Source organism: Synchiropus splendidus, chromosome 19 (assembly GCF_027744825.2).
Source record: "Synchiropus splendidus isolate RoL2022-P1 chromosome 19, RoL_Sspl_1.0, whole genome shotgun sequence".
NCBI classification, from domain to species: domain Eukaryota; kingdom Metazoa; phylum Chordata; class Actinopteri; order Syngnathiformes; family Callionymidae; genus Synchiropus; species Synchiropus splendidus.
The window spans coordinates 12,266,079-12,410,257 of NC_071352.1; the positions used below are offsets into that span (position 1 = coordinate 12,266,079).

Sequence of the window (144,179 nt, forward strand, 5' to 3'; positions counted from 1 at the left end):
TTCCATGTTGTAGCATCGTGTCCCTGGTAATTTTTCATGAATTAACAAAGTATATTTCTAGTACACAATATAATATTTTCCAATATATTATATTTATTGTTTTCTTCTTGTAATACATTGGTGGAAAAAAAAAGTGTTCAGACACTCAAATGAAAAATGTTTGTGTGTTTCAAAAATGTGGCTGTATTTTAGAGACACAAACAAATACATTTTTTTTTTTCATTGTTTACTTGAAAAAACTAACCAAAAAATTCCTGACAGTTTCGTTGTGTCACTTCTCAAATTCATAGTACAATACAATTCATTCTTTACCATCGGTGCTACTGTATATGAAGCAAAGGAAAATGTAGGTCTGGTCTCAAGTGTAGCGGTAGATCAACTGCCCTCACGACGGAATAACGTTGTTCTGGAAAATTCCTTTACTTTAGAATGCATCCTTCGAGTCATGAGAAAGTCATGGGGTCATGTTTGTGGAATGTGCTCTTCATGATGGAATGTTTACAAACTGCCTATTCATCTGTTATCACACAGACAATGGCAGCCTCCCTTCGTACCGTCATGAGTGTTCATTCATTCATTCCAGTCTGCCTCCCTTGCAGAGTTGTCCGCAAGGGAGGCAGACAACTCTGATATATATATATATATATATATATATATATATATATATATATATATATATATATATATATATATATATATATACTGCCAGTATTTCGAACGTACTTTCAATGAAAGGCAAATATTTGTAGGATCTGTACCTGCTCAGTTTCATATCCTTCAAGCTTCAATGGTAATATAACTGTAATAACATCATATAATAGAGAACCCATTCATCCCATCTGCTTCTAGCTTGAGTACCCCGACATATAATGTCTCACACTCTGCCTCCAGCCCAAAAGTCAGGCGATGGACTCCTCACATATGAACTGTAACTGAGTCAGTGTTGAGTCCAGGAAATAACCCGACGGCTTCTTACTTTGCTGTTTAAACCCAGATATGATTTCAGTAGGGAACGTATTGGATGCTAAAGCGGTATATCATGGTTGCCATGGCGTCGCAGCATGGCAGGAGAGTGACCTCATGGATCTTTCTTTGACACTTTGCGGAGCAATACTTTACATGCGTCACCCTGCCGCCGACATGAAATCGACATTTGACACCAGCTGAAGGGGAAGATATTGGACCAGAATAAAGAGAGAAACTATGAAATTGATTCTGAATTCAGACCAAAATAGCAGCACAGCGCTTGACTGATCCGACGACAGGATTGATTGTAAGAATGAAATGAACTGATAGGAGTCTTCAGCTGCGTGTGATATTTAATATTGGATTATGGCAGAGCCTGATGTGGATGGATGAGTCACAGTGGGCCTGGTGGTAACATCACACCAGCTGACAACTGTGAGTGTGCGTGTGTGCTGTGTGTGTGTCTGCGGCACCATGTGTCTTCAGGATATCAATCTGTTTACACTGCACAATGAGATCTTCTCGTAACTCTTATGGTGGCATCTAAAGGTGGACGCTCAGCTCAGGAGAGCGAGCGCATGGAAGTGCTGGATCTTAGCACCTGACCTGTTGCTACAGTGGAAGCCAATGTGGCTGTTAAAGATTTAAGTTGAACCTTAAAGTCCACATAATGCAAAAAACCCTCAGAATTGGGGTGGATAATGGGTGATGGCACCTGAGATGTTATGACTAAAAACTGCCCAAAGTTATGAAGCATGATAAATTACATATTTATAAATAAATAAATACATGTATAAGTCAATAAATACATGTAAAAATGCCAAAATAAATGATATCTGATTTTTTTTTTGTCAAGCAATGGAGCTATTTCTGTTTATATACAAATATATTTATTTATGCATTTTGATTTTGATTTTTTTAATCTATTTATTAATACATTTTGCTATTTGAACATGTATTTATTAATGCATTTATACATTGTGCTTCTTATTCATTTCATTTTTCCAGTTTTTGTCTTTTATTTATTTTGACATTTCGCTGTCAGTATGCAAATGAAGTAGGCAGGAAAATGAAAATAGAAATTATTAATAACAGCAATACAGAGGACAAAATCAAACCGTGACTTCTGGTTCTGCTGGTTCACACTTATGTCATGTCCTATATTGTATGGTATATGTGCCATAATTCCCAAATTAATATGCAAATAAATAAGGAAAAATGAAGAGAAATAATTTTAAATATATTTTTATCAATATTTACACTATAATTTCCTTTTATTTGTCCTTATTTATTCTCACATTTTTTTTTATTAATTGATGTGATTTCTCACATTTTAATCTCTCATTCTCAGCCCTAAGATTTTCCAAGTACATGTGGAGCAAAATGACATAATCTCACATCCTGTCACTTTTATTTACATTTATCAAAAGCAAATATTTAATTATGTAATTTGTCATGCTGACATTTAACTGATATCTGTATCAATTTTTCCAAGGTTGGCTGAGTTCCCTCCACTGTGAGCAAAAAAAAAAAAGGAAAAAAATCTCTTTTAATCTCTTTTACAGTTCGAAGCAATTCACTTGTTCTCGCATGTTAAATAAACTGCTAAATAAATCCCTCTACATTTCGTCCTCTGAGCTCTTGACACCCCAAACTTCATGTTTGTTTCCACATCCTCTCTTGGTGAATGTCTGTGCACGTTTTATAGCATGAGCAAACAGCTCTGCAAGTGACATGTTATCAAGATGAAGCTCAAGAAGACCCTTGTCGTGTTATCATCTTCTGGTCTCTAAAGGTCAGGCCTTTTGTTTATGTGTGTCCACGTGTGTCAAAGCTCACCTAAGAGTGCTAAGATCTCAGCTGATCCCACATGTTCAACCTGGGAATCAGGGGATTTTCAGCTGGATTCCTCCACCCAGGCTCACTTCCAGCAGGCAGGAATGATACACAGTGTACAAGCAGGTGTCAGATGTCGCTGCAGAGTCATTGTGCGGTGACAACACCAGTCAGAAATAGCAACAGAACATCTATAAGAGCCAGAACCGGCCCAGGCAGGCGGTACAAAGAGAGCACAGCGCTGAACAGACAGGTGGACAAGATGCCGTTCTGCACCGTTGTGGAGAAGTGTAACGGAGTGGTGGTGGGAGCTGAGCTGGCCTGCAGTATCAGGGAGGAGAACAAGGCTCAGAGGGAGAGCTACACGGCAGACTGGACCAGCATCAGTGTCAAGTCTCGACCTGAAGACAGGTGAGAGCTTCGACTTTCCTTCCCGTTTCACCACATTCATGCTGGACTTGTCTGAATTCCAGGCAGGCGATGATGATGAACGACGACTCACGGAGGGAGACTCTGGCCCGCCAGTGGTGGTGCCGCTCTCTGATCCAGACCTGCCCCTCTGGAGTCTTCAGAGTGGGAACCTTGGAGAGCGGAGTGATGGAACACCAGCTGCTGCCCAAGAGAAGCAGCCTCCCGCTGCCCATCTTCACCCCTGCAGAGCTGGGAGTGAGGCTGGGACGGGGCGAGCCGCACGCCGAGGAGGACCTGCAGCCGTTCCAGCCTGCAGACGGAATCTGTCCCACCAAGAGGACGGTGGACGAGATCACCAAAGACCTTCCTCCTCTCAAGCCCACGCTCATGGAGTTCGCCAAGGCTCCCAAATTTCTCGGGCGCTCCATGTCACAGGAGGCCCAGAGAGGCTGAAGAGGACCGTGAGCTCTTGTTGTTTTTCTTGTCTTTCGACGTTCATCATCCACTATTTACAGAATAGCTCTGTAGCGCCATCTGGGCTAAATAGCGAGAACATCCATCTGATGTTGGCAGTTCTTCACAGTGTGACTTAAAATAGTAGCAACCATCATATTTAAATGCTGGAAGACTCTCGGAGTCCGACAAGGCTGCAAAGAGAAGAGACAGGAAGGAGGACGTCGAATGTGCGCGAGACTCAGCGGAGCTGTGATGTGAATGAGTGTGAGAACGTGACAAAAATAGACATATCAGATCAGTCCCCAGTGATGATGTTGAAATGTGATGATGTCAAATATGTTCCGAGATATTTATTTTTCATAATAAAACAGAGCTTCGGTTCATCTCTTGGTCTGCTGCTTCATTAACATTTGAACATCCAAAAAGCATTTGAACATTCAAAAGTCACACTTACAGTTTCAAATGAAAAATATTTTTATTTTTATTTTTATTTTTATTTTTATTTTTATTTTTATTTTTATTTTTATTTTTATTTTTATTCATGACAGTTGCCCACTAAAGTGGTTTCCTGACCACTTAACTTCAAATAACATGACACATTTACATCTTAGTATCATTGTAATTATTAAATATGAACGGTCTTGTTTTTCACACAGACACACTTGTTTTTTTTTTACATCCATAACAACAACGGAACATTTAAATGACGTAACACTGGTGGGTTGAGGCTTTTAAAAGCGGCATTCCACTGGAGCTATCAACAACTGCAGCTAGTGAAAGTGACTGGATATAGAACTGTATCTATTCCAGCAGCCAAGGGTCAAAATAAACACCCGAGTGTTTCATGTGCGGCTAAAATTCCAGTCCTCCTTCGAGCATTAATTCACTCTGTTTCATGCCATTTGCTGATCTAATAATAGACATCGCTCTTCCCCTTCAGACACACACTTGTCGCTCTGCTGTGAGAGCCGAGTCAATATTACCATCACCATGGAGATGACGGGCAAACACTCATATCTGCTCGGTCTTCCCACTTGAACTCTTGATCCCTATTGTTTTATCAGAGATTTATTTCCCTCCCCTGCTCTCTCAGGTCTGTAATCTCCTCCAAACCCCTGCAACTATTTCCACTCATTGCCTATTGATTCAGGATGGAGCATCTGCGTCCTCATGTCATGTGTGCATTGACATTCTTCTGCTGTCCTGGCTGCCTCTTCTAAACCAGGGGTTCTTCACCTTTTTGAGTTCAGGGGCCCATCTTTCCCAGGACAATAGAACTGATTCAGGAGGCAGTGGTCAGTTCAGACCAGAGGCTCCCAACACAGGAACATCGGCCGTCAGACTGTTGAATTTGTCATCAGCCTTTGTTATTTTATTTTATTTTCATGACAGCACTTTATTCCAAATCATCACACTCACCATGGCAATAAATTAAATTCTGATTCTGAATCTGATTCAAGGCCGAAATAAAATAATTTAAAACGATAATAAAATAAAACGAAAAAGCATATATTTTTAAAATTAAATAAATAAATAAAAATCAAGTCGTGACAATGAGATTATTCTACGTAATTATGAAACTACATTATTAAAAAAAAATAAGCAAAAAATGTTGGTTGGTTGTGTCGTCATAATAAATTCTAAATACACTTCTTTTATATTTTCTGGACGTGTCTCACTCATTTCAAAATCCACTTTCAATTCCAATGTATTTTAAGAGATGGGAAACAAAAACTGTTGCCGACTCTATGACTGTATGCTACTGCCCTCTAGCGAATATAAGATGTACTAGTGAAATGCGAATAAAAGTGTATTACATTATATTACACTATAATTAATGGTTTATAGTTTGAATATATGACTCCATTGAATGCCAGCCTTCTTATTGGTGAGACCCATTCAGACAGGTTTTCTGAGAGCAGCTGTGGTGACTCCTCACCCCTCTGATTCACCAGTGAGCTCTGAAAACACCTTCATACTCATCTATTAGTTCCCAAATGATCACCAGGACTGTGAAGTTGTCACTTGTCACATGTCTCGTGTCCTGGTCCCAAGGTCCCAGATGACATCTCAGGATCTCACCTTGTTAATTGGCTGCTGACCGTGTTGCTGAGAGGGAGGTTTTGCTCCCACAGACTCCAGAACTAAGTGCGAGAAGGCATCATCTGGGGGAGAGTTTTTGCCTCCTGGCTCAGCTCTTTTTAAAAAAAAAACTACACTGAAGTTGTCACAAACAAAGAAGACCCCAGTGTCTCAGCTCGCCTCCTCTTTCAGTGCTCACCTGTCATTGTTTTCCTGTCAAAGTGAGCGCCCGCTCCCCACCCCCAACTTTCTATGCATATACTTGAAGCAGTTCCAGGCTCAAGTCTCGACCATAAACCAGAGCGTGGAAGCCACTAATGTGACAGAGCGAGTGTGAAATTCTGAGATTTAGTTGGTGTGTGCTGACAGTTCTGTCCAGAACTTGGACGGCAGGTCTGGCGGAGGAAGCAGCGGGGGCCCTCGGCACAGATGCAGGCGTTCGAGGGGGGGGTGGGTGCTCCCCGAGCGGAGAGATGGGAGTGTAATGAGATTTTCTGCCCCGAGGCACAGTGGCCAGAATAAAAATGTTAACTACCTGTTCTGGTGTTGCGGCTGCAGGGGAGAAGCTTGTCGAGGGAGCGTCCCTCAAAACAGTCCAAAATTAGGGCAGTGATTTACTGCATAAACTAAACAGCAGAATAAAGATAAAGATAAATAAATGAGGTCGCACAAGAACACAGTCACTTCTCCTCTGACTCCCTCAGACGCCAGTGGAGAAGCAAGAGGGCGAGCTCAACCTGAAGACGTCACTCAGGTGTGGAATGGCTTCTTCTATTACGTGCTGATGTTTGGAAAAGTTGGACAACTAGAACATGTTATGATAAACTAATATAAATTGTCATGAACACAATGATCCTCTCGAAGAGTCAGGAAGTCTCCCATGCTGAAGAGCTATCCATGTGGGGACAATATGAGGCTTCTCATCGCCACCATGCTTTTCCCCGAAATGGGACCTCACTAGGATGGATATGCTTAAACACACACACACACACACACACACACACACACGCGCCTTCATCCTCAAATTGAGGCTCGGACGGTCAAATGGACGTAAGGTCCTCATAAGGATCGTGTTTTCTCAAGAATTGGTCCCCGCAAGTGAGGATCAACCAGATGCACACACACACATCTGGGGACATTCTGCGCTTTTGTAATTGGTTGTTTCAACCGGGATGTAAAAAGTATCCACCCACTTGTTTTATTTTTACTCTTTCTAAAGAATGAGTCACATCGCAAGTTTCGGTTTCTGCCTGTGAACCGGGGAAAAAATTCAGTTATGCTCATTTATAGTTCAAGAATCACTGATGTTCAAGATGATCTTTATAACTTCAGACACCATCAGCTCACCACACGTCTGCTTGAGCCTGCTTTACAGGTGCTAAACTTCTGCTATTGCCAGGAGTTTATCATCATCATTATTATGATTATTTTTAAATAAATCTGCCTGAATATATTTTTCATAATGAGGGCCAAAAAAAAGAGGCAAAAAAAATTAAGTTGGTCATATAGCATGCGTGCAATTACATTAAATACAGACATTTTTAACTGAAGAAAAATAAAATTGTTGAAAATAGGACATAAAATAAAATAAATAAATCTAACGTCATGGGTCTTGAACCCTGGATTCTGTTTGCGAGTGTTTTTGTTGTATGTTCTGTGTTTGTTTGGGTGCTTCAGATCTTCTATTTCCTTGGTTCTGTTTTATTTTGGAGAACACCTTGGACCTCATGAGCATTTTTGGAGGTTGGAAATATTTGATCTCCTAGTATGTTTGCACTGTGATTCTGTATTTTGGACTTCTGTAGTAAATTGCAGAACTTTGTTGTAGTTCTGTCAGCATACATTTGGGGTCCAGTTTCTTCCTCACACATGCGCATAAATATAAAGTCAACCAACGTTTATTCTTTTAGAATAACATCATTGAGCAGGTATTTATTTAAAAAAAAAAAACATCCATAAAAATGTACATTTCTAATGGATATTTTTGTTAGCAGATCAGTGACTATCATCCTTCGTTCTTATCACCAAGTGACTCAAGTTATTGGAGAATCTTCTGATCCATAAGTTGCGTCAGGTGTTGACAAAGGCCTCGTGTTGACTGGACAGGAAAAGTGTGCTGATGTTGCGCGGCGATACAGTCAACCAGAGACACTGATGAAGCGCTACGATGGCAGACAAACACTAATTAAGTTTACGTTCACTCCCCCCCCTCCTCTTTTTCTCACGTCTCCCCCTTCTCACCCCTGTCAGGGAGCACACTCCCAGCTCTGCAATTAAACTGGGAGGGTTGTCTCCTCTGGCGCAGCCTGCTGACAGAGTGTGGGCAAAGCTGACACCCGGATGAAGCGGGTGGTGACCAGTAAACTATATTTAAATGACCTGCAGGTAATTCTCTTCCCACATTCACTTCTTTACAGAGACATAGTGAGACGGCAGCAAGCTGAAAACAAATACAAATAAAATAAATACAAATAAAAAACACAGAGGAAAGTTTGTTGGTAGAAGTAGTGAATTACATTGTCATACACCATAATACTCAGCTTGTGTGTCGGAGACTGGCCATTGCTTTAGGACAAACCATCTCCTCTAATGCGCAACGCTGCAAATATGATAAAAAGAGGTGGTGGGCAAGTGCTGCTGGGTCAGACTGCCCTGAAGCAAAGCGCCAAACCTGGAGCTGGTGGGCTCAGCACAGTCTGACAGCTCCTCACGCGCCAGCACTGAATTCATCACGAGGATAATGTATGTGTGTGTGAGTCAGAAAAGCCAGTCATGGGGTGAACTTGGGACCTGTGGGCCCCCTCTGGGCACTCAGGTTTACTCCCACAGACCAAAAACATACACTGGCCAATTGGATTCTTCATGGGTTCAAGATCCATGAAGTTAAATAAATCTAACTTCATGGGTCTTGAACTCTCTCGACTGTGTTTGCTAGGAGTGTTTTTGTTGTATGTTCTGTGTATGTTTGTGAAGGACCCTCTTCCTATCCGTTCATTTCTTGTTTGAAGTTGTTTTCTCCTGTGTCCCAAATTCTAACAATAAAAAAACATTATTTCTGTAACGTTTCCCGGAGCACTTTTCAATTCACAAAGTGCTTTGTGATTAGCACTTTTCAGCCTCTTTTTTTTTTAATTTACATCTCATTTCTTATTTCTCGGAGTCTGTTCTTCCCCTCTGTGGAATACCTTGGGACAGTAAAACCATTTTGTTTTCAATGTTAACAATGTATAATGTGTTTAAATGGGTTAACTTTGAGGGGATTTAATTTTAGAGCTACAATTTCATATGCATTTCAAGTGTTTCCTGTTTTATCCAGTGCCTCCTCCCAGTTCGCCAAGCCTGTAACTCCTCACCAGTGGACTCATAACAAGCAAAGATCCCATGTTGATCTCACATAGGAGCCAGAAAAATCCCTTCAGCATTTCCACAAAGAGGGGCCACAAAAGTTCTCACTTGTGGCTGCTCATTTTATTCCTTCCATTGTTTGGCTTCCACTGCGCAGAAGCTTCAGTACAGTGAGGTCACACAAGTTCAAGACAAACTTTAAATAGCTGAGATATTTTTAGCTTCCCGCATGAGGCAAAAATGCATGGATGATAAATGTCAGATGTAAAAAGGACCCTGGAGCCTTCAGACACTTAGAGCCGTCTATAGGCGCTGCGGAGCTGTGATTTAATTATTTGTAATTCCCAGTAATATTTCATCACTCCACGGCACAAACACACACAGCAAGCGCGTTGCATTAAAGATCATTTATTCATCATTCCATGAGGGGCAGAGAGGGAGGCAGGTCTCACGCCATCCGCTGGATCTTCCTCTAATACCATTAGAAAAATGAGTGTTTTGGTGAGACGGTGCTGTGGAATATTATTCTACGAGTCTTGGCGGGTTCAACATTGTTCACACACGCACACGCAAACACACTTTTTTGCCTCTCACCCCCTGCAGCATCAGCTCAGGAACATGACCATTAAATACCCTGGTTCCTATGGCAACGCCCTGCAGTGCATATGTGTGTGTGTGTGTGTGTGTGTGCACACTTCTTTCGTGAAGACATGAGACATGTAAATCTGACATTCAGTTAGTTAGAAAGACTTGATCAATATTCCTCTCTGTTTTGCTACCTACGGTGGAACTGTTGGAATAGACAGATATAAAGGTCTATCTTCTGCTCCCTCATGTGTATACCAAACCTCAGACCTGGGGGCCAAACCCAGCCCGCCTATTCACATCATGCGGCCCAGAAGAGCTAATGCTTATCGTCGGTTTGTTTATTTATAAGACAAATGTGATCCACAAGGATGACCTTGTTTTAGAAGCTGTTTGTGGAGATTATCGATGGCAATTCAGAAACCTCCCAAGACAGGAATTTGAGAATGAAAAACCTGAGTTTTTTTGGCTTCAGTCGTGAATATGATCCATTATATTCCGTAACTACTTGGCCCCACAGACCAGCGGGAGATGTGTAGGGGAAAAATGACTACTTACAGACTATGTATCTGGTCTGTGGAGGATCCCTGGAGGACATCCATGCAGCATAAACTCCACCCAGATTCTGTGAAAGAGTTGCCTCAAGTTCAAATCAAACTGACCGCCCTCAAGTTCTGAGGCTGCAGCACGATGGCAAGAAGTCACATGACAAACCAAAGCTCAAACAGCTTCAAGAAAAATAGCTATAAAAAAAACATGGACCACGACCAATGGCATTGGGCGAATTGGCTTCTGAGGCTTCATGAAACAGTGTCTTCATTTTCAGAGCGCAGCAGGTGGCGCTCTCCATTTCAAAATGAATTCATTGTCATGGTTGTTCCCATCCAAGAATTAGAGCGTGCCACCTAGTGGACTCTGATAATGATGACACTGTTTCATGAAGCCTCATGGGCCGATCACAGAAACAAGCTTTTAATGATTGAAAACAACTGGAACAATTTTCAAAAAATGATACATATGTAGTCAAAGCCAGCTCACAAACCTTTCAGCAGCAGATCTTGGAGTATTGAGTTGAATTCACTAGAGAGAGTGAGGTAGAAGTGGAGGAAATATCTGTATGATATCTCTTCTTTTTCTCCCCGAGGATCCAACCTGAGTGACAGCTCTGCCCACCAGCAGCAGCCCTGCCTCAGTCGTGGGCAAGCCTTGTAGCTCCTTCCACCAACCAGAGCCAATTATCACATCACCACACGGGGTTTATTAATAAACTAGACTTTAGCCGCACATGCCAATTATCTCAGGTTTGGCCGTGGAGACGCGAGCGTGTGGGTGTGTGTGGGTGCAGCGCTCCTCGGTCAATACAGCTCATTCCCATTGGAAATCAATGAGATGTGACAGCAGCCATTTCTTTGTGGAGACGCAGCAGTGGAAGAAACACTTCTTCATGCAACAAAAGCAGCTTCTGCTGGAGTGTTAGGAGCAGTTCCCAGGATGGTCATCTCAGCCGTCTCTTCTGAAGCGTTCAGCCACCTTTGACTGCACCAGTGTGACCCGCACATGAGCCGCAGTTAAAGCAGAAACCGTCAGGAGCATTGGGTTGAACCTCTCCTCTGTGCAGACAGTGAAGCCGCTGCATGCAGCAGTTCTGGCTTCAGCATACCGTCACATACATTAAGCTTTGAATAGTTTATGATTCCATCCATTTGAAACTTGGATGAGAACATGTCGTCCTGAGACTGAGCCAAGTGATCATTTGCTCCAGTGATGGACCAAAGCAATTTCGGTTAGAGACAATGTGGAACAAAATATTGGAATGGAAAGTAAAAAAGGACATTACAGGTGTATCTACATTACTCCCAAGTCCAGGAGGATCACGGCAGCCCGAGAATGTCTCGGTGTTCTTTTGGAACGACAGAATTGGTATTACACTTAATACTTTTTTAAACTGCCAGGGCAGTTTACAAGGTCATGGTTTTATTGCAGGAAGATCTATGAGGATATCTTTCAGATTGACTTTGGGCATGCCTCAAATGATTTTGGTGACTTGGTATTTGGAAAAAACTGAGATTTCTTTTTTTCATTTTTTCCATTGATTTATTATTATTTTTATTTTATTTGCAATTTTTGATCTTGCAAATCAGATGATCAGTAAAAAAGTATAGCAGCAAGAAAGGTTTTACATTATCTATTATTTATGTTGTGTTAGCATGTACTAACAAAAATGCAGCCAGTGATGTTTGCACCTATCAAACCATGCTCCAGTTATGAGTTTCACTGCCATGAAAATGTAACTAAGGCTGTTTGGAGGAGGTGGCATTGTTCGTGTGGGAGAAAACTGGGAGCAATTGGTGCCAAACTGCAGGCCCGGAGACCAAAGCCGGTCCACCAAGTCATTTTTAGCGGCCCAAATACATTGCACCAAACACTAACATTGCGTGTTAATGTCATCACCGCCAAACATCAGCGATCAATCTTTTGTCCCTCGACCAACTAGCATATAAGAGACTATAATGTCTCCTGTGCTGTGAGTCTGTGGTGAAGGTATGTGTTTTGAAGCTAAACACAGATAGCTTTAAGCTCAATGTAGCCGCCAATGATTTGTTGGAGCATAGATATTGAAGTACTTTTCCTCACTATATGATGCTGTTTACAGAGTGTTCAGTGAATATTTCTAACCCAACCTTGGTCAGTGAATGTGTTCTTTGTGGTGAGGATGACCTTTGCCACCTTCATCTGAACTGGAAAAGGTGTGGAATGTAGTGAGAAATTATATAAATCTTACACCTATTCATAATAATGCTGTCGATCTCATTCCAACATGAATTCTACAGGTCAAACTGTGACTTCCACAGGTGTATTTGTGACCCTCCGGAGGTGAATAAAACATGGAGTGGAGCTGTTCCAGTGACAAAAGTACCAGTCAAACCAATGACAGGTGGAAAAGATAGATTTGCTTCATCATGGCAGCATGAGAAGCAGCACTTTGTGTCACTGGTGACAACTCCTATGCTTCATTTTCTCTTTGGCAAGAGATGATCATATAAATACTCTCACAAGACACGAGTGTGAAAGGAAGTGGGCGTTGACAATGGTTGTGTGTGTTAATTGGGGTAAGTGTTTATCGGTGCCTCTATGATGTTTGAGAACGTGACACATAAAGTGTGATGTTTGTGAGCCGCAAATTGGTTTCACATTTCAATGGCTTTAAATGTGTCGACCGTTTTGTTTATTTTTGAAAAGTACATTGTTGACTTGGGAAGAGAAGATGAAGAGGAAGAAGGAGAGGGAGGAGTTTTTTTTTTCTCCCCACTTTGAAGCGTCGTGCTTTGCCACTTTCTAAGTCTCTTCTAATGGTTCAGAAGGAATGATTTGTCAACACATTTAGGCATTTCACAGAACGATGTGCAGCTCTTCACTGTTTATTTACCTTCAACCATGCGCTTGTGTTTTCTCCATCAGAGAGAGAGAAGAAGGGGGTCATTTGAAGAAGCCAATTTCAAGTTATAATAATTGTTTTCTTTTATTTCAGCGTTTTCCATCACTCAGTATGTTTGATAGCAAACTTTTCAACCATAAGCCTTTTGGAATTTCCCATCATCCTCCTCCACCTATACTTATCTTGTGAGTCCTTTCACCTTTAAGCCCTTTAAACCACACAAGATGACGTTGCATTCACCAAAAAACAAATTGAATTGACTTTCAACTGGACGTTTTATTAGTGTCCCCCATTGAGAAAAACAATTGTTAACTTTCAATACACAGCACCAAGGTCTACAGTGAAACCGGACACTTCCTTTACCATCTCTCTCTCATCTTTCTTCTGTCTGGGCCTCCGCACCATTCCGCTTTCCTCTTCTCAAACCCGACTTCTGTCTGTGTCCATCCTCAGAGGCCACAACAGTCTCTCCGGGATCCGTGTCTGCATTAAATCCCAACTGCTCTGTCTTCACCCTGCTTTAAAGGGATGTTCGCCTGACAACCTGCTGCATGTCTGTGGAGGCATATGAAGGTCTCGCAGGGGTTTTAACTCAAAGCCTCAACGTCTTGAGGCGAAAGATCTTTGTTAACTGTTGAATGTCAGTCTCCACTTAATTACCCGGATATTCAGTCGGCAGCTCCGTTCATTATGAGACACGGGTCAGCACTGTAAAAGGTCAGCGGTGACCTTTTTGACAATCAAATGTTCCTCCACTTGATGAAGAGAGCTTACAGCTAACAGTGCTGGTACAGTACAGCTGCAAAATTGGGTGCGTAAAATTACGCACATTTATATTGAGAGGGAAAAGTCATTTGACAATATTGTTAAATGGGAATTTAAAGCACCCAAGTGCTCCTTGAATGGGTCCAAAAATGACAGTTAAAATGGGTGAATTATTAGTTGAAGAAAACAGCAGCACCTGACAGTAGTGGGTTGAAGTTATACCCAAGTCAAGACACCTGGTGCCTCAACAAGGTGCTGAAATGCCTGGAACACACGGACAAGAAGATATCCACCAACACCATGCTCTGAGAAGCTCCTGGATAGCATGCAACCACTGTTCAGGAGGGAGACAAACTGCACCTCCAGATCCATAGCCAGTGAACGCAGCCTGGGATTGGGAAACGGAAGAGGATTGAGACTTTCCACCCGAGCATAGATCACCACCACCAACCTGAGCCCAGAGCAGATCCTTTGGTCCAAATCCTGCCAAAGAGTTTACATGATGGGGATGACAGCTTCATGGTAAGAAGCCGCCCATGAAGCGCTCAAAAGGAAAACAGCTTTGAGTGTGTTCCAGTTCTAATATAAAGGAACCAGCGATGAGGTCTGGAGAAGATTGTCATGGAACGGACACCAAGGTTAAAGCAGCCATTGGATGAAGCACCATATGGGCATGTCAAGGAACCATCAGCCTTATTACCTTAGTGAAGATCCTTGGAGCTACATGCTAATGAACTGCTTTGCCTGTCTAATATTACAGATATATTGACGTCATTCTCATTTTTCTCACCACATGGTCCTCAGCACAGCTCCAGTGTTTGGAACACATGGTGGTGGGTCTGCAGGCCAACTCTTCAGCATATGCTCTGAGGCGGAGGGAGAACTGGAGGTGGATCTTACGAGGGATGGTGAGCAATCTTAACTGAGACAGAGCCAAGTCACGGACAAGGCGACAAAGTAGCTGAAAATATCTTGTGTTTTCTGTTATGTCAAGAAAAATCTCCACTGAACATGAAACACACGCCTATTGTGATTAACCCTTGGTTGCTTCGGTAACTGTGGTCCCTGTCTTTTGTACCAAGCGCTGCTGTTAAAGCAACTCTCAGTATGTGCCCAACAGGTGGACAAGAAGATGATGGATTTATACTATATATACAGTGGTGCCTCGGTTTTCAAACATCCCGGACTCCTAAGTTTGAACAGAAATTTCGAGATTTTTTTTGCTTCGGATTTCGAACGAAAATCAAGAACTTGAATGCCCCCGAAAAAAGTCAGAAAAACATAACGTGCGCGTATAACGCAGCCTCTGTATGCAGACGTGTCCCGTTAGCTACATTTACTGACTGTTTTTTCTTCATATTGAGGTGTAAAACCTTTCCTGTCTCCACACTGGACCGTGGTAGAGTGTCACAGGGGAGGTGCTGGAGCGCTCACTCCAGGGTTTGATGTCCTGTTGTGGGCTGGAGCTGGGACAGGGATGAGGCGAGTCTGGGACAGAGCGTGACTTGGTTTATGACTTTGTCACAGCCAAACTGCACAGAAGCGCACATTCAGAGCTGGACACGCACCGGGCACCTCTTCCCTTCTGGAGAGACCTCACTCACTCGGCAACCCCTCCCACATGCAGCGGCCACACACATAGAGGAACAGCGCACCTGCAGCAGACACTCTAAAAGCCTATTTTAAGGCAAGGCTCAATTAGGATACATTAGTTAAGAAGGGTTCATGTAAAACATAACAAGGCCAATAATAGCATTGACTGGTTATTCAATGAAAATGAGAAGAAAATGTAAATGTCGCTTTGATATCCAATATCTCTTGTTCCTGCGGCTGTTATTGTCTGCTCAATTTCCTTTGAGTAAGAAAGACCTTTTTTCTTCGCTGAGGAAATTGGTGGATGCGGAAATGTGTGTTTTCAATAATTATAATCATAATAAATGCTCTTCTTCTGTTGACTGCTAAATGCAGTTGCAAAAACCGAGTCTGAAACACAGTTTTGGCTTCACAATCTGAGCCAGAAATAAATCAAAATAATGACGTGATAAAGTAATAAAGAGTCATTTAAGATAAGTTTAGATTAAAAGATTTGCATTTCATTTTGCGTTATTGATACATGATCAATAAATAATATATATTTTAATTGATGCCAATATTTTTTTACTCACTATACATTGGAAATATTGAAGAACTATTCTGTGTCCACTGATGCTGAGGGACAATTGAGTTTATCCATGCTGTTTTTCCCTGACAGTTTTTGGAAAGCTGATGTCAGAGCGTGCTGGTCGGCTGCACGCCAGTGTCCAATGTGTGCTCGCTGAATGGGCTCATGTGTGAATGCATGGGTGTGTTTGTAAGGATTCATCTACCTCAGCTCCCCTAACAAGCTCTGAAATAATAATGAGAACATTAGTTGGTTCTGAGGTGGAGGGGCTGCAGCGGGGGGAATAAATGTAGGATGAACTGGTGAGACAGAGATGATGAAAACGGCAATATCTTAAGTCCAGCATTAAAAGTTTTATCATCTGACTGGCATTTGGACACCTAGAAAAGCACTCGCAGACCACCACCTAGCAGCTCATATCCACCCATGTATTGTGTTCCCATTGTAAATCCATGCTGAACTTAGTTATTTAGCTCACAAAGCTGGAGACGTCAAATGATCACCAATTTCCACCACAAATTCTACAGTTCCAGCACCATTTTCAGATTAAAAGTTGCCCAGCTAAACTGGGTCTTCTGCCCTTCAGATCATCGTGAAACACATCACTGCTCTGGATAAAGTTACAGAGGGAATTAAAGAAGGAGGCTCACTTCCACAGTGTGAGAGGTGGAAGTGTTCCAGAGGGCGGAACAATGGAGTTGGATTTAAATGGAGATCAGATGCAGAGAGACCAAACTAGGGGATCAGTGTGGCGTAAAGAGGAAATCGTCGCTGCAGTTCATTTATAATGGATCATTGTACATGATGGAGCAATAAGTGCAAAGTAAATGCCTAACTACAAAGGTTGCTGTTGGATTAGTGAGTTTTTGTGCTCCACTGTGAAACAGGGACAAACGTGTCCAAAAAAAAAAAAAAAGTATTCATAAATATTTGTAATGATAAAAAAGTTTTAAATTAAAAAAAACATTCGAATGTATTTCCAAATTTAGTTTTTATTTATGGAAAAAAATGTTGGTATTCCACACTTTTTTGTGTGGCATTTTTTAATCAATGGATACAAAAGAGTTTATTATGAATAAATGTTTAACAGATGCAAAGTTTGTGCCCCTTATTTAGCTCCAGACTCTTTTCAGGATTCTTGAATTGAAAAAAAAAAAGGAAATTCCTGCCTACATGAGACACGGAGCATGGGCTAACCCAATATTTGACCAATGATTGTGACTTATCAGTATATTCAATGCAAATATTGTCATGAAAAATACTCATTTAAATACAAATGTGCTGTAATGTGCTTTCCATGACTTTGTGAAAGCCTTCTGCTTTGATCTGACAAACACTATTTTTATAGCGATAAGATGCCTGTGTGCTGGTGTTTTGTACAGACAAAATATATTGAGGTAAGAGACGCTCTGAAAAACACCTTTGAATATTTCAGCTCAACAGGCGAGCTTCCCTCTGGTGTGTTTTCACTGGCTCACATTTAGTTTGCTGTTTAGTTTATCTGGCTTTTTGGCTGCTCCTGCTGCGTTGACTGGTATCACAATGTTGACTCTGCAGTCTAGACATTCTTGAAACAGTCAGACAGACAGTCAAAACGTGAAATTATCAGAGGTGAATTTATCACCTCTCATGCATGTCAGTGGACCAACCAGAGGTCATGGAGCCTCATCCACTCAGCACTTTGTGCGCATCGCTCCCATGAGGAATGTTGCTTCTAGTCTTGTCGTTTAATAGAACGACATCATTATAATGCATAAGTTATTGTTTTCCACTTATGCACGTTATTGGTGGCAAAATCACTAGTTCTGAGTGCTTTGAAACAAGCTTACCCTGCAGTCCTTTCAGATATTTATAAGTGGACAATATAAAACACACCAAATTCTTTTGGTTTTTTTCATCAAAAAGCATCAAAATTTGTTCATCAATTGTCTGCCATCCCAACTGAATACACACATAATATTCTGCACTAACATTATCTCCATTGATTTCCATTTCAAAGTCAAAACCATGTCTCTTAAAGCAAAACATTATTTGTAACCACTTGCAACCACAAGCTTTCAATTATAGGAAATATTGTTTAATTACAAGAGAGAAATAAAGTTATTGTCGTTTGCTAATTTAATAATGTGTTTGTTAATGTTATTGTGCCAGGAATTCAATAAGTATTTTTGGTAAAATGAAATTTAGTACTGCGTTAATGCCACATCCAGTAATACAGTAGACAACGACGACGTGACACTCGTTTCCGTGACACTTATTTAATTCCATGCTGCTTCAAGTTTCCATCTGGTACAAAATATTTCATGCAGCATCAAGTGATTGCTAAAGTGCAAAAAAAAAAAAAAAACAGGTCCAACTTTTCATAGAACCCGCGAGCATGCCACACATGAACTGCCACTGATAGAGACGTGCAACTGTCGGTGCTGGAACCACCGGGTTGAGACCATTAATGTTTGGAAAAATTCCGTCGACGATTCACTCACAGTCATGCTCTTCAAGACATTCACCACGGGTAACATAACAATGCTGAGGTAACGGCTTGTAAACGTCTCATTTTGGCAAGTTACTCTGGCATCAACAGGTCGGCGCGCGTCTGTCTTTTACGCACAGCTTTTACGCACATGAATATGTTTGGTCTTTGCATATCCTTTCCCGTTCCGACGCAGAGATGAGCAGACGCAGATGTCGGGCGTCCTGTATCGGACTAGGTGAGCCCGATCATCACCGTCTCCACGTCCTTGGAAGGTCTCCGTTCCTTCACCAGAAAGTTGATCATGCTTTCCGATTTGATCATCAGGTTACAGCCGAGAAAAAAGATCCCGAACATGACAGTGAGCGACAGGACGCAGAGCACTGCGATCTGGACCACCCGCATGATGAACAGCTTGTGTTCCTCCTGGAGCAGAACCAGGGATCCTCCGCCGTCCGCCGTCACCACGCTGTCCGTGCTGTTGCTGGAGAAGTTGGTGGCGGTTGAGTCGCTCCCGTTAAAGAAAGACGCGTCAAACAGAGACACATTCATTTCTCCGGACTGGAAAGTTGATCTTCCTCAGCTCAGTTGGGATGACCACATTTCCATCAAGTGTCCTCAGATCAGCGTCCACGCTCCTCCAACCCACGGTCGCCTCATCCCAGGTGCGAAACGACGCTTCCCTCCGTGTAATAAGAGACAGTCTCCGCGCACCTCTGCGCCTCTTTTGTGCCAACTCTCTGGTGCGTTCTAAGTGATGATGGATTCCCCGAGGACCGAAGCTCCACTCATCAGCAGAGAAGGTGGTCAGGTGACCTCATTCGATCCACGCCAACGCAGCACAATATGGATTACGCTTAAATGGACTTCCCATGTGCGTTAGATAAACATGCACAGAAGCATGTTCCCCCAGTAAAATCCATTATAAAGTGTACTTTATAAAGAAGTATTGTCTATAACTAGCTAATAACTAGATAGGACAAAACATCATTAGACGTTAAGACGCAGTGGAGAACACCTGAGTGGGTTGAAAAAATGGGTGGGTTCCTCCCAGTTCTAGGGTGAGAACTACATGAACCGAATTATATAGAATAACAGCTCTTCTATCTGATCTTTTTAGGGAGGACATTTGTGTGAAACGTTTCACCTCTGAGGAAGTGACGGTGACACACGATACAGCAAGGATCTTGAATGACAGAACTTCATTCATAAGACCGACTCAACCAAGACAGTCTCACGACATTAAAGCAGGGTTGTCAAGCAGGTATTGTAAACGGAGTCAAGGTTGCTGGTTGACTCATTGTTCATTTTACAACTGCAAGTCCACTGAGGTAGGAGGTGAGCCACCTTTCCCTGGACGCATGTACATGACATTGCTATATTTGCACAACGTGTCAGGAATAAATAAATCTTTAACTCCCACTCCAGGAAAAGCACTGGAAAACTTTGATATTTATTATTACTTTTATTACTTTATTTCCTCCTGTGTTCACTAAAGTCACAAGTAGTAGGTGATGTTACACAAAATAATAACAATAGTTACAATAACAAATTATTATTATTTTTACTATTAGAATTATAATAGTTGTAATAATTCTAATTCAATTTCAAGTGCAAATGGCAATAAAACTTTACATGTAACATCAGGAATACGATTTTGACAGTGGGAAAGGAAAGCAGTTTGCAGTCAGGGAACTGGTTAGTGTCCAAAGTTGTTGTACCTCACCTCTGGCTGTGGCTCTGGTCATGAGGGTGTTGAGTTGAACTGGACTCCAGTTTCAATATGGGGGCAGCTGAATGTGATTAATGGTAGCTTGAAAGTGGAAAACATCGATTTCCTCAAGCTTGGTTTAAATTGGAATTTCAAAAACTCCTGAGAAGAGTGGAGATCTGTGTCATGAACACCTTCTTCAAGTACCAGACGATTGTCTCCACAGCCTCAGGACAGGGGTGGGGCCAGACACTTTTCAAAGGGGTGGTCATAACTCACAGTATATACTCTCAACATGCCAACTACCATTGTTACTGGCTTTTTTCACTCTCCACACTTAGTTTTGTTTCCATGAGACTTTTGTCCATATCAATCATGAAGTTTTTTTTATGACATTGTTTGAGCTTGAGCAAGGAGAGGAACAGAGGTGTCTTTTTCTATATATATATATAAATATATATATATATATATATATATATATATATATATATATATATATTGGAAAATATGGCTTGAAACATCTGTAAAACCTCTCTGAAAGAACAGTACAGTTAAAGTTCTGTCCTTGTTTGAGTTCAGAGTTTGAACGCTTGCGTCACTTACATGGTTAAATTCCCCAGCTGAAATCTTTTTGACACCAATTTCACCCGTCAATAATCCCGCACAGCCTCAACACATTTAATGGATCCCCATGAGAGCCCCCCCCCCAAAGAATCATTAAACTCTGAAAACATCCAGTGAAATGAGATCAATACGAGGAGCAGCACGATGTACGGAAAAAAAAAAAAGTACCAGGTATTTATAGTTTAACTCTTGTTGCTGAGGAAACCGTCAGCGCGACTCGATGCTCGCACGGCTATCACGGCAGGCGAACAACGGGGACATGAATTAATAAACTCTGATGGATGCCTGGCAAATATTTATCTGAAATATTGGCTCCTGAGGTTTCAGGCGGCGGTTGGGAAGATTCCCTGAGGAGCTGACAGCTCCCGCTTTTTATTGAACATCGCATTTAAATAGCTCTGTCGTTTGAAACTGGAAGGACTGATGCTGTGAGAGTGCTGTGAAGTTTTTGCCGTCTCAGATGTGAAGGAGATATGTTTGTGTGCTTGTGTATTGTTTGCTTATTTGGTATCAAGTCTCTTCAACAGAGTTTATTTTCTAACCTTTGATAGCAGCCTGACCTGTCACACATCATAGGAAAACATATGGATTGCTTTACACACCGTGGTTTGAGAAGAAACAACCTTCATTCTGTTTACCTCCACGACAACTGTAGCATCTACCCTATCTAAAAGTGTAATAAAATTCCATTTGGCCTCATGTTTGTGTGGGGAACGTGTGCAAACACTGATAGCTGCCTCTGTCTGGCTGACTCCCTCGCATCGACCGGAACGCCGCGTTCATCAATTAATCTCATTAGGCTTTTCATGTGGTGATTCATTAGCAAGTCTTCAGATGGGTTCGCCGCTGTGGTGGAGAGAAGCTACACGTGTCGCTGTTCGGGAGAAACAGGAGTCATGTTTCGCTTAATTGACTCATGTTTTTAAAACACACGAGTGTTAAAGACAGGCATTTTGGAGGAGAGAAACATCCCGCAGTGTTTCTAAAATGTCACAGTGACACTGAGCCTGTGGCATTTCATGGGGCTCTTCTCTCATTTTCAACTCCATTTTCCTCAGTCATTTTGAAATATAAACTTGACCCACATGTCCTCTTAAGGCCCTTTTATGCTCCCTTTCTTTACGAAATTGCACCTGTCCGTTTCAAAGTGTCACTGATGGCATGCTTCCTTCATGCGTTGCACCAATACATCCACCAGGGGGAGCAGCCTAGAGTCAAAAGTTTATGACAACAAACTCCAAAACAAATGTGGCGACTGTGCAAGAAGTATTGATAAATGTACCTTTTGCAGTAAAACGGTGGCAGCGTTGTAGGAGGTGGTGTTTGGCTTTTAAAGGAAAACGTGATTTCAGAGGAAGGTTTTCTGAGGGTCAAAAAGTCAGGGAATAACATTATAATTACATTTACATCTGTAATTACTGCTCTTCATCCTTTATTTCATCCATAGATCTCAATGGTCCTCCTCTTTTTCTTCATCCAACATCTTCCCTTTGTCTCCTCTTCACATTCTGGCTTCCCTAACTTCTTCTACTCACTTCATCTCCAAACCAAACATGGCATGTCTCGCCCCTTACCACCGTCTCGGCCCGTCCCACCCTGCTTGCACTCTCCTCTTTGCCTCTTTTTAATCATCTTCTATCCATCTGGAAGCCTGGGTGGGTCACCAGCATGCTTCTAATGCCCCCCACAGACCACCACCACTGTATATGAGGATGATTTTCTTTGCTAATAGACACAAATGTGAGCAGCAAATAGTTACTAAGCAACCACGGACCTTCCAGCCCAGTGGCAGCTGGTTAGTGACGTTATTTTGGGTTGGAGGAATCAACAAAGTGCCCGGGCAGGGGGAGAGAGGGGCACTTTTTTTTCCACCTTACATCTGGCAGCCATAGCAACATGAAGTAAGTGAAGATTTCCTTAGCAACAGCACTTCGGAGTTGGACAGACAGGTGGCATCAGGGGGAGTGACAGAGCTCAGGTGAGTCTCACAACACAGGTGTTTGATCACACAACAGTTTATCTGCTGTTTGACAACATGATCCAATTTATGAAGAACTGATCCAAAGCCACTTGAGATTTGGAATTCATTATTATTATTACTTATGAGAGGCTGCTATTGCCACATTCTTAGGCTGTTTTTTTTTTGTGGCAGCATGAGAATATGCAGATTTTAACTCCACATTCTGCCAAATACGCCGATACAAACGCACATGCTGACAAGGTGAGAAGAGTGGCCGCCCAACACTGTCGCTGGTGAGAATCACACACACTTTGCCAGTGCCACAAAAACATATTGCATCGCTCTTTCCAGCTATTTTCGCTGATGTATCCGCTTGCTGCTAACAATGTACTGTTGTTAACAGCAGCTCTGAGATGCTGGTTTACTAACAAATGTGTGTGTACTAAAAGCCTTAAAGGCTATGTTAAAAGAACTTTTTGGTGGGTCAGAATTCATGCTAAGATGAAGTAGCATGGATTTGGTAGTAAAACTATTGTAATATGCTTTTTTTTATTTTTGAAAATTAACTTTTCGGATTTTGTCCGTTTTCCCTCCACGATTTTTCCACTTTGATGGTCAAGAAGAACCTTTTCCCAGATTAGAACAGAATTGATATGTTTAAAAATAGGTGGGTGGAAGTGTAACTGGAAACAAAAATTGATATTTAAAAATAAAGCTATAATAAAGCTTCTGTTGAGGCGGAGGAGCAGCAGCCGGGTGTCTCCCAGTTGCCAGAGCTTTTGTGCCGATGGAGAAAAGCAGTTTCTTTCAGCTTGTATCTGCTTGTTCTTTTTACCACCAGCCAAATCTTATGGCTGTAGCGACGGTAGGAACACAACCAAACTCAGAGTGAAGCCTTTCAGTGCATCCACTTCATCACCGCCACACACCGATGCAGTGTCCTCACTACTGAAGACGCACCAATCCGTCACTCCATCCCTCCTACCTTCATGAACAAGGCTTCAAAACAAGACAAAAAAGTTCTCCACCTGATTGTTTCACCAATTACACCTGAGAATAAACGTTCGCTCCCGTTCTGAATTCCACGCTGAACACTCAAGCACTTTTGATTTACTCGGATCTCAACACTTAACCTCTCCCCTTCCAACAGTTGAGTCAGAAATCATTTTAAAAAATGACAACACACTTTCACAATTCCGTCGAAGCCTCAACAGACCACAGATGGATCCATAACAGAGGTCATGACCCCTCCCTCCCGCTGTCTTCCCGCCGCTCCATCTTGTTCACACTTAATTGGCTGCCATCTGACCCTGTCGCCTCTTCTTCCCTCCAAAATGCCACGACGGTCAGTAGAGGCGCTTCACCAGCGCTGATCAGTCCATGCAGCTGGGGCTGTTTGATCAGAGAATCACCCAAGCTCTGCCCCTCTGTGATGAGGCTCGACTTCCAGAGTCACCCCTCACTTTCTCTCTCTCTCTCTAACCAGTCGCACTTTTTGGAGTCTGTAGCTTAGCAACCAAGCCGAGAATGAGAATAGTCTTCAACAAGTCGACAACTGCAGCGATGAGAAGCAACACACACTCTTTCTGTCACATTCCAACTCAACTTTGATCACTTCAAATCCGCCAGTCTTCATTTTAGAAAGTGCTATATCTACCTCGACCCTTTAATGGAATTTGAGATGTTTTTGTTCAATGAAAAATACGACATTAGAACATGTAAATGAATTTCTACTCCTCCCACTAGGGGTCCTACTACCACAACACATCAACTATATTAACGGCGCGTCTTTATTTACACAATAAAGCGCGATAATTGTTTGAGATTGTGTGTGTAAACTCATAAAAAAAATTGAAATAATTTGAAATTGGAAATAATAATTAATAAATGCTTATGGGGGCTTATTTAGATATTTTCAGAAGATTTGGACTCCTCAAAAATGAGTCAATTAAATTACATTAAATTCAATTCGAAAGTCAACAGAAGTTACTGTCACTATTGGCACTATTAAATATTTACCTGAGATCTGGAGAGAGAAATTTGCAAAAAGCTAGTAAGAAGAAATTCCACTAAAAAAAAAAAAAACCAAATACTTTATAACTCAATTAATTATAACTCAAATTTAAAATAGCAGTAGCAATATAAGTTTCTATAACTGGATATCGACTTGGGACTTGAACTGTTTATCTGCCATTCGTTGTTGTCATGGAGACGAAATATAGATAACCATTCATAAATATCCGTGACGTCATTGACGGTTCACAGAACGTATTTCACAACCACATGTGCAGCTGTAGCTCGCAGTTTGTGGGATGTATTGAGGTAGTGTGTGTGTCAACATGTTCTCATCTCGCCAAGAATGAGGAAAAGAGCCGATGAGAAGTTCAGTGGGAGTCGAGGTCGCCGCCAGTCCGCTCCAGTCCACCTCCGCTCGGCCATGGCAACTTTTCAACCCCTAATACTCACACTTGCGGCGTGTTTATCCTCCTTATCCACAGTCCACGGTAAGAAGTGTCTGTTTTATCATTATTGTGACTCGAGGAAAACCCACATATTCGCTGCATGTATCTAAATATGTTCGTGTTTTGATGTTTTAACCACTTACATTTGGGTTTAAAAGTATATTTCCGTGACTCCGTCACCACTTTTTGTGGTGTTTCAGTCGCGTTCTGTCGGACATCTCCTTATAGGGGAGCGAGAGTCTCAGTGAGGGTCCTGGACAGGCTTGAACATGATCCAGAGCCACTGTCAAGAGTCACAAAATGCTCTGAAAACTGGCGGAAACATTCAATCGTTATCAAAGTATTACGCATTTTTAATGTTGTTATAGATTAGTAGTAGTGTTGTGTCGAATAAACTTAACATGCAGATTGTTTTGTTTGTATTTTTGTACCGTTATTTTACGAGGTGCAATAAAAACTTGTCAATAATTCATGGTTATATCAAAGATCTGACCCAGACTCGATGGTAGATAAGCGCTGTTTGTCAGTTCCACTCCCATTCAGGGGTGTTTTGTTGTCATCTTTATGACTAAGCCTTGCAACTTGGTCATATCATAAAAACCATTTCATCACACCCCAGGGCCATGACCCACACTAGCACAGGAAGGCGCACAAACAGAGACCACTTAAAACCCTACACATCATTCATAAAATGTTTGACTAATATCTGATTTCTATTATGAGCAGTAATTCTTTTTTATAGGTTCAAACATCTGCACGTCAAGGGGCGTCACAACATGCCAACAATGCTTGTCTGTGGACCCCAGCTGTGCGTGGTGCTCTCAAGAGGTAACACACTCACAGGGACCCTGCGTGTCAGAACATAACCCGGTTTCTCAAAACATATTCAATAGACACTTTTGGATCTTCAGTGTTGCTTCATATGTCTGAAGAAATGCTGTGATTGCCTCAGACCTTCGGGAAGGGATCGGTTTCTCGCTGTGACCTGAAGCAGAACCTCCTGGACGAAGGGTGCAGCGCTTCATCTTTGGAGTTCCCCACCAGCAGATTGACGGTAACGGAGGACAGACATCTCAGTGACAAAGCTACAGGGACGGCTGTTGTCATTCAAATGAGACCTCAGAAGCTGCATATGATACTCAGACAAGGTAGTCACACTCTTCTTGCAAACAGTTTAAACAGCCTTGATAGTGTCTCCTCACCTTGACTCACCACCCACAACCCACACTTTCCTCTTGCCCTGGTTGTGAGAGACCTCAGGACACTCTTCTCACGAACGCCTGTCTAGATAACATCTTTACTTTTCACACCCACAACACCACAAATGAGAACATGCAGAGTTATAACTAAGAAAGAGGAGCATTCAGTTTGCTGTACGAAATGAATGTGAATGTGTCTATATAACTAAGAGACTTGTGTATTCTGTTTGGACTAGATCCTCGCCCTGCTGCAAAATAGTCCACTTTGGCCAACTCTTACTGTGGTTATTACTAATATCATCTTTATGACTGCTGATTGAAGTGTCTCATATAAGCGTGTACTTTATTGTAATGAATAGAAAACAACTTTACTGTACTACAAGAAAAATGGCAGATTGGAGAATTGGAGTTAGTAATTCAAATTATGCCGAAAAAGGCAAAAAACAGAGCACCATCTTACCCCCCATCTTAGACCTGGAACTAAGCCCAGCAGAAGAAACCATCAGGCATGAGGGGGTGTCTGCGATAATGCCATTTATGAGCTGAAAGATGCGGAAAATAGAGAGTTTGAGAAACCTGATTCATTGAGAAATGAAAGCAGTTCGCTCAGATATGAATGATTAAATAACAAACAGAGGAGAGCATGAAGGAATAGAAGAGGTTCAGCACAAAACCACAAAGAAAGAAGTTCGGATCAAACCAGACTCTAGAGAGAAAGACGCAAGTGGCCATGAGAGAGAGATACCTGGAAAATTTCCAAGATGGCATCAGTTCTGTTTCTTCCTTTCATTGCAAAAGCTTTTTACATGGTTAATATTGGCATGTATTGCTTCAAAGGTTATAATATAGATTAGAAAACATTTAGTCCTGTAACTGAAATACTTATTGGAATGATTCTGTGTATTGGCTTGCAATAAACCACACCATAACTCGTAATTATTTTGGTAAATAAGCAAGTAATTTGTTTATTAATGGTTGATGTGTTCTACAATCTGATGTGTTACCAGTTGAACAACACACTGAAAGCAGGATTTCTTCCTGTTCCAGTCAAAACGGCTCTGAACACATGACGCACCAGTGGAAAGAACAAAGTCTAGCGAAATTTCCTGTGATAATTTGGCAAATTCCATCACGTAAATGACTGATGATGAACAGGAAATGAATAACAGGAATGAATTCATAACATTACTGAAGGCAGTGGGACAGAACCAGCCTGGATTCCTGATCCTTATCCTTGGAACATGTCAAACTCAAACAGGACAAAGTGCTCCCTGTGGCCCGTGACTGGCAGGGAGAAATCTAATATGGTGAGGAGGAACTTAACTATGAAGGATGGTCGCGCCTCCACCTATAGGAGCCAAACTGCTCTTGCGTGTTGGTACTTGCAGTGGCATGAATCTCTGTATGCCATTGTAGCTTTGTAGATCAACTGAATCCTTTCTCTTCACTGTTTTCAGGCGACACCAAGAGGTTCACTGTGTCCGTGAGACAGGTGGAGGACTACCCTGTGGACCTCTACTACCTAATGGACCTTTCATATTCAATGGAGGATGATTTGGACCGTCTGCGGACCTTGGGAAGCAAGCTGGCCAGCAAAATGGGAACGAAAACTAGCAAGCTGCGAATGGGCTTCGGCGCCTTTGTGGACAAGACCGTGTCCCCATTCATGTACACCCACCCAGCAGAAGCCATCAAGAACCCGTGCTATGGGTATGCTGGTGATTTGAAGGGGATTTCACGTATGTTTGACATTGACTGTCTGCCCTTCCCATCTAGAATTAACAAGCAGTGCAAGACCCAGTTCGGATTTAAGCATGTGCTGTCACTGACGGAGAAGGTGAGCCGATTCACGGAGGAGGTGGAAAAGCAGGACGTGTCCAGAAATAGAGACGCACCTGAAGGTGGATTTGATGCTGTCATGCAGGCGATGGTGTGCAAGGTGGGAGACATCAGCGCAGATGCAGTTATTATAGTGTTATTAACTCGATCCCGCCTTAATGCAGGAGAAGATCGGCTGGCGACCGGATGCCTCACATCTTCTGGTGTTCACCACCGATGCTGTAACTCATCTGGCTCTAGACGGGCGTATAGCAGGAATCGTCCAGCCCAATGATGGGAAGTGCCACCTTGATAATAATAACATTTACAAGAAAACATCTGTGTTGGTAAAGAGAGACATGCACCGTCTTTGTTGAAGTCCTCGTGTAAATTAGCTAACCTTATGTCCATGTGTCGTCCAGGACTATCCCTCTCTGGGTCTTTTAACAGAGAAGATGTCTGAAAATAACATCAATTTAGTTTTAGCTGTGACAAGCGGCGTGGAGCCCTTATACCAGGTGAAGACCACACACACAGACCTTATACATATATGCACATATATATATAATGACCAAGTTATTTTGAAGTCTTCATCCTCAAATTGAGGCTTAACCTCGTGGTGACCAGCCAAATGTCCCCACAATGTCATACAGTCCTCTCAAGAATAGTCAAGAATTGCTCCCCAAAAAGTAGGACAAACAAAGTAGACACACAGCTTGGTTTTGTTTCCAAACATATAACTTTTTGTTTGCAGGAATACAGCCAGCTCATCCCTGGGTCTACAGTGGGAACTCTGTCCTTGGACTCCGGAAACGTCATCCAGCTCATTGAAGAAGCATATAAGGTAAGCCACGTGGACAATGGTGTGAGAGTGTAGTTCAATGATGGAGACTACAAATGTCATGTCTTACAGAAAATTCGTTCGAAAGTGGAGCTGGAACTGCTGGACGTCCCTAAGGAACTAGATCTTACTATCAACGCAACGTGCTTGAATGGAGAGATCATACCAGGGGTTGACTCCTGCTCTGGGCTCCGTGTTGGAGACACGGTATGTGGAATTTATTTTAGAGTGACCCTGCACTGGAATGCAACTGTGGATATCATTGCCATCCATCATAAACACATTCAGTTTCGGGGTGGGTGATATAGGTAAAAATTGTTCCAATAAATTCTGCCACTTTGCCATTAATATATAAAGATATTAATAATCATTTTCTATTGCATGTGTTTGACTCTACATTCTGTCTTGTCTATGTGCACTGTGGTGTTCATAACCTCTGTGTTCTGCCAGTTTCATTTTGGGGTTAAATGGGTCTCAAGACCAAGACCAATCTCGAATACTCGAATACTATGCCGCTTTAATGTTTTTTTTTTATTATAATTTATTTGAGTTTTTGTGAGAATCGTGACGGGCTTACAAGCCCCTCCCACTCTTCCTCACGCCATGCTGCACGGCAGTCAAACGTCCCTTCGTCCTTCAGTATCAGTTTCACTCCCCTTCAGCCAAGGTACTGAGACGTTTTGATGGGCTCTCTTGGATCATTCAGTTGTTGAATGGTGGCGTAAATACCTTCTTATGAGTTTGCTTTTTTGAATGAACTCAATATAAAATAAAATAAATAAATATCTCACCGTTCTTTTATCTCGAGTTGTTGTGAGAAGTGGCACCTGTAGATGTACACAGCAAACACATGAACCACTACACATACAACAATGCAATGCGCCTCTTGTGAGCATTTACAATAGCAATGCTCTTAGTAGCACCTCATCTATTTCGCCATCCATGACCCAAAATTCAACACATCCAAATCTAACTTTGAAACTCCTTCTTTAGGTGTCGTTCAGCATTGAGGCTCAGCTGCGTGGTTGCCCCAAAGAGAAGAGTCAAACCTTCACCATCAAGCCACGTGGATTTAAGGACAGCCTCCAAGTCACAATAGAGTTCGCCTGCAGCTGCAACTGCGAAGCAAAGGCTGAACCGAACAGTCCCTCCTGCAGCCAGGGTAACGGGACCTATGAGTGTGGGGTCTGTCAGTGCCACCCGGGTCGCCTGGGCCCACGTTGTGAGTGCTCATTGGAAGACTACAGTCCCTCCGATGATGACAACTGCATCCAGAAGCCGGGCGCTCCGGCGTGTGGTGGGAGAGGTGACTGCTTGTGTGGACAGTGCTCTTGCCATGCCAACGAATTTGGACGAGTGTGGGGTAAATACTGCGAATGTGACGACTTCAACTGTCCGCGCTTCAAAGGCCTCCTCTGTTCTAGTAAGTACTTTCACGTGTCTGTGTTTGAGATCGCTTGAATTCTGACTCAAGTTTAAAAGTGATCACATTTAGCAAGTCATTTTTGGCCCCAAATACACAGGCTTTACTCTAATCTACAAACACACACATCCTGGACTGGAGGACCATTGGTTTTCCTGAAGTATTATCTACTCACTTGAGTATGACAGGAGAACTGGATAACACTTTCTTCTGCATTTACAAGTGATAGTGGGAAACGCTTGTCTCTCTTTTTGATGTGTTCCGCATTCAGTAATGTACGTTGCTGCAGACTTTCAACAAAAACACTGAGGGTGATGCCCCTAGAAGTATCGCTGGACAACCATTCTCTCTGTTTCTCCCAGCTGGCTTGTGACTCACTCCCCTCACAGAGAGATGGCCGATGAGTTAGGTCGACATATCGCCATCCGATCATTATGAATGAGTCAGTGTTATGATGTATGATGATGAAGTGGTCTATTTTGTGTCTCGACATTCAATCGATGTTGCAGTCAGGGTGTGGCTGGGGGTTTAAAGCAATATGCTGCAACAGGTAAACATCTCCTATCCTATGATCTATCCCAGTTATTGGACAGAAGTATGGTGGCACCCATAACTGACCTTTTTTAGTATAGTAATAGCAGTATTTTCGATCCACTCTTAACACTTAGCACATCCTTCATGACTAACCTTCAGTATGTAAACACACTCTGGGTTTACATACTTGTCCGCCATATAGACAGCACACATAACACACATGGCTGGGGCCGTTGAACCCATACAAACCCTTGTCTCTCATCATAATAAACACTAGCGCTTCTGTAGATCCAACCCAGTAGCGCACGGTGAAGCGATCCCATCACTCCAGGGCACAGTCTTACCCAACCGTTCTGTTGAAACGGAATGAGTCAACCATTTCAGTAACACACTGGCTTTGCCAATGTAATCCTCTGTCTCTTCCTGCATTAAGCAACATCAGTTTTCTCAAATCCTTCCAGTGTCCTTAAAGCAATTCCATCATTCCACTTATTGTTTGCGCCTTAAATGAGATTTATAATTTATTACAGCAATCTGGGTAAATGTTTCCTCACTTTTACAGACAAAACATTTTGAATATCCACCTGTACATTTTATTCATTTCACCCTGAGGACTAAGGCAAAATACTAGTAGAGCACTGGTGCTTTACTTTTTCTCTCATGCTGGCTGGTAAATCCGCCCTTGAGCATCAATTCATTGGTCTTTAATATCAGATCAATATTTGCTCTTCAGTTGAGACCCCACTTCCATCCTATAGTATGGATTAACAGCATTAAATAATTATGCTCTGGATCTGGATTAGTCCATAATGCAGTTAATACACAGAGCTAATACTAGTGTTGTGCTGGTGACCGCCAGTCTCAGACTGAGAGCAAACCGGCTATAGAATACAGAAGCACTATTAGTCATACAGACACACACTTATTTCATGCTTAATAAGAAGTCATTTGTTTCTCAAAATAAATGGCGAACTGAAATAATGTTTGTTCTCAGGGTCTCAGTATTGTCTCACCACCCTCAACAGAATCAGATTCAGACTTGTGATCGTAACTTTACATGCTGTGTGAACAACAAAACAATAAAAATAAAATGTAAAATATAACATGCAAAATACTGTTTTAAACAGACAGTGTTGGAAAGAGGAAAAGACGGCTATGCATGTAGTGTGCATAAAGACGGAAGTGGAAGCGAGCTGTGTGCAACGTGCAAAAAATAAAAACAGATTCAAAACAGATTGAGATGAAAAAAAAAAAACACTCATGGGTCTTGATCTGGATCCTAAAGCCCTTGGTATCGTGTCCCTTGTTGGTGTTGATCTCAGTTTTGAGCCCATAAAGTCTTGGTCTTGGACTCGCGTCCCTTATTGGTCTGGATCTTGACTCTGTCTCAGGCCCACAAAGTTTTGGTTTTGGATCTCTGTCACATGTTCTTGGGTTTGGTGGCCTCGACTGCAATACTAGTTCAAAGTCAGTCACTCAAAATGACACTGATGCTCTTCTCATCTTTTAGAAAAAGGAAACGTCATGTTTTCATAGTTGCTAGTTTTCTTCAACCAAATGCACGTGTCATTGCTTATGTATTCATGTGGCCGTTAGTTTGTCATCGAAGTTTTAGCAGATTGCAGTGAGAGCACCTTGGGAAATGTCTACTTATGTCGTCACCCCCGCTGAAAACACTGTGATAAGAACAGGACAATTACGAGCTTGTGGTTGCAGAGATAGTCCAGGATTATAAACTGCTCAAGTCAACACGAATCATTTTGCTCCTAATAGGAGGGTGTTCGGCACAGACATAGCAATTATGTTTGACAGTGATGTCTGTCGAAGTACGCGCGCAACACTTTACCTCAACACACCCACACTCACTCCAATCCATATCTGCTGCTGGACAGTAGGTCCACAGACTTCAAATTAGTTCCGCTGAGTCTGTGAGCGTCCCACAAGCCCAGCTCAATTCCATGACCCACAGCGACACAAAACCTGCTGCGCGCCCTGGTGGGGGTGTGTTTGTGTGTCTGGCCCAGAGATGTGTGCTCAGACAAGAGGCAGGAGTCAGCAAGCCCGGCTGCAGGGAGTGAAAATTGAAGGATGAAAACAGAAAAGTTTGGATTCTACAACGCGCGGATTTGCCTTGTCTTCTCTGAAGCAATCTCAAATACACAGGTATTTGGTAGTGACACCCTGAAAGGAGAGGAAATAGATAGATGTTAAAGTCTTTACAGTTAAATTTGATCTCTTGTTCCATCACTTTCCATTACTTACTTACATTGTGTCATGCCGAACCCTCACCCAAATCACATACAGTTTCTGTACATCAGGAGGGCACCTTTGGGACTCATACACTGTGAGGAAGATCATAGAATGTTCATATCTGTTTAAGGTCAAATACAGTATTGTCCCATTTTATTATGTTTACTTTTTGAATTGCTTGCGGCTTCTAAAGGTCAACTGAATTGTGTTTTGAAGGCAACTTAAATGAGCTCCAATATATAGCCCCCTCTGGGCATCTGGAGCTCAAAAAAAGTTTTTTTTGTCTCTGCAGCATGATCTACCATGCCATATTTTAGCAGGAATTAACATGAATCCCCAATTCTTACTGTTAAAAAACGATTTAATTGCAGAACACATTTCTCTCATTTCTTTTATTCGGCCTGGAGCAGCAAAAGGGTACAGTTTGTAAGTTCTCCAGCCATTGTGAGTCCTCTCACAGTCCAAACACAGAGCTTTATAGATGTCTCTAAATTATATCCAGGTGTGACCCAGCGTGCAGCACTTGTCCAGGGTGTCTCCCGCTTACTTCCCTAAATGGTTTGGATTAATACGAGCCAAATGGGAGTGTTTGTTTAACCTTAACCGTCATTGCATGTCCAGGAAACGCACATTTACTCCCACTGCTGTAATTCCACGCCCCCCCCTCCTCCGTACCCTACACACCCCTGACCCTCTCATAAACTTGAGCATGTGATTAATGGGCATAGATTCTGTGAGTGGAATGATGTCAACCCCAAAAAAACTTTGTGAGTCTGTGAATGGAAAAAGAATAGAACAAACAAAATATTTGAAATAGTTTCTTGTATCAGGCAGCAGCTAGAACATATACGTGCTTATCGGTAACTGAGAAACAGTGCTGCGGTTGATCTGATACTGGGAAAAGAAGCAGCGTGGGGTGGAGACTGGAGTAGTTTCCTGAAGTTCACAATAACCTTTGGACCTCTGTGAGCAATCACCAGCCGTCACTCCTCCCCTAACCTCCAGCTGCACTGTGATTCATTCACTCAGCCGTTAGTCATCTCCAGCCAAATCCTTGTTTGGTTTCCTTCTAAGAACATAGCTGCCTCTGGAACTCAGCCTTGTTTGTAACTCTGCTGAGCGTGCTGATGCCGGCGCTCTGCTTAATCCGACGCAGACGCTGTGTCATTCCAGTATGCAGGCTGCATAGAAGTTATGAGTGTCAGGAAGTGTCAGCGTTCCTGGGCACTTATGTCCATTTCCTGCCTTTGTCAGGCAAAAAATTGGATTCTTCATTTATTGGCTGCCAACTTTTTCCCATAGGTTCAAAACAATAGTTTTACTGTGGAACCTGACTAATGGAAACATCTGTACAGCTTAGTTTTCACTGCTGCTAGATTTATTTTTTGAAATTCACTCCTAAGAAGGAGCTGTGCTGAGAACTTCTCGCTTAAAAGCTCATATAGCTTCCACCGCCACCTTGTGCTCACCGTGTGCTCACCGTGTTTACCTTCCTTAAAGTTAACACCACTATTATTTTTTTCTTCCAGATAATGGGGATTGTAACTGCGGCTTCTGCCAGTGCCACGCTGGCTGGAAAGGGGACAACTGCAACTGCACCACCCGCACCGACACCTGCATGAGCAACCTGGGTTCGTTGTGCAGCGGCCGCGGCATCTGCCAGTGTGGAGTGTGTCAGTGCACTCAGCCTGGAGCCTACGGCGCCACCTGTGAGAAGTGTCCCACCTGTCCCGACTCATGCTCCATTAAAAAGTGAGAGGCACCATTTAAATGTCTGCGTTGGCCTGTAATAATGTGGCCTGTCTCTTCTCCCTGGTGGATAACCGATTTACATCTTCTTTATGGTTACAGTTCCTGCGGAAAATGGGAACTAAACTTCCCTATTTAAACTGCCAGTGCTCCTACTTTCACAAGTGACAGCTTTATTTTTTTCAAAAGTATCATTAACCTTAAATTCCACTTCACTATGAGACAATAATAAAACATGACTAAGCCGTATTGAGCTCTCCATCTTCCATGGAATTGTTAGAAAATACTGTAAATTCATTCCGTGATTAACTAGATTTTGATGGCTTTTTCAAATTCAACTCTGCAATAACTCTACCCCCCAAGAAGAAAAAAATCTCACCGATTTTATTTGGCGTTTCCACCACACTGCACGAGGCACTGCAGAAAGGTGCCCCTCAGGCAAAACTACTATGGGGAGTGTTTCATATTTCTTAATGTGAGTCTCACTCTAAGCCACGCTGCATGGGTCAAGTTTGCTTATTTATGTCATGCAAAAGTTATTGCCTTTTTGTTAAGTTAAACAATTCTGTTTTCCCATTATATCTGCTGTTCCACATTCAAAAACTCACTATTATGTTGAATCTGAGATACTGAAAATGCTCCTTATCTTGGGAAAATGGGACAGAAGCTGTCACTCATAGCACTTTTCTGACAAAAGTCCAAATAATCTGCTCTTTTTAATAGTCATTAATGGGTTTAACCCACCTTAGAATGAGACAGACAAACGCTGGTGGAGAGGTATTCACAAAACTATTGAGGAACAAGTGAATAAAAACAGACGAGCAAAATCCAAAACAATTGTATTGGAAACAGATGCATCATTGCGTACACATGCAACACAAAACAGGATATGCATTTTCAACCACAGATGGTCACAGCAGCAAAAAGCTGTGTGTTGATGAACCATATGACAAAGGTTTGTTGTCTTTTGTCTGCTTTTGAGGTTTACTGCTTTAACTTCTGCATTTTTTTTGCCTCATGTATGGTTCCCTGGGTTCTTATTCTTATGTCACAGTGACAGTAGCTGCCACTGGACCTGTCACACGTCACCTCACTGCAGAACACCTCTGTCAAGCTTCACCTACCTGCCCAACATGTCCCCTCCTTGTGACTCTCGAGCTGTTTCCTGTCAAGACTTTAAGTTATTTTAAGAAGCAGTCATTGCTGACGGTTTCCTCAATTCCTCTCCATTTACTGAAGCCATTTAGGTGTTTACTATCACAGTCATCAACTCCTCATGCAGAAGTTATTTATTCTGCTCATGCAATTACAAATAGTGCAGCAGAATACAGATTAATTGCATCATATTCTTTCACTTCAGCTGATGATTCTGCTGTACGACTGAGGCAGTTGATCTGTATTAGATGTCATTTTGAATTCCGGTTTATCTGTGCTCTGTGGGCTTGACTATGAAACATCATGTTTCTCACAAACAGGAAACTAACCCTGTATCTAACTTCAGAACCATGGTTAAAATGATGGTTTATTTTAAATGAGGGTTATGTTTGTTAAATTGTCAACATTATAAGTTCATTCATGGTATAAAGACAATGCATTCTCACCTGCAGGGAGTGTGTGGAGTGTCAGCACTTCAAAAGAGGCCAGTACACTGAAGACAACAGCTGCAACCGAATCTGCAGAGATGACCTCAAAGTGGTAGATCAGCTGGGTGAGCACTTTCGTTCTTGTTTAACAGTCCCAACTGTGTGGTTTTCAGTAGCCCGCTATCATTCAAATCATTTCTTTATTTCCTTTGATTCCACAGTTTTCCATAAAAACGCAGTGAATTGCTCCTACAAGGATGAAAACGACTGCGTGGAGCACTTCCAGTACTACGTTGATGAAATTGGCAATTCTATTCTGTTTGTGATCAAAGAACCAGGTACGGAGACCCAACCACGGCCAACAATTGAATGAAATATATTTGAAAAGTCTCTTGAGCAGCTACTAAATGGAGCGATAATTTTCAGAGCGCAGCGCTCCAAGAACATCAGCCGCACAGACCACAGATATGCGTCTCTGATGTGCCACATGTATGAAAGAGGAGCTGAAATTAAAACAAAAAAGTTTGAGCACTTAAGAGTCACGTGCCCGCTCATATTAACCAGTGAGTGACACAAGTCCGGCTTTTTCTTTCTATTTATGAATTAAGAGAATACTAATTTAATGAAAGAACGAAAGAAAAATTAAAGCTTGAAACTTCTTAATTATTAAAAATAGTGACAAAATATTCTCATACATTTTAAAAACTACATATTCATATGTGTACTTGCAGCATATTAGCTGGTAATAGATTTTACCCTAGAATACTGTAGTTCCAGAATGTTCACTCTAAACAAGACCATAATTACCAAGTAGTAACCTTTAATAAACTAGTTATGAATTTATCAATAGTTAATATGTGTTCCCCAATGTCAAGTGTTAGTGAGAATCCAAATGACTGGGACATTTTGAGAGTGAATTTGACCCAATAATCTGCTCTGGAAGCAGATAGGGCCAACAATCGTAAAAGGAAAAATGTTAAAGATTTACAACCAAAAAAAAACCAAAGCCCACAGTTCCCGATCCAAACTTCACTTGACATGGATTGAAGTAGACATTGAAGACGCGATCTGACAGAGAACAATAAAGCAAAGGGAGACATTTATTGACTGAGAAGTGAATCCCACTCCAATCTGCAGCCGTCCTCACCTGGTCCGTTCCTTCAGACGGGACTCTCAAACTTAAGTTTTGCAAGCATTTACTTGATGACATTTCTTTCATGATTCTTCCATTACAAAAAACATTGAGGAAAAATAGTTAGTCCTGTATTCCAGGTTCAAATGAAAAAGAAAAGTGCTGTGTTTGGGCGCCCTCAAACCCCTCATTGCTGTCCTCCCTCAGAGTGTCCTGAAGGTCCAAACATCTTGGTGGTTCTCCTGGCTGTGGCCGGCGCTATTTTACTGCTAGGACTTGTTGGCCTGCTCATCTGGAAACTTCTGATCACCATCCATGACCGCAGAGAATTCGCCCGGTTTGAGGAGGAGAGAGCTAAAGCCAAGTGGGACACGGTAGGGAACCATTATCATACTTGCCGAAACACAAGCCATGTTCAATGGAAAACTTCTGCGAGCTAAAAAGCCTGAATTTTCTCTCCCCAGGCGAATAATCCTCTGTACAGAAATGCAACCTCTACCTTCAAAAACGTAGCCTACAGAGGAACCTAGATGACCTGAACACCAGGAGGAGAACTCAGGGGTCGACGGCAGAGATGGAATGTAGTTTTGTAGCACAAAGAACAAGATGCAGTTCACTGGGATGCAGCGGCACTACTGCAGCTGAAGATCAATTCAGTTTAGTATTCTGGCGTTCTGTGAAGCTCGGCGAGATTCAACACTGTCCATTGGCTGTTTTACATTAACGTGTCAGAGGTAGAACGTAAAGACGTCAGAGTTATAATGAGAATCGATTTTAGAATAAATCTTTCACCATGTTTTGGGAACACGAAAAGCAAGTCTTGTCATTCAACTTCATGGCAGTATATCTATGTCACTTGAGGATGATTTGATAGTATAGATTCTCAGCCGGAGCTGTTGCATTCCGTCCTGGCTTTGGAGCCATGTTCCACCGTGTTTAAATAGTGATTTGAAATTATAGTACTTTGGTCTTTTCATGGGTTTTTGGGACAGATTTACAGGCGTATCCTTTCTTTTCTCCTCACTTAAAATAAGCACGAAACTCTGTCCTTGCTTAGATGGCACGCTTACTCCAGACTTTGTTTCTGGGTTTCCTTAGCAACGCGTTTTTGTGCGGCAACTTAACCAATGTGTAAGGTTGATTTCACGTATAGCTTTTTTTCAGGGTCTGCTTTTTCACGCAGCTGCTAACAAGCAGATCTCTTGGGATTGATAAATGAGGGACATGGGTAGATGCCTTCGGTCCAGTCCACATGAAGACAGTGTCCAGACAAGGTCTGTTTGTAACAGTCCGTTGGCCTTTTTGAAGCTCTTTCCCCGAATAGATTTGAAAATACCAGTTTCACCGGCCTAAGTACTTGGATCGACACATTCCCCAGTCGACATTTCAACATCTCCACCTCATTCTCGGCCCTCACCAACATCCCTCATGTAGTCTTCATTTGTCTTTCTCTTTGATTTGTAGAGACTGACCTTATACTCAAGCACCTTTTGTCTTGGATAAGATTGACAACACCACACGCAGACCTGGCATGAGTACTTTCATTTTTTCCAGTCAGTCTTTGTGAACGCAGATTTCTCTTTCAAGTTTACAGAGCATGTTTGTCAAAAGGGAAGTGGAAAAGATTGGAGAGGCAAACGTGGGATTTGGTGTGGACGAGGCTTTAATTCACTGGTACAGCACCAACCACGGTTCCCCTGCTGTTTACGTTGGCATCCACATCATAGCTTGCTTGTCATGGAAGTCCATCCATTTCCACCAGCAATTCAAATGCAACATCAGTTTAATATTAATCACTGAATTTCATTTTAGGTCACAAAGCGGAGAATCATTCAAATCATTATTTAGCTAAACAAAGTGTGACTGGGTGCAGCTTTTGAAAGTCCATGCTTGATGCCATGGATTTTTTTTTTTTTTTTTTTTTTACAAGAGCATCTAATGAGATTACTTTAAATGAAAAAGCCTCAAACTGCAGCAGGCTTTGTTTACAAGTTTGTACTTTTCGTACATTTGTGGCAGCACATTTTTGACTGTTCTCTTTCTACTCCACAACAATTATTGTGTGTGTGTGTGTTCTGTATTTGTAAATAAAGTGGCCCGTTTTTTTTCTGATTCATCTACACACAACGGCACAATGTTTGATCACAATGCTTGCTGCTTTTTTTGCACAATAAACGGAATAACAAGGGTGAGTCACTGCGATTTATTGACTTCAAGTATCAAATTTTTTTCCCCTTGTTTATTTTCGATCTTTACATCAACATACTTTTTAAACCATCCGAGGTTACTATCTGGAAAACAATGTTGTTGCAGATACCACTGAAAACATGTGCATATGCTGATCAAGTTCATTTGATCATTTACAAATATATAATAATATATTATTATATAGTATCATATTTCACTATGATTACGAATTAAAACTAGTCGCAGTTCTGGCCATACAGCTGTATTACTGTATTGTATGAAACAAGAACCTTATTTATAATACAATAAAGCGATATAATGAAGTACAACGCCGAAATAATTTCTGTTCATTTTTCTGGTTCAAAACCGGATGTTTTAAAAATAAGGCATTTCCGATTGTACGTGAATGCCGCATGACGTCATGCCGTGACACCCTCTCCAGCATGGCGGTTGTCCACGCAGTGGAAGAAGTGGAGAGAATCGGGAGCGATTCCGGGCTGGATCTCTCTATTTCCTCCACTTCGGAAGACAAGAGACCGCAGTTTGGCACTCGCTTCCTCACAGATCCGCGGCAGGTGTTCCAGCACAACGCTTGGTCAGTAAAAAACCGTGCAATGATAAATGTTATGGGCGCCGCTCGTGTGCCTGACTGTAAATGCATCAACCGGGGACGTTTTTAAATGGATCAATCTGTGACCTGCTCCCATTTTATGCTGACTTATGACTTATTAAAGTATCCATCCATGCCGTGTTTTAACTTTCAGTGGGTGTCATCCCTTAATAAATATAAATTTAAAAGCTCATTGGGTTGATATAGTCAGTGTGGGTGTGTGAAGGTTTTATTCTGTGCGTCGCCACTTCATCTTTGCCTGGAAGTTAACGGATGTTTATCGTTAGGGATAATGTGGAGTGGACTGAAGAACAAGAAGCAGCTGCTGCCAAGAAAGTCCAGGAAAACAGTCAACCGCTGCCTCTGGAGAAACAAGGTTCCTCATTATTTAGACCACAGGACATACAAACAAACATTTTGTTTATGCTCAGATGGTTGTTAACATGATGAAAATGTTTTTTTTTCCACTGAGGGATATGGTGAGTGAAGCTAAAAACTCATCCACCAAAGAGTGAAAAGGATGAGATCGCGGATACAAGCGGCTGAGATGAGTTTCCTCCTTAGAGATAGGGTGAGGAGTTCGGTCATCCGGGAGGAGCTCGGGGTGGAGCTGCTGCTCCTCCACATCCAGAGGAACCAGCTGAGGTGGCTCGGGCATCTGGTCCAGATGCCCCCTGGACGCCTCCCTGGGGAGGTGTTCCGGGCATGTCCTACCGGGAGGAGACCCCGGGGAAGACCCAGGACTCGCTGGAGACATTATGTGTCCAGTCTGGCCTGGGAACACCTCGGGATCCCCCGGGAGGAGCTGGAGGAGGTTTGTGTGGATCTGGAAGTTTGGGCTTCCTTGCTCCGAATGCTGCCTCCGCGACCCGACCCCCGATAAGCGGTAGAAGAAGGTGAAGGTGTCAGTTAAATAATTCAAAATCTCTCACTTTTTAATCATTATAAAGTGAGTATGTTGTTGTGTTCTTCTGTCAGGATTCTAAACAAGAATTGGCGTCTCAGGAACACAAACATCTCTTCTGTCTTCTCCACCTTTCAGAGGACTACGACTGCCGAGCCAACGAGTACTGGAACGACTTCTACACCATACATGAAAACCGCTTCTTCAAAGATCGCCACTGGCTCTTCACTGAGTTTCCCGAGCTAGCGCCTCAACCAGGTCCCTGCCCGGAGCCGGTCGCATGTCAGAGACAGCAGGAGGACCTGAGCAGAGGGGTCAGCGATCTGTCCCTCAGTGACACTGACTTCCCAGGATCCTCTGCTTCATACAGGATCCTTGAGGTGAGACAGAGCTGCTCATGTGATACACAGTAGCTAGTCTAGATTAGGTGTATTAGAACTGATGAAAATATTTTTAAAAACTGCCAGGAAATCCTGACGTGAGGAAATCAAAAATGCAAATGGACAAGAGTTATTTTATGAGAAGCAAAAAAGAGCAGGCAATAGTCAAATTTAGGAAGTAGGATTGATAGAAACTTGAAAAATAGACAAAAAATATAATGACTTGAAACAAAAGAGATGTTTGGGACAGAACATGACAAATAATAAACAATAATAAATAATAATAGTAGTAGTTTAGGTGATGTTGAGCAACAGGAAATGCAGAACAAGTATAGTAATAAACTGAAAGCAGACTATTGTTTGGTGAGGAAAAGGTCTACAACCTACTGAAAGGGGCTTTGTGACCCACTTTTGGATGTCAACACACCAATTGAGAATCTGAAATCATAATTTTGCGCAAGAGCCAATTCAGAAGACGGAATGAGACTTCCCAAGAACGTCCGAGTTCCTGACTGAAGTTCATGTATTGCACTTAAAAAAACCTATCTGTCCCGCTCAGACACTTGATTCAAAAGTAGACAGCGCCCTCTGCTGCTTTGTGGTTTGAACAATCGCTGAAGTCAGTTGCAATGCAACTGTGAAAAATTTGTGCAATAAAATAAGTGTGAATTGAGAGATGACTTGCCAAATTTCATCAACATTTTTTTCAGAGATTGTAATGAGTTTATAAATCCTGCTACTGAAATAAATCCTTCACCTTCAGTGAAGGTGAAGTGTGAGATAAGTTGCGATGTTTGTGAGGCCAAAGTCAAAGTAATGGATGTTTGGCATGTCTGAGTGTGCAGTAAAATCTAAAGCTGGAGTCTCATGCGTGTCCTTTGCCATGGCAGGTCGGCTGTGGTGTTGGCAACACCGTGTTTCCAATCCTGAAGACCAACAAGTGAGAGCCAACTGCTTCTGTAATGTGCTGATCACATGACGCCAGCTTACCTGACCGGTCCTTTTCTTGCAGTGACCCGGGCCTCTTTGTTTACTGCTGTGATTTCTCCAGCACAGCCGTGGAGCTGGTCAAGGTAACCTCTCAAACTTGCAGCTCATCCCAACTCTATGCTAAGTCTTGCTATTGTCCTGCCAGACGAATACTGAGTACGACGGCGAACGCTGCTTTGCTTTTGTTCACGACTTGAGTGATGATCAGGCGGCGTACCCAATGAAGGACGGAACTCTTGACGTCATCGTGCTCATTTTTGTCCTGTCAGCTCTGCATCCTGACAAGTACGGTTGTATTCAACTCCTCTCCCACTTTCCTCTTGACTTGCAGCAAACTTTTTTTCTGACTGAAGCTGTTTGTTCCAGGATGCAGGAGTCCATCAGGAGACTAGCCAGGCTGCTGAAGCCAGGTGGAGTGATGCTGCTCAGGGACTACGGGCGCTACGATATGGCCCAGCTGCGCTTCAAAAAAGGTCCTTCTAATTCTATATAAACAAATAATTCCTCAGTAATTAAATACTACGTAGACTCGTAAATAAACAGGGAAAAATAGCTTTAGTCATTTAGGAATGTGAGTGAAGTCCTTTTTAATGTTCAGATTCATGACAAAGCAAAATGTGTTCCAGATCATCAGTGGTAGGAGGAGGTATTATGAATATAAAAGTTCTGAGACATTGTGAGTTTAAAGTCTGTAATTCAGAAGTATTTTTTAACCCTCTCATATACTGTAATTCCTAAATAGAATCAATCTAAAGAGTAAACCCATAGTGAACACATGAAGGCACCAAAGGAACATTTTCCATATATATCAATCTTTGTTGTTGTTTTCTTTCTTTATTATGATTCTTTTAGACACTCACAAAGCATCTGTGTTTTCCTCAGAATCTGTGCAATATTTCACACACGGTTTATTAATATTTTTACACTGCTTTACTGACCATGTTTGTATTTATGACCCGACAGGACGGTGTCTATCAGAGAACTTCTATGTGCGTGGTGATGGAACAAGAGTGTACTTCTTCACTCAAGGTAGTTCTTGTATTATATACCTTTTGTATTTGTAGTTAATTAAAAACATACATTTGTGTTCATTCTTTTTTTATTTTTGCGTTGAGTTGAACTTTTAACTTTTGAACTTTTAGAGATGACTGATTTTGAGCTCCAGCCCCAGGGAAATAACAGAAATGTTCCTCAAATTGAACTTTTTTTTTCCTGCATATTCTCCTGCCAGATGAGCTCCATAGCATGTTCACGGATGCCGGACTTGAGAAAGTGCAAAACCTTGTGGATCGAAGGCTGCAGGTGAACAGAGGGAAACAGCTCACGATGTACAGAGTCTGGATCCAGTGCAAGTACCGCAAGGGTGACACTCAAGCACAGGAGACGCAGAGCTAACCCTGGAGTGGGTCCTTTTTTAAACAAGAGTGGAGCGGAGGGAAAAACGTCTCTGCAGATGGTGATAATGCAAAGCCAGACGATGGACCTGGAAACCAAAACAAGGGCTGGTTACCCCGATTTCTTAATGCTTTTTCAAATGACATTTTTCTATACCTACAATAAACAGGAGCTACAATGTTGCTGTGTCTTTGGGATTCATTTAGTAGTCAGTAGTCGACATTCACACAAAGCAAGGTGGGTTTACTCTCTTCCTCATGGCCACGATGACAGTGATTCATTGATTCACTATTTATGCTAAAACATTAAATGATCAAAGCATTGGTTTGTTGGTTAATTCAGCAATCAAATTATTTTGCAAACTGAACTTAAAGGTTTGATCACTGGTATATCACCCTCAACTGGCGCTTATCCGGGGTCGGGTCGCGGAGGCAGCATTCAGAGCAAGGAAGCCCAAACTTCCCGGTCCGCACAAACCTCCTCCAGCTCTTCCCGGGGGATCCCGAGGCGTTCCCAGGCCAGACCGGAGACATCATCTCTCCAGCGAGTCCTGGGTCTTCCCCTGGGTCTCCTCCCGGTAGGACATGCCTGGAACACCTCCCCAGGGAGGCGTCCAGAGAGCATCCGGATCAGATGTCCGAGCCACCTCAGCTGGTTCCTCTGGATGTGGAGGAGCAGCGGCTCCACCCCGAGCTCCTCCCGGATGACCGAACTCCTCACCCTATCTCTAAGGGTGCGCCCAGCCACCCTGCGGAGGAAACTCATCTCAGCCGCTTGTATCCGCCATCTCATCCTTTCGGTCACTAACCAAAGCTCGTGACCATAGGTGAGGGTGGGAACATAGATCGATCGGTAAATCGAGAGCTTCGTCTTGTGACTCAGCTGTCTCTTCACCACGACGGTCCGATACAGCGACCGCGTCACTGCTGCCGCTGCACCAACCCAGAGAGAGCAAACCACCTTATTCCGGTTGAGAACCATGGCCTCAGATTTGGAGGTGCTGATCTTCATCCCGGCTGCTTCACACTCGGCTGCAAACCGCCCCAGCGCATGCTGAAGGTCCCGGTCCGATGAGGCCAACAGAACAACATCGTCCGCAAATAGCAGAGATGAAAATCTGTGGTTCCCGAACCGGAACCCCCCTCCGACCCCTGGCTGCGCCTAGAAATTCTGTCCAACCCAAGCTGTCCATGGTGCAGAAAAAAAAGGTTTACATTTTTCTTTTAAACATTCCATTTCTTCTTATCAGAGGCGCAATAATAAAAAGTTACACTTATCAACGTGTATATAATAATGTCGTTGATCAAAGAAATGATAAATCTGTCGGTTTTGTTCAACTATAAGGATGAATGAATTGAATTTTAATCTACAAGTAAGTGTTTTTTTAATGTCAGGATGGGCTCCTCTTCACTGCATTGTGCACAAGGGGGTGATTTGTCATTGGTCCAGACGAGATTTGGGGCAGGCGTGGACACACCGAAGGTGAACTACTTGAACAATCTCACGAGAAAATATGAGATTTTACTGATTATTGTTTACATTGCAAAAAAAAAACATGAAAACCGAACCGAATCGATCCGGATTTAACTGAAACGCCCGCAAGCAAGAGAACTTCCGAAACAGATTCTCCCGCGGCGGCGAGGAAGAAGATCGAGGCAACTTTGTTGGGACCGAAGACCCGAAATCCATCTCATCGCGGGGGAGAAAAGATAGAGGGGCAATTGACGGCAGCTTAAGGACATCATTTATACCTGCTGGAAAAAAAGGGGGAGCCTCGAGAGTCGCCATTGTGACTATTAGACAGAAAAATACTATGGTCCTCGTGTGGATGGATATGATGGGGATCCCCGCATAAGGAGAAGAAAGGCGGGTTTTGGGATACCCGGAGTCGTAGAGGCCTCTGAGGGAATCCTCCGCTCTCTACCACGACTTCAACCCCGCACGCTCTCGCGTTAGCTCCGGGACGACCACGACGCGAGGGCCGCGGCTGTGAATGCGGCCTAGCCTGGGAGGGTCTGTCGAACACCGGGGAAACAACGGCGACGTTTTCTGGACTTACCACAGGCCCCTGGAGGACCGCAAACACGCTGAAATACAGTAGGTGTACCACACAAAGCGACCATGATGGCATTGCTCTTGTTATATTTGAGCCTTCGTGGCGTTAACACCTGACAACACCGAGAAGGAGGATGCTTCTTTTTGTTCGGCACTCGCCCTAGACCAACCGTTTCATAAACGCACTATCAAATGGCAGCATTTCAGTGAGTCATGACGAAGAACTTGTTTTTTGTCTGCAATTCATGTGGTTTGTGGTTAACAATGTGAATAAATCGTAGTTAGCATCGCTAGCTAGCATCACCGTTAGCTCTGAATGCTAAAGCTATGGTGTACTTGTTGGATAATAGTCACCAAAAATGTAACGATATGAATTAAATAACATTTTAATAACCTTCCGGATTTAAACGTTTATAGGATGACCAGTTGTTTTGTTTAAGCCAAACGGTATATATATATATCTGTGATCATTTTTATTCTTGAATTCTAACGCGATATAATTATATATATATATATATATTTTTTTTTTTCCCCCCTCATCAAATAAGGATCACTTTAATGACATTAATGACCTTTTATGATTCCAGAACCATGGAACTTAGGCCTGTCATGGCAGGGCGTTATCACTTGATTTTCCAGACATTGGATGTACACATCTGGCTTAAATGAATTTTATGTGTATTTAGGCTTTCATTTACGAGTTTATTCTGTTTTTTAATTTGGTAACAATGACCATATTCCTGTAACATTATGTACGGATGATGAGTGGAAAAAGGGCTTATGGATGAGTCAGAATATTTTTGTCGCCCATATTGCAAAAAGACATCTGTGACTCATCACAACCTTTGAAAAAGAATAATTCGTCACTCCCACTGGAACATACCAGACCCAACAACACCTTTCTTAAGCTGTGCTCTTGTCTCCACAGCGATGATGGAAGAACTGCATAGCCTGGACCCCCGGCGACAGGAGCTGTTGGAGGCTCGTTTCACTGGGGTCGGTGTGGCAAAGGTTTGTGTTGCTGCCATCGACACATTGGAGTGATCCTGCTCCTTGTGTGCTCAAAGTTTATACAGTCATTGCGGTGTCTCAATTTTCCTCATGTTTCTGGCCTTATAACTGTCTTTGTCTGCGGTCAGGATTTTTTTTTTGTCTGGTGTGATATGGCGTCTCTCCCTAGCTCATGATCTAGTGGCTGCATATGCAAGTAGTGATGCCTGCCAAGAAGGCCACAGACGGGACAGGAGTGTTAGGGGGTGGGGGGGTTGCATGTGGGGAGTGAAGACAGAGGAGGAATGCAGAAATAGTTGATGACCAGGTGTGAGTGCAGGAAGCCTGTGGCCTCCCACCATTTTGCCTGCTACATTGATCATTGATGGAATTTTCTTTTTGCAGAAGTTGATCTAGCAGCAGACTGGGAGTCAATGCCAGGGGTGGGCTTCGTGCCAGCCATGTGCATTGCTGTGCCCGGAGCATGGCATGGCTTTTGCTGCAAAGAAAATGGCGGCTGGTACTTAGGCATCATGCCACCACCACCACCCTGTATGACAGGAGATGCTGTGCGTGTGATATGTGGTGGTGACAGCAGCATTGAGAGACGAAGAAGTGTCAACAAATGTCTGTGAAGAACTGTGGTGTGATAGTCAAATAGAACACATGCAAAGAACCTTATCTTCCTTTGACATTCAGCAACAACAGGGATGAGTTTTGAAAGATACTCATTTTAAATCTAACAATTCAGGACAGATTGACTTGATTCATAATGTGAATGACATTCAAGTAATAGAAAGCTCAAGAAGGAGCATTTTTGACAAACCTGAGAAGAAGTAAGAGGAGCAGAGATGAAGAGTAGGAAATAATGTCTGGCATTATCTAAAGATGACTGACAGAGGCAGGAGTATATCCCCTGCAGCATGCCTAATGTTCAGCCATTTTAGGAAGGTTCAGTGAGAGAGAGCTCTGGTGTGCTCTGAATTACAAAGTATCTCTCCCTGATTGGACAGTTGCTGCTGAATTCTGATTCATTTGACTGACAGCCGTCACCTAGGGAACCAGCATTAGACCTAAAGAGGTCTGGAGGAAAACTCATCATTGTGCCAAGTCCATTCCCTAAATTTCTGCTGTTATACAACTCACTCATTAAATGCTTTTAAAAGCAGCCGTGTACTCTAGTGAAGTGGATTGTAATCATCATTTGTTTATTTATTTATTTTTTGCTTATTGACAGGGATCGGGCCAGAATCAGAATGAATCATCAAACCAGAGTCTATGCAGTGTTGGCTCTCTCAGCGACAAAGAACTAGAGGTGAGTGTTTTCCCCGACAGACTCTTCATTTCGCCGTGTTATGAATGCGCTCCTATCCTTCTACTTCTTCCTTTACACAGACTCCTGAGAAGAAGGCGAATGACCAGAGAGCTAGAAAGCGGAAAGCAGAACACTTTGACAGCAGCCAAGGTGTGTTTGTTGTCTCCGGTGCCATCATATGTACAAAATGTATTCAAAACATGGTCTCACCTTGGGTCTTTTCCAGGCAAAGCTGGAACACGAGGGCATAAAATTAGTGACTATTTTGAGGTGAGTGGCAGGAAATTGTTGCTTGATGTTTTGGGCTTGTGGAAACGGAAGGCTTGCATCAGTGTGCAGCTAATAACTTTCACACTTTTTCTTTTTAACCGTTCTCAAAACTCTTTTCTTTGTCTTGCAACCTGTCAGTTTGCGGGAGGTAGCGGCCCTGGTACCAGCCCTGCTCGAGGGATTCCACCAGTGGTCCGCTCTTCCCCACAGCACTCTCTCTCCAACCCACCTGTCACGGTGAGCACATACGCTCCAACTTGTTCATTCTTACACACGTTTTGCCTTTTCCTTATTTGTTTTTAATTACAACTTTTGAAGCCATTGCTAAATAAATAAAATTGTGGACTGGGAATTCTCACAAAAAGAAGTTATTCAGCAGTGAACTTGAGAAGATTTTATTTATTCATTTTTCAAACTATCATGTCACTGATATATTGTGTTGTATGTGAGGGTAATGGTACAGTCTTTTCTTTAATATATTTTTAATAAGTTCTAAAATATAGATTTTTTTTTCTTTTCCTCATGTTTTGGATCATGTCGTTCAGAGTGGGAGAGTGGGTGCCAAAGCCAAACCAGTTTAGAACTAGAGCAGTAAAGTACGCTGAAGTCATGGGCTCTTTGAGAAGTGGCAAAAAATGAAAAGAGCACCATTGTCCTTGTGAAATACAAAGCCGTATAGAATATGTTCCTAATAACCAATATCAAGACACTATGATCATCATGGTAATTTAATAGCCAGTTATTATTTTTCTCTTTAATCTATGTGCCCTTTGAATAGCCTTTCAAGTCAGCTTTATTGTACTGTCTGAATGATTTCAATTCATTTCCAACATGGATACTGTCACAATTCTGTATGCGGCTGGCGAGATGAGGGTAAATATACATTTTGTTCTGCTAGTGGAGGTCAGGGTTCAGCTGTGGAAGCCAATTTGGAAGTCACAAAATCCATTTTTCTCTTCTATTTTCCACCAGTGAACCATTAATTATATAGCTGGGATAAATGGGCACATGGCAATGAATTTATTGCAACATCCAACTTTTATTTTTCAAACCAGTATTTATTTGACAGCAAATTGATTTCCTCCTGATAAAATAAAGATGAATCAGTCACTTCAATGTTCATTTTAATGACATTAATTGAATGATCCAAATGGTTGGTGGTGTTGGTGACGCTAACTGACCTCTTCCGTCACTAGTGAGGTTTCCTGACATGTTCCCCGAGAAGGGAAGCGGAATTAAATTTACAGTGAATTGTGATACAGTATAAGGCACCATCAAGTAATGAGCTAGAAATATTTTTTGGAGGTAAGAAAACAGAGTATTTGGTGATGTATGTAACATTTCGTCGATCTTGGAATTAGAATGTCAGACCGACACTATCTTGCCTGAAGTTTTGGAAAGCCCTCAGTAAACATAATCTTTTGCTGTCGCAGGATTCTTGTCTTTGAAAGGCACCAGAGTTTACCGTCAGAGTTAAGAGTGGGGTGCTTGTTTAGTACAAATGTAGCTTACTCTGGTCCTGAAAATTATGTTTGCAGTTTAACCAAATTTTCTACTTGTGTCCTTGCTTTCATCCTATCGATGCTGCTCGACCGAAGTCATTGTATATGATCAGAATCGAACGAATGTCTCTGTCTTCATAGGTCCAGCAGGGAAGCCCATCATCTGTCAGCTCAGCCAACACAGAGCACTCGACTTGTTCACTGAAGCCTGCAGCTATTCATATGCTCCATAAGGCCACGCAAGTACGTGATCACTTCACATTCGTATCTTTGGTTGTCTCTCTTGCTTGTTGGCTGTAGTGATCAACTTAGACATGGTTTTGCCTTAAACACAACTTTGATGCAGCTGATCCTTTGTTTTACTCATGTAACTGTGTTCATTAAATTTACTGACTCATTAAATAGAATTTAAAAGAACTTTTTTCTCCCTTTTTATTAAATGGGTTAAAAAGTTACTTAACAGAAATGTGTGGCGTGACTGGCCAGAGCCACAGATCGGTTTGATCATCTGCAAGTATGTGTAAATAAGTTAATCTCAAGTGACTTGTAATGAATTTCAATGCACATTTGTGTAAGTTAGCGCTCTAGTAAGCTCACCAGACTAGTTTGAAAGATGCATATGGCCCATTGAATGTAGCTGCTGTTGTTGCACAGTTGCCGGCGTCTCAGCTGTGATGGAATGACGTAATTGATTTACCATTAACTTGCACTGTTTTATTTTTATTTTTTTTGCTCACATTGTAGTCTGACCTTACAATAGAGAAACTAACAGCAATGGAGAACAACAAGAATTCTGACCTGGAGAAGAAGGAGGGCCGAATAGACGATTTGCTGCGGGTACTAAACTCATTACCTTCGTGCATGTCTCTTAATGTTGTGTGCTTGACTCCTAACCTTTGTGTGATACTTTTTTCTGCTCTTGGCTGTTCTCTTGCTCATTTGTTCTCTCTGCTCTAGGCGAATTGTGATCTGAGGCGACAGATTGATGAACAGCAGCGGATGCTGGAGCGGTACAAAGAACGGCTGAATAAGTGTGTGACCATGTCCAAGAAACTGCTAATTGAAAAGGTATGCTCCTCTGAAAAATGTCTGGCTTATTAGGAATGACTGATGGCTATTGGCAAGGAGAAAATTGGCCTTTGCTTTGACGTGATTTTCTCTGCTTTCAGTCCAAACAGGAGAAGATGGCTTGTAGAGACAAAAGTATGCAGGACAGACTCAGACTGGGCCACTTCACCACAGTGAGACATGGAGCATCTTTCACGGAGCAGTGGACAGACGGATACGCTTTCCAGAACTTGATCAAGTAAGGAACACTCTGCTACTAGTATATTGGTTATTTGGTCTGGTAAAATGAGTCACGGTTGCTAACTCTATAGAGAGTCAAGATAGAGGAACACAAAGCTTGAGAATCAGAGAATATCTGTACGTCTGTGTCTTCAGCAAAATAAAGTTTGCTTATTTATTAATTTTCTAGCAAAATAATCAGTATATGAGTAGAGTCAGAATACCAGCCATTGTCAGCACCTCTCTTCCTCAAAGAGCAACAACGTATTGAAGGAAAAGATCAGAAAAAAGTTCTTTCTTCATCTGTTGGTCTGTCCCCTAGTGTTTCTAGTTGCACATCAATTTCCTAAGTCAACTGTTGAACCAGACATACTTGCTAGTTAATGGATCTAAGCTGATGATTAACCTTTCCAGGCAACAAGAAAGAATCAACTCGCAGCGAGAGGATATCGAGCGACAAAGGAAGCTGCTGGCCAAACGAAAGCCGCCCTCCATGGCTCAGACGCCTCCCCCAAGTCTGGAGCAAAACAAACGGAAAAGCAAAGCCAACGGAGCTGAGAGTGAAGCGTACGCTTGGTTTGAATTTCTCGTTTAGATTTGAACTCTTTCAATTTGCCAGGATTTATTCTGATGATGCTGACTGTGACCTGTCTTTGACCTTAGGTTATCACAGGCAGAATATCATGAACAGGAAGAGATCTTCAAGCTGAGACTCTGTCATCTAAAGAAGGTAATGTGTAGTTAGGACACAGAAGTGCTGTCTGAGGTTAACATTTGGACAGACCGAAAAAAAACGTTACCACCAAAACCATGTGCTGGCTTGATCAGAAAATCAATTGGTTTTGGTCGCCGAAGCTGTTCCAATTATCAGAAGAGGGTCTACAAAATATAATTTCTTTTTAAAAAGGAAAATGAATTAAGTGTTCAACAAGAAAGGAATGAATATCTGATTTCTTGATGTTGATGATGGCAAAAACTGTCAATAGCATGAAGCCGATCAGCAGGTCTATTCCAACCTTTTCACCTGAATCGCTGCATTAGAATCAAGATGAGTTCATTCATTTGCTCAGTTTTATGTGGTGCTCCAATTCCAGCTAGCTATTCAACATTATTCATCATCATAAAAGTTTTGATTACATTACTTAATCTTGGCATTTGTACCTACTATCAGTATCATCAAAATATGAGTCATGATGGAAAAAACTGCTTTGCCATCTTAATGAACGATTTATGTTCTTGTGTTTATCTGTTCAACAGCAGCAGTGCAATAACATTGTGTAGCATGAGTAACTATGTAGCCTGTCTGATTTGTTTGCCTTGGCAGGAGGAGGCCGAGATCCAGGCAGAGCTGGAAAGGTTGGAGCGGGTTCGGAATCTGCACATCCGAGAGCTGAAAAGAATCCATAACGAGGATAATTCACAGTACAGTCCCGTTTTTTTTTATTCTGTATTTATCACATGTATTGATTTTTGGATGACTTGTCTCACTAGACTGCTCGTATGTCCTGATCTACAGGTTTAAAGATCACCCCACGCTAAATGACCGATATCTGCTACTCCATTTACTTGGACGAGGAGGGTTCAGTGAAGTTTATAAGGTGAGAGCTTTGGCTTGACATTGTGATACTACTACTGAGGCTAATTTACTTTTATGAAACCAGTGAACATGTTGATTTTTGTTCTTCATAAGTGGCTATAAATGCTGCTGCCGGAAATGTATTTATTTATTTATTCCCAGGGGCAATGCACTATGCAATGCTGCTGATGCTCAGATATACTTGGACTCTGTGCTGGGTACATACAAGAATAACTGATTCAAAGAACACAGATTAAACACAGTCAACCACTCCCAGTGCATCTCAATGTACAGTGTGATATCATAACCAAAAGGAGACTTAAAAAAGCAGGTGGATGGAAAATTTAAGTAAAAAAATTGCTTGGAAAGAAACGCCATGCAGTGAAAAGTTTGCTCATCGCTGCAGCACTTGGACATCCCTTTTCTAAGTCCAACACGAGAACCCTTCAGATTGTGTTTTTCATTTGAAGATGTGACTGAAGTATTTGAGGCTTTATGAAACGGCATCCTCGTTTTCACAAGCCTCTAGATGGCATTATCTGCTCTTAAATGTGTGATTTCATTTCATTGACGCCTTTAAAGACCAATGGTGATCTTGACATGTCACCATTTTGATACCCTGTATAAAAAGTAGCAAAATGGTGGAGCAGATGTTCGACTGTGTGTTTTATTGCCTTTCACTGTAGTCTGCACGTACAGTTCAAGTTGATGACTTTGCCAGAATCAGCAACTTGTTCTGCGGTCTGCTGCCATTACGATAAAACTGACAAATGGTCGCAGTCAGTCAATGTGAGGTCTTGCCAGATTGAAATTCTATCTGACCCCCGACAAAATGTCTCTTCCAGGCCTTTGACTTAACAGAGCAAAGATATGTGGCGGTCAAGATCCATCAATTAAACAAAAACTGGCGGGATGAGAAGAAGGAGAATTACCACAAGTAAGGAATGAGGTGTTGACTCAGTGTGGATGCTCAAATCCCAACTTATGGTGTGATCTTTTCAGACATGCCTGCAGAGAGTATAGAATCCACAAAGAGCTGGACCATCCGCGAATAGTTAAACTCTATGACTACTTCTCGCTCGACACTGACTCGTAAGTCTGCCACTCTGGAGTGCTACAGTTGTAAACCCGGTACTTAGGCTTTTGTTTTGGTCCAGGTTCTGTACGGTGCTGGAGTACTGCGAGGGCAACGACTTGGACTTCTACCTGAAGCAGCACAAGCTCATGTCGGAGAAGGAGGGTCGCTCCATCATCATGCAGATTGTCAACGCCCTCAAGTACCTCAACGAGATCAGACCACCCATCATTCACTATGACCTTAAACCTGGTGAGTTTATCAGTGTTCTCTGTCTAGGCATATTTGCATCAAGACAAAATATGCAAACTAGAAGTTGTTCAAGCTCTTGTTCCCTAATGGGGTCACTGGAGGACATCTCTACTAGATGGGGAAACTCAGGGCGCACATAAACAGCCATTCATGCACATATCAGGCTTGCTATTGTTTGTATTGAACATTTTTGATTTATTTATTTTAAAATACATGTTGCATTTTCTGCTGTGTTACACAAAAAACCTGCAAAGCTGTCCACATGATTTGTCATTTAGTGTTATGGAATCTGTCGTCTATGTGGTTTTAGCATGAGTTAAACAGGGTTGTTGGTTCATCTGCGTACGTCCAAATAGCAGAACTCAATTCTGGCAGGGTGCATTATAGTGCTGACTAATATGGGAATTCTGTTTTGATGTTGAAGGAAACCTGTCTCACATCTGCTTTCTCTCTTATTTGATGGTTGCGGTTGCTGACCCATGATATAGACTATTAAAGTGCTATCAGGTTGGTGAAGCAGATATTTTGGGTTGTCCGTGGGGGTAAAAGGAGAGAGAGAGAATACTTGTCTATTTTCTATTTGTCATCGTTTCTCGTACATGATTGAGCTGAGGAGGGAGTGATGAGAGTGGGGAAGCGACTCTACCATACTATAGATTTTAGGTCAGACCGTGCTGCTCTACATTCTGTTAGAGCAGGTCAGTTTGGACTGAAATGTTTCAGAAATCTCAGTTTGATCGCTTTTGCTGACCTTTTTTGGGACATGATTCAAGTTTCATTTGACTGTTGGTGCGATGAGCACATGCCTGCAGACAAACACTTACAAAGCCACTAGTGTAGTTTGAGTTTCATCTTCCTTTTACTTCACTGCCACCTAGCATTGAGCGAACGCTTTCCTCTACGTCTCCAGGGAACATCCTTCTAGTGAACGGAACGGCTTGTGGAGAGATTAAGATCACAGATTTTGGGCTGTCAAAAATCATGGATGATGACAGCTACAACTCGGTGGATGGGATGGAGCTGACATCGCAGGGAGCTGGGACCTACTGGTAAGATATGTCACATGCTAAGAATACCACTCATGGCTTTATTGGAAGTGTGAAGTAGATATTTTATTTGGGGAGTGACGAAAGCCCAGCAAGTATTTGATGCGTCACATTTTACTTACTCAGATCATATTAGACCATTTTGTTTGTATCATTTATGTTGAAAAGAACAGTTATTATTCTGTCTACTGGGATGTCGAAGAAGCACTTCCCACAGCGGGCAGTAAATGAGAAGAGGATGCAACCACGAAACAATGTCTTATTTCTTGCATGTGAAAATAAACAAGACCCATTTACTATGTTGCTTTTCACTAAAACAAAGTTGGTTTCAAAACAACAAATCTCATCAAATATGTTTTTACTCATTTGTGTTTTTATTTGTTGTTGTGATTCTCCCTATCTCATGTTGTCTTTGATCTAATCTGATCTGATCTTTCTCTACCATATCTGAAAATACATTTTTATTGTGAACCAGTTGTGTTTTTAAAGGGGCTATGTTAATTTTTTTAAGTATTGTTTTCCTTGTTTCACCTCAGGTACCTGCCCCCCGAGTGTTTTGTGGTTGGGAAAGAGCCCCCCAAAATCTCAAACAAGGTGGATGTGTGGTCTGTGGGAGTTATTTTCTACCAGTGTTTGTACGGTCGCAAGGTAGGAGCCATCAAATGTTTCCCTCATTTTCATAATGTTCAGTTTGATACCCAGTTCCATTGTAAATAGGAGCTAATGCTCAATGTGTCACCCGAATGCTGATTTGCTGTCAAGTGTAGAGAACTCTTCCGTAAATGGCTATGTAAATCAGGGACGTTTATTCACCAACAGCTGGCTGAGGGATGTCTTTTGCTGCAGTGCCCGAGTGTTGCTGCTGAGGTTGTTTACTTCAGATGTAAAGTGATGCAGCGAATGGGCTCACTGTAACATGTGGATAATTATGCCTTGTCATGAATATTTTAGTGCAGTGTGTCAGTGGTTACTGCTTTTCAAACATGAAGTGGAAAATGTTGGAGTGTAAAGAATGAAAAGTAGCAGTGAAAAGATTTTCACTTTTGTTAAGTCATGAGTCAAGAGACATGGTTGTTTTAGATCACCTGTGTTTTCATGCACTTCTAGCCCTTCGGCCATAACCAGTCACAGCAGGACATCCTGCAGGAGAACACCATTCTAAAGGCCACGGACGTGCAGTTTCCCCCAAAACCTGTTGTCACACCAGAAGCTAAGGTGAGGAAGTGTGTCTTCATCCATCCAAAAAGTGCTTGAGTTCTTTGCAGCAGGCTTGTTAGTAGCTTTTTTTTTTTTTACTTCCGTTCAATAAGTCAAGTTTAGTTAGTTCTGTTGCTGTAGGTCCAATCTTTAGGGCCTGTCCCTAAGGTCATCAGTTGTACCTCCGTGTGACATGACAATGAAGCTCCAAGAAGAGAGACTTCTGAGCTGCTCTCCGCTGGGCTCTGGTCTCAGTAGAGAGAAGTGGGCCGACTGATCATATAGTGGAAGGAAAGCTGCTGCTCTTATGGACAGTGAGTTCACACTTGCGCTTGAAATATGTGTGTTCTACCAGCTTTGTTCAAGTGTCAGTGGCGCTCTGCTGTGTAGATCTAGTGCCAATGTAGTACAGGCAGACCTTTTTGTTCAGAGGGTTGTGAAAGTGTTCATGAGGAAAATAATGGCCCAGGCTGCTCAGGAACTAAAATGAGTGAGGAGGTCTTGAGTTTTTAAAGGAAATGGAACTGAAGTCACCTACTTTTCTCATGGCATTTAATGTACGGTCATCTTTAACGGGTCTGTCAAATATGCGGTGTATTTTAACCTGTTCCTCTCACTGTCTCCAGGCATTCATAAGGCGCTGTCTTGTCTACCGGAAGGAGGACCGCATCGATGTGCACCAGCTGGCCAGCGACCCTTTCCTCATGCCACACATCCGCAAGTCGGTGGGCTCCTCAGGCAGCTCGAGCATGGCTGTGGCCTCCACATCTAGCTCCTCCAACAGCAGCGCCTCGAATTGAGACTCTCCAAAGACTTGACTGGCACGTATATAAAAGTGTGGGATGGAGTGGGGCACGGGGGGGTGATGCCACATATTCACCCCCCCCACCTCTGGAGAAAAAAGGCATCCCACCTTGCCATGAATTTGAAAGAATTTCGCCCAACGATGGCTCGAAGTGGAGGCGACGCCCTCTGGTGTCCACTCAGACTAGCCTGCTGCTCTGTCCACTCGGTGGCATCTGCGGTTCTGGGGGTCAAAGCCCTGGAGGCAGTTACGGTTTGGCACAGTGGTGACGCGGGGTTCTGTGTTTGGGATTGTTCAAAAACATAACACACAAACTGCAGTGCGACACTGCTTTCGCTTGGCTCGGATAGACTGACGGCCTCTTCCAGACACACAAACGCATGCACGAGCCATTCCAATGGTGGAGAGCCCGACACCCCCTTCCCTGCTCTAACATTCAGTTTCTTTCCCAAACCAGCGGGGCCTGTTTATTGCATCCAATCCTCCTATCTGTAAGCGGCAGCTCCACTTAAATCATACACCTAGACTGTGTGTAATGGGGAGAAAACCCCCATCCACTTCCTCCTACGCCCCCTCCCGCTCTCCCTCCCTGCTTTTCTCCGTCAAACTCCTGTGACCAAAGCTTTTAACTTCCAGCTGATGGCGCTGTTCCACCTTTTTTTTTCTTCTAAAGAACGCTTTTGCAGTTAGTTGACGTGGAGTGGAAGCAGATTAGGAACCCTTTTACTTTTTTAGACGGTAAAAAAAACCTCCCTTTTAACAAGTTTTACAAAGAAAGCTGTTTTTTTTTTTTTTTTCAAGTTGCCTTTAATTGAAATTGTTACTGCTTTTATTGCCCCTCCTCCCCCGCACACCTTCCCTTGACCCACCAACAAACACACATATTTATTTAGGTATGTTTGAATTTATTTTTGGCCAATGACATGCGAGGGACTGGTTCACGAAAACTGTTCGGGGGGGGGGAAGAGTTGGGCCTTAGCAGGAAGTTGCAGAAACCATTAAATACTATTGGTTCCAATGTGTCCTGGTCTCCTCTGTTACTCTTTAGAGTTGCATCATGAGTGGGAACTTGGATCATCATAAGCTCCTTCTAGTCTTCAGAAATGTGTTGTTTTTCCAGCAAGTGAAACTCATTCAACCCTAGTTTTTCAGGCCTATGTCCACACAAATAAAGGTGAGGCTAGTCAAGTGAAAGCAGGTCCCTGAACCTCTAAAATACTCCTCAGTGAAGCTGCTTTTCCCATCAAAACATTTGGTCAGAATGGTGTGTCCAACACGTGTGAAACAACATACGTGTGATACTAATAACTGCATTCTAATGCCCTTTGTCCTATATTTAATGTGATGATTGTTCTCGTCTGCTTTTTTTCCATGTGTCCTTCGATTGGCTCTGTTTCACTGGCAGTTGTTCACTTGCATCAGATTTCTGGGAAACGCACCGTCATTTAGCGAGAGCAGAGTTGGAGTGGAAAGTAGATCGGCTCTGTCTGAGGTTATTATTCCACTGCTGTAAACGCCACCACTGGAGATGCGCTCCAGAAGGTGGATGGATCTGAGTGGCGATGCTGTTGCCACTGTGTTAGTATGGGTTTTTTTATCCTTAATTCATATTTTGTGTTGAAGATCCCAAGTTAAACCAGCAAATGTCTGAGATGAGATGACCTGAAGTCCGGAACTGATAAACAACATGAGGTGGTACGCTGGTCTGGAGTCCATATGGACTATGGCCAAAGTTCATTCTTGCACATACCATCGAAATCAAAGGGGATCACCTTCCTTTGATTCACTATTTGGTCTGAAGAAGTCGGATCAATGCCTGGGTGCGATTATACAGTCCCCTGTTACTGTCTGTGAGATCAGCAGCAGAGCAACTAAAGATGTGTTTGTGTGTTATCTCTGTGTAATTGCTGCACACCCCCTACGGTCTACACTGTTTGTGCGTACATGAGATTTCTGTTCATGTAACAATCGTATAAGTTATGAATACGCAAAATATGAATGACCCCATTTAAGTTATGAAGAATATGTTTGAGTTTTGAATAAGTGATACACTCGCATTTGACAGTTAGTTGACCTTAACCTGTATCAATTTAGACAAAGTAAGAAATATGTCACACAAAGTTGTAGGCTAGAATTGAAAAAGTGTTTTTTTGTTTGTTTTATTTAAAGTGTGTTCTACATTAGGACATGGCATGTGTCTAACAACAACGACATTCTGTGGCCGTTTACATTGCCAAGAGTGAAGATTCTTGGCATTGCAGTATCTACCATAAGAGTCGCACTATTTCATGTTCATATTTATATATATATATATATATATATATATATCGGGGACCATATATATGGTCCTTGTTTATCTCGCAGCGACCCGTGTAGGCCCACGCTCCTGAGTTTGCCCACCTTCCAAACACTAGTGGCGTTGACGCGGCTTCATTCATTCTACGCAGTGACCGAAGCAGACGCAGCGCCAGTGGCTCCGCGGCTCCGCTCCCTGGTTCTCCGTCTGTGCGAATGAGAAGCTGCGAGCATGGAGGACACGCGAAGAGACAAGAAACCCACGGGACTGCGGACCAAGCGACTTTTTGCTTTTTACCGATGCACTTTCTATTTATTCCTCTTGAGTCTGGAACTGAAGAGCGGCGTGACCGGTGAGCCAACTTCTCTCGCTGTAAAGTCGCGTTTTCATATTTCACCCTGAAAAGAAGCGGAGAAGTGCGAGACGTTTTCGTGGCTTCGCTATATGCCACGAACCAAAAAGTCCAGGCGGTGAGTGGAACCAGATGTGCAGGAGCGATCGTGGGAGGAGGAGAAGAAAATGCTGAGTCGCGACACTTTTGTACGTGACAAGAAGTTGATTTTCACTTCGTTTTCGTTGTGTTTTGGCGGCGGGCGCGTGTTTTTAGGCTCAATCCTTGTGGCACCCCGCGGCCAGATGTGACCTTCCATCCGGTTACAGGCTGCAATTCACATCCGCAGCCGTCAACAGCGACCCGCGCAGGCACAGACATGGCGAGAATAATCGTTGTCTGATTCACTTTAATGCCAGGAGTTGCGTCACTGCTGGTGCGTCGATCAGCTCCAGCTGAATTAGGTCAAACCGTATTGACGAGGACGAGTATCGAACCGTCACTCAGCATCAGTTCTTGACTGTCTTTGTTGTCGCCACAAGAGGAGCCAAGCTCCAACATACTTTCACTGGTGGCTGTAAAAGTACCGGGCGCTTTTATCCTACTGCGTTGTAATGACTGTAACTACTGCGAGGTTTACTGCCGGTTCCGCTGGTTCCAGCTCCATCACCACTGCATGTACCTTTAACTCCAGCGCCTCAGTGTTTGTGTTAGTCTAACAACAACGACATTCTGTGACCAAAACTTGCCGTTTACATTGCCATTCGGATAATCTGCAGCACCATAAGAGTCACACTATTTCACATTTCATTTTCATATATTTATATATATATATATATATATATATATATATATATATATATATATATATTTTTTTTTTTGTAGGGTTGTCCTCCGGTCCTTGTTTATCTTGCAGCGACCCGTGTGTGGCCCACGCTCCTGAGTTTGACCACCTTCCAAACACCGTGTTTGTTACTTTCACCGACTAGAGCATTTATGGCAAGAGTTATCAAAATGAAACTCACACTGCAGACATAACTTGAATTACAGTGTATTTACTGCAACTAAATCTGTTTTAATAAGTCGACTGCTACTGCGATGACTGCGACCGCAACTTCAGTGTTTACTGCAGCTTTTTAACAACTGGCTTTAGGCAGTAATGAAAAGTAGCACTGCCTCAGTACTTCCAGGATTATTGCGACAATAGTGCAGCTTTGCCACTCCTATGCGTTTTACTACTGTACAATACTGCTATATAACTACTATATATTTTTTTAAATAAAATCCGCAGGTTGTCCATCATTTTGTACCTGACATCTCCGCATGGCCCGTTCTGGAACGCAGGCACAGTGTAGGTCAGCTTGTGGAACATGTCCTAACTGTTGCGGGATGATGACGTCACTGTACAGCAACAGCTACTATCGAGTTTTTAAAAACATTTTGGGAAACTAGGGTGGAAGGATTTGGTGCCAAACGTATATACGCAAAGGGCGATGTCTGATGTGCTGTTTTCAGAATGATTTCAGAATTGTTTGGTGTGACCAATACTGTAAGAGGGATGCATTTTACCCTGGTAAATGAATACAAGTACAGTGGTACCTCGGTTCTCGACCACAATCGGTTCCAGACGACCTTTTGAGAAGTGATTTGTTCGAAATCTGAATCGCTTTTTCCCATTACAATGAATGGAAAAAGAAAGAATGCATTCCAAGCCTTAAAATAGTCTTTTGTAGGAGTGAATGTAGAGTGTCTGCTGCAGGTGGCTGTTCCTCTATGTGTGTGGCCACTGCATGTGGGAGGGGTTGCCGAGTGAGTGACGTCTCTCCAGAAGTGAAGAGGTGCCCGGTGCGTGTCCAGCTCTGAATGTGCGCTTCTGTGCAGTTTGGCTGTGACAAAGTCATAAACCAAGTCACGCTCTGTCCCAGACTCGCCTCATCCCTGTCCCAGCTCCAGCCCACAACAGGACATCAAACCCTGGAGTGAGCGCTCCAGCACCTCCCCTGTGACACTCTACCACGGTCCAGTGCGGAGACAGGAAAGGTTTTACACCTCAATATGAAGAAGAAACAGTCAGTAAATGTAGCTAACAGGACACGTCTGCATACAGAGGCTGCGTTATACACAATAACAAAGCGCGTCGTGGGTCAGCCGATCACTCCGCGCACGTTATGTTTTTTCCGGCTTTTTCCGGAGGCGTTTGAGTTCTGGATTTGTGTTCAAAATCCTAAGCAAAAAAAATCTCAAAATTTTTGTTCGAACTCCGATTTGTTTGAAGTCCGAGACGTTCGAAAACCACGGTACCACTATATCTTCACAGGTGCATAATAGTCTGCTGAGGTGTCGATTCTGGTTTTGGTGAGATGAAAACAATAACCCAGACATATCAGCCAATCATGATGCAGTGGTTGGCAAACCAGGAAGTGAAATAGACATGTACTTTGCAGTCTACTTTATGACAAATATCGTATTTTGTGGATATAAAGGCGTGTGGTATAAAGTAGCATTTCAAGTTTTTCCAAGTTCCTGTTTTTGATAACACAGTGGCAGGATGTGATGACATCATCCCACGGCAGGTAGGACGCATTCAATGTCTTCAGTAAAGGCTAGAATTTGGCGTCATTTTAGGATTTACAGAATCCAACCCAGAGATCACAGACTCACCGAACAGTCAGCCGCTCACTGCTGAGAGCGGAGAACATATCTTTTTCGCTTTGCCAAAAGATGTAGCCAGCTAGGGTTTTCAGACAGGGCATCCCAACGTGGGGAGGTTCCATGTTATCCCATGAATAACAACCCTCTTCCATGCCGATTCGACCAATAAAATGCGAGTGTCACACTCTTGAGATACTGATAATAGCAAGATTTTACACAAAAATTAAAATGACAACCCAGATAGCCATAGATAGATAATAGATAAACCATAGAGGAGCCATATTCTATGAAGAATCAGAGTAACATCCTTTTCAGGAAAACTAACCTGATGGCACTAAAATAAGGGCACTATAATGATCGGAAATTCGGGACGTCCTCCTGAAAAAACAAGGCTTCCAATTTCTAGGTTTAGACGCCCTGAGCGATGATTTAAAGTCGAGTCGTGGCCCCAAGACTCGGGATGGAATCATGAGCTAGTTAAAGATTCCCACTTCTACTACAAACATTTGTGTACCACGTCTTCTACGACACATCAAAACTGTATGTATAGTCTTTTGAACAACAGTACAACTGTAGGTATCAGTGGTGGTAGGTGCAGAAATCATATAACATCATAGCTCAAATTAATCTGCCCTTGAATCATACTTACAAATCTGTACTGTGATAAAAATAATTAAATAAATAAATAAATAAAATCAGTTCAACTGCGCCAAGTGAGCGTGGGAGGTTTGGAAAGTTTGGACACTCTCTGCTTTCTAAATTTGATATTCGCCCTCACACTGACTGCGGCTGCAAAATGCAAATATAAGCTCCTCTCTGAAAAAGTCCCCCTGCTCCCTCTTTCTCCCTGGTGCCGCTCAGATGAGGTCAAGTCTCTCCACAGTTTAGGTTGACTCCGAGTCCAGTGCGCCATAAAACACCAGAGAAACAAACAAAGCACGCATGAGCTTCACATCCCGTCTGCCGCTCTGTCTCACTGACCCGTGGCCATGACTGCAGACCTCGGAATCAGGAAGACACACAAAAAGAATCGCAATTCTTGAACTGGATTTGGTGCTGGGTTGGTAGAAGACAGTCCAGCCGAGCCACCAAAAGGCAGTGTGCCCACTGAGCGTCCAGCCGCGGGAGATGATCACAAGCGCCACACGTACGAATTAGGGCTGTGTATTGATGCAGGAGTGACGATACGATATATCACGATATATTATGATACTATCCAAGCCCGGCAGCCTTTTAGCTAGGATTTTGAAACAAGCGTCCAAAGTCCCGCCCCCAGCACATAACCCCGCCCCCAGCCTATTCCCCTCCCGAAACGCCGACTGACTTGCTTTGTAGAAAAGAAGCTGTAAACATCTAATTGTACAAAATACGTTTTTATAAAAACAAGTATTCTCTGCAAAATTGCAAGACAGAAGCACCATTTTCATGTTTTGTTATTTTTTTGTGCATTATACGGTGCTAAAGGGGAAGGGAAGGGGGAACTTCATCTTGAACTCAAAAACACAAGCAAGTATTATATTGGTATCGTGGACTTGAAATATCGATATTGTGTTGCAGGGTCAAGTATCACAGTATTTGAGTGAATGGGTATTTTCTTACGTCCCTAATGCGAAAGAAATGATCATTTTTATTATTTGTGTTGTTTCTACCACATGTATTTCACCGATCTAATGCTGTCATTACTGCGTTTGGGAAAATATTCCACTGTGATGAAATGAAAGTCAAGGTATTTATTCACAGCTGTATATTTGTCCAACAGTCTGTCCACATCAAGCTGCGGTATCAGCTTCTACTTTAGACCAAATGTACCGTACATACTAAACACCTGAACGCAGTGCAGCTCGGGATAGACACTACACCTGGGCCACCTCTACCTGCTCTGTTGGAGGGGATGAAGTGTTCCTCGGTCAGAGTGGAGGTGTTATGTCTCATCCAAGTTCTGCCCTGTGGTTGCCTTCTAAGGCAGAGGTGGATGCAAGATAAGGGATGCTTACCTTAATCACTCCAGATACCTGGATATTGTTATAATACGATAAGACGATGGGTTTAATGAAAAGTTTTGTGCTTCATTCGTTTTTCTTTAACTTTATTTACTCTTTATTCTTTCATAAAGAAGTTTATGCTCAACAACAAGGGGGAAGAACAGCTTCTGTCAGTAAAACTTTGGGGCTAAATTGTTTCACTTTTCTCCAACCAGGAGTGACGTGATGCGACTCAAATACGGTCTTGCAGACTTCATCTTCCCAGAAAGAATTGTTGCCTCCAAAAGTCGATTAACATTCGATATTGTTCAGCGTTTGGAGTCTCTTCTTCTTTTTGGTACATATGTAATAAATACTTTTTAGATCAACAAATACAGATTTTCCTTCATGTAACTGCAGCAATTCTTCACCAAACACTGTGAAACTTCGACTGCAAACTCGGTCTTGACCTGAAATCATGTGTATTATCATTCGACTGGTTCCGCATGACCATGGCGAGGAGGTGGATGTTTTGGGAATATCTGCCTATGCTGGCCAATGTTTCTGGTTGTTCTTGGCTTCCCTACTTTCTCTCTCTCTCCCTGACTCTTTCTACTTCTTCAACAAGCGTCTTCAGTGTTTGGAGAGGAGAAAAAAAAAGTTGACGGAGAGTGAGATCACAGCTGGAGAGCTGTTGTGGCTTAGTTTTCACACAGCTCAATGGCTTTACGTTAATCTGGAATTCAGCCCTCTCTCTCTTCTCTCTTCTCTCTCTCTCTCTCAGATTACCATGAAGTTTTTTTTCCTTTTTTTTCTTTTACATCAAACATCCCAGACGCCTCCAGAGGGGAATTAAAAGTCACTTCTAAATTCGCTCCTTACTGTCTTGAACGTTACCCTCGTGTTATGTAACTCTGCGACAGATCATGGAGCAAATGTCAGACTCATATTCCTAGTTCTGCCAACAATAATGTGAGAATATGATGCAACACATAACTTATAATATAAGGGAGAAGTTTCAATACGTACGTGAACAATAAACTGTTGCTATTACGTCCATCATGGATCTCTTTTTAGTACAGATAGAGCAGCTGGAAATAATTCCTTCGAATGAATCATGTTGTTGGTTACCTTGTATTTGGACCACATACTCCCACCCACATTTGAAGGGCTGGACAGAAGGAACGATGAAAGGTCACCTTAACCCTTTAAGTGCCATAACTTCAAAATTGTGACAAGCCAATATGCAAATATGGAGCCTGGTGTTGGTGTGACTTCAAAGTTGTTGAGGATCATTGGTGCCTGTAACCCCTAACCTTTGACCCTAATGCAACAAGCTTCACCTCTGGATCTTCGCTTCAGTTATTCCCGTGTACCATTCACCAGGATCACCGGTGTGACCCATGACTTTAAGGCGATCGCCCCACTTTATTTGTACAACAAACTCTTTAGTGGCGTTCTGCAGGGGAAACCCTGGACCAGAACTCTGTTTTACCTCCGTGCTGCAACACAATAAGGTTGGCCAGAAACTGCAATAGTTCTCAAGAGGATTTGTGATGATGCAACCTTTCACATGTCCTGCAACTGCTACTTGAATGGAAAGTAACTGTTGTAGGCTCCGGGATCTTGGACTCTAAATTGATACTGTGCCGCCAGGGATCTTCGTTTGATTGTGAGAAACAGGGTTCATCACAAATGGGTTGGGATGAAACGAAGGAGCGGATTTTCCTCTGTTTTCACAGTAAACACGACGTCCAGATGCATGCTGACCCAGTCTTTCTGTGAACTGACCAAAAAAAGCTGCCTGTGAGAGACTCGACCACAGGGCGCAAGACAATGGGGCGTCGCCGCCTGCCCCCGAGATTACAGGGTTTTTATGGAGCTCTGGATGAGCCTCTATTGTCCCTCCGTCTGGACAAGCAGCAGAGTTGGAGCTGGAAGGCAGCAGCCGAGGGACTTGTGCTGACTCTCTCCTACCTTCCCCACATCCCGGCCTCTCACAGTAGCATGCCGAGCCGGAATGCCAAAGGTCTCACTTTCCCCTGTGTGTGTGTGTGTGTGTGTGTCAGATCTGACCACATCTGAGGAATCAGGATTTTATTCCTTATGACCTTGTTTTTCATCCACACTTTGTCTTTGCTTCAGCCGTCTCGAAATCCTTCCAAAGAGAACTACGCCACAGACTGGGTTTCATGACAAGGGAGACGTTGCTGTTTATTTCACACTCAGCAGTCAAAAGTGTGCACCGAACTTTTGTTTATCTTTAAACTGTTGTTGTTTTCCCAGAGCTATCATGCAATTCGTCTCCCATCATGTTGTCAGGGGAAAGACAAACTGTTCCTGTTGTTAACCAAACACGGAGAATCAATTAAAATCACAGGAAAAGATGGAGGATACTGTTTCACAACATATTATCACGCTGCTTCAAATCGTCTTAAACTAGACAGAGACAAGGGTTAAACTTCAAGCGAGGTAGAGGGAGGGTCGAATTCCTCAGAACTGTAACACGGTAAAATAATTTATTTGGGTGAGCATGTGGTTTGCCTTTTTTTTTTTTTTTTAACCAGGATTCAGTGGAATGAATAGGAGTGTCAATACATACATGGAAATGTAGACAAGATTCAATATTTTTGTCCTCATTTATTTCCAAATGATGCCATTCCTATGACTCCACGGGTAATGCAGAAGTGGACTATATATTTTTTATTTCTCTAATTTCACTCAGCATAAAACAAGTGAGTTGGAACAAGCCTTGATCCAACTGTAGTAGCATCTCTTGACTATCTATTCACTCCCCTTCCTGCACAGAACCCACAGACTCGGACGACTTCGCCTTCCTCCAAGAAGCCACCCAGAGCTGCCTGGGGGTGTTGGACGGCTCCCTCGCCCTGTCCACTGACTGTGCTGCCGCCAGTCAGCGGTGGAAATGGGTGACCCGGGGTCGCTTGTTCAACCTGGGCTCTTCGCTGTGCCTGGGAATAACCGTGGGAAACGCCACCAGCAGATCGGAGAAACTGGGCGTGTACACCTGTGACCACGAGCCTCCCAGAGTCCGCTGGACATGGAACTGTGGCCAGCTGCTGGAAACGTTCAACAGCAACCTTCCGCCTGCGTTTTTCGACCCGTCAAAACCAGCAGCCTTGTCCAAGTGGAAGATGCACGGCGGAGTCCAGGACCCTTGCACCAAGACATATCAGCGTAAGACTCTTTATAAAGAATTGCTATCAGTTTTAGCATTGAATTATGATCAATATATCCACAGCAAAAGGAAATTAATTTCCTTTTTCCAGTGAAATGGATTGACTGCTTTTGAGTGGCTGCAGACTCTAGCTTCCTTTTGTACGGTAGGGTTTCATTGTACCCTTCACCAGCACACTCTCACCACCAAAGCACCAAATAGTGACATTGATGTCAGCCTTCGGGGTTCAGTGTTGATCCATTACATAGTTTCTTCTTCAGTTTTCAGTTGTTTTTGCCGATATGTTGTGAGCATTTTTTCCGCAATTACAGCGCAGCCTTGTCGACTCCTCCCTCGAAGGTAGACGGGTTTAAATTCTGGTGAGAAATCTGAAAAATGACTGGTAACAGTGTTGTGTGCGTTGGATTTTCCCACCAGCGGGTAGAGATAGATACACGTGATTTGAACTGACTTGTCAGGCAGGGTGCATGTCCTTGGTACTGTCATGGTGGCTCAGGAGAACAGACCCAAACACTAAGGTTGTTGCTGGTGTACAGAGGACTCTAACCACGAGGATACATTTAATAAGGTTTAATACACAGACAATACAGAAAAACTAGGCATGAACAGGAAACTATCGACGTTGCCACCAAAACATGGAGCAAGGGAAAACATGTAACGGAAAATAGGCGAATTCCAGTAAAGCAGGGGTGGCCAACCAGTCAGAGGCTAAGAGCCACATAGTTTTACTTTGTTGCTGAAAAGAGTCACATCCTACAAATATGTAAGGACAATGAATAACAGGTGAAACACGTGCCATACGTTTAGTTTAGGGAATGACAAAGACAGTGCAGTAAAACCTATGTAATGGGGACAACCAAAACGCACTTGGATAAATTCACAGGCGTCAGAAAAGACTCACACGGACAATCGAACAGTGATCAAATACACTAGGAGCAAAGTCTCGAGAGTCTTTACCGGTGGACGTGAAGTAACCATCTGGCAACACAGACTGGAACAGGTGTAGAAATCAGCGGAGCTTGACTAATGAATAAGTTCCAGCTGCGCTGCTGTGAAGGTGGTCACAAAACAGGTGGTCGCCACTACTTTCATCACTGAAGCCGCTCATTTTACCCGGCCGCCGGCCCCAACATTACTGTTGTGAATTTTGTTGTGAGCATCAAAAGCACAAATTCTCTATGGCCACAATTTAAGCCAAAATTTGCCTGAGAATCTGCTTTCTTCAGTCCTTTTTATGATCCAATGTGAAGTCGATCACGGCAGGAAAAAGATGCTTGTGACATTAGTCAGCAGAGGAGCAGCATCAGTCAGTGGTGGGGCTTCATAAAATCATCTTTTTTCATATTTTACATGTCTGCCCTACTTTCCACTTGATGGTTCGGGTGACTGCAAATCAGGCCGCTTTACGCTTCCCACACTTCAACAATGCCATGTTTACGCCATCAAATGTGCGTCGCAATTGATTCCTTCTTAAGATTCATCGTAACTGCTGACATGATGCTTGTCACATTTAGGATTCTGATCTTGTTGTGTTAAGAAAATAAGGCTGAAATATGGATGACTCCACTCTTAAGAACTGTGGGGAACATTTGTTTTGATAAGTGACGAGTCAGGAATTTAATCCCTTCAAAGGATTATAAAGATTAGATTAGATATTCTGCGAAGTATCTGGTGTTCTGCTGAGCACAGAGCAGCTTTTTCTCAACACGTTTAATCTCCAGTACATTTCTGTGCAAAGAAGAAAGAAATAAAACACATTTTATTTTTCACATTTAGAAGAGCTTATTATGCAAATACTTTATATATGTAGGGGAATGTTTCACTGCCGGATTTTTGTCAGGAAATCTGACAAACTCAGCATTGCAGTACTAGTGTTTGCCATCGATTATTTACACTTATCCACAGTTGGGACGCGATGGCATTCTCAGCTGTAAACTTCAATTCCTCCTTGGACGTACCCAGAATGCCCCACCAGTGAGCGTCCAGCAGGCATCCACACTAGATGCTCCCTCTTTGCCTCCCCCTCATGGCCGACCTCACCTACTCTCTCATGGATGTACAGCAAAAAAACATGTTTTATTCTGAAAACTAGATTATAAATCTAGCCATATTTGGACCATTGAGAGGTTATGGGTTGCTTAATGTTACGCAAATGATGCTCAATATTTACTGCTATATTTTGTGAAGAAATATTTTCTTAAAAGAATGTATTTTTTTCAAGTTGCTTGATCTGGGGAGGAGTTTCAGGGGGTCGCTGGCCATGGGTCAGAGCCAGCACAGCAGAGCGGAAGTGCCCACGGAGAGTAAAGCATCCAAGCCAATGTCCAGCTTGCTGATATGATTTTGTGCTCTGCAGAGATCTTCACCATTCAGGGAAACTCCCACGGTCGTCCCTGCTACTTTCCCTTCCTGTACGATGGCCAGTGGTTCCACAACTGCACCAGCTTTGGACGAGAGGATGGGCACATCTGGTGTGCCACCAGCTACGACTATGGCAAAGATGAGCTCTGGGGCTTCTGTCCTGTAAAGAGTGGGTCTCTATTGATGATTTTCTTTTACCACACGTGTCTGGTCTCTTTGACCCAATGGTCTCTTTCTGCTGGCAGGCCGTGGCTGCGAGACCTTTTGGGACAGTGACCCACTGACGGACAGCTGTTACCAGTTTAACTTCCAAGCCACACTGTCGTGGAGCGAAGCTTGGGTCAGCTGCCAGCAGCAGGGAGCCGACTTGTTGAGCATCACCAAGCTGCACGAGCAGACCTACATCAACGGTTCGAAGCGCGAAACACAACCTCTTCCTTGTCATTGTTAGCCGAAACAAGATTGATGTTGGACAGAAGCGGCACCAACAGCTGGACATTTTGAAGTGTTAGCAAGATCAGTTTGAATAATTGAAGTGATCTCTGGGAGTCACAACAAGCACCCCAAAACCTTACAACCCTAAAGAAACATTTATTATAAATACGTGATTATGAATTCATAGCATCTGCTATAAAGACTTAGAAATCCATTATGAAGTCTTACTAATGTGCTATAATGCATAATAGGTGAGACCTTAATATAAAGTGTAACCCTCCTTTAAAGCAAGGCTTTTGAAAAAAAGCTATTAAAATCATAGAATACCTTCAGCCATTGTCTTATATTTTGAGAATATTTTAGTTGTAAGCGCATAAAAAATGTTATTTAGGGTCTTTGTAGTTGTATAAATGTGGTTCAGTAGGTGAGTAGATGACATTCAAATGAACAAATACTCTAACAAACAACTGTGGCCCCAGAACTGACTCCTGTGGAACACCACGGGGAATATTTAAACACATTGACTTATGTGAACCAGTGGCATTTTAATTCCCATCCATCCATCCATCTCAAATCAGCTCCTCTAACAGTTTTTCTTCACATATATTATGAGGTGTTAATGTTTATAGCATGAAAAACACTGGTTACATGTGACAGAATGTTTTTTCCCCCCAAGACATACTGGTTTCTCACTCAGGATGTTACTTCAAAAACACTCTCAGTCTGACACTGTTGATGATATATTTGTATTTGAATATATGTGTTATATATATAAAATATAAAATAAATATAAAAATATAGGTTAGTCATAACTTTAAACAGATTATTACTCCCATTTTAATGAATTGTCTACTTACCGCTTTTGAGAAATAATAGAATATGTATTATTTTTTAGGTATTAAAATAGCTAAAAATTAATTGACCATTCACTTTCCCCCATCAACTCTATTGAGGCTGATTTCAAGTACAGTACTTTCATCTATATTAGCCAAGTATATAGTACAATCCGCACTAATAATTAGCACTTATAATAATAAATAATATAAGAATAAAGAGAGTCTGTATGGTGTTATGTTAAAGCTAAATATAAATATTAATTGAGAGAAGAAGGAACTATTTTTTGTTTATATTTCAGTCATGTATTATGATATTAATCTGAACATGAAGCATAAAATGTCTGCGGCGACTGTTACTCTATGGCTCCGTGCTTGCATTGATGCCTTTACTATCTCACCTCCTTCTTGTCCTGCTCTGGTTGCAGGACTGCTGACAGGCTACAGTGCTTCTCTGTGGATCGGCCTCAACGACCTGGACGTGAACGGAGGCTGGCAGTGGGCCGACTCCTCGCCACTCAAATATCTTAACTGGGAGACAGGTGTCCAATTTGAATTACCCCAAAATACATTTCACTGAGACAGTCTTGCGCCGAGTCTGCCACTCTAACCGCCTCATCTCTGTTTAACACCTAGAAAAACATTTTATTTTCACAAGTTATACTGTCTTGATCTTGGACTTGATGGCTGCATTGCTGGGGTCATGAACTAAAGACGCCTTCAGCTAGCTTTGTAGATTTCAGACCACATATTAGACGCTTTCATTTGCCCGGCTCAGCAGGTATGTGACCTGGAGAACACATGGCGGGGTCGAGGTGTGAAGCATCTGTTGTGTGACTGTTGCATCAGAGTGGCAAATAGAGTTAGCAGACCCTCTTCCTAAGCTGGAAGTCTTCACTTTATCCACTGTTAAATCTGGCTGTGGCGTTCCTCAAGGTACCGGTTAGGTCCCATTCTGACATGCAACATGACAGCAAAATGATCCAGCATCTCTATTCCTTCTCTGCGATGCGGATCAGCCACAGATTCACCCAGAAATATTTTCAAGTTGCTGCTCTCGCATGTCTTTATGATGTGTTTGTTTTTCCCTAGCTATTCTCTCCTAGCTTCTATGATCACAGCCTCAAAAACACACCTTGTATAGAATCAGAATCAGAATCAGAATCAGATTTATTGCCATGGTCAGTGGTGAGCCACTGACTAGGAAAGTGACTTGGAATAAAGTGCAACAAAAACAAATAAAATAAAATAAATAGAATAACATAACAACAAGGCTGTTCACAAATTCAACAGTCTGACGGCTGAGGGGAAGAAGCAGCTCCTGTGACAGGAGGTTCTGGTCTGGATGGACCGTAGCCTCCTGCCAGAGGGAAGAGGAACAAACAGTCCATGTCCAGGGTGAGAAGGGTCGGCTCTGATCCCACCTGCACGTCTCTGGGTCCTGGAGACATACAGGTCCTGAAGAGGTGGCAGGCTGCAACCGATCACCTTCTCAGCAGAACGTACGATGCGCTGCAGTCGGCTCTTAGCCTTCTTTTAGCCTGAAATGTTGATGTTCTTTTGAAAAAAATTGCATTTTATTCATCTGCTGCAAGGACTATTGAACAACAGAAGATCTCTATCACGCCTCCAACTACACTCTCTGAAAAAAAATGTATAATTTATCATTGTTTTTCATGAGAGCATTAACAACTTAGCAGTGGATTGTCTGCTACTCCTCATTCTCCTCCTGAACAACTCAAGGAAGGAGTCATAAAACCTCACTAGAATAACACAATTCAGGCCAGTCATGAGGCGGGGAGTAGTTTGTAAAGCGCAGTTGGCTGTTCATGAAGCCTCAGCATGCAACTGATCTCTTTATTCCTTCAGACATGCCGAGCTTCTCGGAGGAGGCGAACTGTGCCGTGATCAGAACGGACTCCTCTGGTCGCTGGCAAAATCGGGATTGTTCTATTGCGCTCCCCTATGTCTGCAAGAAGAGGCCCAACGCCACGATGGACCCATTCACCACTGGTCAGTTTTATCCGGATATCTGCCGAGGAACACTCAGCTGGACTCTATTGTATTCTGAGAATGTGTGTTTCGCACAGACTCGTGGACGGACGACCAGAAATACGAGTGTGATGTGGGATGGCAGGCCTTCCAAGCCGGCTGTTACAAGGTGACCTCAGAGAAGACGGACTGGGACGTGGCCCAGAAGACCTGCCAAAAGATGGAGGCCAACCTGGTCAGCATCCACACGCTCCCGGAACTGGAGTTCATTCTGAATCAGCTGAAGAAGGGTAACCACCTTCTCACGACAGGTGATGCCATGCGGATATAATGAGGCCCATGCTTTTATCTATCGCTAGATTTCGAGCAGCTGTGGATCGGCCTCCACGACATCAACATGCAAATGGACTTCCAGTGGTCGGACCACACGCCGGTCATCTTCACCTTCTGGCACGCGTACGAGCCCAACAACTTCCGCAACACCCAAGAGGATTGTGTCTCCATGTGGGGAGCTGTGAGTGAAGTTCACATGAACTCATCTTCATTTGGTCTGGTGTTTGTAAGCAGCAGCTGTGTTTGTGTCTTATCCAGGAGGGTCGCTGGGATGACAGCCCCTGTAACCTGACCCTGCCGTCCATCTGTAAGAAGCCAGGTACCAAGAGTGACGGAAAGCCTCAGCACCAAGACTGCAAAAAAGTAATGCTCTCTTTTCCTTTATTTATGTTCTAAGCTCTGTGCCCCACTGGTGACCTGACGTACAATGTCAACCACAAACAACGGTTTAGTTTAATACAGTTTTGTCTCCTGTATGTTTCCTTCCTACAGCAAGGACTAGAAACACCATCAAAATCGGATTAGCTCCGTGAGAACAGCAGGTCCAATGCATTTTCATTCAAACTGATGCGAAAATATGTGGAAATACAGTAGTGCACAACACTTTTCTTTTTTTTTTTTCAGTGTAGATTTTGAAAAAATAATCTATTATTATTCTTATGCTATGCTGCTAATGCCCCCCCCATACGCAGAGTCCACCATCATAGTCTGGACACATATTTTCTTGTTCATATTTTGCTTTTCCTGTGCTTTTGCTGTAGCTGTAACGCAACACTCCCTCAGGACTGAAAGGGTTACTGCCAGTGACCCTGGTGCCGTGCACTCAAACAAACATAGACCGTAAATGAGGATGTTTTTTTTAACAACAAAGCCACACTAACAGACACTAGTGTGGCCACAGAGTTTGAAACAGAGGAGCTACATTCCATCTGCTTGTTCCAAACCCATCTGTCTCTGATTTCACACTCCATAATTCTCCCCATATGAGCCGTCTTATACGTATCAGTTGCTAAAAATATTCGACACATTTCTGACTTGAGTGCGTGGCACGGGGGCGATTGTGTGTCTTTCAGCAGTTGTTGCCAAAAATGTGTGATGAAAGTGATCTGAAGACGAGGGAGGGCAGCTGAAAATTCATCAATGGTCTCTTTATGGAAGACGCGTTTGTGCAGTGAAGCGTCGCCCTGTGGAGCCCAGCGACTCGGGTGGTAATGTGACAGGGGTCGCTGCGCCCAGAGGCACCGTGGGACGGGCAGCTCTGGAGCAAATGAGCTCATTTCACGCAACATGTGAAACAACAATGACAAGGCTGCCGACCCAACTTGCCACTCACTTACACTCATGTGGCTCAGTGGTATTGCGCGGCATTTATTCATCTAAACAGTTCAATGCTGTTTTTAGCATTTGAAATATCATTGATAGCAGTGAGCTCAATGGGACAGCAGGTGGCAGCAGCCTTCCGACTTAGATGGCACTACACACACTGTAGGTTGAAGAAGAAAGTTCACCATAGAGATCTTCAAATAATGGATGAATCCAGATGCACAAAGTGTAATGTCCTTGTCCTTTTACCGGCATTTCCTGAAAAAATTCACTGAAATCCATTCATTTGCTTTTGAGTTATTTTTGCTCTCAGAAACACGACCTGCTCCTTGTCAGAGGGTTTAATATTAACAGTCTGTGGTTGTATAACTTGTGGTGTTAAAAATGTTAGAGCATCCCACTTCCTGTCTGCTTCAAAATAAAATGTGATCCAACGAAATACGTCGAGAACAGCGCATCGCAGATCATGCAAAATAAGCCAATTATTGCCCATTGACCAGCTGGCCAGTCAGCTGATGCAAGCCTGAGTTGGAAAACATGTCTGGCCGGACACGTCCAGCACGAGAGACCGACATGTGATGACAGAAAAAAATGTTGACTGGACCCTTCCAGGCTTGGTTATTCTCTTTTTACGTTGCTATGGTTGTATGTTGCTCAGGAATAGAAGAAATCAACGGCAGGACCTGTGCGATTCACTTTGAGTCCACTGGTTATTTTGGCTATAAAAGATGCCACACCAGGGTTGTCTTGAGTTTCATGACACTTTTTCTTATGTAACATTGGTCAGCGCCACACAAGGATGCAGCAAACTCATGTCACTGGTGCAGGACAGAGACAAGTCGCCAGCAGGGTCACAGAGTGGGATCACTGCAGTGAGGAACTGATCTACTGAAGATTTATGGGTAATACAGGGGCCTTCATACACGAGTATGAAACCTATTTTGAGTCAACCTGATTAAGTTGAATGACTTCTCAGACAGTTCACTTATGAAGCTTCATGAAACATGCTGATACTCAGAGCTCAATAGGAGGCGCTATATTGGTAGTGAAATCTGGTATATAAAGAGCATAGAGTGCTGAGGACACTGTTTCGTGATGCCGGATACAAGCATCTAAAATGAGTTTTCTCCGACGGGTGGCAGGCGTCTCCCTTAGAGATAGGGAGAGGAGTTCTGTCACTTGGGAGAGACTCGGAGTAGAGCCACTGCTTCACTCAATGGAAGAGTCAGTTGAGGTGGCTCGGGCGTCTCGTGAGGATTCACCCTGGACACTTCCCTAAGGGCTTCAGGCACGGCCAGCTGGGTGGAGACCCGTGGCGTTGACCCAGGACCAGGTGGAGGGATTATATCTCTACACTGGCCTGGGAACGTCTCGGGATCCTCCAGTCAGAGATGGTGAATGCTCACCAGGTGAAGGCCATTTTGCGCGACCTATTGAAGCTGCTGCCCCCATGACCCGGCAACAGATAAGCTGTTGAAGATGGATGGACGTTTCACAAAGCCGCGTCACTAGTTGATCTCGGATAAAAGTGAATGAAAGTCTTTCGTTATGGATCAAAACAAACCGCAAAAGCGGACGCCCAAAGTGAAAATGTCACGTGCGGTTTTATAGATGAAGAGTTTGTGTCTACATTTGCAGGGCTGGAAGTGGCACAGTCCAGCTTGCTACTGGGTTGGAGAAGACCTGCTCACATTTGATGCCGCCAGGAAGTCCTGTGAGGACCATGGAGCAACACTTATCACCATCACGAACAGGTCCTGCGAGAACTGCACCCAACGTTGACCTTACTTGAGCATATTTTAAAAAGGTCTATTGTCTCCCTGGACAGGTTCGAACAGGCCTTTGCCAACAGTCTGGTGTTTGGTCACTCTGGTGATTCCTTCTGGATAGGGCTTCATAACCGGGACAATCCTGGAACCTACCGCTGGCTCAGTGGAGATGACGTGTCATACACAAACTGGAATCGAGACCAACCTGGTAAAGAAACTTTGATGATCTTAAGCATTGCAAAACATCATTTTTTGGGTTGTGAGAAGCTGCGGTTATCAGATGAAGCTCATGTCCAAGTTCCCCAGTCCATGAATAACGTTTAAACCTTTAGAACAGTCTCCATATGAATGCGCGTGGAGGCCGCTCACACGCTAAGCCATTTTCAAATCTGGAGCTTCATCAGTTTTTGGCTGCCGAAGTACCTCTGCTGTGACCCAATTCTCTCTTCACACCTACACCTTGTGTATTAATAATTTCCCTGAAAGAATTCTGAAAGGTTCAGTGCATATTTCGCCAAAGATCTTCACCCCTGCAAGAGACACGTTTCACTCTGAGTCAGCGCCAAGCTGCGTTCTTCACATGAGAATGGCAAGTCTGGATTGGTCGAAAGAGTCTTGTCTTCAGGCAGAAAAACAGATGTGGAGCTCAATCTGTGTTGGAATCTCAAACAGTGCTGGTGGGCGAAGTGAGATAAAGCTGACTCAGCTAGAGCAAATAAGGTTGTTTGTATTGCACCACTTGAGATGTGTTTTAAGACAAGTAAACCTGATTTAAACCTCACCAGTAAATTGGAACCAAAGGGACAAAACAAAAGTCTCCAAGCTGGATTCACTTATATCTGTGTCTATACACCCTTTTCAAAGTACTTGTTTACTGAGTTTAAAATATAATAAACTGTACAAACAATACGTTTACATGGGTTACATTCAATGAAGAAAGAGCAGACTAAAGATAGTGTATTATATAGATCACAAAGGCTGCGGTTTCCATTATTTAACGCTTACCAAATTCAATCTGAGCAACATTTGTGGTCGTGTTTTGAAATATGGGATAAATAGAGATTGAAAACCGCCCCGCGATGAGGGAGACTGTATTACAGGGTGCAAGAACGCAAATTTGAGGACTCAGATTCTGAGGAGGAACATTCATCCTCTGATGGAGTACAGTATGACAGACAGTGACACTGCTTCTACGCATCCATTCACCACAAGTCCACTGGCAATGCGGAACAAGATGAAAATACACTGCAAATAGGAGCAGAGGCTGCGCAGTGCGTGTTGCAGTAAACAACAGTGATGATGCCCAGCCACCATCAGTGCTGCATCTGAGACAAGGAAGAATGTCTTGAGTGGATCAGATGAACGTCTGTAAAAGTTGTCTTCTAAGTCTACAACTTTGGGTCACTCTTCTCTTTTACTGTATGCCTTCGTCTCTCGCCATTTTCAAGATACAGCCTTTTGAAATAGTGATATCAAAGAACCTAAAGGGTGAAAACATGAAAAAGCATCACGGGTGAAGGATACGTTAGATCTTCTCACGTCAAATCGAGGACATTTTTATGTCGGATGTTTTGCGATAAACAGCCTCATGTCTGTGGCGGAGTGGTAAACATATTTTTGCAGGTCATAATGTAAATGTTTAAAAGCTCTAGTATGCTGTTCCATGATTTAAGAGTTGTCTACAGGGTCGGCAAAGCGGAATGTCCGAGTTTGTGTTTCTTTTACATGCAAAGTGGAAAGCTGCATCTTGGAATGCCCCGTTCTTAATTCCAAGGTCATGGAAAGTTCCTCTCTTGGACACAAGAAAGGGCAGACGGAACTCCCTCGTAACAGTGAGAAGATAGTCGTTGATTTCTTGCGTAGAACGACAAACACTTGCGACCTGTGGAAAATATTTGGAACATGAAGTTGTCACGCACAGCTACCAGCTCAGATTACTTCATCTGTGCCGTCCAAAATATCAAATGTTTCGTGAATGTGGTGTGAAAAGAATCTAAAGTGCAATAATGTTTCCTCACACCAGCAGGATGAATCATGCAGATTTGTGGGGAAGCTAGTGCAGAAGTGTTGTATAATCCACAGCGCTGGAGTGAGTGAGTAATTCCACTCCTCCCTCTTGTTTTAGTCAGTGGCTAACAGATGGTCGCCGCTGCTCCGTCTCTCCGGTGAAGACAGGACAGTGAAACACCTTTTGTGGAGATGCAGTGTAACAGGGTCTATAGTCCTGACTGTCAGGGGGTGGAAGTGAGTTTTCGGGTGCCAGCAGAGACCAAATTCTCCTTTCAGATCAAGTCCAAATCTCATTTTCCACACATTCTTCTGCCGCTCAGTTTCCGTGTGTTTCATCACTCTATATTTTGTCTATTTCAGTCAATGTCCGTGGCGGCTGCGTCTCCATGGCGACTTTTCTGGCGACGGGTCTGTGGGAGGTGAGGCCGTGTGACTCATACAAGGCGAAGTTCATCTGCCGTCAGAACCAGGACACGTCCTTGAGCCCGGAGCCCCCCACCCCGCAGCCCACACCCAGCCTCACTGGCTCCTGCCCGAACGGCTGGAAGAGCAACAGCAACCTGCGCCACTGTTACAAGGTTCGTCCCGCCGTCCGGCGCCACCTTCTCCTGCCCACAAATTGTTCAGCTGATGTGTCTCTCCAGGTGTTCCACTCCTCCCAGCTGGAGCAGAAGCTCACCTGGATGAAGGCTCACGTGTTCTGTCAGAAGCATGGGGCCAATCTGCTGAGCATCACCGGCGCTGAGGAGGAGCACTTCGTCCTGCAGGTGCTCCACGAAGCTTTTGGGTGAGTTTGCACCCGCCACTTTTGACTCCGCGCCGGGCTAATGATGCTGCCACCTGTAGAGAGTCTGAGGACCATGAGCAGCACTGGTTTTGGATCGGGCTGAACCGCAGGAACCCCATGGATAACGGCAGCTGGAAGTGGAGCGACGGCCTGGCTGTGAGGAACTGTTAAATCCTCTTTCAACGCCAGGTGTGGCTTCTGAACCGGCTCCTCTGTTGCAGTTCACGTACCAGAACTTTGGCCGCTACAACTACAACATCCGACAATGTGCCGCCGCAGACTTGGGCACCATGACCTGGCTGGCCATGCACTGTGACTCGGAGTTGGACTGGATCTGCAAAATCCCCAGAGGTACGATAATAATAACAATAATAATAATAATAATAATAATAATAATAATAATAAAAAGTTCCCCACATTTGAGAACACACCGAAGACCCGTGGTAAACACAAAGACTGACTTACAAGCCTGGTACAAACACTGTCAATTCCGCATCTGCGCTCTTCAGTCCTCCTCCGTTCTCTTGTTCAGTCAGTTTCTCTTCTTAAATTCTCCAACTTTTTCCTCTTCCTAGAGATTGTCTGGAGATTCCTTATACTGAGAGTTATTGAGACACACTTGGTGACATCTGCCTGTTCAAGCGGGAGGTGTTTCTTTGATCCATACTACACACCACTTGTTTTGTGACATCCATGCAGCCTTGTCGACGTTTTACCAACACTTTATTTTCCTTCTTGGCCTTTCAGGAAGTGTTGAGAAGGAACCAGAAGCTGAAGAAGGTCAGTCCTGTTATCTTGTCCCCAAACCTTGATTCTTTAGTTTCCAGCTCAGTCTGATCTCTGCCCTTCCTGCCAGGGGCCAAGTCACCCGAGTGGATCGGATTTCAGGAGGCAGAGTACAAGTTCTTTGACCACCGCACCACTTGGGACCAGGCCCAGAGGATTTGCTCCTGGTTTGATTCCTCGCTGGCCTCGGTCCATTCGGCTGAAGAGGAGGCTTTTCTGACCAACACGCTGCTGAAGGCACCTTTCATTATTACAGCAATATGCTTTCGCGGCTGGGTTAGATTTATGTGAGGGGCTGTGGGAGTTTTGAAAATCTTCTCTCAGTGAATCCATGTAAACAGCAAAAGCATGAGCTTTGGCCAAAATACACAATACCCCATATATATATATATATATATATATATATATATATATGTTCAAAAATGGCCCCACTGTCCATTATAAATCCAATCCAGTCGAACAAGTTTCATATTCGTTTTGCAGAAGATGCTCTCCATTGTTCCATCATGGCATTTCCCTGCTCAGATGGAGAAGGTGGCAGTGGACAACTGGTGGTTGGGGCTCCACACCTACGAGAACGACGGCCGCTTCCGCTGGTCTGATCACTCTGTGCTCAACTATGTTGCCTGGGCACTTGGAAAGCCGCGCGCACTCAGTCGTGATCGGAAATGTGTCCACATCACAGCAAGTAAAGGTGAAAAAAAAACTTTTAAAAAATCCATTTCATGCATTATTTTATTTTAAATATATATGCGTTTGATCATTCGCTCATCCATTAGTTGTATCATTCTCAGTCACACTTATTCATTATATTCCTTTACTATTGTTGTAGTTTTAGCGTTAAAACTCCTTTAGTGTTATGGAAACAGAGGCTTGTTTGAAACTTAAGAATAAACGTGCATGTTAATTCTGCTGTGTGAACAGGAGAGTGGGCCGATCAGAAGTGCCACTCCGACCTGCCCTACATCTGCAAGAGAGTGAATGTCACCGGAACCATCCCTCCCACCCCTTCCTCTCCACACCCGCCTGCCGGTTGTCCAGATGGGTGGTCGCCTTACCAGCATAAGGTAGAGTTTCCCACGTGGAGCGCCGTAAATTAACACCTCATTGCGCTTGGTTTGCCGCTCCAAGATGTCCATTTGAGAGTGAAGTATTTCTGCAGTGTTTTCGAGTGTTTGACCAGCCACATCGGAGCACATGGTCTGCGGCGAAGTTGAAGTGCGAGACTCACGGCGGGGTTCTGGCCACGGTGTCCAATCACGTGGAGCAAGGTAAAGAGAGAAAGAGGGCGCTCAGTCTCTCGGAAATGTCTTCCTCAGGACTCGAGTGTGCGGAGTGAAAACGCCCGACTCTTCTGACAGATAAAGGAGATGAATAATGAGTCACTGCAGCATTCAAATACAATAAAATGATGACTATATATCCACACGCCTGCTGGCACATGCTGGACATCCATTGTGGTTGTAGAAAAGCAATGAAAAGATGTGGCGTAGTGTGTTTGCCAAATAACTCTGGACATATTTAAGTGACATTTTAAGCACTTTCAGATGGTTGCATTTCACGAGAGGGTTTGAAGGCGTCATCATTCACTTTAATGGCTTATTCCGAAGACCTGACTTTGTTGAACACAGCATACAGATGGATCGCTGAGATAAATCTACTTTCATGGGACTCAGTCACAATTATTTTGGTGTTAAGAGGGGAGCGTGTTAGCCAGTGTTGCGGGCCACAGTTACTTTCAAAAAGTAATCCGACTACTTATTACTCCCTCAAAAAGTAACTTAGTTACTTTACTGATGACTTGAATGTAAAAGTAACTAAGTTAGATTACAAGTTATGTATCAAGTTACATTTGACAGTCGACTACAGCTCTTATTGCCTTTTATGACAATTTTTAGGTTGGAGTTCTTGGGGGTCCAGTGTTTTTCTATGTTTGCGGTAATTTTTTTAGCACAATGTCAGTTATATGAATGTACAGTCAATGTTTTGCTTTGACACACTCTACCCATTGGAGCGTGATATATTGCCTATTATATAATAAAATGTATTATTTATACCCATTATTTTTGTTATTAATTTACTTCTTTGCTTTTTTTAACTTCAAGGCAAAAGTTTAGTGAGTCTCAGTGTGTCACTTCTGTTGGCAACCTGGAGGCAGTAGTTGCACTTAAGTTGTTGGCTGCTGTTACTCGCCTCTACACTCCGCTGCACCGGAGGATCATTTTATTTCTGACTTTTGAGAGAAAATGCAACATCAGAACATCACATCAGTACCGTTTCTTCCCGCACTAAAGAAAAAATAATCTACTGAAGTCTAAAAATCTATCATAAGTGTCTTTAACTAGGCTTACCAAGAGGGTTAAAAAAAAAAACGTACGTAGTTTTCTGAATGCGCACTTTTGACATATTTGCAAGGCTACTTTATATTGCTGTCTTTAACCGGTGAATCTGCACGTTGGTGGACCCCACAGGGTTAATACCGTCATCTATAGCAGACCGTAGCCGACAGACTGTAGCCGGCAGCTTGACACATGAGCTGACCGCGTGTTGAGACTGTGACTGGCGAGTCCCGCACATGACGTCATGCTCAAAGATGCAGTTGTGGAAAGCGAATGGTAATATTTCGCTTCCCGACAATGGCAGCAATAGTAAAGCACTGCGACTTAGATAAGTAACTTTAGTTTGGTTACTTTGTTTGACATAGTAATCTGGCATCACAGGTCGAAGTTGAATTCCCAGCCGAATGATACTGCTGCCTGGTTAATCCGGATCATCTCCTCCTCCTCCTCACAGCCTTCGTCACCACGCTTCTGACCAACATCAGCGGGGACCTCTGGGTCAGTCTGACTTCAGACTCCAAAGGCCACTTCCAGTGGTCTCAGTCTCGCTTGCTGAGCTACACCAACTGGGCCCCGGGAGAGCCGGTGGACAACAGTGGCCCACACCACAACAAGACCCCGGTACATGAAGATCTTTGGGTCAGGTGTGCAGGTTTCTTTGGTCGTCTGATGTCTTCTGTGGTGCAGGGAAACTGTGTGGCCATGGTCCACGGGAACCCCTGGAAGAACACTGGCATGTGGGCGTCGAGAGCCTGTGAGATGGAAAGCTACGGCTTCATATGTCAGAGAGGACAAGGTGTGTGTTTGACAGCAAGTCCAGCCCAGATGGCAGACCCCACTCTTCATGTTCTCTGCTCAGACCCAGGTCTGGATCCGGCTGCGCCGCTCATCCCCGAGGTGATATCGAAGCCGGTGGAACTGGGCGGAGTGACGTACCGGGTGGTGCAGAAGAGCCTGGACTGGACCGGCGCGCTGCACCTTTGCGAGTCCTTGAACGGGACCCTGGCCACAGTGAAGGATCCATTCCAGCAGGCTCACCTCACGCTGCTGATGAACAGCCTGCGGCGCCCCGCCTGGCTCGCCCTCTACAACTACGGGGTGAGTTGCCGCCAACAGTGACTCCTCCAAATCCTCCCTCTAAGCACTCAACCGTTTCAGGGGCGAAGCTTCACCTGGTTGGGCGAAGAGGAAGTGTCCTATTCCAACTGGAAAGACGGAGAGCCAAATCAGATGGCAGGCTGTGGTCACATGACAACAAGTGGGCAGTGGACAATGACGCCCTGTGATGCTAAAGTGGAGGCCGCGATCTGTCAGTTGAGTGGTAAGAACACATCACGCCGTAGTGTCAGTAAATATATATTTACTTTAATTGTATTATTAGTGTCAGAGATGTTGGTTTATAAAACGGAAAAAAGGGGATAAAAAGCAATGTGATTTGACCTGTGACCTTTTATTTTTTTGACATTCAAAGATTTTGATACCTTCCATGGTGCTGCCTTTGTTTATGTCTTATGATTTTTTAATTCTCTAGCCCTAAAATAGCTGTTTAAAATTGTACTCTATTGTGAGCCGCCGTTTCATGAGTTTCAGGAAACGTGAACTGATGCTCCTCATGAGTCTGTGGCGCTGCAGTTCCATTGTTACATCAATGGTTTTGATGTTTCAGTGTTTTTTTTGTCAATTTTGTCTGCACAGTTAGACCAGAAAGCTTTGTGTTTATTTGGAAGAATCCTCTATTTAATCTGCTGCAGACGAAGAATTTGCCTCGCAGACCAATCCACGGTGACAACCACATCTTTGTTAGTGCGTCCGTCTGCTTTTTGGAATCCACCAGTTGTCGTGTTTGTACTTGTTCTGTGGGTTACCGGACGGGCAGCATCATTTTCCAGACACCAACACAAAACAAATCTTGAGTGGATCTTGATTGTTACGTGAGAGACACCAGCTTTATAAAACTGTGTAGGCAGTGAACGCAACACCCCGGTTATGCAACACTGTAGCCATCACGTGTTCTCCTTCAGGTCTTCTAGGTCTTTTTATACACGTGTCTTGAGCACTTCACAATATTCCTGTGGTCACATGATGAAGTGAAAGAGCCGATGATGAGGATGCACTGTGTCTGCAGAGGATCCAGTGGTGCACCAGTGGATCTACCCGGGCCAGTGCCCCCGCTCCATCAGCGAGTGGTCCTGGGTCTCCTTCAGGAACAACTGCTACGCCTTCAATCTGCAGAGCCTGAAGCTGCAGCAGGATGCACGCTCGGCCTGCGAGAAGGGTACGGTGGACTGCACCTCCGACCTCCGCTATCGACCCAACTGGTCAATAAGTCGAAATTTGGCAAACTGTGTTGCGTCTGACGCAACATGAGCACAAGCGCTGGTTTTCCATCTGTCACTCTGTTGTTTCTCAGTGGGATCAGAACTGCTCTCTATCCTGGATGAGACCGAGAACGGATTCATTTGGGAACATATCCAGAGCTACGCGGAGCAGGCGCACGGTGCCTGGCTGGGCATCAGTGTGAAAGGTTGGTGTTGAACACAGACAGACCAACAGAAAGATTCATGTCGGCCACTGACTGTAAAGTGAGTCTCACTTTGTGTAGCCGCTTAGTATCACTTTCACGCCAATACATCTTATATTAAACTCATAAAAAGGGTTATTTTTAACTGATCTTATTTATCTTTACTTGAAAGCTTATTTCAAAGCAAACATTTTCAGATAAAAATATAGACGTAGAGGTTTTTTGTTTTCAAGGAGGCTTTTGTCGACACGTTTCAGCACAACTTCTCAGAAAATTATGAGGAACAAGTGATCTTCAGTGGCGTTCCAAGTAACCATCTGAATCCTCAATATTAAAAAATAATTTTGGCGCTCCCCTTCTTGCTCGTGAGTTGCAGGAGTGCGTTCTGGAACGCCACTGCCACCTGCTGTCCTACACAGCTCATTGCAATTAGTAATATTTCAAAAGCTTTTAAAGTGAATTCAGAGCATTATATCAGTATAAAATACATTACAATATGGGTGGCAGTGAGCAGATCTTCACTCCTGGAGTGATCTTCTAGTTTACATTTTATTGAAGTACTCATGACCGACTAAAGTGCAATTGTGTTTTTAAAAAATCTACTATTCATACAGATAAAATAAATCATCTTAAATAACAAACCTCTTTTAGTAGTACTACACAATGTTATAAACATACATAAATCTTATTTTGAGTTCCCCGTATAACAGTAATGGCTGTGTATTCACCATTTCACATGCGGCTGTACGCTCAGGTCGAGGTCTGGTCTGGAGTGAGGAGAGGGAAATGTCCTACACCAACTGGGAGAAGCACGACGCCGCCTTCTCGGTTCTGTCGCCGAACTCCTGCTTCTGGATCCAGAGCAACAGCGGCCTGTGGAAGCCCGGCTCCTGCAGGAACAGAACGCACGGCATCATCTGCAAACGGCCTCGCAGTTAGTTCACTTTGAACCTGAAAAATATGATTTTTTTCAACATGAATAATATGAATTTTTCCCCTTGTTGTCTGACAGTTTACAGAGTAATGTTATTGTAGTGTAATGTAAGTTTTTTCAGGTGTATAATAACACATGTCATTCATTTTTGAGTATGTCTGTCTGTTCTGTGTTGCAGGTCTGGACACCACAGAGGCCCCCAGTAAGTACAAACAACTTTGTTTAAAAGATTTCATCCATCTAATTCTCCCCCCTGAATCTTGACTCAGTTGAGAGAGACCACCTTCCGATCCTGATCGTCGTCATGGTAACGGGCCTAGTTCTGATCACGCTCATCGTGGGAATCATCTACCTTTACCGCCGCCGCACCATCGGCGCCCGGGGGTCCTACGAAGGCGCCCGCTACAGCCGCACCAACTCCAGCAATGGAGAGCAGACAGAGAAGAACATCCTGGTGTCGGACATGGAGCTGAACGAGCAGGCGGAGTAGCAGCGCCGCCTGTGGCAGATGACTGGAACTACTTTTTTTGAACCAAGATTTTGAAGTGCTGAAGGGCTGTGTGGAGCACAGCAGGTTTTTAAATGAAGGTTCGTTCTCGTCCGTCCTCACAGTCCAAGCACATTCCATCACAACACATTACTTATCTTCCTATAAGATGGATTTTTATTTTTCCTTTGCACAATGTTTATAGTCCAGACCCGGCCTTTTCTCTCGCTTCATGGAACCTTTTTTTTTTTTTTTTTTTTTTTTTTTTTTTTTTAATTCCCGCCAGTGTTGACTTCTTCTTTTCTCAGCTGTAACAAAAGTGTCGATGCATGTTTTTCTTTTCTTCTGAGGGGACACGTCAGCACCAGCTGTTGGATTGAACAAAAGCACAAACGGGACCACTGTGGATGTTTTCGGTTCCAACTCTGTGAGAGAAGAGCAGAGCACATATTTGGCGACGGAAGCTGGTCTTTAACTGACTTGTCTCGGCAACAAAGGTTTGTTGGATTGTGGTTCATCTCCAGCTCAGTCCAGGTTGAGTCTTTCTCCACATTTTGGTGACACCTCACTTCTGTTTGTGTTGGACCCCCTCACTCATCCCCTCCTCCACCTCGTGCTGAGTCAGCAGTTTTGTCTTTGAAAGGGCAGCCAGTCTCTCTCAGCGCACCACAAGAGGGCGGTTTTGTAATAGGAGCGCCTTCCCGTATTTGGGGGGTCACTTCTGTTCTATTCATTTTTCTCCCTCCTGTGTGTTTGAAATCTGGATGAACTCACCCCCCGACACACACACACACACACTCACATCTCTCATGTGTGGCACGCGACGAGGAATGTTTGGTGGTTTTACAGTCGAGCAGGTGATAAACAACTGCACACACCAAAGGAAGCATCGATCTTAAAACTGGAGTCCTCATTGATGCGCACCAACACACGAGTGGAATCTGAGCCGTCTACACTTCACCCTCAAGTGAGTCGAAGCTACACTCGAACAACACTAAGAATACCACAGGCATTACTGCACGATACGCTATAAAAACAGACAAAAAACCTCGACAAACTTCTGAAATAAAACTACAATCCTCCCTGGTATGTAAACCATCATCAAAAACACAAAGTATTATCACACTTGTACCATGACACGATCTGAGTGACACTCTGACGCATACCTACTTTGTCACACAAAATACTACACTTCTACTCCAAAACCTCAAATGAAGTTACAGTGTAGTACAGAATAAAACAAATACAACAAACAAGAAAACATGGCCACACTTAAAATCTGTGTTGTTATAAGGTACAATATGTTCAAACCAGACACAATTCGGTGGTATTTGTAGTGCTACTCACACCCACATAGTCATGCGTAGTCTTTTTTTTTCACGTTTAAGACTACGTGAGTCTGCTGGGACACGGGTTTAAAGGTGGTGGACGGTCTGCATGGCGGGTTAAACTGGCTTTATTTACAGTAAAACAAGATCATCTCTGTGTCTCTCACTGTCGCAAGAGGCGCTAGCAATTCCCTGAGAAGTGAATACTATGGACTGCGACGCCAAAATAGACTGTGGGCGGTTAATATTGGAGTTTAGATTTTTCAACTGTGATGCGACAGATGCTTATAAACCCTTTTGCTCCAAACTTGTCGCATCGATTGGAAGCGTTTTGCAAGTTTGCCACACGTGTAGTGCGTACACACTGATCAAACTCCACCCGCACCTTCATTCACACCATTGTACACTCCACAACACACGTTCCAAAAAGCGTCGGAATGAAAGCTAAACTCAGTTGCCATGTATAGCGAACACAACAACACACCACACTGATCACGAGTGCAGGTTGTCAGCATCATTGTGTTCAGTGCCGTGGTGAGGTGACATCAGCGACCACACACCAACTGAACCTCCAGCTCTCCACGGGGGCAATGTCTGCGCTCTGGAATGTTTAGGGAGCCAGCCTTTTTCACAGAGGAGGAGAGGAAGAGAAGGAGTCAGTCGGCTTGTGAGTGTGTCTGGAGTGTGTGCGCTGTCTCCAGCTGTGGAATGTTGAGTCGGCAAGAAGAGCTCAGTGGCACGTCTGGATCTAATCAAAGACCCAAGGCCCGGGGGACATGAGGGGTCACGCAGACGCAGGGGGCGGGGGGGCGAAGGAGTCAGTGTTTCATTCATCTGGTTTGTTCCAGAACGCCCTCTTTAGGTGAGTTACTGTAGCAGTCATTCACCATCAGCTTATGTGTGAGTCCCAATGACTTTTGTGTAGCCTGTTTTATATGATTAAATAAAGTCTATGTTTTCAAACGCTGTGTCAGATGCGTCAGTGCAGAATTTTGGTGTTTAAAGACTGAATAGTCCCGAGATGTTTATCACTTGTTGAAGCATAACTAATCACTCTGTAGTGTCTGGCACTCTTGTTTAAATACAGATTATCTTGCTATTTTTCGATTCAAAAAGTGCAATACTCCAATTTAAATACATGCACGGAGGAATGGAGAGAGGAAAATAAATGCCAAATACATTTACAAAGTGTCTACCGTTTGATAGTTCCAGCTGCCGCATGATTCAGGCGCGCGTCCACGGACAAGGAGACGCGCGTTTAAAAGGTGCAATGGCAAAAGAAGTCCAGAAGAGGGCCCTCCCTACTCACGTTGCCTTCTTCAGTCGTCTGCTGTTTTCACTGCGTGTGATGAGAGTGGCTCCAAATCCAACGTTCCAACTGGTATTGGAGGGTGTTGACGTCCTTCTGGCGAAGATTTAAACAGGATATTTCATAACAAACAAGTCGTGAAAAGTTGTCCTGTCTACAGTAAGAATGACAAAGAAAAACACTGGATTATTTTACTGTTTCAAGCACATATTTTGGTGAGGAGATGATCATTTTCCGTGCTCATCATATCTATAATTATTAAAATATATAATAATATATCCTTTTTTTAATGCGGGTAATTGACAACAACATCGACATTCAGCTAGAACGTTTCCGTGTTTATCAATAGTTGATGGATTCTTAGTACCTTGTAGGTCTTGAATTGTGATTTTTGCAGTTGAGGGTTGTGTCGGATTTAGTGAACTCTGGTGCATGGTCGGTGACTCCTGCTTAGATAGCACTTTTCCATGCTTATTCAGCATCCAAAGGGCTTCACACTACGGTTCTCTCCCTCTCTCTCTCTCACACACACACACACACGGTCATTTAAAAACTGCGCCCGTGCCTCATATATTTATTTGTGTATTCTATTTTGACAGCTGGTTCATCCAGTTCCCTTTTTGCTGAACTAAAATGAGGATTCACTGCCTTTTTTCCCCAAGTGTCTTTCATTATAATTGTCAGCTATTAGTACATTTATTTTGTCTAGATGATTCCATATCTCCTAAAATATCAAGGATATCATAGGATTTCAGTGGCTGAACTCACTTTAGCAACACAAAGAGAAGGAAGCTGAAAATAAGCATTTGCAGGAGGTGATACTCTTTGCTTCAAATCTTTTGATATGAACAACCATTTCAATGAAACCTCACATCACTTTCAAAGAGCGCCACCTACTGAGCTCTTAAGTGAGGACACTGTTTCATGAAGCCTCACCAACCCATCATAAGCAGTGAAAAATAATAATATATCTATCTATCTATCTATCTCTCTATCTATCTATCTATCTATCTATCTATATATATATATCTATATATATATATATATATATATATATATATATATATAATTTAATTTAATTTAATTTATTTTTTTAAGCAGATACACTGAATACTTCTGCTTCATGAGAGCCACTATTCTGACATTTATACTGCAGAACAATGGTCAATGATGGAGTTTAAAATAATAGATGTCCTTCTTCATCTTCATAAAAGAATTGCAGTTTCTCTAAAAACATTTATAAACCAAAAAAAAAATTCCATTTGCACTTAACTGTTTTGAACCGTTTTCGGGGTGAAATGAGCTCTTGAAGCAAAGTTAGGTGCTTTATTCATTTGAATTTTCCGCCTTGAATGAGAAATAAATATAGCCAGCAAGAAAACCTGCAGAGAAAACCAGAGCGCTTTTGTTTCTTGCCAGGAATGTAACATTATTTTTGTGCAAATGGCTTAATAGTGGTTGGGTTTCCGTCAGCTCCCAAGGCTGCTTGTTGCATCAGCAATTATACTTTCAACCTGCAACTCTGCTTGGAATGACCCCGGCACTTAACGTTCTTACTGCGTGAAGAAGGTCTGCTGTGTTACAATTTGTTATTTGGGGTGATTGTAGTTGACCTGCAGGGTGGGACGCCCCCTCATTTATCTGTCTAGCTGGAGCTCTTAACAGTGATTCAAGCCAGTGTTCGTCGCACCTTTATCTCTCTGGATCGGCGAGTGCTGCGAGCTACAAGCCCCTTTACTTTCACAAGCGGACACAAAGCCGGCAGTGACGGTTGTAAAGCCAACACCTGCTGTAAGGGGAGCACTTCCTGCAGCGCACCTCTGCGGCGTCTCGGCGGAGCCAGAACAGTGCGTGGTATTCAAATCAAACCCGGCTGCAACTGTAATCAATCTCGCTTTAGATGGATGTCGCGTACACTCGGCTGTTTTTAAAGCTTTTCCAGAAAGTCTCGAATGACTTTCTTTGTTTGCGCTGGATCACTGAAGAGCAAGTTTCACTCCCTAATCTCATTCAACAGCCGAGGGACCTTGTATGATCCTGCATCTAGTAATGGGCTGATTTATGAAACATGATGTTCAGTAGGTGGCGCACTCAGTTTAAAAATGACAGGGATGTCATTGTCATGGTTGTTGGATTTTAGAGCAGAGAGTGCCATCTAGTGGGCTCGGAAACTGAGGACACTGTTTCATGAAGCCTCATCAACACGTCACTACCAAACACATGAGCTATTCATTTTGTTTATTTGTGTTGAGATATACTCAGTCAGGTGTAGCTTGCACCTAGAAAAGGTCACTGCTGTATTGCTGCGGGGAAACGTTTTCCTCCAATATAAGCCAAGACTAGTTTGATCTCTGTACACAGAGAAGGCATTTATGATCGTGCAAAGAATCCCTTTCCATTCCAGCCTCATGGCGCTTGGTAGTGTTTGGCAAACACTTTACCGGCGGCCGAACCTTTTAATTCTTTGTCGACTTTAATTTTCCTGCTGCTCCCTGAGGGATCACAACAGCTGTGAGGGGAACTCACCAAAAAGTATTCTGTTCCTTTGCAACAGTTTTACAAGAATTCTTCCACTTTAACAGTGACTGGTTTTATTGGGCTTCTGCCGTCAACCTGTGTGAAACGTGGAGTCACCCGATTTTCTCTCCGGCAAGAATGAACAAAATTTAATAACGTCCCTAAATATGGACTCAAAACGTCAAAACAAAGCATCGGGAATATCGCTTGAAAAGACTGCAAAGTTTGATGTTAACAGCCGGTTTTATAGGTGATGCAGCTATTGCTGCTTAGCCATAAGAGGCTAACCACCAATGTTCATTAGGAAAACCCAGAGTAATGGTCCAGTAAACCGCAGAGAATGCAGCCACAGGAATGCGGTCAATGGGTGGGCACTTCTGTGGTCGCTCCTCCATACATTGGTTCATCTTTTGACAGATATATGAATGCACCTGTGTCAACTTGGAATGGACTGGACTGGACTTGGGCCGTGACTAACAATTATTTTGATAGTCCACTTGCATAAAATGTGTATGGGTTAAATATAAATAAAAATATATATCAGAATTCTCGTAAAGACTTGTATAATGTTAAATATTGTTCCGGAACTTATAACTTACATTTTAATTGCTGAAAGTGTGGTCTGAAAGGTATGTGTCCTTTGATGTTTCCTTGGTAAAATGGTACCATACTTTGGATGTTTGAGGCCGCAGTTGTCATGATGCCTCAGCTATTTCTCCTCTTGCTCATTGCGCTATGAGGACAACAGTGTCACAACTAGTTGACAAATGAACCTGCAACTAATGCAACTAACTAGTCGCTGCTCTAGTCTGAACTGATGGGCAGAGCAGCAGAAGTGTGAAGCTGAAGCCAGCTCAAATAAAAGTCGACTTTTTTGTTCAGCTCATTGTTAATATATATGGTACGGTGAAAATATATATCGTTTTTTTAGTCCTGAAATTTAAATCACCTTAAAAGAACAGCAGGTGGCAGTTGTGTACTGAAACTCTCTCGCACAACTCAGGAGAAACCAAGCAATAAAATTTGGTCAAGCTGATTAGGAACATCAAAGACTAATCATCTGTTTTTTTGCCCCATGTTCATAACAGAGAAAGTGGCCACAAAACCTTAAGGGCATAGAATGTTCAACAAACCAAAATTTACTGTGAGAACGAAGTCATGTCAGAAGTGAACCACATACTCACTCAAGGTTTCACATTTGGACGATCACCAGCTGCATTTTCGGTCTCATTTTTTTGACCCTGAAGAAATCCTTTCTCATTGAATGTTGACGCATAAGCATGTGAATGGTGCCAAAATTCTTCCCTTCCGACAACCAATGGCAGGGGTTAGGATGAGGACGCACGGGAGACGATCGCATGTCATGTCACTTGGTATATACAGTATTATATACAGTATAATGTGACGGTCTGATGTGACTCACAGTGCTGTGGCTCAGTGAGTCAAGCTCATGACGTGCCAGAGAGGTACAATTCATACCAAGTCAAACTGCAAACAAAAATGGGAACCTTAGGGAGCGCACACCGTGGCCTAGCACTGGTTTCCACCGGAAGTGTTTCAAGCCACGGTTTGACAAACATTTTTAGCACGTCAAATTGTACAGTGTTGTGTTGCACCGTGTCAGGAAATGCTGCAAGAGGGTAAATATCTGATTCATTTGAAGCCCAATGGTTCAACGTGCGATGTGGAAGGCTCATTACCGTGTCATGTGGGGACGCAAAAGTCCACTTGACAACCGAGAGCTATGCCTTAGGAGTGCGCTTGCGGCTAGTGAACTTTGAATTGGAGTAAAACAGGGAAGTCAGTGGAACCCCTCGGTAGTGAAAGGCATGCACGGCATCACGGACCACCTAAGGAGCAGCACCAACTGATATACCCTGTGGATAATGCCAACCCCTTTATCGTCCACTGAGATTCCCACCTGGGGAACCATTCTTCCTAGGCGGTCGCATCATGGCAGGGCTGAGGCTCTCATGGGAGCAGAGAATGGAGGTTGCCTTTGAGCGGAGGAAGGTGAAATTTTCAGGATGGAAGTCCACCATCTTTCCATTTGCGATCATCTGCAGAGGCTGTCCTGCATGGGGTAGTTGGAGAAGGTTGCTAAAGGGGCTGACTATGGTACAGAAGGAACGATATTGGCAAAGAAAAGGACCCCACCACCTGCTGCAAGTCAAGTGTGGCTAGTCCTGAGGCCCTGGTGGTTGCTGTCTGACAGACTCAGCAGCATAGTTGCAACCTGTTTTTGGATCAAACCGTGGAAAGCATTTGTCAGGCTGAAAGAGACTTAGTAACAAGTCTGAGATAAAAGGGTGGGATCAGGGAGAAGTGTGTGTGTGTGTGTGGAGATTCAGCTCTGACAGTCAGACAACAACACCACTCCATTCTTCCACGAGTCACTTGAGCAGAACGCTACATTATTAATTAACCATTGGCACTACAGAGAAGTGAGCGACACTCTGCGACTGCTGAAGGAAATCCTCTTCATTTCAAGGTTTGATGTGCAGATCCCCGGGCCCCGCCCACTCGTGGGGTTTGTGGCCGTGGTGGGTTTGTTGAGGGAAAGGAGCATTAGCGAGTGAAATTAAAAACCCATTCAGTGCTCGAGTCTGGCCAGAGGAGGAGCAGCTGTCGAGCGGCGAGGAGGAGAGAGTGGCGCTCAAGAGAATGTGGCGATGAAGGAAGCGATGTCCTCCTAAAATCGATGAATGAGAGTCATCAAGACAGCGACCAGGGCCAGGTGCCATTATCACGTAACAACAGCGTTAAACTCGTATTGAAGCTCATGAGTTATGAGTCCATTTTTGTGCCATAAAACAATTTGCTTGATAAGAATTACACTTTAAAAAGCTAGTTTCAAAGTCAAATAACTAGTTACAGACCAATTAAAATCAAGTCACTTTGCGTGTTCATCCATTTGCGAGTCACTAACTTTTAAAAATAAGCCTATGCAGCTCCCATGGCGAACGATATGGGAAACAGTACTGTCCCAGGAGTGTCCCAGGCAGGGGGTGTGGGGCGCTATTTATAACCCCTTTTGTGGGTGTCTCACTGATGGTGCCGTCAGAAAGTTACCCTGAATGAATGATGACAATACTTCATGTTTTAACTTTTCAATTTTATCAAAAACTTGTGTCACCCACAAGGAATCATGGGATTGAAGACTGGCCCTAGATCTGAAATTTCATCTGTGATCCATCTTCAAGTCCTCACACGGAGCTCAGAAACTGCAGTTTCATGCTGCCAACCAAGACAAAACAATGTCTAAACTATTGCATTTGAGCGCTGGCTATTATTCGACTCCAGCAGCCAAACTTTTTTTCAGCAGTCTAACCTCCAGACAATGTTGTGCACTCTGGCTTTAACCCAAAACTCCAAACAAATGTGTTTAATTATTTATTCATGTGAACAGCGAGCTCAGTCTGCATCAATACCTCTGCGGTAGAAAAGTTGGCCGGGTATAACAGAACGCCAGGGTGCAACACATCACAGCAGCGGAGGGAGTAGGAGACGCGAGGAGGATGTCACTCTGTGTGATTTGTCGCGCCCACTGAGGTCGGCGCGATTGCATCGAGTGCTTGAATATAACAACCAGTCTTCATGTGGCGAGAATAAACGGCGAGGGAAGTTTTATTAAGTGTTATATAATAGAGGGAGCCGCTCATTCTTCCTCGACCTCTGTCTGCGCCGCCACAGCGCCGGAACACTCAGATTTTAAAGTATCACTGTTAAATATGCTGCTGCAGTCAAGAAGAGGAGAAATGTGGTCAGTGTTAACAGCTTCACATACGATATTGATTCGATACGTCCACTGCTGCTCAGAAGTTTGTGGTTACTCAGACATCTCAAAGCAAAGTTTTTCCAATGGAATTCATCATTAATAGTTTTTGACTGAGTAGCAGCACTGGCTCAGTGTCTTCGTTCAGGCAGTTCATTGTAGAAGACGTCAAACCATGACAGTAAAAAAGGGCGTCGTCGCCCCCTTCATCGTCCAGCTATGGTAAACTGTGCTGAATAATAGCATTTTAGAAAGGGAACAGACTGAGCTCGGATGACTGACAAAACTGGCAGGGAAAGCAGAATGCACAGATGGCACCGTAAACTGAATCTCTGCCAAAGGAAGTAGGAAACATTAAAACTGAAGCGGACATTGAGCCCCAAAGAGACAAAGAGACAGAAAATGCCCTGGATCACATGACATGACTAAATTTGAACGTTTTTTTGGATCACCTCTAACCCAGCCTCCTTCTTTCATTTACACTCTGCCTCAAAATTATTCATACCACATTAAAAAAAACATTCTATTTTAGATTCTTTGTTTACAAAAGCTATTATACTGGTACTTCCTGCGTATCTCCACAAACCCACATATGAGTGGTTAAACTTTACTTATATATATGGCCAAAAGTTGGTGTTCAGAATTATTCATAACCCTGGCAAAATCTCCGAAAACATGTCACTTTTGGTTTCTGTAGATATCTCAAGATGTTCCCATGGAATACGTTCTTTTTCGCTGATCAAAATACCATCTTCCCAGAAGGGTATGAATCGAGAGAAAATGTTCTGGTCATTCACATTTTTGATCATGATGGCCAAGAAGAAGGAGCTTCATGAGGATCTGTGTCAACATCTTGTGCATGCGCACAGTAAAGGAGAAGGTTCCGAGGCCATATTAAAGCAGTAACAGTCCAGAGCATCATCAACATGCACAAGAGGCTCAACACTGTTAAAAACCTAAGAGGGCGTGGCAGGAACTGTAAGCTGTCGAGAGGTTCATAATAACCTTTTCCTTTACTGTGGGCATGCACAAGACGTATTTATACTCTTCTGGAAAGATGCTGTCTAGATCACTGCTTAACAATTCACCATCAAAAAGGAGTCTAGTCCAAGGGAACATCTTGAGATAACTACGTGAGACAGAAAATGACATGTTTTTCTGAGATTTTGCCAGGGATATGAATAATTACTTTTTACAGGAGTAAAGTTTAGCCACTCATATCAGGGTTTGTGCCAAGCAACGAGAAGACACAAGAGCCACAGAAATTATGAGTATAATAGCTTTTGTAAATGAAGAGTCTAAAATAGTAAAAAAAAAAAAAATTTCTGGTGTATGAATCACTTCCCACAGAGGATCCATTTATGCTCCCGTTATGTACGAAAATGTACGAAAAACATCCAAACAATTCCATGCATTCTTTAAGTTGGTATCGCTGTTCGTTCATGACAAACAACCCCAAAACAAACCACACAAAAGATAAAAACTGAGGCAGTATTGTCGCAGGCGTGGATGGTGAGGTTGTTAAATATAAATATAAATATATTGCGACTGGTAGACGGAGAATTCCGCCATTGTTATGTCTTCTTTGTGTCACATTAGAGCTGCGTATCGGGTTGTAACAGCAACACTGCCCCCCATGGTTTCTGGTGGTGCTGCTCCGTTTGGTCTGCTTTGTGGAAACAAGTAGATATGACGTTGAGCATAAATGGTTATGGTTGACTTCGCTGTCACTCTAGGATGCAAACACTCGTTTGACGTCCAAAATGTTGGACGTCATTGAAGAAGGTGGGTAGAGAGGTGCTGCGGAGGAGCAACTCTCTGGTTTCGTCACTTTAACATAGCGCAGAACAGATCCAAGGTCGCACCAGCTCCAACCAAGCGGAGCATGGCTGCACAGAGATGTTACCACCAATGGGGTGGCTCATTGATGTGGCTCACTCCAAAACTTACCACTATTTCAGTTGCGGAAGTTAAAGACTATGGATGCTCTTTCACAATTCTCTCACGTCGACCCATCAGTGTCATAAATGATGACTTGTTTTGGTTGTTATAGTCACATATTTACGAGAAGAATTATGAAGCAGAGACAGGTTTTATCAAATTGTAGCATGATTTAAAGGTTGTTCGTTTGGTTATTCAAGTACATTTCTGTTATGTATGTTTTTCGACGCTTCAAAATCAGACTCAACACACAAACCCGCCAAGTACTTTACATTCTACAGTACTTGTGCTGCTGGTGTCAGTGTCTATGTTGGCTTCAGTAAAGTAGGTGCCGCTGCCACCTGCTGGTGGAACATCCATGCACGTTGAGCAAAGTTACAGTTACGAAACTCTTTATTTATTCTTCCTATTGCAGCATAAGTCACACAGTAAATATTTTTTGGTGCATCATACAGGCCCCCAAAATCCTGGTGAAGCAGTGGAGAATCATCAGCAGTACAGTTGTGAAGAGCGGAATTCTCCAAGGGTGATCTGTTTTTTTGGGAGTTTTTTTCCTGGTTAAATCTTGAGTCTGGAATGGAGACATACCTTATTATTTGCCCCCCCCTCCCTTCATACTTTACTTCCACCACCTGGAAATTGTTTTACATAAAACAATTCATGTCGAAACACTTCACAGCGACGGATGAATCTGATCTCCTGCCTCTTCAAATCTCTTCGACAGCTCCATCCCGACTGCTATCTGAGGCTTTCTTTATTCCTTATCAGAGGCGCTACTGACAATGTTGTCCCACTCCTTGTTATCTCAGTCAGCGTGCACGTTCGCCGGTGATTATTCGTGGCGCCGTCGCCACTCTTCATCCGCCTTTTCTCACCGAGAGACTCTTGTCGTTCCTGAACCCATCCCAGGGCCTGAGTCAATGAAATAATCTCTTTAGCCGGCGGGTCGCCTCGTAAACACCGCCAGAACCCCGAGATGATGATGCACCTCCGACTCTTGCCAAAATAAGTCCCATCTGGCATTTGCCATTGATTTTGAGTCAGAGTGATTCTGCATGACCGTGAAGACTGTTGTCGTCGGGCTGCGACCGAATCCAATGAAAGTCTTTGTCCACATCTGCAGATCTGAAGTCTGTGTGAGTGAAGCGAGGGCAGAAGAAATTTGATCAGAGAGCGATATTTTCTTTTTTATTTTCCCCTTGATGTACAAAAACTCTCCACTTTTGAAAGTCAGTATCAATGCTAAATGACTTGTAATGATAAAACCGAGAATGTAATTACATTTCTCAGCAAAAGAAACAGGCTATAAAAAAACTATTAGTACACAATAATAACCCCATAATTAAAAGAAAAAGAAGATAGAAGAATTATTAATGGATTTTCAGACCTTTCATCTTGAAACAAATATATGTAAATACATGTAAATGTAGAATATTTGCCACAAGAAGCCACATTTTTTCAATATGAATGAATTTGGTATATTACTAAATGGACCCATACATACATTTAAACAACAAAATATTTTGCATCAGTTTGACATTGGCACAATAAATTACAATGGTGGCTATATTCAAGTTTTTATATCACCTTATTTAAACTAAAGCTTCTTTAGTGTCTTAAAAATATTTGTACAAGAATTTCAATTTGATAAGAATTTCAAGTCCATTCAGAGTAGTGGAAACCCTGGAACATTGTATAGCGAAAAACCTCCCTGAACAAAAGCAAACAGATGCTTTTGTTCAGGGATTCCTCCGTGTTTGTTGTTGTTGTTATCATCCTAGCTGCCACGTGTCTTGTGCATCAGTGTGATCTGTGGACCAGGAACTCCTGCACTGACAAAGTTATAAATACATTTCCTGGTGCAGGACCGGGGGATATGGAGGTTATGGCAACTGAGGCAGCTCTTCACGTAGTAGAGTAGTGGAAGACATCAAGGATTATTGTAGTCATGTTCTTCCCAGTTCTGTGTTCTTGTCTTCGGGACTGGTTCCATCCACAGGTGATTTGAGTCTCGCTTGTGTTTGTGTCGTGCAAAAAGACTTCACAGTACAACGGACACCTTAAAAAGATGCGCGTCTCTGTTTGTGTCGTGTGACATTGGCGGGCCTTCAATAGGCTCCATGCTTCCGCTGAAGTTGGCTTAATGCTGCTTTTTAAGGCAGAAATTGAATTTGAATTCGGGGAAAACAACATTCTCACCGCCGTGTTGTTTATCACAGTGTGTCCTCTGGGCCGGGGACCAAACGTGGAGCTCTGGCACGACACTGTTGAGGTGAGGGGCTGGAGAACACTGGAGTTATCTCCTCAGTGCAGGAGGGAGCGTGGTCGTCCTCAAACGCCTGCCTGGGGACACCACTGAATATTCACTCAGAAATACATTTCAAACTCTTCTTCGCTCCTTTGTGACGTGACTTGCTTATTTTGTTGCCTTGTTTCGTCTCCCATTCCTATTATGCGCCCTTAAGTCGCGACACCATTTTGGATGATAAAGACATTAAGCAGCAGAGTTTCGGGAGAAAAACAAGTCTCGCCATCAAAGATGCAGTTTGTCCCGACTCGATTATTGATTTTTATTTTTGAAGCAATTTGGCGCTTTAGGCAAACAACTGAATGGGAAAATACAGCAGAGCGTTCAAGTTTCTTCCATTTTTTGTCACAATTCTCAGGCGCACTTCACCACCACTCCAGATGCTTCTCGAACAGGTGGGTTTTAATCTCAAGTTTGGCATTGAGCTGATATTTAGCAAGATTACAATAAAGATAATAAGATATGACTTTCTTCCAAACATGCTGTTTTAGATCAGCGGCTCTGAACTGGTGGATCTCGACCCAAAGAGCCTCCTCCTGTGGCTCGTGGGCCATTTCCTGGACAATAAAGTCATGCCTTGTGTACCATTAAACTGCAGCGATGACTGTGGATCCTGAAGTCAGGTTCGTGTCTTCGATGGTATGAGTCAAACTCAAGGTCCCAGGGCCCAATCTGGCCCGTCACTTTTACGACTCCTGCAAAAGCGACAGGAGAATATAAACGTCAACCATCACAGTCGAAACTTCTAAAACAAAGCAGAATGTCTTTTAGGTTTGGAGATATAATGTGAGACTTTATGCTGACTCTCTCCTGTAAAAGGCCAGTTATAGACCATGTTGCTCAGTATATGTGTTTAAAATTTGCCCTTTGAGTTCGACATCCTGAATCTGAGGTCGGTTATTTATTTGAATTCAGTTGTTTAAAAAAGATAACTTTTCATGTCATTTTTTTTTTCTTTTGTCTCATCATCGTCTTCATCAGAAAAATAGGGGAAAAAAAACAACAAACATGTTCTTCTCTTCATAAAACATTAATCTCAAAACTACTTTTGGATATCTTTTTTTTTCTTCATTTTATTTTTGGAATATCTGTTGCAGAATGAATAAAAATCCTCAAATCACATTTTGATTTAATTTAGGAAACAAACAACAAACTTTTTAATTTTCTGATAAAAATGTGTATTTCAACCCAATAATATTTTTCTAACAATAACAAAGATTTTACTTTATTTAAACTCTGGATTTAAGTTGTATATTTCATGACGATATATTTAAATGACAAGATATCAAAAGCATTAATAAAAACAATATAAATTATGTATTTTTCTTTGGTTTTACCTATTTTTTCGTAAATCTTTGCTAAATTATAAGGTCATAATAATAATATGTTAATCCGACAAAGATGTATGGCCAGTGTTCACTTTAAAATGTATGTAATTTAAATATGTTTCTGTTGTCAATTCATCGCTGACATATACCTTCAACCGTTTAAGATATAAACCCTCAAAATCATCATCATCCATATTTTGTGTGATTTGAAAAAAGATGAAAAAAAAAATTATATTAGTCTTATAATAGTTCTTGGAATCCACAATTTTTCTTTAATTTTTCTGGTAAAAGTCTTAAAGAAAGCTTTTACTTTCAATGCAGATGACAGTAAGTATATTTCTCTAATAGTAGAAGAAAAGAATTTTGCATATTTGCAGCTGGAACCCTTTTTATGAATACACATTAATTCATTTTGCTCCATCTCAGCATGTTTGGTGTGAAAGAAGATTGTGATGCGGACTTTAGTTTTTACTAAAAACCTGCTAAAACAACCACATGAAGAGTGTAATGAAGCATTCCGCTCATGAGTTGAGGTGTAAATGATACATAAACTGACAGAATAAAAATGCTCCTGAGGATTTTGTTTTTCTTATGTCCCATAAAGAAGCGTGTTGAAGAACAGAATGTTACTTGAAAATGACTTGGAAAATCACCTCCAGTCAGCGCCAGGATTAGAACTGTCCTCATTTGCTGGCTGTTCCACTCAAAGCTAATATTAATAATCAGGCACAAATATGGAAGAAATGGAGACAAAAGGTGAAGTTAATTTATGGAAAGCTCATCTGCTCGCTGCTTTGATGCTTAATCCGTCATTAACCCACACAGCGACTGGCAGCGGCAGAGGAACACGCGTGTGGACGCAGGAAGAGCCGCATGATTCCTGACTCAGGAGAAGGAGCGAGGGGCGGCCGGCGTCTGCCTGCTGGGAAATCGAGAGGGTGGAAGGAGAGGATACTGTCACAAAGCAGGGAGGAAACACAACCCCGCTCGTGTTTACTGGGCCTGGTTTCCACGGCGATGGCAGGAGTCTCGCCTTTGCAAAGCCACTTAGAAGATGGATCCAGGCTGGAGATTGACTCTGCGTTCCATTACAGAGAGCCTCTCCACTTTGTGCCGCCTTCTGATCCATATAGCTCGACTGTGGTGCGATTTAGGTCACACAACCACACAACACGAACTCATGTTTAACCCATCTAATCGCACAGATATTGCAGTACAGAAAAGGCTGAGCTTATTGAGTCAAAGGCGCACGTGACTGTGGAGTCTATCTACACTTGCGTTAACCATGAGTGCAGGATCATCCACTTATGGCGTGTTGCCACTGAGTCGCCTGGATGGTGTCTTTGCTTTAGACAAAAAGCAATTTCAGTAAAACGTTGCTTTTTATGTTCCTCTTAAAAAAACGCAACCACTAGGTTCCGATGACTTTTCAGCTGTGTTTCATTGGTCTGCCTGTGAGTTTAATAATGTAGACAAGAAAGTATGTTTCTGGACAAATTTTATTTTATTTTATTTTATTTTTCCTGTCAGCACTTTATTCCAAAACACTTTCCAAGTTGGTGGGATCCCTCCTGACCATGGAAATAAATTTGATTCTGATTCTGAAATAGGTGAATGAACAATTTCAACTTCTTCAGTTTCTTCAATTTCTTCAATTGCAACTTTAACACTAACATCTTGTGTAAAAGGCAAAATGTGGAAGCAATTGACCATTTTGGACTTTGGATTTCTGTTTGAAACCAACATGAAAGGGCACGGAAATACAGGAAGCAAATGGTCACTTTGAGTGCTCCATCCTCCGGTGGCATGAAGTGAATTCATGTCATATTCCTCCTATTCATAACAGGAGTTATCTCAAGTCACTGAGCCGCTGAGGATCTGCTCCTCCGTCTGTCTGAAATGAGCGGCAGAGCCATCTTTCCCTGTTTTAATCGGGTTATTGACAACATATGAAGCCGTCACATTTCCAGAGTGGCAATTTCAGACCTAAAAGTCTGTTCCCAGTGGACACGCCGGCAATTTGCTGAAGGTGAACGTGCGGCTGCGTGTGCGAGGGGCGAGCTGGCGAGTGTTTCCAGTCAGAAAATACACAGATGAGCTTCTTTGTTGGCATAAATTGCTGGGCCGGGTCTGCTGCCTCTCCACCGGGCATCTCCCACCGCACAGTGATCGATCTAATCCTCCACTGTAATGAGTTTCTCCGTCTGAGAGCGAGGTGGAGGAGACTGAGAGGGAGGACGGATGGGAGAGACGGCTGCTGCTGCCGCTGATCGGAGGAGACAGAGCAACAAGAAGTTAGTGGTGTGAGGAGCTTTCCGGCTGTCTGGTTGGGCTCAGTTACCATCTGTTCCTATGCTTGGTAAACATGTCAAGTGGAGAGGAAACTGCCGGAGTGGGACCCCTCTGACAGTGGTAGGGACTTTCTCAGAGACGTTTCAGATCAGAAGCATGGATTTAGCACAAAACATTTTGAAATAAAGACTGGACGACTCATAAATTCCTGTAAAACATGACCAGCTTGTAAAAGTGTGAGTAGTCTTGGAGGCAAAACTCCCAAGTTTGGTATTGACCCAAGTAAATATGGTGCCAGTACTGCTGATACAGAGACTTGAATTTTGGGTAGTGGAAGAGATTAAAATAAGATTATTCAGTCTATGACCACTTGGCTTGTAGCCCAGGAAATACAGATATTCCTTCACAAGAGGCTAAATATATTCAGCCATATTTGTTGATTTAGGCTATTGAAGTTCACCATGGGGTTTATTTCTAAGTTCCAGTAAAACAACTTCACCTAAATTCCAGTAGCAGTTTGCTTGACCTCCATTCCCACTCTGAAAACAACATTAATTCACGGTAGAAGTACCAGAATCTTGGGGTATTTTCAAGTGCCCTCTGTGTGACAAGTTTACATTTTATTGGACACATTATTGACAAGATGATTTTGTATAGTAGTTATTATTCTTTATTCATCTCTGTAAACGTTATGGGCTCATGTATTTCATTACTCACTCTCTCATTCTGAGACACCAATGCTCACCTTTAAGTTTCACGAAACACTGTCCTTGTTTTTAGACTTCAGTCGGTGGCGCTGTCATCTGAAAAATGATGAGGGATTTATTGAAATGCTTGCTCAAATCCTAATATATTGGGGCTGAGTGTGCCATCTAGTTGACTCTGGCAATGAGGACACTGTTTCATGAAGCCTCATGAGTCACAACCATCAGGATTTGGATTCACACATGCATTTTTTTTAAGTTTGGCCTGTGACCCACCAGTCTGTTCTGTGCTGTAGAAGCTAGTAGTGTTTTGTTTTGTTGATACATTTATCATGGAGGGGACTCATCCATCACTGAAGTCAAAGAACCACTGTCTAAAAACCAAACATCAAATATCATGAAACATTTGTGTTCTTGTATGTCTATCTTTGTGAGAACCTATATGAGTTTTAAATCAACAGTGAGGACATTTTGGCTTCAGGCTTGTTGATACTGCCTTGTGGGGACCGATTCCTGACAAAACACTATTCACATGGGGACCTTATGTCTTCGTGGGGACCTTGCGTCGGTCCTCACAGGTCCAACCCTCAATTTTAGGAAGAAGACTTTAAAATAACAGGGTCACTATAAGTTTGGTCCTGGTTAAGGTTAGCCAATTGTTTTTGAAGGTTAGGTTTAGGGTGAGAAGCTGGGGAAAGGGTGAGAAACCTCACGATGCCCCCACAGGGATAGCAATACAAACGTGTGTGTTTGTGTGTGTATGTGTGTGGGTGGGTGCGTCTTGTTGATCCCCACTTGTGGAGACCAATTCTTGACAAAACACTATCCTAGTCAGGACCTTATGTCAATGTGGGGACCATTTGGTTGGGCCCCACAAATCCAAGCCTCATTTTGAGGATGGAAATATCAAGAAAACTGTCATTATAATGAGATTTAAGTTTGGTTCAGAGTCCTGGTTAAGGTGAGCCATGTGTTTCAGATGGTTAGGTTTCAGGGTAGAGGTTGGGAAAAGCAATGAGAGGTCCCCACAAAGATAGAAATACAAACGTGAGTGAGTGGCAGAGCATAACACACGTAATAAAAGTGCTTTGTAAACAAGTAAGTAATGATGAATTCACAATACATTCTTTGGGGAAACAGTGGAGCAAGAGCTTTTATCCTGAAATCTCCACCAAACACAAGATAAGAGCACAACGTTATCAATATTTACGGCAATAAATCCTCCATACTCCACAGTGATAAGACGTGCAGAACAGATCTGAAGACAGATGAATAATGAAGAAAACGTTGCAAAAGTGTCCGCGGAAAAAACAAAACTACAGCTCCAACACCCGCCCCTTCGAGTCTGCACATCAATAAAAGCCTTTGAAGCTAATAATAGTTCTGATCAATTTGTTTTTAATATCGGCTAAGAATATTTTTAATGTCATAATGATTGTGTTTTTGTTGGGAAATTCAGCGTCCAATTTACTTTCCAGCCACAGTGACAGTTGCTCACTGGGGTTCTGAGTGTAGAGTTGCATATCGAAGGTCATAAACAGCAGCAAAAACCACAATATCCCTCAGGGCGTAAATATAGCATTGATCAGTGCGTTGCCTGACAACCAAAAAGGCCTGTGTTCACCTTTTTCTGCAAGTTTTGATCAACGTATGTGCTGTTTTGGAGTTAAAAGAACTCAACAAATACGAGAAGTTTGTCTATTCTACTGCCTACTACTACTGCATACAGTAATGGTTGAGTTCCATGCCATGCAGTCCTGAAAAACTGACCGGTTTGAAGTGGATGCAACAATCATAAGTTGCATTCAGTTTGGGGAAAAAACATGTTCCATTTGCTGCCCAGCAGGTTTGATTTCTTGCACCCGAACAGGTGTTGACACATGAAAAAAGAAAGGAGGAAGGATAGAGTCAGTGTTGCTTCCCTCTTGCAGAGACCAGAGAGCCAGAGACGGAGAACAGAGAGAGCTGCTTGTGGTTCACACAGACACTGTCCATCATCTCCTGCCGAGCCCATGCTCTGCACATCAAGGTGGAAGGCGCTGGAATTTCTTGCTGTATAAAAAGACTTTAGAGGAGCAATAAGTCACACTGAGCCGACTTCTCAGGGAGCGTACATCAATCTTAGGAAGCTTCTCACGACCTGTCCGTCAGACCTGGCTGTCGGGAAGTTCTCTCTCATCACTTATTACAGGAAAAGCTCAGCATTCACTGTCAATATAAATGAAAGTGAGGAGCTGAGACACTTGTTAGCACTCATATGTCTGTAGGTTGGATAATATGAGCCTCAGTATGAAGCATTATTGCTGCTCCATACAAGGCTGCTGTCCATCAAAGAAGGAAGAGTGAAGAGACTAGAGGGGCGGATCATGTCTGCATATGATTTCTCTGAATTAATAACAACAATGTAGAGTGGAAATGAGCTGTTCAGCAGAGGTCTGCGCTGTCTGAGTGCTCCCATAGCATCCCATGTTGGCAAAGTTGCCTTTTGCGTCCTGTACTGACTAAAAAGGCAGCCTTCAGCGTCGGCCAGATCAAAGTCTCCCCAGCCGCTTTAACGTGTCGCCTGACAGAGAGTGACGTGATGTCAAGAGATCCAGAAGGGCGTCCTATTTACATAGAGATGGACTTCTACACGAGCGCAGACGGACTCGGTCTGCCATTTAGGATTGTGTGGCACATCAGAGTGACATTTCATAAAATGCACCATGCCTTATTTTGGAGACTGAATGGAAGGACACCAAGACAAATGTGACATGCTTTGCCGTATCATTATGACCAATCATATTGTCACTGAGCACATGCACATGTCTCCCATCTCTGACTTCACTCATCAGTTTCCTCCCTCTGCAACGCTCAGAACTAACCTCCGTCAGTCCAAGGTGGGTTGTTGGCTGCGGAGTCAGCACTCAGGGAAGCTGCTTTACAAAGCGCTGCAGTCCTACATGTCTTTATTTGTGTGGTCTATTTTGCCTTCTGTATTAGTGGATTACAGCGTTGACTCACTATAAAACAGGCTGACTCACTAATCCCAGAATATTCTGAATTAATCCTGTTTGGAGTCTAAATAAAACGGATACGGTATCACCTCCCATCGGAAAGATTGCAAGTGAAATTCTAGATGTTCAATGATGTCAAGGCTCAAATGAAAGTCAACGTGTTTGTCATCTTGGTCTTGATTTTTCCCCAGTCACTGTTGCCATTTTGTACCGAGTATAACAGTGAGCTGCAGTCTTTATTCAAGTGCGGTTAAAGTCACTTCGTTTTAAAGCCACTTCATAAAACTTTATACCATCAATTAAAGTAAATGTCAGGTGATAGAGGTGAAGAGCCAGTGAGCCAGTGAGTGAACATGCAGAATGAATCGTGTGGTGGATTTGTCAGCGTGTGACAAATACTTCAAGACTTTATTGAAAGTGTCAGGGCCGGGATGAGTCTGTCCCTCCAGGCAGGAATGGCACTTTTTCTCTCTAGCCTTTTGTTCCTCGTGTCTTAACTGTAAAAGCCTCAAGTGCGAATCCGTGGTTCATTCGTTCGCAGGAGGTATAGTGTGGATATCTGAGCATCAAAAGGAGAGAATCCAGTCTAAATAGATTTCTTATAATCAAAACCGCTGCTGAGTCTCCAGCGAATTTGAGTCAGACATGATGGAAGCTGAAGCAGAGATGCTGCTCATCCCTTGGAACAGTCGCTCGCACATTTACAGATGGAAGGCTGATGCGTTACTAAATATATAAGATGTGTTAAGTATAGGATGTTGGGGAAATGCATGTTATGAAACCAACAGTAACCAACTACATTTGGTGAAAAAGCTAAAATTGAAAATTTAAATAAGCATAATATTTTCATTTAAGTAACACAAAGAGTAAAGAAAATAGTAATTAGATTCTAAAAAATACTTTGAAGACATTTTGCAAAAAATAAATAAATAAAAATAAATAAAATAATAATGCTGAAAAATGTCAGCAGTTGCACTGACTTAATAATGCTCTTTGTTTCATGTCAAAATTTTAGGGTGAAATATTCCAAAATTTTGTTGAATTAACTCCTCCCATCATTCTTAGAATAACTGAGAGCATTGCTGGATTAAAAGGTTCCTCTGGAACTGCATTTTCTATTGAACAATGACTTCTTCATGAGGTCTGTTAGAGTGAGTTTTGAACCATAAGTCCCTGCTTTCTGGTGGGATCCTGTGACCGGGGGAGGTTTACTGCCTGTGACAGAGAGGCTGATGAGGCTTCATGAAACAGTGCACTGTTTCTCAGAGCTCAGTAGGTGGCGCTCTCAGTTTAAAAAAATGAATGAAATGAAATGCGATATGGAAGTGACAAAGTGATATGAAAATTGTCAGGTTGATTCCATTTCATAAAGTTTGCAGTGTGTGCTGAAGGATGGATGTTGTGTTGCATCATTCGAGGAACTAAACCCATAACATTTTGTCTTTCTTTCAGTAGAATTTCTTTCTTAAAGCAGCATAGATACAAAAGCAATTCAACTTTTAACACACCCGTGACCACTTGATCGGGACTTTTCTCATAAAAAATAAATGTGTCTCTTGGAAAGGCCATATCTGTCCAGACGCATCTGCGTCAACTTCCTCCTCTTCGGTCGACGCTGGCGGTCACGGTGACACCGTCCGTCTTCATCACCGACTTGGACACATTCCAGGAAATCAATCCGGGGCACTGCAGATTTTACAAAAGTGATTTCTTCACGGGCCTGAATCAAAATTACAGACTTTGGTATCACACCTATGACTCACGAAACTGGATCAGCTCCTTCTCACTGTCATAGCTACCTGCTGAGCGCTCGATGAAAATGGTTTTGAAAGCAGTAATCTCATAAACCTCCAAATTCGACCTTAAAACATCCACATTTTCCATCACATGCTCATCTCCTGCGCCTTCACTCCGCAGTCTTTCACTCTTCCTCTCCCCTCGCTCGCTTTTAGTCTCTAATGTCTCATCTAATCCTTCGAATCATCCCGCTGAGACACGGGATGCTGTGACTTTTGTGTGAAATCCAAATGAAAAGCCTTACAAGAAAACACGAAGAAATGTTACGATTACAGAACTGGCTGCACAGTAGTATTGTCCCACTTTCCCTTTATTTGGAATCACTCAAAGTACAGTGTACTGTACTGTGATCTATCATCTGTGTGACTGTCAGAACAGTAAATAAAGCCTTTTTCATATTTTCATGTTTCCTCTTTACAACTGCAGTCACTGTCAGTTGTCATTCATTCATGTGATGCAGGTTGCTTTCACGGTTTATCTGTAGCTATTGGTGCAGTATTTGGGACGTTTATGCCCATTTATGCTCCCTTTACATATGGAATTGTACCTGTCCGTTTCAAAAAACGTCACAGATCACACGTTCTTTACGTTGCTGTTGCTGTACACCAGCATATCCAACAGGGGGCAGTAGCATGGATTTAAAAGTCTAGGACAACAACAAAACTAATGGTGATTTTGGAGGAAGTATTGATAATATACCTCTCTCACAGAAGAGGAAAACATCGGTCGGTACGGCTGAAGGCATTTTTGGGCGAGCAATATTAGGGGGACCGACAGCGAAGCAGAAATGGAGGCAAATTCATGAATGGAAATGTTAAATCAGTGTTGATAAAAAACAAAGTTATTAAAGCTGCACTTACTGATCACAGTGGTACTGCGCACTAACACCGGTGCACTCTCCCTTTGCTTTGCTTGTGTGGGTCTCCTCCAGTTTCCTCCCACCGTCCAAACACATTCAGAGATCAATATGTCGTCTGCCCGGAACATCGACCTTCTCCAGCCAAAAAATGAGGACAGAAATGTCCAGTTTATTCTTTTGCAAGCTCATTTTTTGGCACAGGCAACGGCACTGACCACTCATTTGCTGACATCCACTCAGTCACTTTTAGAGAACTCACCGTATTCTCCCTGCTCAGAAATGAAGGTGAACCTATGTGCGGTGACACTGAATAATGCCCAATACCTTTGCAGAGCCTCTCAGTCTTTGCTTTTGCTCTGTTTCACCAATTCTGTACGGTGCATTAGTGCAGGATGATGACACCGCACATCAACCCACATGCTGAAACAATTTATGCAAATCACTCCAGAGTTTGGAGTTCACCCAGTGCACTGAATTCCACAATCCCATCTTTAATCCTGATAGTATTTTTAAAGCACTTTTATTCCCTTTTAAATGAGGCTATTTTGGTGTAACTGTCAGCTTTGCCCCCGCACACACAATTTCTCTTGCTTGGCTTGTGTGCTTTCTATTGAATCCATTTATATCAAAGCAAAGCTAGACACTTTTTCGACACATCCAGATAAATGGAAGTGATATTGTACCGGAAGAAAAATGATCAGTCACCAAAAATATATCCGAAAAACATGGTCAGAGAGTTTTCTGCAGAGAGGGAAGTACAGGGGAAGCATTTCAATCTCCACAGAGGATTGTCTGAGCGGCTGCGCGGCCTTTGGCGAGAGATTACGCTAAAAAAAAAAAAAAAAAGAAAATGTTTGGGATATTCGCTGGAAGCCAGGAATCCGATCAAAGACAGGTTTCATTATGTGCACTATTAAGATTGTTTCTGGATTAAGGGACACGCAGGATTTTAATCTACCGGAGGACACTGGAGAACAGGAGATGGCTGTTTTGGGAAACACTCGCAGCAATTAGAGACAGCAGTGGAGAGTTTAAAGTCTTTGGGAGGCAACTGGAGTTCACTGAGGGTTCATAATATCATCACAGCACTGCGAGGTGAAGCACAGGGTACTCTTCAAACTGAGGTGCCAAGAAAAGGACATACGAAGTTAGCTCCTTCTCAACATTTTTTTCCATGGAACCATTGAAGATAAATGGTATCAAGTATTGATATATAATAAAAATAAAATATATAATCATACTTCATATTAATATTAAGTATTATTCAGGGCAGTGCCCATAAAATAAATGCTACAGTCAGTACTGAATGGTCAGGCGGCGTCGACCCAGGTTGTCCTCACCATGTCCATGATAACATGATCCATTACGGAGAGAGTGAAAAACTACCATAATTTCCAGACTATAGAGCGAAGAAGGAAGATAGATCTTGTTCATACATTAGCCACACAGATCTGTAAGCCGCGGGTGCAGTGGTGCTGTCTGTCCCGTAGAAAGGACAGTGGTGCTTAAAAATGCACGAGGATCACTTCTACTCTAGAAAGCGGTGTCCAGCATCAAGACTGATTCATGAAACAAAGTGGGTCGTGTTCTGAACTTGTTCGTAAACTGGACACATCTTTTATTTACATTAAAGGGCTCAAAATGCGCTGTTTTTGCCCGTGGTTCCAACACCACAGCCGGTCTCAGCTGCTGCTTCTCTCCTCCGGTCCTCCAGGAGATCGGCTCTGTTGGCAGCGCTGTGGACACACGGGCGAAAACATCACATTTTGAGTGCTTTAAGGTAAATAAAACAGGGTTTGATGTGACGTGGCTCAATGATGCTCTTTCGACTGTGAAAATTCGTAGCCATGTTGTTGAGTCGCTGGGTTCAGACCACGAGAAGCGGCTTATAGTTCGTTTATACCGCCATACTTTCAATGACTTTCTGGAATGGTATTCAATCCACCGAGAGGATGCTTAAAAACCCTGTTGGAAGTCCATGGATATCACGTAATATATACTCGTAGTGTGTGCTGCGAGGCGGAAAGCAGACCCCTATTGACCATTACTACGGCGACATTAGAACCAGGCTGAGGGAGATTCCTTGGAACAGCATCACAAGAACCTACCTGTTTCATTGGAACCACTGGAAAAGTACAGAGGAAAAGTGCTACATGTAGTATCTCCAGCCAGTGCTGGAGTCCCAGGCAAGCCTCCTTTCATGCCAGTTGACCAGGTCCTACTTGAACTCCTGTCTCTAAAAGTGTCGCTCTTGTATGCCTTGATGTCAGTCAGACGAGTGAGTGAGTGAATGAGAGCTGTTCACCCTGACTGCATCTTTGTAGGTGTTGAGCTAGTTGCGGAGGGTACTGGATTTAGCGCAACTGAGGGGCACATTGTCATCCCACTAGCACCCCGTAATTTGCTTTGGGAAAAATATATTTTTGAGTATGGGAACCACCCGAAGGGCGTCAGAAAGGAACTAGGGAGGACAGGATGGGAGTCTGATATGAGCTCAAAGATGAAATGTGTCCAAGGTCATGAAGCTACAGACGGAATTTCAGAATCAGAGCCTCACTGCACACAGGGTCTGATGACTGCTGAACCAGTCAGTGACACTCTCTCAAGCCCGCGACCTCACATTGGATCTTCTCTTGTTGTATATTCATGTCCACCTGAGGCTCGCAAATTTGAAAAGCAGTCCTCTATAAATTTTAATACCCGCTCCTGAGATTGACCTGGGATGAAAATCTGAAATGCTAAAGAACACTGACACACTTTTCCCAGCGCTGAGCATGATGTCCAACAAAACAGACGCATGGGAGCGAGGGGCCAGTGCTGGTTGACTAAAAGCAAGCAGCGTATTTAATTATTCAGTCGACACTGAGCGGCAGGCCGGGAGTCAGCAGTCGTGGAAAATGGTGGTGGCGAGTGGTGGATGTACGTGAAAGAAGTGCGGCATAGTTCTGCGAATAGGCCAAGTTCCTTTTAATTATTTCATGTCTTTCATGTAAATTTTACTGTGCCATGATTTATATATATATATATATATATATATATATATATATATATATATATATATATATATATAGGGTAACTGTTTTTTTTTTTTTCTTTTTTTTTCTTTTCAGAGGACTGTTCTCTTTCATTGTTCTGACTTCACCTCTCCCCTTCCTTGCGGTGGAGCCAGGCCATCAGTCTGGACTGAAAGATCCTGGTGCAAAGATTCATGACTAATGTCTGGGAAATGGCATTTATCGCCGCCTGTGTGGAGATTGTTCTTTTCTTTTTAATCGAAAACGTGACTGGACGTTTTGTGGTCTACACTAGAGTTGGGCAAAGTGAGGCTTGGGCACTCCAGCTGGCCCTTTGACTCGGTTTATATGGACCTCAAGCAGTCAGAGTACAAGGCTAATACTGATCCCAGTATTATTTATTTTTCATTGTACTTCACAAGATCAGCTCTAAATATAATTTTAATTTTCTCTTTTTTCTTTCATGTCATTGGTCTTTTTTGACATAGATTTCTCTGTCCCTCAAAGCAATCGGTAAGTAGATTGGAGCATATTTTAAAATAAGTGTCTTCATGTTAAGATTATTTCTTAGCATATATGACCACTGTCTTCATCCCTTCTTTCTCTGGGTTTCCGACCCGCACTGTGGTCACTTTACCGAATCTAGCTCCTTAACAAATGTAGTCGCCCCAAATGGATCTGCGCTTAAATCTAAATTGATGAAGACACTTTTTATCTGTTTTATGTCGCTCATCTTTCCTCAGTCAAGAGTGCTGTGGAAAAAGGAGCCCACTTCAGAACGGCTGGCCAATCACATCCAAGAAGGGGCGGAGCTCCTTTAGCCAGGATGCAATGTGTGACACACGCTAACTTTGATGTGGCCGATGTAAAATGACAGTTTGTATATTTAAAAGTGGATCCGGCGTACTACATAACTTGTTCTAAATACTACCGTGAATCAGCTTCCGCTTTTTTCAGAAGTTAGCAACCCTAACTGCATGAATATTTTGTTTTGTCGGACATTTAAATGTTGACTTTTATTCACACCGTGGGCCAATTTGCTCCCTGGGCCTCGGGTTGGACACCTTAAAATTCAAAGTGCAAGGATGAGTCTTGAAACACCCTCACTGTCATCATATTGACATTGATATTGGCACATGTGTTTTCTCTGGGTACTCTGGTTTCCTCCCAAATTCCAAAGACTAGGATAATTGGACACTCTAAAATTGCCCCCCGGTGTGTGTGTGTGTGTCCTGTCACGTCTCTCGCCCATCGACCACTGGGATAGGCTGCAGCACTCCCCGCAAACCTGAGCAGGACTAAGTGCTGGTTCTGTGAGTCACAAACAGAGACCGCTGCCCTCTCCTCAGAGCTCAGTCTGAACCTGACAGGCCTCATCTTGAGAACATTTAACAACCTAACATTCACCACCGGCTTCATGTTTTTTAAAAAAGACTTCATCTCGCTGTCAAATTGCAGAGACATCACTCTAGTGGCACCACCTCTGAGCCTGTCAGGACCTACTCAGACCTTCATGTGTGCAGTCATGAAGATCTTGCGATGTTTTAACCACAAAAAGTATCATTGGACATTGACTCTCTCTGTCAGTAGCAAGGTAGGCGACACGGGTCTCTGTCTCTGAATCCGATTCTGAGCTCGCAGGAAGCTGTTGTGTCTTTCACTTTTCACTTGCACTTTAAAGCGGCTGTTTATAATGTGATGAAAGACTCAAAGAAAAGTGACTCTTGCTGATCTCCGTGAGGGTTCAGCAACCTCACTTCTCTCCTCTGTCATCCTCACGTCAGAGTCAATCTGTCGTCAGGCAGGTTGAATCCACATGCCGGTGTTAATCGCGCAGCATATGCTTGGATTTTTTTTTTTTTTTTTTTTTTTTACAGCAGAGGAACACACTGTCTTGTTTGGGTCTCAATATCAATGTGCGGCTGAGTGCTTCATGAGCAACTCTCTCGGCAGGCCCGGTTATAATGAGATCCCAGGGGCTGAACGCGGGCTGCCTGTAAAACAACAGATGTGGCTGGGCTGGATCAGAACCTCCCCCCCCTCCCCCCCGTCTCCTCAGTAGCTGAGAAAGCTGTCATTCAGCCCAGAGAAGGATGACAGAGCAGCTGGGAGGGGTGCGATCGCATGCAGTCACCTGGGCTGACACTTCCCTGCCAACAGAAATGGGCTGTGAACGCCGTCTTCTATCAACAGCTCCATCTCACCCGATGCGAGAAGATGACGAAATCGCCTGCCGTTTCAAAGCAATCTGACATTTAGGAAGCTTTAGGATAAAGTCCCATCTATAATCACATCAGGACTGACAAACCACTGAAGTTGTAAAAGCAGACGGTTTCTCATGATGACACAAAGTAGGGTTTCCATTTGACACCGTCCGCCTTTCCGAAAGATCACTCTTCTTTGAAGGTGAGACGTTTTTGCATACAAATATTCACCTGTCTGTGTCTGCAAAAGAGGGAGCCCCCCGGCCAGACTGAGGGGCTGCCTGCTTCAGACTGCCAAAAACACCACAAAGAAGGTTCTGTTGGAGGGCGAGAGCAAATAGTAAACCCCTCCTTCCCCTTCACCCTCAGCCAGGGCAGCGACAAACAAACCCTCTCCTCCTTCGCCCCCTCGACTAGGCAGGCAGCCACAGACTGGCCTGGATAAACTTGGTAAATAGAAGAGCATTGTGCTTCACCCGTTCCACCGTTGTGCATGTGACGGCCTGTCGCACTTTATTTAACAATTAGTAGTGGTTGAGTGTTTGGCATTGTGGCCAACTTTGGGCCTCATGACACATTTCAGGCTCTGTTTTACGTCTCCTCCACCTTAGCCCAACTAGATCACCCTCATCCTATTCTTGCCCTCATCTGCTACACTCATGAACCTTCTTTTTACATCCGTTTGAAACATTCGGTTGCTCTGATATCAACTATTATTTTGCCATTGCGTTAGAATCCCAATGCAAACCTCACCTTTGACAGTCGACTGGCTGTACCCTGCCTGCACTCTCCTCTTCACCTCCCATTTTCCTGATCTAAAAAAGTAGCCAGTGATTCTTCTTAAAGATCATTATTCTTAGACAACAACAACTTAACATTCAGTGACGTATTTATTCCTCCCATAGTGACTTGAAGCTGCCCTGTTTTTGTCTATGTTCATGTATGCAACACCCAAGACATTCTCACTCCCAGTGTGTGAAGTAGCAACCAGTTAGTAACCACTGAGGTCAGCCTTTGCGCTGCATGTTGACCCATAGGGGTAAGACGTTTCCTCTCCCGCATGACTTTCTACAAGGGGGCGTTACGGTGTGGTTGCTTGTGAGGCTCTATCAGAATGCACTATTCACGCATGATCAAATGAGGTGCTATATGGTGCTAGCATTCGTGAGGGTTAGAGACCAAAGGTGAATAGCCTGAACACTTGTAACTCCCCCTAAAATGCGTGGAACTGCTTGTCGAGATTATCATCGTAAACACTTTAGATACTTTTGAATTGGCTGAGTAAAACGGAATCTACTGTTTAGTACGGAATATCCTGGAATTTCACATTATATGACTGATAGCTATTTTTCTCTGGAAGAGGGATGTGTGTTTAGTGAAAACTGCACGAAGGCACAGCGAATCCACTGGATGCTAGATGGGGATCTATGTGTTTTTCTGCGAAATTCTCCGAAAAATCCGCAAATGTTGAATCGCGAATAGCCCTCTGTATATACCATATGACACAATCTATGATAGAGTGTGAACGGTATGCCTTCCTATTCCTATTGCCTCCCTTACACAGGGGAGACATCTACTTCAATAGAAAGAAAGTGTCGATCGCCTTTGCCTTCTTTTTCCTCTATGTTTCTTATTCCTTATATTTCACTGTTACTGTTACTGTGAGTCACCGCACTCCATGAAGAGCGTTATTTGCGTGGCAGCCGTCACAGTCTGAGATGGCTTGGACCACAGCATCTTTATTTCAAAGTAATTCAAGGCCTAAGATGACTGAACAGATGTCTCTATCTTTAGCGCTGGAAGCTCGGTTATGATCAACTGAAAGACAATAACTTGCTGCAATCAATATTCAGCCTCATTTCCTCCGAATATGTGAGGTTTATTAACCAAAAAAATAATGACAAAAAGGCGAAGGATGCCTACACTGTACACAGATTATGAGCAACATATTTACAAACAGACGAAACCGAATCAGACTTTGGCAGTTGTTCTGATTCGAAGCACTCCATTGCCTTTAATTTTGTGAGGCTTGTGTTGGCCCTGGGCAAATCTGCAAAATCCATTAGGTTTATTGAAAATAATTTCAATGGAGCATAATGATGCACACATGGATGATATCTATCTATCTATCTATCTATCTATCTATCTGTCTGTCTGTCTGTCTGTCTGTCTGTCTGTCTGTCTGTCTGTCTGTCTGTCTGTCTGTCTGTCTGTCTGTCTGTCTGTCGGTCGGTCGGTCGGTCGGTCGGTCGGTCTGTCTGTCTCTCTATCCATCCATCTATCTATCTATCTATATATCTATCAGTCGGTCTGTCTGTCTGTCTGTCTGTCTATCTGTCTGTCTATCTATCTATCTATCTATCTATCTATCTATCTATCTATCTATCTGTCTGTCTGTCTGTCTGTCTGTCTGTCTGTCTGTCTGTCTGTCTGTCTGTCTGTCTGTCTGTCTGTCTGTCCGTCCATCTATCTATCTATCTATCTATCTATCTATCTATCTATCTGTCTGTCTGTCTGTCTGTCTGTCTGTCTGTCTGTCTGTCTGTCTGTCTGTCTGTCTGTCTGTCTGTCTGTCTGTCTGTCGGTCGGTCGGTCGGTCGGTCGGTCTGTCTATCCATCCATCCATCCATCCATCCATCCATCCATCCATCTATCTATCTATCTATCTATCTATCTATCTATCTATCTATCTGTCTGTCTGTCTGTCTGTCGGTCGGTCGGTCGGTCGGTCGGTCGGTCGGTCTGTCTGTCTGTCTGTCTATCTATCCATCATCCATCTATCCATCTATCTATCAGTCTGTTTGTCTGTCTATCTATCTATCTATCTGTCTGTCTGTCTGTCTGTCTGTCTGTCTGTATCTATCTATCTGTCTCTGTCTCTGTCTATCTATCCGTCTGTCTGTCTGTCTGTCTGTCTGTCTGTCTGTCTGTCTGTATCTATCTATCTATCTATCTATCTATCTTTCTCTGTCTCTGTCTCTTTCTGTCTATCTATCTGTCTGTCGGTCGGTCGGTCGGTCTGTCTGTCCATCCATCCATCTATCTATCTATTTTAGATAGATATATATTTATATATATTTATCTTATATTCTATATTCTATCTATCTATCTATTTTTCCTCATACCTTTGTATGGCAGACAATAAACTGTACAGGTTTCCCAGACTATATTTTGATGGACAGAATGGGTGACAAATGTCTGGCAGGTTTTCTCATCCATGAAACTGTTCGCCTTCTGAGCTGTTACACTTCCCATACACCATATATATTTGATATCATCTGCTCTTGAGCTTAAACATACAAGGCCAACTAGAAATAAAAGTGCTGTTTTTGAAAGCAGTCCATATGAGACAGCGCGTCAATAAACTCATCTCTGCTACTTGACTGTTTGAATATTGACACCCATGAATCTACATAGTGAGGCCTTCGCGACATAATATGTTAATCCCACAAATGAATGTATTTGACCAAATAACTAATCCAGTAACACTGTGAGAAGTCCAAAACAAATTATTTGAAGTCACTTAGTTGGAATCTGATTTTGACAAACAATAGCTGCAGTGATGTAGTATCCATCATCATTTGTCTCCCAACTGAAACAAGCACATTTGGGCGAGTGATTGTCTTCCCCGGCTGCGATTTATCATTTTTCCGGGCAGCGCATTGGAAAGAATGCAGACACCATGATTTATATATTTCCCAAAACACAGCCACTAAGTGGATCATGAATGAACACCGTCTACATTTGGGAGTTGGCAATAAAAATGCCAACCCATTCATGTATACATAACATTTCTCAAAATTTTAACAGCCGTCCCGCAGAATAGTTTTGACTGAAAAGTCAACAGGAGGAGTCAAGAAGCTGAATACTGCTGGTGCTCCGATAAGTTTGTGTTGTAGTGAAGACTGTGTTGAGACCAAGACAATGGTTGTTGGGTGGTTTGTGTGTGTTGAATGTTTTGAAAAGTTATGGAAGGACTTTTATGAAATTTTCAGGAACTGTGAAACAAATTATTCAGACCAAACCATCCTCACAATACAATATTGAAGTTGAGAAAGTCTTCAGCATTGCATACTGACACATATCCTAACGCTGTGGGTAGCTTGTCACGTAAAAGAAAGACGGAGGTTATGGTTAGGTAAACCATGGGATGAAGCTCTTTCCTTTCACACGTAACAACGTGTTATTATGTGTGTTATTGTGTTATTATTATATGTGTTATTAACATTGCTATTTTAAAGCCACTCAAAGGACCGTGCCCTTCAGTTACTTTGACTTTCTGATGGCACTGTCAGTGAGGAGAAGAGCAAAATGTTCAATTTACCTACATAAATATATGTTTGTTTGTTTGTTTTTTTTGAGTGGGTTTCTAGTTTGTCACTAGAAATAAAATGCGAGTCAATTTTTAAACAAATAAAATGCCTTCATTGTGACAAACTAGTACTCGTAATCTTTGTCTTGGTCTCTCCATACTCTCTATACTCTATTTCGGGTGGCGATGGGCCGCGAGCCATCGACATTTCCACCTCGCTGTGAGCTGTACTTAGTGGTACATGCACAGAATGTGACTAGCATGGTTGGGTTGAGGAGGCAAGTAAAGAGGATCCCAAGTCACCTCAACTGGCTCCTCTCTTCTTCACGTTTGAGGTGAGTCAGAAAATAGATTTTGCTGTCTTAGACACCCTCCTTCTACTGTCCAAAAACATTTACAGATTAATAAATGAGTCACAGGATGTAGCTGGGATTGTCTCCAACCCCCAATAATCCTTCGTTTTTCACAGGAAATCCAGGCTTTAACGCCACAACTGAAACAAAACACCACCAAGACCAGAGAGATGGTGGTGGACTTTAGGAGACCCAGGCCGCATCCAGAACCGGTCACCATCAAAGGGGATTGTGTGGAGGTGGTCCAGTCAGGTCCATCCAGTTGGATGACAAACCGGACTGGACTGCCAACACTGATGCTCTGTGCAGAAAGGGACAGAGCCGCAAGTACTTCCTCAGAAGGCTGGCGTCCTTCAACATCTGCAAGAAGCTGCTACAGAGCTGGACAGCCTAACATCAGTGGCAGAGCGACGGACATCGAACAGGCTTCTGTCCATCATTGACAATCCTAGTCATCCTCTGCACAACACCATCTCCAGACAGAGGAGCAGTTTCAGTGACAGACTGCTGTCATTGTCCTGCTCCACACACAGACTGAGGAGATCGTTCCTCCCTCACGCCATTCGGCTCTTCAACATCTTTCGGGGAGGACGATAAAATGGACAAGTACACTCTGGACTCACTGCACACTCACACCATAGACACACATGCACTTTAGTTAGACACACACACATTCACATACTGGACTGTTGTTTTTTCTTATCTTATTTGTAGCACTGTTTTTTACTTGCTCTTATGTTTCCACCTGTCATGCTGCTGGAAATGGGAATTTCTCTTCGGAGATCAATAAAGTATCTATCTATCTAAATTCTTTAGGTGACTGCTATTTCAGAAGTGCGTTTCCTTCCCAGTCTGGAAATGACTCGATGAGAATTCCATGTTTCACTAAATAAACATTAGCGCCGGTCATTTGTCTTAGAGGCGGGAATCATCATCCGACAATGTAATGTTTTGGACCCAGGGTGTTTTGTGCGCTGGTTAATCCCTTCTCTGCTTTTCTTTGGGAAACAACATGTCATTAGCTGGATAATCGAGCTCATTCCCATTATCGCCGCTAGTTTTAATGAGCTGTGTACCACCACAGCGCCGCCTCCAGAGATGCAGCATCACAGTCAGCCAGATTTCTCCTCCTATAATGTGTTGAAGGGAAATTATTTTGGAGTCCATTTGGCCTCTATAGGGCTGACCATGAATCCTCAGCTATTTGGTTTACACCAGCGCAAGTGCAGGCGCTCAGTGGAGTTCATATTCCACACACTGGCTGGATGGTTTTCGGGCACATACATGCGCCGTCTCCATCATCACAGGAGGCTCTGACGCGTGACCTGCTTGACTCGCTCGATGAATGATTTATCAAAAGCATACAAACCGAGGTGAGGGTTGCCGACACAAAGACTCACCGCTGAGAAGGCCAATGAGGCCAGGCACCGATTTAAAGGCTGAGCGCGTGATTCTCAGCCGTAATGTCTGATGCATCTGTCTGGAGTATCAAGACATTGGCGCACTTGGTTTGTAAACCAGATGAAGCACAAATTCCATCATCAATACTTGATCAAACAGAGCATATATTATTTACTGACTTGCAATCTATAGAGGTATATTGTATCTTTTAAACTGCACAACATGGGAAGGTCCATGATCTGGTTATTATTTATTAATATGAGGTTGTTGGAGCGACAGAGAAGCTTTTCTTTGCTACTATAAATATGGGATGCCATTTTTTTCCTTACACCTGGTGATTTATTTTAAACAATAAGCCTGGATCTGTCATGTTGGATTTGGTTATCTGTATGTCATTTGTTATTGTGTTCACTTTCAAAGTGGAAACATACACAACATATTCTCCGTTTGTATCTAGTGTTTTTAATGTTTAATATTTATTCTAATGTTACTGTCAAGCAACACTTCCAGTTAGTGGGAAGAATAAAGGCATTTTCACGGTGGCTTGCTCACAGCAAATACAAAACGCTGCAACAAATGCAAATAAAATGAACTCAAAACACATCTGCAAAAGCCGTAACAAATTCAAACACTACAACACAACCACATTACTACGTTACTACTTAGACCACAACAGGAGTTGGTGGGCAGGAGCTATATATATATATATATATATATATATATTACTATACTATATACTATATTATTATATATATATTATTATTATATATATATTATTATTATATATATATTAGTATTATATTCTTTTAACATATATATATATATATATATATATATATATATATATATATATATATATATATATATATATATATATATATATATATATATAAACAATTCAATTATTAATTATTCAGTTATATATTTCCATTCCATTTCTGTTTAATTTCCATTTTACTCAGTCAAATACTGTTTTGTCCTATTTGACAGTGGATTCAGCAAATAGAGCAGCTACACAGTAAACATTTAGCAGGATGGCATTGGTGTCTAATTTTTAAAAAATAGTTTATGGCTATATATTGTGTTTTGTTTAAGAGAAAATGGCCAGAAAAGGATGTCTGAACCAGTAGCACCACATTTTAACTGCTCATACAAGCAGGCAATACATTTTTATAGACTGGTTTATTTACATGCCACATTAAGAGTCGAGCAGGTCCAATAATTTCAAAGTATCCTGCTTTACGACGAACAATGCCTGGAGACGAAGTGGAATATTTCAAACAGACTCTCGCTGCGTTCCTCCTCCAGCCCCAACAGCATTGAGGGACATTTTCCATCATCGCTAACATCCCTCTGAAGTGCCATTATGTTCCCCCCATATGCTCTTTTCTCCTCGAGACAGGAGAGAGTTTTTGTTTCCTCATTCACCTCTCCGCTCTTTGAAATCCCATTTATACATGTAGGTGATGTTTCCCTGGCTGAGATTTCTTTTCTATTTTCTCAGGCAGTCACTTCTAACAAGGTGTATAACCACCTCAGCAGGATTAGAAGGAGAGTGAAAAACAGGGCAGAAAAGTGCTCTTCTCTCCTCTGCATCCAAAGCACCGCTGTGAAATCTAGAAACAAAGCTTTGGTTGGAAAATAGTTTCACTGCTTCCAGTGCATCTTCATCTTAAGCTCTTGTTATAATGATCACTAATACGGTGTTAGCAAGCTGTGAAAATGTAATTTCCACTGCAAGAGCTTAGTCGGAGTGGAGAGCGCTAAAGCGCCGGCTGGGTTTGGTTTGGCTCCTCTGCTGTGAAGGAAAGGGTTGGCACACGGAACATCAGAGCCGTGCAGCTAAAACACACTTTGCTTCTGGATTGTTTACGCAAAAATTTGGTTGTCAACTCATCATGCTACTGATAATAAGAGAATCAGACACTATAAAATATGAAGCTCTCAGCCACGAGAGCAGAGAATTACATGACAAAGAGATCTATAGTCTCTATAAATCTCACCACACCAATACAAAGACACTTTTCCACCCCACCTTAACACACATCTGTGACCATTTTAATGTGACAACTATCAACTGGGAAGGTTTCATGAAACAGTGTCCTCATTTTCAGCAGGCAGCAGGTGGCGCTCTCAGTTCAAAAATGGTGTGAGACTTCATTGCTAGTTGTTCAATGAAACGATGGTGTCCTTTTCCTCCAATAGATGGACAGCCCATCCACCATGGTGGCAGTGCTATGAGTGGTCCAACAGCGGATGGAAGAGCTACGTCTTGATTCGAACAGGATTGGTGACCAGCGACACATGGTGTGAGTCAAGTTTGGACGAGGAGATTGTAATATACAGCAGGCATCTCAAACTTAGCCTGGTCCACAGGCCGTTTGCGGCCGCCAGGATGCAGTTTTGCGGTCCACAAGGTGCCGAATTATAACCAGATACTGGCCCCCACTGGGCACCCTCTCTTTGTGAATTCCAATGGACAACATTTAGACTTTCTTATGACAATATGACCAGATGACATCCATCCAGAGGGATTAAAAATAGTAAAAAAAGACCACGCCTGACATTTGTGGGGTGACTTAAGGGAGGAACCTGTTCTATGGATCTTCAAGAGACCCACGTTGATCTTAAGTGGAATTACCAAGGAGGATTCTTTCCATGCAAGGACTTCGCTACATCTGATCTGAGCAAAATGACCCCTCAGTCTTCAGCTCACCGACTCTGCCAGTCATTCACGTGTGAGACCCCTGAGCTACCAATACAATACTGATATATCTGCTCAGAAGAAACTATGCATGTGAACTTCATTGTTGGCTGTGGTACAGTGTTCATGGCTGTTCATGCTTGTGATGGTTCAAGCGGAAGATTAAATGTCATTTAACACACACAAGGACATGTTCATGTGCAGAAAATTACAGTGGCTCACCTACAGTAAGCGCCATCAGATTTTTATCTTTGTTTGTGGGATGCCCTACAGACACTTTTAAGATTGTGATAAACCTAGCAGCAAGATGCCGGCTTAATTGAGTTGTATCATGCTTATCCGAAAATGAGAAATTTGAGCGTGAGACAAAGATGTTTTCAAGCGTCTAGAAAGCCTGATCTTGGTCGACTGTGGGCGATAACCATTTCCATCATTTCCAATAACTGTTGTGTAAATGGGGTGGCTGGTCCATGAACATCTAAATGTTGATGTCCGGAGCCTGTATCGTAGACGCCACCAGGGTTATCTGCGGAAAGCCTCAGCGGCTTTCTGTGAACACGTCGGGCTGTTATTTTCATCAGTCAGCAAGAAAAGAGGGTGATAGATGCAGGAAGGAAAGAAATAAGCAGGTCCGGCTTATTTAGAGGGGGTGCGTGCGGAGGTGTGAGGGTGAGTGATTGGCTTGATTTCCCTTGTGGGCCCGTCATCATTGGGAAGCCTTTCCGGCTCCTGCTGCCTCCGTCTGCATCTTGTGGCTATTTGCTGGGCAGCTCTGTGGTTAATGGTCAGGGGCTGTGTCCATCACTGCCTCTTTTCTGGGAAAGAATGAGAGGCGAGAGGTCATTTATTTACCCATTATGATGGAGAGGTTTGTCGTGTTGCGAGTCTCTTGGCAAGGCAGTGTCTGCTTTTTGATTGTCGGCTTCAATTTGTGGCTGTCGTGTGGGATTGTATCCGGTTCATCCCTGAACCATTTGGCTCCACCACGTGATAGCAGAACACCTCTGAGGTCTGCGTGCAGCTTACCAGGCAAACACTGGCTCATCACGGCCGCAGACAGCGGGCATGTGTTCGCTCCCACCTGGCAGGCTGCAGATACACAGGGAGGGAAAGTGTGAATGAGAGGCCTGTGATATCGCGGCAGGGAGCGGGGTGGGCATATTGAAGAGCAGCAGGTGTTCAAGCCACCAAAGCGTCTGCCTCAGTGGACATGGAGGGTTCTCTGGATTGGCTGCCGGTCAAGACTTACAGTGTGATCCAGCGTGCCAAGTGTCCAGTGTGAGAACACCTGGCCAGACGTCATGTGGGCGGAGATGTCTCTGGCAGATAGTCTGCGGTGGGTTTAAACTCCTTGGTTTTTGGCTCGCTCTCCTCCTGACCACACATGGAGTGGATGCTGGCGGGCGACATCGGAGAAACTGTGGGAGTGAGCTAGCAGGGACTGTATGTGGGCGCATTTCCTCTTTTGTTTGTTTTCATACTGATTCCATTTCATCCCGGATCCCACCAAGGGTTTTTTTTATTTTTTTGGCATCGTGCTTGTGCTCTCAAAACCCAATCAAACATCCCACAGCGCAGACTAAACACTCAGCGACGAAGGGCCAAGAGAGTGTGACGCCTCATCTTGCATCTTCCGAGTGTGTACTTGTAGGACACGGAGCCATCTGGACACAACTGCTGCTTCTGTACACACACCTGTGCAAGTGAACGCACAGTCTCATCCACAGAGGTTTTGAGAATGCCAACTCCACAATGGACTCAGACTCTGTCTGTCTGCCTGTCCAGATGTTTCAATGGACTGAAAGAATGGTTTCTGAAACTCTCATTGCTAATGGAGACTAAACATCTCTTATTTATTACCTCTCACGCGGCTCTACTTCATAGTGACCGTGCTGAACGTCACCGTGACTAAAACACACGGCCGTTTGACAGGCTTTGAATCACAATATGATACGTTATTAAATATAGCATGAATGAAGCGGCTTCCCCAGGTTTACCCTAATCCCAACATATGTCTTTTTTTTTCACCTCACACTGACAATGTGTCAACTTACAATACTGCTTTTAACATCTGTATAGGACGCAAAAGGCAGAGGTGTTGTTCAAGTAACTTTTGTATCCTGACATCAAAGGCAACCTTTATATACTGTCTTTATACACTTGATATATACACTTTATACTGTATACCACTATTTAAAACACCTTTATACAGAGCGAAAGGAGTGCCATCCCATGGCTAATCCTAACCCCAACCATTGCCGTTCTTTTGCGAGACACACTGACCACAGCAGTTTTTGCTTCATCGCATCACCTACTGTCATACCATCGCGTGGAAGGTCTTCAGCTTGTGATTCCAGCTGGTGTGGCTTCAAAGTTTAGACAAGTCATGTTGTTATGGAAGAGTAATATCAGGCAAGAAACTGTTCAACTTAAGTAGTAAGCGCTGCAATTTCCTGCTGTTCCTTCAGGACTGAATGCGTCATTCCTTATTAGCTAATTTAATTGGAGATGAGCCATCAAATGAGCAATAATGAAAGACTGATAATTTCATAACACGGATTCAATAAATGACAGGGGAACTTGTGCATGCAGATGGTGGCATTTCCACAGTTCTCACTTTGTGCTCACAATGTAGGAGCTGGAAATGAGTTCCAACTCATTCTGGAAGCGGCAACGTAGCGATGAATTGAATCAACTTTTTCACAAGGTGTTGCTGAGGGGGAGGGGGCGCTATTTTATCGTGGTTAGCCTAGACCTGTGACCCCTGATGAGGATTCATAACTGGATTGCTGGTTCTATATATTAAAATACTTGCAAATAAGACCAAGAAAGCATGTTGATGTCTTGTTGACCCCGACTGCACCGTCACGACTGCGAAGCTAAGGTGACCCAAGAGCAGATGACTCCAAACTCAGAGGACTCGGACAGAGCGAGAGTTCTGTTAACCACAAGATTTAGTACAATAAACACAAAATAATACACAGACAGAAAATTAAACTGAAGGCGACGACACCAGAAGTGGAGCGCGGAGGACAACACACGAAGGGAGAGGGAAAAACCTAAAACAGAAAACAGGCGTGAGATACACAGCGCTGCACACAAGGACAACAGAAAACTATGCACTCGCATATAACTCTGACAAGACTAATACAAAACTAAAGACGCTCGGTAGAAGTGAAAAGGGAGCAAGTGATAGGAGAGCTAGATGGAGCAGGAAGAGAGACAAAGGTGACAGAACGAGAAGATGAACACAGAGCAAAACAAAGAGATAAACAGGGTCACAAGCGAACGGCGCAATCGAGAGAGAACGTACATAAGAATGAAAGACGATCATCTGGCAGCACACGCTGGTTCTCCAGGTGTATAAATCTCTGGCAATCAGTGGAATGAGAACCAGCTGCGCTGCCATGAAGCTGGAGGGGGTGAGAAAGCAAACAGGAAAACAAGGAACCGGAACAGAGGAAGTGACAAAGTAAAAGCACGAACTATGACAGTCACCCCACCTCCACTACACCTCCGACCCGCCGCGACTGCTGTCGTCATCTTCCTGACTTTAGAAGCTGTAGCCATTAATCCACATCATTTCCAGCATCAGCAACAAAAAGCCAGCTGAGCACAATAGCAGAAGATAAGAGGCAGCAGCTCAGACCAGAGCGAAACGAAGCGTCCATTGTTGTAAAATTGTTCATTTCTCCGTGTGAGGAATAAAAGGAAAATCAATGGAAGATATTGATGTTGCGCTCAAAGCTCAGTTGTATCGTCGCTCCTTTGTCATTTGCTTTCTTTCTGTCACTGCCTGGTGATTTTTAAAGTGTGCGATGATGCATGGCTGCGCGTGAAAGACTTCTTTTCTCTTGTGCCGGATCGTTATTCGATGGAAAGATCAAATGAGTTCTGGGATTAGATGTGTTCTTTGTTACTCAAGACTTTATTATCATCATTATGACTATGATGACACAGGTGATTATCATTACAGTGATCAAGACAGCGGCGGTGTGCAATTTCAGAACAGAATTTGGAGTTTCAGCCTCGCAGTGATGACGGCCGTATGAGGGTTAGAAGATTCCACTCTGGCAATCCAACGAAATTCTGGCACGTTTCCCCGTCACGCCAATAAAGATGGCACAAGGCCTTTCAGACTGCAGACAAGCTGTCCGGGCCAACCTTGAACAATTCCTTCATTCATTTTCTTCTGCTTATTTCCTCATTGTTGAAAACAGCCAGGGACACCCTGCACTGGCCTCTGTCACTAGTCCTTTATCAGCAACCTAAAAGGAAGATCTCTTATACGTAGCCATTAGCTCAGATATGCCACGGTCAATTGTGAGCGCCTGCTTCTGCCTCGATGGGAAGATCCGGTTAGGGACATTCTGCACACTCGACCACTGCACTGATGTTCACTGACCTGATTCCTAACGTGTGTGAGTTTTCATGTGTGTTTGTGCAAGTGGCTATTAATGTTAGATACAACGCAGGACAGGCATCTTATAGCCACTGAAAACCAATATAGTGAGCTCAGTGGAACCTCTGACTTTAGACAGATGGCTATCTGACTGTTAGATAGTGAACCCTTTGCAGTCACATGAATCATTTATACCAAGGATGATGTGTTTTTTGCTGGAGCTGTCTATAGACACTGACTACATTTTAGAGGTGTTTCATGCAACCATCTGGACGAACAAGTCTTTTGAAGGATTCATCACTCGCAAAACAAGAAACTATTGGCTTGCATATTTTATTGGAGTATTTGAGAGAAAATCGTGTCATTGGTAGAGAGACCAAGACTGGGACCAAACTGAATACAGAATAAGCTAGTTTGTTCCAATGAATGCATTTCCACCGTGGCCAGGAAAATTCACACCAAATGCAAACACCTAAGCGCAACAACATTAAGCCTCAGCATAACTACATAAATCACAAGGGAAGTTAGCCGTCAGGAGCCAGGACAGTTGTTGCCAAGGACCAAATGACTGAGGGGCAAAGTGGCGAAAGATTCCAGAAAAGTAAGTTTAAGTGGTTTTCTGGTTTTCAGAAATCTACTATGTTTGACTTGAAGTATTACAATATCAACAAGTCCATGTGCCGGTACGTGCTCTATACATGTTTAATGTATAATTACGCTAACACTCCAATTTTGAACACCGACAAATAATTCAAACGTGAATATTTTTCACCTTGCGGGTTACAGTGTATTGTCCTTTTTGTGGTGTTGTGTTACACTGTGGGAACTTCCACTGTGGTGTACGTAGTAATGTTGCATATTTGTAGCGGCTTTTGCAGATGTTTTGTGAGTTAATGTTGTGTTTCAGTGTTTGCATTTGTTACAGGGTTCTGCATTTGCTCTTCAGTTCTGGATTTCTTTTGCATTAAGAAACTAATGTGTAAGTCAATGACTACGGTTCCAAGCGAAGAGTAACCAGACTAAAGCATTCGGGTGTCAACATGGCCGTCCTGTTCTCCCGGTTCACATGCAGTGGACAGAGAACTGAACTGTTGAGTTTGTCATCTCTGTTCCACTGTCAGTAGAGGAAGAAGGCAAAGCTGACAGGTAGCAAGGAGCCGCTTCAGGCTGCTATGTTCTACTCTGAACGCAGTGAGCACGCTGACTGATCAACTCGTTGAACTTCAGAGCTCTGCAACAGGGGGGTCATCATCGTCAAATTCACAAGTTTCTGAGCAAAATTAAATATTGACAGGAGACTCTGTTGCCTTAGAATACTAAGAAGAATGATGGAGTAGCTAAATCACAGAGTCGTGCTTGAGATCAACGGCATGCCCGACTTATTTAGCAACTATGCTAACGTGACGGTAATGCCATCTCCTCAATTTTCTTGTGAGAACTAATGGTCAAAACAACCTGACTGAAGGTGGGGGAAGATCTAAACATCTGCACTAGTAGTGACGCGGCTGATGTCAGGTGGGCTATGCGTATGCTGCAGACATCAGTACAGACTGAGGACCACTGCTGCAATGAGTTACACATACAACAAGTTCGACAATCTTCACATCTGTGGAGCAATTTCTTTATGTCCGTCACGTACTGCATTGGTGAAGCTCACGCAGCCGCACATCAAACCGTCCGGTCATAGTTGAGCTCGGCTACATGCAGACTATTAGATCTATCCGCATCTATCCGCATTATCCAGGTTGTGCAGTCCAAGTGAGAGAAATTCAAATTCCTCTCCAGTAAGCTGTTTACATGCATTTCAAAAGTACAAACACAATAATTCGGTGTCCTGGGTTACCGTGTAACTGCTCTATAAGACTATCAGACTAATGCTTCCGGATTGGTCTGAATGCTCCGGTCTCAACACATTGTTGTTTGCGACACTAACAAGGAGGAAATCTGTTGGGGTGAAGCAGTTTGGTCTTAATAGTTAACACACAGCAAAAATGGAGACAAATGTTGTGTAGCAAAAAAGTAGTAGAACAAAATGATGCGCTTGGGAATCGTATACGATAACAGAATGGATGTATTCGGGTACCTTCTCAGCTGGAAATCTTCATTCTGTAATGCAAAAGTGTTGTGTATTATTGATGTCCAGCTATCTGCGTTCAACCTAATTGAGAATAATCTCCTGGATAAGAGAGAAGTTCACTCAGGGGAGGGGCTGGTTGAAGGAAAGCTTTGCTGCTGGAGCAGGGAGGCTAAGACGGCAACTGAACCAGAAATGGTGTCTGCCATTATAAGAGACTACCGTCCTTGAAAGAGCAAAATCAATCTCAGCTGCACCCCAGAAAGCAAAGTCATGAAAGAATAATACGTGTTTTATCGCCAGATTTATTATTGAAATAACAAACTGTAAGTAATATCTTGTTAGTGATGTAGCGCTGTTGATTCTTTCATTTGCAATTTCAGTTATTTGCACATTTTTATTGATAATTTCAATGGAGATATTGCTGTTGTGATGATGTTTGAGACTCACATTTTCTATGCAATGAATGTTCCAAACTGACTTGTTTTTATTTTCCTGGTAAACATGAAAGTTAAAGCATGTTTTGTCTGGGCTGCAGGAAGCTACGACAAAACCCGTAGCAAATGATAAAATATTCAACAAGGTTGTCGGCAGGGATTGGTCAACCATTAAAACATACCCTTTGCCGATGCTGTGACATGCAAATGCGCTCACACATTCAACACATTATTTAGTGGCCAAATGCAAAGGTTAATCACAGCCATTAACCAGCTCTCCAGTCGCACTGTGACCAACTCATAACTGACCACTTAGACGCTCTTTGTCTTTGCACCAGGGCGATAAAGGCGAAATTATAGCTGAGTGGAGGAGGAATACAGAGGTCGAGAGGAGCGGGAAAAAAAAAAAAGAGGGAAGCGGCCAATGTTCCGATCCAGAAGAAAAAAAAGGAACATGAATAATCCGCTTAATTTCTCTGAGCGGTTTTAAATAGCGATCCATTTTTGAACACATCCATTTCGCATGGCAGGTGCCGCTGTCGCCAACTTTGCCGCGGCTCTTTGTTCGCTCGGATTTTTCGTCTGGCTCAGATGCTATTATTGTAATTGTGGACCGGTCTGCCTGTCAGTCACTGATGCGTCATCTTTGTGTGCAGATGTTTTATTATTAGAACCTGGCAATATCAGCAGTTGCTGTGTGTCATCTGGGACAGACACTTGCCACTGTAACTTCACAAGGCAACAGGCTTTAATGCACAGCACCTTATTAATTCAGAGGCAGGCCTGAAACATAAGGCGTCTAAATAAATGATAATGTTACATGGCAAGTATTTTTCTCAAGTTCCACCAAACATTGGCTGCTGATGACCCTAATGCTGCTCCTGCTGTTTAATTCATAACCTTGCTTTCTGAGGATCGACACATACAGTATTTCAAATGGCTGCACAGTGTGCAGTCAAACGCCGGCGCTGTTCTTTCTCCTCCCCCGTTGCTCTTCATGTGGTATTGGGCCACTCATGAAGTCACGTGTTGTATTAGCAGTGATGCTAACCAAACCCTAAAATGTGAACTTTAAAAACAATGGTCTTCCAAGGCATAAGTGACGCCTTTCACGGATGTAGTTTTGAACCAAATGTGCGTGATATCTTGTGTTTTATTTTGTACCTGATTGTTTCCATGCTCATGCTCAAGTAACATCCGACTTGGGACCTGCTCAACTTACGTCCATCCGTACTTATGACCACAGCCAGCAGATGCTTATATTTTTTTTTAATTCAGTGTCTGCCACTGCAGCACGTAGCAAACCACCAAGTTAAAAACTCACGAGACGTTCCGTCAGCAAACCAGCTGTCAGTTACAAACCCGCATCTATAACTAAATCCTACACCCTTCCTGCCGCAGCTTCCTCCAAGTCAACAAACCTAAACATGCGCTTGTTTTTGCCCCAGGAAATCTCCCCAGTGTGAGCGGCGTTTACGCTCGCGTGGCTGCAGCAGCTAGCCCGCGGCTATCAGCACAATTCTCCGACTGTGTGTGGCTAACTTTCCCTGGGTGAGCAAGACCCCGGCCGGGGCTGCAGGCCTGCCCGGGGGGGCTGAAGACTTATTTATGAGTCAGCGTGACATTTCGCTGTCAGAAGCTTTGCTCGTTTCTGACACCGGTGAAAGTTTGACTGGAGGAGCAGGCAGATGTATGCTAAAGCATGCTAATGACGCTAAGTCCTGCTACACAAGTCACCACATATATTTTACCTAAGAAAAAGAGATTTTTGATTATCTTCAAAATATTGTATATTGTTGTGTTTGTGCTGTGTTCCTGTGTGTCTTACTGGTGAGTGACCTTCCGCTGGTCCTCCTGAATGGTGTTCCCTTTAAGCATCAGTTGAAAACCTTCCTCTCTGCCTTTTCCATTCTTGTCTGTCCAAGACGTAACTGAAACACTTCACCGGTTTTCTTCATTTGTTGTTTGGCTTCGGCTCTACTTAGTTCCTCGCCATGTGGAGGAAAGTCATTTTTGACCCAGCAATCGTCCAGTCACTACCTAAAACCATAGGTGAGAGATGGAACGTTGATAGTCATTTGAATCCTTGCTAGCTAGAAATGCAGTGTTGTGCCGCCCTATTATACCACGGAGGAGTAATCCGAAGTTACGCACAGCAACCATGAAAGCTCATGTGTAAGCAGAGACATCCCCGCACCGACATGAATCGCTGTCGTCTCCTGAAGCCATTGTTTCTCGTGCACTTGTGGAGGCCGAGATTTATGAGCTGGCCAAAGCGGACACTACACATCTTCCTGACACATGAGCCATCAATGGGAGTAACGTCCACCCCAAACACAATACAACTTCACAAGTTAAACTGAGCTGGGGTATTAAATTAACTTTAGTTATTGCCCTTTCTACACACAAAGGTATACACACAGGGTTCTTTGTTGCTGTTTGGTCAACATGACTGTGCCGCGCTCTGCACCTTGTGCCTCTAAATGAATGTATATATATATATATATATATATATATACAAAGGCACAGATGCAGGGACGCATCTATGCCATCTCAAACACAGCAGTATTAAATGTTACCATACCATGTATTACGGGACGCATGCTCTGTGTTCTTTCAGCTGCAGTACCTTTCTTTATCCTAACATGCCACATGAGGATGTTGCGGCTAATAACTCTCTGGTTGTTCGTATTTTTGTTAGCCTTAATATGATCGATCTGTTTACCAAAGTCACCTCTTTCGTTCAGAGGCTGCATGTCGAGTGCATTTTCAGCAGAACTTTTGGATTGGAGGTTTAATGGAGCAGCAGGTCGGAACAACATCCGTGACCTTTCGGATCCAGACAAAGCAGGACGAGGTGAGCTGGCTGACACACATCTCTCGCTCCATGTTGTGGGTGTGCTCAAGGCTGCGTAGGTCCGATTACGTCCAGCTCGATGGCTTTTTTTTTCCCTCGCCACTTAATCACCCCTGACCACATTTCAGCCTCTCGCTGGCTTGTTTTCCTCCAAACTTCCAAACAAGCGGCGACTCATCGCCGTGACTCATGCCAGGCAGGTAACCGACAACCTGTCTTGAACATCAGCGAGCTAATTAACATTCTGTCGCCCTCGCCGTTGCCATGACGTCAGCGTCTCTGTGGAAACGTATTTTCCTGATCAGGGTCGGATTCTATTCCTATTCATCTCAACAGGTTCCACATGATTCACGTCTCCTTGCTCCTTCGATGATCACGATTATGTTTGCCATTGGTATCGCACAAACCCTGCAGGGCATATCTGCATCGGTGTTTAACTGTTTTGAGCTCCCACTTGGTAGCTGTAAGCTGAGCACTGGAGGCAGTTTAACTCGTCCTGACATCTGCAATGGACAAGTGGGCGGGGGGACTTAGAGAGAGTCAGTTCAGAATGAACCTGGTGTCCTGACTGGACTCCTAGTGTTCAGCAGAGCGGCTCTGCAACACAACACATCTCTGCAAGTCATGAGCTAGCAAGATACTATTCTATACGATACTATTTTTCATCGCAATTTGTAGTGTTATTATGGGGAATGAACATGCAAAGGAGCATCTCTACATCCACGCATGCTCACTGGTCATGCCACAGTGTTGTACACACCTCCTTGTGAGGACCCTCTGCTTTAGTGGGGACCTTTTGCCAGACCCCACAAGCCTCTGCCGTCTTCGACAGCAGTGTTTTTCAACCTTTTTTGGTTCATTGAAAAAAAATCCCGGAGCACAATGTATTTGTTTCAAATGTGTCCAGAAATGTGGGCAACATGTAAAAATATATCATGATTTATTTATTTATTTAGATACTTTAAATAACTGTTTCGATTTTATCGGTTCTGTTTTGCATGATTTTATTGTAGTTTTTTTTTTTTTTTTTTTACTGTTTATTTTTCAAATTTTAAATTTTACAAAATACAGGCATTATGATTGAAAATGATACATACAATGTTTTATAACATGTAAGAAAAGACAGAGAACAATAAAATAAAATAAATATATATATATATATATATATATATAAAAAATAAAATAAAATACAGACAGAAAAACATTGAGGATATTACCATAACTTATAATTACGATAAGGTTGGATTTCTTTGCTGAAAAATGTTCCACTTTGTCCATCTTTTTGTGTATAACCCAGTTTTCAGTCTCGATTTTATTGTAGTTTTGAGTTTCCAGACAAATCCTTCACATTCTTTGCCTGAACTTGCTTCATAAAGACAATTTTTCATTCATTCATTGTCATTGTTTTGAAGTGAGACGTCACGTTAGCTCTGCGGTGCAGACAGTCTTTGGCGTTGCGGGTCCGACAAGGATCCCTCCCTCCCTGGTTCTGTGGTGAAAGTGTGTGGTCAAGTTAGAGGCACATCAGGTTTAAACACAGCTGGAAGTTACGCATTTGACCGGATTCTTTGCTGTGAGTTTGTGGCAAGAAGAGCGCCGCACACCACAGCAGCGCTGCTGAACAACATACTGTTCTTCTACAGTGCAGTGTATAGAAAGAATGTCAGTGAATCCATGTGATCTCCTCACATTGGTTGCTTGTCAACACGTTGTAATTGTCATGATTTTTCCCACCTCCATCTCCGGAGAAATGAGGTGAAATTGGATCATTTTCATACGGCACACCTGACTGTCTCTCCCCGGTATGGCACCCCGGTTGAAAAACACTGTTCTACAGTCATAAACACTGTATATATCCTCTTCTGACTAAAGACCTTCCGACTCCCTCCACAGAGATGCTACAGAAAATGACACAAAAGTGGGAACATAGTGAGCATAAGTGGTGGCGACGCAGCGACTGTTGAGGCTGTTCCACGACAACACTGCTCAACAAGTGTAAGCGTACTTGACAGCACTCTGAATTAAATCAGTGAAAGCACACGAGTCTCGACTTGTTGGCTGGCGCTGATCCTAATGGTCTGTGCTTCCAGGTAACCATGTGTCAGCCTGGACTACATCGCACTCATAGGGTTTGTTTCTCAGGTCTAGCGGCTAAATAACAATTTAAGTTTGTGTTTCCTAGGATTACGATATTCCGACGATATGCACAAAAGTCATAGGCCTCAAAATGACCAGCAGGTTTGTGGGAGCGACGGTTAGCATGGATGTGTAGCCAGGAAAACTGAAGTTTCAATTTCAAAACCATTGTTGAATCTAGGTCACGGAGAACGAAAGCAGCTGTGAAAGCAGGTATGTCTGACAGGGTCGCAGGTTGTTCAGACACACATGTCCACGAACGTTCGCACGTTTTAATTAGCGATACTTTGGTGCGGAAAGCGCTAATCCTCTTCCTAATGATTCTCAGAAGCCGGAGCTCAGATTGGCTGAGTGAGTTTATACTCCGTTGGCTCGATCTGCAGGGAAATTGGAGACAATAAAGTCGGAAATGTTGAGAGGGAACAAGGGAGAGTTTGTCAAATTAATCTGCTGTAGAGGGGATTTCGTGTCCATCCGCGCTACATGAGCGTCCGCTGGCCTTGCTTCAGTGTCTGCGTGTGTTTTCAGGTGTTCCAGTGTGTCAGGCACATGCTGCTTCTCATTACGAATCCTCTCATGACTGTGTGTAATTTGTGAGTCTGCTCCGTGGCCTTTAGTCAGCGCTGTCTCTCCCTGCTGTCCATCACTTCCTCACAAGGTGCCTCAGCCAATCCCCCCCCCCCCCCCCCCCGGGACATAACCTCATCTGCAAATTGCCTCAATTATCCAGGAACATTTGTCGTCGCGTGTGTTTCCTGAGTGGACGTTATCAGCGCTGGTCATTCAAGGATACGGCTGTGGTGCCTAGCGGAGCTTCTCTCAAAAGCGCAGATGGGGGGATCAAGAATGCAGAATCAGAGTGTTAACCCACAGAGGTATCATTAATCCTCCTGGAGTCTCAGTGGGAAAGGGCAAACAGCTGATCAGATTGCTGAAGTGGAGGCTCACATCCTGATGTCGGGAAAAAAAGCCTGTCTGTTCTTGAGATCGGATTTTCTGAAGTCAATTTTTGTCTTCACCTGTTCGGCGCTCAGGACGTCCTTATCTGATAAACAGCCCAGTGATCAGCGAGTGAAATGCGCCCGCACTGGCACCAGAATATAAATCCTCTTAAAAGTCAGTGGGAACTGAAGGGGCACGGCTGACTCGGTGCCCCCGCTGTGGCAACTGGCCTCATTTCCACTGCTCATTTCCTGCCCGAGGCAACACTCTTCCTTGAGCTGCTCAGTCTGTTCAACCCACCATTCAGTGTTAACAAACCACATCACTGGTTATAAGAAGTTGCTGATTAAAATAATCATTATTATGTAATAAATCTGTAATACATCGTCAGTACAGTGATACCTCGATTTTCGAAAAGTCCTGGACTTCGGAGTCGGAGTTCAAACAAAAATTTTGAGATTTTTTTGCTTCAGATTTTGAACTAAAATCCAGAACGCGCTTTGTTATTGTGTATAACGCAGCCTCTGTATGCAGACGTGTCCCGTTAGCTACATTTACTGACTGTTTTTTCTTTATACTGAGGTGTAAAACCTTTCCTGTCTCCGCACTGGACCGTGGTAGAGTGTCACAGGGGAGGTGCTGGAGCGCTCACTCCAGGGTTTGATGTCCTGTTGTGGGCTGGAGCTGGGACAGGGATGAGGCGAGTCTGGGACAGAGCGTGACTTGGTTTATGACTTTGTCACAGCCAAACTGCACAGAAGCGCACATTCAGAGCTGGACACGCACCGGGCACCTCTTCACTTCTGGAGAGACGTCACTCACTCGGCAACCCCTCCCACATGCAGCGGCCACACACATAGAGGAACAGCGCACCTGCAGCAGACACTCTACATTCACTCCTACAAAAGACTATTTTAAGGCTTGGAACGCATTAGTTCTTTTTCCATTCATTGTAATGGGAAAAATCCATTCAGATTTCGAACATATCGCTCCTCGAACGGCCGGAACGGATTGTGGTCGAGAACCGAGGAGCCGCTGTATAATGAAACTAGATATTAGATCATATTCTCCACATCCTCAAACTAGAGATAAAAATAATTCACATTTATATAACAACTTTTTCTGTGGTGATTTTCTGTGGAACTGCCAGAAGGGAATCAATTCTCGCTCAAAGTCACACCTTCCCTGTAACCCCCCGGATTTGCTTCTAAGAAGTTGAAGCACCAGTGTCATTGATCTCATTGATATTTTACATTAGTATGTACCACATGCTAAGACTTCAGTATTAGTATCATGAGGCTGCTGAATGACTCACATGTGAAACTGCTGAGGTCACACAGGTGAAACAGCAACTATTTTCCAGTGGATCTGGCAGACTTCAGCCATCAGTGTTGCACATTGAAACATTAGGCTTTCGATTGATTTTGGCATCAACACTGGACTTGAAGGTCAACTTGAAAATAGTTGCTATTTGACACCTTGGGAGTCAGAATGTGTTGACTCAGATGGTTCGGATACATTGGCCAGAGACAGGGAACAAGTTGGATGAGGAATGAAGGAGGACATGAACAGATGTGTGACCAGAGAGGATGTATACGATGGGTTAACATGGAGGAGGCTGACTCGCAGTGGCAACCCAAGATGGGATGAAGAAATATCACTCTCCAACGTGTTGTTGCTGTGGTTACACCAACCCCCCCCGAACTCTGATGTTGAATATATGGCAGGCAAGTGTCTCTGAGATGAGTATTTTAAGGCATGTGTTCCTCTAAAGCACTTTCTTGGGTCTGAAGAGAGGAGGAACGAGGCGGCTGCCATGGTGGAGGGGCTCAAAATAGTCAACAGTGTCACTCCTAAGGCATCATGTAAAGACTATTGTCGAGTCGGCTACCCACACTTTGGGTTTTTTTTAGCTTCCACCGCATTTCGAGACAGAACAGAGAATTGGCCTTGGTGTGGCGCTGTTGTGTATGAAGAACCTCATATGAGCTTTACTCACCATGTGCGAGAAAACGGATGGATGTTTCCATTATGGGTTTCAGAAATGAAATCCAGTTGATATTTAAACAATTTGGTTTTGTATCGAAAAATATTATGTGCATTTTCAAGGGCCACAGAAATCCAGCACGTGCTAAAAGTAATCCAGTCAACCTGAAAGCTTGGGTTTGACTCTGCAGATTTTCTTTTCTTTTACTGTCAGCACACTTAAAACACTGCAAATCCATCATGGTATCTCGGGCAGAAGGAACCTATGTCCTCCATCTCAAGTTCCTCTGATCCTGTTGTGTGGTATCCCTTTAGTTAATTCAAATCTAGACAGTAAAGCTCAATGAACTCAGCCAAATGTGTTTTCTAAAATGAATTAACCAGCCGATGCACCTCCATCATTCAAGACCTTTCTGCCAGGTTGTAATTGGCTGCCTCTCCTGAAACTTGATCCATGATTTCCAGACATCTAGTTAGCGTTTCTCTGTCTCTTGAGGAAGTGACAACAGTTGTCAGCGGTGACGGTTAATAACCCATTTACTGCCAGAGTGTTTTGACTTCCAGCAGATTTGGGCTGTCAGCTTTCAGCTCCCAGCTACACTGGGGGACTTCTTCCACTGCGGCAGCACATCTACTCGGAAAGAGTGGAGTCTATCAACACTGACCGCTGATTCCGTTTCCAAAAAACAATACATTAATACATTAAAATCTGGCTGATCTTCTCCAAGTCATCTGTTGTACAGGTTACGCACAAAGACGTCAACACATTGAGATACTCAATCCTGCCACAGCGGACGCCTTCGCTGTCTCCCATGAGACTTTACTTCTACCTTGAAAATGGCGACTCGCTCCAGAGGTAGCAGTTCTATTAGAGGCAACGCAAGAGCACAGATGGCGCGGACACAGGAAGAAGGCTGGTGTTATTTACCCAATATGTTGATCTTAGATTGATATGCAGGAACGGCTTCTGTTGAATACCATCCGGCATCTTCAACATCGAAGGGTCTCTGGTTTAGGGTTAGTTTCTAGGAAGGAAATAATCTTGCTCTTAGCTTTTCTCCACCGTTTCTCCACGACATGAGCCTGTCTTATATGCAGTAGTTGTCCAGACCAGCGTGTTATAGTTGGCTTTTATTTTGTCAACTTCCTGTGCTCTGTGTGCCGTGAGTCAGTCCTCCATAATGTCAAAGTTCCATTCCATTCAACTGTTTCATTTTAGCGACAGTTAAGTTTCACTTCTATTTACTCCTGAAGCAGTTCATCTCACTGTCAGTAGGAGGAGTCATGTGGTTTTTTTGTTTACGCATTGTAAAACAAGTTGCACAAAGCTACACTAAATGTTGCGGCTACTGATATCTATTTTACTGCTGAAATAGAAACATTAATCCAGGATTTGCTAAACAATTTTCGGATTCCTGCGCAGTAGTCGGCCATTTTTGTAGTCCTTGGCGCTCAGTCTAATAAAACTTGATAAACACAAGCATTTTCAATATTGTGTTGATGCAAAACAGTGTGTGTCAGATCCAATGATAATAGCAGAACGATGGCTGAATAGTTCCCTTTTCACTCCACTTTTCACTTTAACCTCCTCTGAAAGTTCATTGAAACATTGAATGTGATTTTATAATCTGTGTGAGGCTTTCTGTTGTCGCTGGCTTTATACCTTGAAGGGCACCGGGGGACAGGTTAGACACAAACAAGTCAGTTGTTAATATTTTCTATCACAGTTTTCCAACCGGAATGAACTGCAAAGTGGGGATTTGCTCACTGAGCTACACTGTTTGTTCAGTCAGTTCACTTCCACCTGTTCGCTGGGGTCGTGAAAGTTCAACTGAAATTCGCAAGATTTTGTGGCACTAACTTGGGTTTCGGGAGTCAGTTCAGCGAAAGTTTAAATTTGAATTTTGTGAGCTTAACTTGCCGTTGTAATGATGAGGCAACAGAGGGCAAGTGGAGGTTCTGCTGGGGAGGAGGCCAAGCTTCAGGTTCACCATCGCTTTCCTACGTGTTCAAAGTTATTTTTAAACAGCTTGTTTAACTGCGTTTGTCAGGAATGGTGTGTTTGTCTGCACACAAGTACAAAAACAAGTGATGATGAAGTTGTGTGAAGCGCAGCTACGTAAAACTACATTGCAATGCTGAAGATTTTCAAGACTAAATTGAGGCAGGAAAGCATCTGAGGTTTGAATGTGGACGTGACCACCAACCTGAACTGTTCTGTTCCATGTTTACTGAGTCATCTGAGCGTAGCAGCACATTTTGTTCTCGTGTAATTATGACCGTCGCTGCAGTGATGTTTGTCATTTACACAGATGACAGATGCGGCTCACATGTTGAACTAGGAATATCTTTCACATACTTCTTCCAGCATCAGTTGATATATGAGTGAGTTGTTGCTACGTCACATGGAATGATGCAAGGAATTCTTCTGTTTTCTGATGTCATAGTAAAGAAAGTCTTTGTGTTTGTTACATACAAAAGGGAAACTCCAGTGACACGTCTCTATTGTCCTCTTGTTTCAACAAGACTTGAGACATGAAATGCAGCAGTCAAGTTATTTCCTTCTGTGAGTCATATTTGGGGGGAAATGCACACAAATAAATCTTGCATAACTTAACACTGTGATTCTTGCTTTTAGGGACATGAATGTAAGGGAAAATGGTGAGTCTGGTTAATGTGTTTGTAGAGAAACAAGAAAAAAATCTGAAATAAAGATTCTTGTAAAGGTGACAACTGTTTCTTGTATAACAAAGACACTGTGAGACAAAGTGGTGTGTTTGGATGAGCGTTGCCTTCACTGACTCCACTGTTCTGCCACTTTGCTGAAGGACTTGATGGAGTGTGATGGAAACCTTTGGTCATATTTTCAAGTCCAGATTTATTAAAACTAAAATAATATACTAACAAATAATAGTTAATAATAACCATAGTATAATACTGAGGTTGGCGGTTCCATTTCCTGAGGGTCAAGTTATATATTAGCAGTGAGGGGCTGGATATGTTTCTTTCTTTTCTTTGTCCATAACTATATGGTGTTGTCAACAGAATAAAATAAATAAATAAAAATAAGGGGAAACACATTTAATAAGTGTGATTATTGTATTGTATTGATTATGTTTGTTTTTGTTAGTTTTTTTTTTAGTTAGTAGTTCGTATTATGTACTTTAAAAGGGAGGTTTTATCTTAAGATTTTGGATGTAAATACATTTTTATGAGGGAAATAAAATGAAGAAATAAAAGGGTCACAAATGTATATATATATATATATATATATATATATATATATATATATATATATATATATATATATATATAAATAAATAAATTACAAATATGTAGAAAAGACAATCAAATACAGTGAAATGAAGTCTTTCCATAGATATGTGAAGGGTTCTCGAGTAAATACAGTCACTAAAATTAGTAACACAAGAGATGGACCAGTCGGCACAGACAACTAAACCAGGACACCAGTTTGACACTGACCTCGAGGGCCACAGGGGCCCCCAGATCGCCCAGGCCGTGTCGTGTGGAAACCTCCCCGAGTGAAAACTCTTGAGCCAAGCAGTGATCTCTCACCTAAAAGAGTCAGCTTTATTTGAGACGTCAGTGAAAGTACAGCAAAAATCACCCCAACATTGTCACCACACTACTTTCCACACAGAAAACATCTTTTTTTTTAATGAGCAGCAGTGAATGAAAGTGACACCATCAGAGTTGACAGAGAAAAGAGTGTTAAATCAGGTAAGCAGGATCAGACTGATCTTGGCTTCTTTTTCTTCCTGTCAAAAAAATGCACTTGTGGTAGTACCATCTAGACACACACGCACACACACACACACACACACACACACACACATACTGTGACAACAGTCCCCAAAATCTCATCTCAGGCTGCAGATCTCTGAGGTCGTCCTTTGCAGACTCACTTGATGTCTCTCCTCAAGAACAGGAGTCCGTCTCCGACACCTTCTCTCCTCACTAGCTCCAGGGAAAATCTGCTCCATTTTAACATCCATTTTGGATATTAAAATATGCAAAATTTTAATATGCAAAAGCAGTTCTTCAGCAGATGTCCCCTGACAAACGGGTTTGGGCGTCCATCGTCTTTTAGTCGCCCAAAATATATATATGCACACATTACCAAAAATAATAAAAAGCAGAGACATCTCTTTCCTAGCTCCTCTGTATTGCAAAAAAATAAAATATGAGGCCAAAACAATAAATAGACTTCCTCTGTTATATATTTCTGCTTTTTTTTTTTTATATATATGTACACAGTTAGTGCGGGTCTCTACATGAGCACGCAGCTCTTGGCACGGTCCTTCCTCATGGCGGGCGCCTGGTCCATTTGTTCAGTCCGACCCGGCAGGGGTGGGAGGGGTAGCTGGGACACTCGCTTTAGACCCCTGCGGGAGCTGCTGCGCTTCAGCTGTGGCTTGTGCGGCCGTCGTACCGACGCCAGCGTGGTGATGTGGAACACGTCCCGGACGCTGTTCTCCGAGACTTTGGAGGTGCACTCCACGTAGGCCACTGCTCCGATCTGCCTGGCGATGGTGCTCCCCTGCGAAACACAGTTTGTTAGAGGTGTTCCATGACATAACGCCATATATATTTCCTGCGACTTCCGAAATCTCCTCGACACACTCTTCCTATCATCTTGATATTTATCACGGCAGCAAAATAAGCAGCGCTGAAACTATTTAAGGTGGAAGCTGGAGGTGAACCCGCGGGAAGCGGAGAGGAGTGATCGGATCTCAGGTGGATTAGTGCGGAAATGTGGCGTTCAGCTGGTGGTCACTCCGACTGACTACTGCTGCTCCGTGTCGGAATTCAATTAAAGATCAACAACGGGATAACGTTTATTGGATTAGAGCCCTAAAATGTTTATTATCGGCAGCTTTCGATCGGCGAAAAAAGACCAAGCTGTAACTCAATAAAATTTTACACTCTGTTTTACGCTCCATCTTTTATTTTTATGAAGAGGCTCAAAGTCACTACAAAGAGTTCCTGTGGAATTACACCGGAAAATGTCCTTTTCAAAAGCAAGATCAACTGGGGATTTATGAGACCCACGCTGATTTTATTGGAGAGGGAAAGAGGACAAGGTAGCTTACAAATGAATTATAATAAATGGGGATTGGGAGGAAACAAATGTGTGGATAGGGAGGTGGTAGAAAATAGAAAAATATGATAATAGAGAAAAATAATAAAAATGGAAT

General features: G+C 43.0%; 7 protein-coding genes across 8 annotated transcripts in view; 5 read left to right on the top strand and 2 right to left on the bottom strand.

The window, feature by feature from the left end:
* The first annotated feature begins 2,679 nt into the window (after positions 1-2,679).
* Positions 2,680-4,052, top strand: tcap (titin-cap (telethonin)). Its single transcript, XM_053852385.1, has 2 exons — positions 2,680-3,213; positions 3,276-4,052. Exons 1-2 carry the CDS (start codon positions 2,837-2,839, stop codon positions 3,664-3,666), a joined length of 768 nt encoding a protein of 255 aa, XP_053708360.1. The 5' UTR covers positions 2,680-2,836; the 3' UTR covers positions 3,667-4,052.
* Positions 4,053-18,402: 14,350 nt separating this feature from the next.
* On the bottom strand, positions 18,403-19,230 carry rprml (reprimo-like). Its single transcript, XM_053852426.1, has one exon. It carries the CDS (start codon positions 19,063-19,065, stop codon positions 18,748-18,750), a length of 318 nt encoding a protein of 105 aa, XP_053708401.1. The 5' UTR covers positions 19,066-19,230; the 3' UTR covers positions 18,403-18,747.
* A 5,883-nt stretch (positions 19,231-25,113) lies between these two features.
* itgb3a (integrin beta 3a) lies at positions 25,114-40,084 on the top strand. Of its 2 annotated transcripts, XM_053852393.1 has the most exons (15): positions 25,114-25,312; positions 26,013-26,098; positions 26,223-26,418; positions 27,927-28,179; positions 28,246-28,408; positions 28,473-28,634; positions 28,710-28,805; positions 29,042-29,131; positions 29,201-29,335; positions 30,122-30,551; positions 34,865-35,087; positions 36,692-36,792; positions 36,889-37,005; positions 38,007-38,173; positions 38,264-40,076. In XM_053852393.1, the coding sequence occupies exons 1-15, from the start codon at positions 25,168-25,170 to the stop codon at positions 38,327-38,329; spliced, it is 2,430 nt and encodes an 809-aa protein (XP_053708368.1). In that variant the 5' UTR covers positions 25,114-25,167; the 3' UTR covers positions 38,330-40,076. The 2 variants fall into 2 exon arrangements, with proteins under 2 accessions (XP_053708368.1, XP_053708367.1); XM_053852392.1 differs by having other exon boundaries at positions 27,927-28,408; positions 38,264-40,084.
* A 322-nt stretch (positions 40,085-40,406) lies between these two features.
* mettl2a (methyltransferase 2A, methylcytidine) lies at positions 40,407-44,441 on the top strand. Its single transcript, XM_053851878.1, has 9 exons — positions 40,407-40,581; positions 40,884-40,972; positions 41,639-41,880; positions 42,771-42,820; positions 42,893-42,953; positions 43,016-43,155; positions 43,237-43,343; positions 43,834-43,899; positions 44,102-44,441. Exons 1-9 carry the CDS (start codon positions 40,430-40,432, stop codon positions 44,263-44,265), a joined length of 1,071 nt encoding a protein of 356 aa, XP_053707853.1. The 5' UTR covers positions 40,407-40,429; the 3' UTR covers positions 44,266-44,441.
* Positions 44,442-45,725: 1,284 nt separating this feature from the next.
* tlk2 (tousled-like kinase 2) lies at positions 45,726-59,462 on the top strand. Its single transcript, XM_053851210.1, has 21 exons — positions 45,726-46,362; positions 47,249-47,331; positions 48,548-48,625; positions 48,706-48,775; positions 48,852-48,895; positions 49,034-49,132; positions 50,539-50,640; positions 51,142-51,234; positions 51,355-51,465; positions 51,567-51,703; positions 52,099-52,251; positions 52,348-52,414; positions 53,009-53,106; positions 53,201-53,282; positions 54,106-54,197; positions 54,263-54,352; positions 54,418-54,587; positions 55,498-55,636; positions 56,170-56,281; positions 56,741-56,848; positions 57,457-59,462. Exons 2-21 carry the CDS (start codon positions 47,251-47,253, stop codon positions 57,628-57,630), a joined length of 2,100 nt encoding a protein of 699 aa, XP_053707185.1. The 5' UTR covers positions 45,726-46,362; positions 47,249-47,250; the 3' UTR covers positions 57,631-59,462.
* Positions 59,463-60,086: 624 nt separating this feature from the next.
* On the top strand, positions 60,087-89,755 carry mrc2 (mannose receptor, C type 2). The gene is made up of 29 exons (XM_053851209.1): positions 60,087-60,283; positions 67,684-68,073; positions 70,431-70,604; positions 70,681-70,845; positions 72,132-72,245; positions 73,573-73,716; positions 73,794-73,985; positions 74,055-74,209; positions 74,287-74,391; positions 76,990-77,105; positions 77,180-77,328; positions 79,491-79,708; positions 79,775-79,917; positions 79,977-80,073; positions 80,139-80,268; positions 80,665-80,697; positions 80,774-80,940; positions 81,229-81,397; positions 81,628-81,770; positions 81,866-81,974; positions 83,497-83,663; positions 83,730-83,838; positions 83,902-84,140; positions 84,201-84,363; positions 85,168-85,317; positions 85,453-85,566; positions 86,318-86,497; positions 86,676-86,699; positions 86,767-89,755. Exons 1-29 carry the CDS (start codon positions 60,163-60,165, stop codon positions 86,985-86,987), a joined length of 4,401 nt encoding a protein of 1,466 aa, XP_053707184.1. The 5' UTR covers positions 60,087-60,162; the 3' UTR covers positions 86,988-89,755.
* A 52,770-nt stretch (positions 89,756-142,525) lies between these two features.
* rnd2 (Rho family GTPase 2) overlaps positions 142,526-144,179 on the bottom strand; it is a 37,085-nt gene continuing 35,431 nt past the window's right edge. The window contains exon 5 of the mRNA XM_053851867.1: positions 142,526-143,521. Coding sequence (XP_053707842.1) covers positions 143,252-143,521 — 270 coding nt within the window. The 3' untranslated portion in view covers positions 142,526-143,251. The remainder of the gene's footprint in view (positions 143,522-144,179) is intronic.

Coding starts and splice junctions, on each gene's coding strand:
- tcap (XM_053852385.1), top strand. CDS start 2,837: ATGTTCAACCTGGGAATCAGGGGATTTTCAGCTGGATTCCTCCACCCA. Junction 3,214..3,275: donor AAGTCTCGACCTGAAGACAG/GTGAGAGCTTCG, acceptor TCTGAATTCCAG/GCAGGCGATGATGATGAACG.
- rprml (XM_053852426.1), bottom strand. CDS start 19,065: ATGAATGTGTCTCTGTTTGACGCGTCTTTCTTTAACGGGAGCGACTCA.
- itgb3a (XM_053852392.1), top strand. CDS start 25,168: ATGAGGAAAAGAGCCGATGAGAAGTTCAGTGGGAGTCGAGGTCGCCGC. Junction 26,099..26,222: donor GTGCGTGGTGCTCTCAAGAG/GTAACACACTCA, acceptor TGATTGCCTCAG/ACCTTCGGGAAGGGATCGGT. Junction 26,419..27,926: donor GCATATGATACTCAGACAAG/GTAGTCACACTC, acceptor CACTGTTTTCAG/GCGACACCAAGAGGTTCACT.
- mettl2a (XM_053851878.1), top strand. CDS start 40,430: ATGGCGGTTGTCCACGCAGTGGAAGAAGTGGAGAGAATCGGGAGCGAT. Junction 42,821..42,892: donor CCAATCCTGAAGACCAACAA/GTGAGAGCCAAC, acceptor CTTTTCTTGCAG/TGACCCGGGCCTCTTTGTTT. Junction 43,156..43,236: donor TCAGCTCTGCATCCTGACAA/GTACGGTTGTAT, acceptor TGTTTGTTCCAG/GATGCAGGAGTCCATCAGGA.
- tlk2 (XM_053851210.1), top strand. CDS start 47,251: ATGATGGAAGAACTGCATAGCCTGGACCCCCGGCGACAGGAGCTGTTG. Junction 51,466..51,566: donor AGAAACTGCTAATTGAAAAG/GTATGCTCCTCT, acceptor CTCTGCTTTCAG/TCCAAACAGGAGAAGATGGC. Junction 56,282..56,740: donor AGTGTTTGTACGGTCGCAAG/GTAGGAGCCATC, acceptor ATGCACTTCTAG/CCCTTCGGCCATAACCAGTC.
- mrc2 (XM_053851209.1), top strand. CDS start 60,163: ATGGAGGACACGCGAAGAGACAAGAAACCCACGGGACTGCGGACCAAG. Junction 60,284..67,683: donor ACTGAAGAGCGGCGTGACCG/GTGAGCCAACTT, acceptor CTTCCTGCACAG/AACCCACAGACTCGGACGAC. Junction 85,318..85,452: donor ACGCTCGGCCTGCGAGAAGG/GTACGGTGGACT, acceptor GTTGTTTCTCAG/TGGGATCAGAACTGCTCTCT.